Source organism: Mytilus edulis, chromosome 2, assembly GCF_963676685.1.
Source record: "Mytilus edulis chromosome 2, xbMytEdul2.2, whole genome shotgun sequence".
Lineage (NCBI taxonomy): Eukaryota > Metazoa > Mollusca > Bivalvia > Mytilida > Mytilidae > Mytilus > Mytilus edulis.
The window spans coordinates 59,149,102-59,277,292 of record NC_092345.1 but is presented as its reverse complement, the minus strand read 5'-3'; the positions used below and the strand labels follow the sequence as shown (position 1 = coordinate 59,277,292).

General features: G+C 32.1%; 4 protein-coding genes across 5 annotated transcripts; 1 reads left to right on the top strand and 3 right to left on the bottom strand.

The window, feature by feature from the left end:
• Nucleotides 1-19,660: 19,660 nt before the first annotated feature.
• Nucleotides 19,661-27,535, bottom strand: LOC139512541 (lectin BRA-3-like). Its single transcript, XM_071300225.1, has 5 exons — nt 27,433-27,535; nt 23,741-23,835; nt 22,944-23,037; nt 21,711-21,912; nt 19,661-19,727 (listed from the first exon to the last, which is right to left on the bottom strand). The coding sequence occupies exons 1-5, from the start codon at nt 27,467-27,469 to the stop codon at nt 19,697-19,699; spliced, it is 459 nt and encodes a 152-aa protein (XP_071156326.1). The 5' UTR covers nt 27,470-27,535; the 3' UTR covers nt 19,661-19,696.
• A 3,805-nt stretch (nt 27,536-31,340) lies between these two features.
• Nucleotides 31,341-45,701, bottom strand: LOC139512540 (vesicular glutamate transporter 2.1-like). Its single transcript, XM_071300224.1, has 11 exons — nt 45,495-45,701; nt 44,529-44,668; nt 42,794-42,911; nt 40,707-40,794; nt 39,783-39,869; nt 39,107-39,246; nt 38,170-38,319; nt 33,787-33,919; nt 33,398-33,508; nt 32,610-32,737; nt 31,341-31,753 (listed from the first exon to the last, which is right to left on the bottom strand). The coding sequence occupies exons 1-11, from the start codon at nt 45,648-45,650 to the stop codon at nt 31,514-31,516; spliced, it is 1,491 nt and encodes a 496-aa protein (XP_071156325.1). The 5' UTR covers nt 45,651-45,701; the 3' UTR covers nt 31,341-31,513.
• A 2,663-nt stretch (nt 45,702-48,364) lies between these two features.
• Nucleotides 48,365-79,320, bottom strand: LOC139512539 (perlucin-like protein). 2 transcript variants are annotated; one of them, XM_071300221.1, is made up of 5 exons: nt 79,215-79,320; nt 50,646-50,755; nt 50,235-50,328; nt 49,214-49,421; nt 48,365-48,446 (listed from the first exon to the last, which is right to left on the bottom strand). In XM_071300221.1, the coding sequence occupies exons 1-5, from the start codon at nt 79,258-79,260 to the stop codon at nt 48,419-48,421; spliced, it is 486 nt and encodes a 161-aa protein (XP_071156322.1). In that variant the 5' UTR covers nt 79,261-79,320; the 3' UTR covers nt 48,365-48,418. The 2 variants fall into 2 exon arrangements, with proteins under 2 accessions (XP_071156322.1, XP_071156323.1); XM_071300222.1 differs by lacking the exon at nt 79,215-79,320 and adding an exon at nt 52,506-52,550.
• Nucleotides 79,321-80,687: 1,367 nt separating this feature from the next.
• Nucleotides 80,688-124,709, top strand: LOC139512538 (uncharacterized). Its single transcript, XM_071300220.1, has 10 exons — nt 80,688-80,905; nt 83,050-83,262; nt 89,844-89,983; nt 92,864-92,999; nt 94,153-94,293; nt 94,989-95,201; nt 97,673-97,816; nt 98,482-98,550; nt 123,072-123,150; nt 124,233-124,709. Exons 1-10 carry the CDS (start codon nt 80,881-80,883, stop codon nt 124,606-124,608), a joined length of 1,536 nt encoding a protein of 511 aa, XP_071156321.1. The 5' UTR covers nt 80,688-80,880; the 3' UTR covers nt 124,609-124,709.
• The last annotated feature ends 3,482 nt before the right edge of the window (nt 124,710-128,191 follow it).

Sequence of the window (128,191 nt, the reverse complement as noted above, 5' to 3'; positions counted from 1 at the left end):
TGCAATACAGAAGTTCCAAGTAAAACAATCTTTGCATCCAAGCAGCCAAAAGAAAACAGGCTCAAGATTCTGGAAATAAACAATTTATTTACGTCAATGTTTTTTGCGTTTTATATGTTGATATGATGATTTAAACTATATTCAATTGATGTAAATATATTGTTTTGACTTGTCGCGGACAATTTACGAAGTACATGATGGCACACATTTGATTTTATAGCTAGCTTATCCTCCCACTTGTATGAAAATATTTCATAATTTTGTAAGAAGCAAATAAACTGTGTAAATATGCATTGAAGATATTTCAAAATTGCGACTACAAGTCATACATGCATAGATGTAAAAATTATACATGACAAGACATTTGTATGATCTAGTGGATTTTTCTAAACTCCTTTTGTAGCTACATGTTTTATTTGAACCCTTTTGCCATGGCATTGTCAGTGTGTTATCGACATGAGTTTTACTATCCCTTGTGGTATATTTCGCCTTTTAAATATTTCAATCGAGGAAAAAAAAATGTTGGTTATGTCTTCAGTATCATTTACGTTAATTGAATTTGATATTTGGTTTTGGATTCATTAAACTAGACCTTACCTTAAAGTTCACAACAAAAACCCGATCAATTAGTTATTGGAATTTTTCAAACGATACTGAGTTGTTGTAAAAAGGACAGTAGGACATTAACCTTTTCTTTGGTATCCAGCTGAACATTATCAAACGTATTAATTACTGAATTTGCAAAAGACATTCTTGACGTCTCAGAGGAAATATTAGTTCTAAATAATATGAAAAGTTATGACGTCTTTGAGTGTACAGGTTTTGGCAAATAACAATAGTCGTATACGTTTTGGGAAGGAAAACATCGGACGCGATTGAGCGAAGTAAATAATCTGACAGGTTTTGGAAAACATAAATTGGACAGATATGATTTGAAGGACACGTTCGTACGAAATAGTCAAGTTTTAAGAATTGGACATGTTAGGGGGATGAACGTGTTTGCTAGTGTTACATGTATGATCAAGAATAAATTATAATTCTTCACTATAAATATATGTAGTAATCTTGCTAATGAGACAACTGTCCACAAGAGACAAAGTGACAGGAAATTAACAACTATTGGTCACAGTACCGCCTTCAACAATATTTATAGTCCATACCATAAAGTCAGCTATCAAAGGCCCCGAAATTATAAAATGTAAACCAATTCAAACGAGAAAACTAATGGTATGATGCATGTATAAAATAATTAACGAAAAACAAATAAGTAACACAGAAACATACGACAACTATTAAAAACATGCTCCTGACTTGTGAAAGGAACATACAAAATGTGGCGTGGGTTGTTGATTATAAATGTTAGGTGGCTCGGAACCCACCCTCTAACCTTGGACAATGTAGTTATCTTGTCAGGCAAAACCGGCATGAAATTCTTTATGCAAACCAAAAGAATTAAATTAGCACAAATATTCCAATGTAAAATGAAGAATGCCTTTAAAAGGAAATCATGATTTTTTCAAAATTATAATTTACCATGAATTGAATACTATACACAATAAACTCGTCATAGATTTCAAGGTTTAGATATGTGAACGCTAACAACGCGTTGTATATTACTATTTATTATCACTATCGATATACATTAATAACCAACGCATCGAAGGTCACGCAGGCGTTATAGTTCAATTGTCTCTACGACATACTTTTTATAATACGACCATTTTAGGTAAATTTACTGTTAGAAATATAATAAGCATATCTATACCGAGCAAAAATGGTCTGGGACAGATATGGTTTTACTTTCTTTCTATGTTTTTAATGATTTTGACCTTAGGTCCTCCAACTATTTTGATTCGATCGCCACTGCCACGTGCGTTTCGTCACAAAAAACTCATCAGTGACGCTCGAATATTTTTTTCCAAATAAAGTACGAAGTTGAGGACCATAGGACCAAAAATTCCTAAAGTTTGCAAAACACCGCTAAGGGAATCTATTCCTGAGGTAGAAAAACCTTAGTTTTTCAAAACTTCAAAGTTTTGTAAACAGTATTTTATAAATATGATCAATGACAGTTTATGTCAACACAGAAATGCTGACTTCTGGGCTGGTGAAACCTCGGATAATAAAAACTCCACCAGCAGTGGCATCGACCCCGTGGTTGTAAATAAACTCATTATAGAAAAAAGTAAAATCACAAAATAAGTGAACTTCGAGGAAAATTCGAAACAAAAAAGTCCCTAATCAAATGGCAAATTAAAAAGCTTAAACACATCAAACGAATGGATAGCAGCTGTCATATTCCTGACTGGATACAGGCATGTTTTTGTGTAGAAAATGGGGAATTGATAGTTATCAAAGATACCAGGATTATAATTCAATACGCCAGATTATAATTTAATAAAATCATTGAACTCATATACATGATAGCTCGACACTAATGATTGTACAATGCTATGAAATTGATTTTTGGTTAAAACTAGCTGTTTACAGAAACGTGTTTATCTATTCCAAATACGTGAATTGTCTGTGTAACTTTCCGGGTTTCAGCTATTACTAGTAATGCATAGAAAAACTCAACTTACTCACGGTAGGTATTGTGTCCGGCTAGGATCGTGGTTTTTCGAATGATTCGGTCGTTTTGTTTTTCGAGTGTAGTTCGGGCTTTTCGAGTGAAAAAACATGCGATAAGTTCAGTTAACCGCTATTTTGTAATTATAATAGTTTTTTCATGACTACCCAACTTGTTTTGATTACTATACATGTTTTGATCAACAAGGAAGCACAATTTCCTTGTATGTACATGTAACAAAAAAAATAAGTGTCTGTTATTGTCCGGGTTTTGTCGAGAGGAACTGTGAAACCGTCCGTGTTATTAAGCAGATGGTCCGAGTTTTTTAACAAAATTTTTAATAAGAAAAAAGGTATTCTTGACTTTAAAAAAAGATTGTTTTATTAACTTAATTTACATTTTCTTTTCGGAAAACTTTCTACCACGACATTCCAGTATTAAATGTATTGAATTAGAAATTATTGGATCCTTTATAAAAAAAAAGGGTCTTTAGAGCATAGTGCAGGGGACGCATAATATTTTCAACTTCATTTAATGGTATACTTGTTGTCACAGTTAATAATATTTTTCGTGGTCAACCTCGCAGTTTGTATACAGTACGAATTATGGTATACGTTGTCCGTCTGTCGTCATTTTTTTCGTTTATTTTTTGTACATAAATCAGGCCGTTAGTTTCTCGTTTGATTTGTTTTACATTTTTCATTTCGCGGCCTTTTATAGCTGACTATGTGGTATGGACTTTGTTCATTGTTGAAGGCCGTACTGTGACCTAAAGTTGTTAATTTTTGTGTCATTTGGTCACTTGTGGAGAGTTGTCTAATTTACAATAATGCCAAATATTTTTTTTGTATTTGATAGAAAACATTCTACTACAAGAGGTCTGTTCCTTGTCCCATGAAATAAAAACTTTATTAACAACAAAAAAACATTCACATACTTAATCCGACCAGTTTATTTTATTCCCAATACAATCTGAATTAAATTTCATATATTGTTAACAATGAAATAAATAATTCATCAGCTTAATTCACTGTTTGTACGTACGTCTCAACCCAAGTTGTCTATGCCTTCATTAGATTGTTGACATCATGAATATATACTGTACATGTAATTTATAAGATGTGACAAACAACAATACATACAAATGACAGATACTTTTTTATAAAGTGTAAGTATTAAAACACATTTATCAAACTGATGAATGCATTGGTTTCGTGCATTAAAAAGTACATAATTTTAACCCTTTTTGTATTGATTTTAAACGTAAATACACTGACACATAACATTCTTAGCTATGGGAAATTTATATAATCACTCGATAAAACAAGGACGCACTCGAAAAAGCCCGGACTGCTCTCGAAAAAACCGAACACATAGAATTGAATTTAGTCTCAAAATGTCGTTTTCAATGCAACAACAAGAGTTTTTGTAAAGTGTATGTATATCTAAGGAAATATGAAATCCATGTATGCATTTGCGAAATTTGTATTGGTATGTGTATAAAAATGGCTTTAATCTGTTTTTGGATAAAAGCAGTGTAAGACTAAATTCAACTTTTTTAACGACAAATAATGTCGGACTGGTAATATCTTTTTATCTCTAATACTAACACACCTTGTATATCCTTGTATATGATACTCAAGCTTCTATGTCACGTCTTGTCAGAAATGAAGTCTGTTTGTTTACATTTTTGATCATGTTCACTCGAAAAAAGTAATCGCACTCGAAAACACTCGAAAAAACCCGATCAAATCACTCGCAAAACCACGATCCTAGCCGGACACTATACCTACCGTGCTACTGCTACAGTCGACTTATTCGTACAAAAGCAAAGACAAGTCTGTTAGAAAGATGTTTTAATCGTAAATGTCTATATAACACAGTATATTATTGTTAACAATGGGGTGTTGATAGTTATCAAAGGTACAAGGATTATTTTTTTAGTACGCCAGACGCGCGTTTCATCTTCATAAGACTCATCAGTGACGCTCATACCAAAATATTTATAAAGCCAAACAAGTACAAAGTTGAAGAGCATTGAGGATCCAATATTCCAAAAAGTTGTGCCAAATACGGCTTAGATTATGCCTGGGATAATAAAATCCTTAGGTTTTCGAAAAATTGATTTTTAAACTTGCTGAAGGCCTTATGATGACTAATTGTTGTTAATCTCTACGTACAACCTCGTTTTGTAGCTAGCTAAACTTCCCAATTATTTGTATGAAATTTGTTTATTGTTCCGTTCTATTGACATGATCATGTTAGCAAACCAAACAGCTATTATAGGTTAGGGTTGACAATATTGATGATCCAGAAGCCAACACTGTGTAAGGATGCAACAAAATTTAAACGAACATAAAAATTCATCTTTAATAATTATATAAGAGAAAACAAAAAATGTGTAGTAGATATTTAAAAACATATGTTGGTGCATATGTTTTACAAAACACTAACTAGTGACGTAAACTACACACACAAAATAAAAGTGCTCGTTGTTGGTAAAAAAGCATACCGTATATAGTCTACATTTTTTAAATAAAGAAAACATGAAATAGATAGACAAACAAGGGTAAACAAAACAAAAATAACACTGTTTCACCTTTGCGGCCGACTCGCTGTTCAGAACCCACTTACCCAAAATTAAAAAGTTAAAACCAAGTTGGAGGGTTACATCAAAATCTAAAGTAAAATAAGAAAAATACACTTTAGCACATAGAATCAATAACTCAAGACCATCTTGTATCATAAGTAAGGAAGACACTACAAATTTATCTATGAGGTCTCAGTATCTCCGTCTTTGAAGGACGTGAAGTTCTCTACAAACCCATTGTGTATTCATTTTCACTCAGACACCGATGACGTCTGAGTAGCAGCTGCAATTTTTTTGTATATCGTGTGAGTAGAGAACTGTATACTTTATACGCAAATGAATTAAAAATGTTACTGCTTAGGTGAGGGACATGTATAACGTCAAAATTGATATCGTCTCGTGTGTCATGAATTCTGGTACTGAGATGACAGCTGTTGTCAAATGTGATGGACATGTTTAGAAATGATGTGAAAGCAGACTTATTTGTAGTTCTTTAATCTCAAGTTCAGCAGGACAAATGAATGGGACCTAACCAGAAAAGTTCAAATTGTTATTCGAAATATCACCATCAATATACTTATATGTGAAATAATATAGTTTTGTTTCTTTTATCATCTCGTTTTTTAACAAGTGTCCAAAGGCTATAGACTCATATGAAAATAACAAAAGATCAGGAGAGGTAAACATTTGTACCAATGAGGACGTCGACAACCTCCTGGAAAATTCTACCTAAAATTAAAAAAGAACCAAACAAGTTATTAATGCCATGCCTCCGAAGTGCTTTTCTGTATTTTCCTTCATCAGAAACTCTCAAAGATGAACATTTGAATGCCAAAATGAGCAATAAAACTCCAGCATATTGATCACTTTTTTATCCGTGTAGCATGTTTTATTTTCAGGATTATATTTTAACAAAATATGTAGAATTCCATTCCAAAACAATACATTTGTTGTGTATTGTACCATTTTATGGAGGAATTATTTTTGAATAATTTCTGTAAAGGGAAATGGCTGTCAAATTTATGTGTACCGTATTGACTTTAAAGCTCATTAAAGTTTGATGAGTTGATATATGCAATGCATTAGCACTTAGACCAATCTATGTACGATTCAACGATTAGGTTTTACAAAAGAATTTAGTAATTCAAACCATTAATAGCAGCTTGTACTGTTGTGCATCACTGCTTATGGTCTAACTTAGTGAATATCCATTTTAAATTCAATTTAATTGACAAAATCAATTACTTTGATGATATTGTGCTATTTCCTTAATATACTGTCGATATTTACCAAGAGAATATAACTTTAAAAAAAACCTTAGCAAATGTTCTTTCCTAGATTGACATATATCAGTTTTGATTCCAGATGTTATCATCTTTTAGAAACTGTCAATATTAAAAGATAAGAACTTGTATCTTAAGTGCTTATGTTGGATGTTTTGTATAAATCTGATGAATCAAGCCCATTTCAACAGATTTTTATAGTTTGTGCTTATGTAATGATGTTACTGCACTGTTTAGGGTCAGTAAAAGACACCCCTTCCAAACGTTCTGCATGTGCTCGTCCCAAGTCAACAGCGTGTAATTCATTGGTTTTCGTTTGTTGCTGTTCATCATATTTACTTTTATTGTTTTGTATGTCAAGTCGTTAATTTTCTAGTTTGATTTTTTTTACAATTGTCATGTGGTTTCATTGCTTGCTTTTTTGTATTGGTTTTGTTCAATGTTGAAGGCCGAACAGTGACCAATAATTGCTTACTTCGTCATTTGGTTTCTGGTTATCATGTGTGTCATTAGCTAGCATACCACATCTTATTTTGATATGTTGAGTATCGCATCATCACTTTTCCAAATGGATTTTAATGTCAATTTAAAATGCATTTCTACCTTAAATGGTATGCGTAGACAAGTTTGAAATGAGACCTTGAAAGTTAGCCTGAAATACGATACGTATATAATCATATAAAACAATCAATTATCACTATTGGTGTTCATTCATCACCATCACCAACACAGGTGAATAATCTGTCAATTGTCCACACGACCAACAGACACATATTATATTTGACATTTTATGTATATTTAATGTTACGAAAATATTTGGCATTTGACTCGATCAGATGTGTATACAATAAAGGCAACAGTAGTATACCGCTGTTCAAAACTCATAAGTCCATGGACAAAAAACAAAATCGGGGTAACAAACTAAAACTGAGGGAAACTCATTAAAAATAAGAGGAGAACAACGACACAACATTAAAATGTAACACACACAGAAACCGACTAAGCATTAGACAAAATCCTTTGAGAATAACACATATAATATTAAAACCAAATACATGTTTTTGGGACAGATAAGTACCGTGACACGTCTTATAGTAATGTGAATTCACACTCAAAAATAAGAGAAAACAAGCGACACAACGGAAACACAACGTTAAAATGTAACACCCACAGACACGAACTATAATATAACAATGGCCTTATTCCTGACTTGGTACAGGACATTTTTAAAGGAAAAAATGTTGGGTTGAACCTGGTTTTGTGGCATGCCAAACCTCCCTCTTTTATGGCCATGTGAAATATAACATTGAAATGACAACACAACATTACAGGACTACAATATAAATAAAAAGGAGAACATAATTGACAAAGAAACACACGAATAATAGCTAACAAAAGGCACAAGTTTAAAATTCTAATACGCCAGAAGTGCATTTTGTCCACACAAGACTTACTAGTGCTACAGAGGATAAATTGCTCTAATCATATAAATGACACAACTGTTTGTATATTTGTTTTTTAAAGCTTTCCGCCTTCGTAATGGACTTTGACTCCAACTATTTTTAATCAAGTGTTACTTATATGTTAATGTAAAAGAAATACGTATCTGGTATAATATAATTAAAAGGCTGGTACGATGTACCTTTGATTGCGCTTTACGTGTATTGTTATAGTTTTCATAATACGGGTTTAACATTAAGGCGTTTTGTTATTCTATAACACCCATACTATTGGTATGGTCCATCCTTTTAAAGTATTTAAGCAAACGATGCAACAATTTCAAGTTAAGATAGTGATAATTTTACCTACAATGGTGAACATTAGCTTCAGATAGGACGAAATGACACCGTGTTACACCAATATTTTCATGGGCAATTAGAAAAACAAATATTTTTAACCTCTTTATTTAAACCTCTGTCTTGGTTTCGATTCATCGATAATGTTGACATGAATCTAGATGATTTTATCAAACATGCAAACAACGCCCGCCAGTAAATTAAATATACATATGAACATTTTTACTATATATATATTGTTCTCAGACACAACTACATCTATTATCGACGGCGTCATATAAACAGACATCTAATGTTAACCTACAGATAAACATCAGTACCTTTCTTACTAAAGTTATCACCCCAAAAATTGTACAGAAGGCAACCCATACAGTCAAGCTTACAGAATGAAGTAGATTTGCTCTTTCGAGAAGGTTGTCACTAAACGGTTACAGAAACCTCTCAGATGTTTGGCCAAACGAGGTTATAAGAAATGAGACATAAATGCGCGTGTTAACAATAACAGTCACAATGACATTTTACTGTACTAACAGATCTAGAAGAGACGAGGCGAAATAGTTCCATTTGTTTTAAATATTTTTAAAATGATAGCCAACGATATATCTTACGGTGGATGAATCATATAATTTTGATACAGTTCACTCTAAATTAATAATATATAACAATTATAAAAGGGTATAACATCACCAAAAAAAGTTAAATCAGGAAGAAATATTACGGATAACTGATATCATCCTTCATCAGAAAGAAATTATTAGTTACATAGTGTGCTAGTGACCTAATACGGTCTTCGCTCTCACCCCATATTACTGACCCCATATATACCGTATTACGTTACTAGCACGCTATGTAACGAATTCATCTTACCGACTTTCTTAACATGTGAAATTTAGACTAGTTTCCTATCAAAATGAGCAAGTCTTCGATACTTTTAGTATTAAGAAACTAGCTACTATCATTGATCCTACAAAACAGATGCCAACAATAACAACTTGTTAGGTTTAAATGCGTTTCATGGATTTATTTCCATCTTAATCATCAATTTCTTTGTCTGTTGAAACCTTTAAGATTTTACTCAGTACCGTTATATTTTTATAAAGGGAAGTAACACCACTACTAACCGTGTATGCAATAAGCCAAGCCTCCCTTTTACCTAATAAGAATATAAAGGGACGTAACAACAATACTAACCGTGTATGAAATAAGCCCCGCCTCCCTACTAATCTAATATCAAATATACACCGTCTCCACGAGGACGCTTTTAACCAATCATATTCTCAGAAATGTATAGGAGGTAAGATAAAAAACTGATACTTATCTTGACATGCGGTAGTCTTTATTGTTGTTATACAAATTATCACGAATCAATACGCTGGTAAATTTTCTTCGATATTGATGTTTGGGAGGATGAATTAATTTCTTAAAACTGTAAGCGTTCTGTACTAAAGTGATGGTTGGGACTCAGTCTATGTTTTTTTCATTAATGACCTCAGGGGAAACTGTCTTTATCTTTCTTATCCAAAAAATTTCCCGAGCAAAATTGTCTGCCCTTGATCAACCCTCGTTGTGTTCTTTGATAGTGACGGTTAGATGTCTGAGATAAGCTTTGGATTGTCCAGGTGATCTTAAATGACGATGTACGGGGATGATACTTCAAGTCAGAGGTTTAAAAAGTAAAACAACCAGGTTAAAAAAAACCAAGCTATATATGTAAGTATAAACAAAAACTATCGTCATCCAAGGAAAATTAAAAAAGAAGAAGTCGATAAAAAGTTACAAATTCAGAGGTTAGACTTACGGAACGAATGTTAAACAACCGTCATATTACTGCTTTATACAGCCATTTCATAAAGAGAATAATTGATGTGTTAAACCTAGTTGTATTGCTTTTTAAAGCTTATACTTGCATGAAAAAAAAATATAGTTCAGTTTTATTGACAAAATTGGCTGAACATCCAAATCCCACAAATAAGATAAATGCGACAATAATTAGGATCCAGCAATCAATGTATAACATAGGTCAATATAGGTGGGCTGGTCCCCGATTCTTCGTTTAAAACTAGGGACTCTTCTAAGTTTAAAACAATGAACGACTGCTACAGTTTGTCAGATTCATTCACTTCTATCTTATGGAGTTACGACTCAATCAATAACAGTAATCATAACCAACAACTCTTAATTGGATATAAGAAGATGTGGTATGAGTGCCAATGAGACACATCTCAATCCAAGTCACAATTGTAAAAAGTAAACCATTATAGGTAATAGAACAGCCTTCAACTCGGATTCTTAGCTCATACCGAACGGCAAGCTATATAGGGCCAATATGACTAATGTAAAATAATTCAAAGAGGAAAAACTAACGGTATAATCTTTAAAAAAAACACCCCACAAACCGCGAGAAACACATCAACAAACGGCAACCACTTAAAAACAGATTCCCGAAGAGTACAGATGCAAACAAAATCACTTAAGTATCTATTAAAGTAAATACATATTTATACGATGCACACATTCTGCCTTAATCTAGAAGTTCAATTCAAACACCAACTTGATGTGTTTTGCATGTTTACTTCAGCGCAAAAAGATTAAAATGCATATATTCCATATATAAGGATATATGCCCCCCTTTCAAACGACGGTTTAACTAACTTTTCGGGGCTTCTTTTTTCATCAAAATTGAAGTTAATCAAGAAAAAACGTAAACAGCAAAAGTGTTCAAAGCGAAATAAACAACAATAAGGTAATACTATTCTAGTTTACCTTATGGAGAAGGCACAAAGATTACGGTGAGTGACACAGGCTCTCCACAGCATCCAGTTTTGGTAGCCAATGTTGAAATAACCTTGTTATAAAATATATACATCTCTTTACCAAGTACAAATAAAAAGTAATAGATAACAGATTTTCAATGCATTATAAAGGATTTCTTTGATTTTGATTGAGATTTTATCGCATCTTCTATACACGTCTAGGAATATACTTGAATGAAGTAGAGCTCGTTGAAACCGTGTATATTTAATATAAGGTCAGAGGGTGTGTTATTTTTTCAATACACGGTCAGTCGTTACGTTTGTAATTCAAATTTTACAAGTAATTCTTTGATATTATATTATTTTTTTGAGTTTGTATTTATCTTGTGCAGCATGTAGGTTTATAATAATGAAGACTTGGACATTATATAGTAGTTCACCGGATAACAACTGTTGCTTTAAAGACTCATATTGATCACTATACTAAAAACCAAAAACACATCTATTATTTGTTAACAAATTCATCTGGATTCCCCATATTAAGATAGTCGTTAAGATAAATTCGCAACATATGGCATACATGTATACCTACCCTACGTATTTATATTGTATTAGGTCACGATAACACTATTTATATATCTTCATAACTTACCCACAAATGTTCTTTCATTCAAGCATACATAGCATACATCTTTTTCCTTATAAGGTTGTGTAAAAAAAGGTAGGTCCCGATGTGCTAATTACGATGTGTTATAAAAGGCTGTGAAAATACGAAAAAACTGCAAACCACAATTTGAAGATGAATCAGGTAAGACGTTTCTTCCTTAGAAAGTACATGTCTACAAACAAACTTGTAAAGACAAACATTGTTGAATTGAATTAAAATGATCCGATCGAATATATCTCTATCTACACAAATGTATACAAGTTCAAACATACTTAGACGACTTATCCCACTTTGCTATTTCAAGGATAGACAAGGCTAGTATAAGCGCTAATGAATATTAACAGAAGCGGTCAAGAGACTGTGCAGTTTATTTTTGCGTTTGAAAGTATGAAAATATAATACCTTTTAAAAAATGGAGGAGCTGATAAAGTAAAAAAAAATGAAGCCAATGCAGCGAAAGGAAAACGAGATTTGCATAAGGAAGATACATTCCTGAATTTGAAATAATTTATAAAATTGTGTACCGTAAATTGCAGTAACAAAATATTTGTATTTTCATGCCAGTTTCTAAGTAAACAAATGTTGTTAACCGATTTTTACATTTCATTAATCAATCATTAAGAAGGCAAACAATTTAACAAACACACTGAAGGAAAGGCATGACCTATATAAGAAGGGTGACCGTTGGCTATGACAGGGAATACGTCTCATGATATGCATGCATCACCCGAAATGCGAACCCACATTAAGTCAAAATGTCAAAATTGGGGATAGACCCTAGTCACGTGACGATCAGTAAAAAAACCTTAATCATTATATATAAAATTTGAGAGATGGTATGGTTGCTAATGAATCAACTCTCCACTCGAGACCAAATGACACAGAAATAAACAATTACAGGTAGAGTGTACGGCCGTCAACAATGAGAAATACCCGTACCACATAGTCAGCATACCCTGCCAATATTGTACGTCCTCAGTCAATGCTCTTCAACTTCGTTCTCTTCATGTATATGACTGTTTCAACTGTTTGACTCGATTATCTGATGTGTCTGGCATACAGCTTTAATCGTGGTAGCTATGATGAGTAATGTACACTATTATCCTTAATTTCTTGAAATTTTGTATGTCGACACAAAAATTCACTTTGCCAGTTACATCAAGGCACAACTAATTCAATAAAAGAATAACGAAGTATATATTATTATACTGCTGAACGCTTTCATCGTCGTCAGTTTTTGTGTTAAAGATTGTAGAATTTATATTCCAACATACAATTGCATTTAAATTTGTGTACTCGTGTACATACAACTAATTATATATAAAAGTGAAGATGGAGTCGGATGATGGGTAACGATCAATCGAAATACCTGTTCAAACTCTGTTTGAAATTGCTGTATCATGTTGTGGACACTTTTAAGTGATCCCTGTGAATTTGACATAAAAAAAAACTGAATAAAGTAGAAAGAATGTCAATCTGGATCTTTTTTCTTATTGACACGAATGGACGATTTCAAACTAGGGTCTTTAACAATTTCAGAGTTTCATTATCAATTTAACCATTTGCAAGTAAGGACATGCCATGTTGTATGACGTTCAATTCATAAGTTACAAATGCATGCGCGTAAATCACAGACTCTATTAACACAAAATCTCATTTAGCAAAGGTTTAGAAAAGAGTGACACAAAATGATCATTGTTTATCAGTCAAGCATGTAACGACACTGATGTGTTTTTCAGGAATGAAAAGTTTACGATTACATGTCATTTTCGTGTCGTTTCATTTCTACCAAGTTTAAATGAATAAACTATGAAATGCAAGTATAACAAAACCGAAGTACGATATCAATACACTCGATCCTTTTTAAACCCTCAAATTAAACTCGACGTACTGAGACCGTACCTTGACCTAAAATGGTTTACTTTTATACAATGTGACTTGGATGGAGAGTTGTCTCGTTGGCTCTCATACCACATCTTCCTATATCTAGATATATATTTCAGGTTATTGACACGAATATCCTTCTGACAGCTGTAGCTCAACAAAAGAAGAAATTAGTACGACTCCTCGTTGACGGTGGAACAGATGTAAACTATCAAGGATATGACGGCAAAACAGCATTGATGATTGCCTGTTCATTTATATCACAATCAGAGAAAGACAAGGTCATCTTCTTCGTCAAACTTCTTTTAGACCGTGGCGCTGATCCAAATCTTCGGGACATAAATGGAAGGACAGTTTTAATGCATGCATTTCGCTATCGTGCTTCAACTAGTGTTGTCAAAATGCTTCTAAATAAGGGAGCCGATCCCGCAATATATGACAAAAAAGGTTTCAATGCTTTCTGTTATATAAGAACCGAAAACTCACATGCATATGCTGAGTGTTTTGACAGATATTTCTCGCCAAAACAGATGTTGTATGGATCACCACAGGATGTATCTAGTTTTAACCTTCCAGTAGTGATGATTGATTTTACTAGCCCTAAGCATATAGCCTATGACCGAAAAGAAATTTACTTTCAATTTCCAAGTGATATCATACAAGAAAGAGAGCCAAATATTACAAGAGGAAAGGAAAGTACGAGACACTCAAAATTCGGGGATCTTAGACGAAATTCTGAAGGAAAATGTATCGCTTTGTCAGAACTCAGTATTCGAAATAACCATCATCTTGATATTGATATGGAAATGACAAGAATGACAATACATTCAAAAGAAGATCTTCAATTATCTGGACAATGCAAATCAAGTTCAACAGGTGATATAAATGACCATGAAAAAAGAAAATCATCAATTCCTGACCAGAGAAGTAAAAACAAACTAGTTTGCTTGGTTTCTGATGCAGATAAAATTGTATTTGAAAAAAAATTGATGAACCCTCCCAAAAAGCTCCCTCCAATAGCAAAAACAATACATTCCGTTAATTTGGTGCACCATTAATTTAAGTTCACCTTTTGCATGTATCGGGAATCTTCAAATGTTTGTGTTTTATTGCTCATATGTAAATCGACATGGTAAATAGCAACAGTCATTAAATCCTGCTTCAGCATCCTTGACCATCGTTTAACAGAACTAGTTAGTAGTAACCTTTGTATAATTTATTACGAACAAATGTTATTGAAATTCACACATTTTGTATGACAATAATGGGAAGGTGTTAAATTTCTTTTAAAAGTGGCGAAGAAATAGATAAGGTTAGAAAATCGTATTGACCGTCTTCAAGTCTATATTAGCTGTTTTATAATCGATATGAACTAAATGCACTTTGTAGTTATTTAATGTTAATTAACGTATGTGTTGCTACCTCTTAACTGTAAAAATATATATATGGATGTTTTAAATGCAAGATTCAACTATGCATTTACAAAATCAGCGAAACACGTATTGTCCTACTTTCACATACTTATCAAGACTTAGTGTAACAGATTTTTTTAATATTTACCTATCATCAATGCAAGGTTGTGGAAGACACAGTCAGGAGAAAACAATAAAAGAATTATATTGTAGCCTTTCATTTCGTTTCCAGTTTTGTTCATTTCAGCCTTTTGCAAAGATCTATTATGTTTTGCCAACAGCAAATTAGCTATTTTGTAATTTTTATATGTGGTTGTGTTCTTCTGGTCGTTATATCTTTAGTACCATAGGTTTTTGAAAAATGAATCTGATTTGTATGTTTGTATATTTAATATTGCACATGAAAAATTTCGTACGCCCGAACCTTCTTCTTGATTTACCTTTTGTAATGATAAATAGGCACGCTCAAAATCCAATATTTGAAAACCAGGGGTGTATAGATAGAGGAAACTTTAAGACCTTTATGACCACAATATTCTTAAAAGAATAGCCAAATTTATTTAAAATCAACTTTGTATTGGGAGAGTTGGTACATTAGTTTCTTAGTGATTTCTAAAGTCATCAACGTAATGTTTTAGAATATAAAATCTTTAATAGAGAGAACTTAGCTGATGATACCCTCGAAAAAAAACTATCCAACTGCATTGATATCGACCCAGTGCTACTAATATTTTGAATTCCGTGCGTCTAAAACGCTTGTCTGTTTTACCGTCATTAAAAACGTTCGAATGGAGACATTTGAAAGTTCAGGAATGTTAAAGTACGTTGAAACATCATAATACTATGTAGATAAACTCATCATAGTTACCAGCATTGAAATTTTGTACTGCGCAAAACGCACGTTTCGTCTACAACAGACTCATCAGTGACGCTCTTTTTAAACAAAAATAAAAATACACCAAATAAAGTACGAAGTTGAAGAGCATTGAGGACCTAAAATACAGCTAAGGCTATCTATTCTTAATGTAGAAAAGCCTTAGTATTTCACAAAGTTTTGAAAACGATTAATTCATAATTATGACCAATCGATAATTCATGTAGATTTCCGACTTTCCAAACTTTCCGATCTCAAGTGTACAGGAAGAAGGTTATTGATGAAACACTTGTTGGACAAACTGCGTAACACAAGTGTGAAAAAACAATGAATTGACTTGATAAAATATACCTACAATTAAAATTTACCAAAAACAACAATGAACTATTTGAACTGATGTATGTCGGTTGTACATGTAAATGTAAAAGATTCAAGCAAAACATTTGATTAATCTATCATATACATTTTTTTATTCTCCTTTACACACCTCTCACATGGAAAAAATACAAATTCACATTTGGTAAATTTTATATACTAATAATAAAATATTATGAATTGTTCGCAACCTTTTCAATAACATCAAAGTATTGTGACCGAGGAACTGACTTTGTCCTACAACTTTTACTTTGTCATTCGGGGTTGACATGATACATGCCAAGGGTGACAAGTAGGTTCAATGTCTTACTTTGATTTCTTGCCTTGCAATAAATTACATCTTTAGTTAAATTACAGAAAAAGAATCATCAGATCACTGCTCGAAAGTAATCATAACTATTATTGTACGCTGTTTCGACATAACTTAAGGAAAAGTAACGTAGTTTATGAGTTAGAAATTCTTTATTGTTAACTAACGAAAGTTATGATATGTGGCAGTTGATTGAAATTTGTGAATTACTCTTCAATTGTTCAACTGGTTACTTATTAAATGCAATGCAAGTATTATTTTATTGAATCTGAGAACAGGTAAGGTCATTTTCCAATCAGTGCATTTCACAGCAAGGCCATTCTCAAAACGTGTTTCAACTAAATACTATTTTATATTATAGAAATTTGGCTTCATAAGTTTTAGGTTTCAACAACATAATAGCATATTTGGAAGATCAAGTGGTCAAATTGTAAATCCACAATGTGTATCAAAACTGATTATTATACAAAAAAATAAACCAATTTAGATTTTGTATAGGACGTCATTTATGAACAAAGTACTGTACTGTTTAATTATGTTACAGGCACTGTTGACCACCATGCAGAATATAACGTCTGCAATTATTCAGTTAAGGATTGTTATACAATAGAATACTCCAACCCATTACTAAATTCAATCCTATAAACAAAGATTTGCTTTTAAAGTTTGAATGTACTTGTGGTAAACTTATTACAAACAGGATAGCACATCTTACTTTTTACGGTGAGGTTGTTTATCCAGCCCGTTAATTTAGATGCTACCTTGGTAAACGTATCGATTTATTAAATAGAGTTATTCTAAAAAGGTGCCAATTTAACACTGTTTTTTTTAATGAGATCTAAAAACAATGCTTTTCTCGGTAAAAATTTTAATTTTGTTATAAAAATTAAAACCTAAGTAAATAGTATTGTTAATACCTATGAAAGGTCACAGTCCTAAAATTCTGTCGATACTTTTTTGACTTTTGTAAAATAATGTTTTCTCTGTCAATGACGTATTTACATTCAATCGATTGGATACCTTATCTGGACTAAATGATATTCTAGTCTTAGATACACGATTGTTTATTACTTGCTATTAGCTTTGAACTAGTGTATAGTCAGGAAACAGTAATTTAATCGTTGTTGTTTTTTGCTGTCTGTTATATCAGGTTTTTCGTTATACGACACCAGATTTTTTCAATGTAATGGTTAAGAAGATTTTCAATTATCCTTTTTGCTATAAAATAATTTCGAAATCTAAGGTTTTCACGTTTATGTAAAATTGATAAAGGAAATAGGGAATGTGTCAAAGTGACAACAACCCGACCATAGAGCAGACAACAGCCGAAGGCCACCAAAGAGCCTTCAATGTAGCGAGAAACTCCCGCACCTGGAGGCGTCCTTCAGCTGGTCCTTTAAGAAATATGTATACTAGTTAAGTGATAATGGACGTCATACTAAACTCCGAATTATACACAAGAAACTAAAATTAAAAAAACACAAGACTAACAAAGGCCAGAGGCTCCTGTCTTGGGACAGGTGCAAAACTGCGGCGGGGTTAAACATGCTTATGAGATCTCAACCCTTCCCCTATACCTCTAGGCAATGTAGAAAAGTAAACGCATAACAATGCGCATGTACAATGTACATATATGAACATACTTGCAGAAACAGTCAAATAAAGAAAAAAGTTGATTTGATGTCAAGACTTTTTTTTATTATTTTTGCAGTTATAACGAAATATTTATCAAGAAGGTATTGGTTTCTTCCGGTGATTTAAAAAAAAAAGACGATACGTTCCATGTTCCATAAATCTGGTTCCTCAATTTTTTTCTGTTCAAACACTGGTGTCGTTTTACAAAGAATGAGTAGCAGCTGGAAGCTCTTGAATACCAAAAATAGTTGGGGTACGTATATCCCATATGCAGGTGAAATTGGTATATTGCTACCAAGGTGACAGTAATTTCTTAATACCTTTTCGAGTAAGTTACCAACCGATCAGATATGTTTCAAACATATTTTTTGTAAACTGTACTTGCTGTTTATGAAGATGCGGGTGTTCAAATATCACGTACAAACCATAGTAACACACGAAAAAGGGTCTAAATTCCAGTTGCAGATTAGATGTAGTAAGATTACTTTAGAATTACTCAGTTCAAGGTACTGGAAAACCGATGTTAATTTTCCCCATCACTAATGATTACGGATTATTTATATCTATCGTGTTCGACATTTGGTCAAAAAGAATTAGTAATAATTAAAAAAAAATATCTACCTCAAAGTTTAATTGGTAAAAACATAATTGGTTTGCGTGACAACAGTTGGGATCATGCAGCAGCCAAAACTATGAAAACATCAAAAGCATTCAATAGTGCGGACTTAATGCAAACATACAAATAAATCTGACAAAGACATTAACAAAAGTGTTATACACGACAGTACATACAGTATCCAATAGGAATTATACACTTTCTCGATAAAATAAAAATTAAGTATATGAATTGTAAATACAGGCGAAAAACGTTCTTTATTAGTATACAATCGATGTTAAATAAAGAAAATGGAAGCCGTATCCACGGAAAGATAAGAGTTTTTTTTATCTAAAGAATCAATTGACATCTCTGCCCTCTGCAACAGTTTTGTTAAGGGGGATCCTAAAAATGAGCAATACTCACGTCGAAAAGATAACATCAGATGCATTATTTTATGCTCTCTTTTTCTTGTCATAATTTACAATCTGAACTAAAAGTCAAAGTACTTGTATGTATGAAGATTTGCTTTGTGGGGTGTTGAAATTCCTGGTGGTAAATTGATTAACTTTATTCTAATATTAGTACCCAGCAGGTCTATCTACAATTTATCTTAGGCAATATAGAATAACAAATAAATAGAATGAGTGGATATTGAATATGATCAAAAATATATATAAAAAATATCCAAATCCATCTGATGTCAACTTTGCCTGAGGAAAATAAGTGGCCAGATATAGTCAGAATAGGGATGTTAAAACTGAAGCCTTGAGTCGAAAAATGTTCAGGTTTACTGCACGATTAAGAGCCCTTGAGTCCGTAGATGGGAATGGTCTGTAAACAATGGTTCTGTTGAAAAAGGCTACTAAAGCTGCATAAAAAAATCATAGGTACAATAAAGTGATGCGGAAAACAACAAAACTATGATGTTTATTTTAAAATAGGTCAACACATCATCCAATAACCGGTAACGTTGAATTGAAGCTGAAATAAAAATAAAATAAATTGTCACATAAGTATATAAAAAAAATAATATAACAACGCTAACAACAAACTAACTAACTTTACGCAACAGTAGTGTACAGTCATGAATTCATTAAGGCAAGATTAATAAAATTGGAAGATTCGTATTAAACCAACACAGTGCGAGATCGACCTTGTGACGTCAACAAGGTAATCTAATACTGCAATACAGTCATCACCAGTCATGTTATTCAAAATAAGTGAAATTATCGCGATAAATATCACACATTGGGGCGTTTACATGTCAGGTAACTTTCCTTGAATCTTAGAATATAAGACTTGAAAGCTAGTCTCTCGTGAGTGAAGAAACTGTAAGCAATGAGTATCGATCAACCATTTCGTGATGGTGACTGTAAAATTTGCGTAGTGTCGAATGCAGTCGTTTTTCCACGTTATCCAGCTAGTGAGTTTTTTTGCGTTGCGTAACGTATTTCAAAGATAAAAGGAAAAATAATGAGCTGTGGAAAAATAATGAGCTGTGGGAAAATAACCATGCAGTACAAACGCAAAGAAACCGATAATTATAACATGGTGTAGAGTAGAAGAAAATAACATGCATTGCTCAGAATCAACATTTTACTTTTAGTAGGGGAACATTTTTAAAGAGGAAGCAAGCTGATAAATAAGAAACACACATTCTTTAGTTCCTTTCAAGACAACTGAAAGTGCACTAAATGATATAGGAAACCGTGGTTCAAATGAAGATACAGATCAATCGTTTAGCAACTAGAAATTTATTCTTACATACTTTTGATTTTTTAACCCTGTATGCTAACATTGCCTATGTAAATTTTAAAATTGTTTGTATGCACATTGCACGACAAATCCATGTGAGGTATAAAAAAAATTGACGTCAGACACACAAATCAATGAATGTGTTTTGTAGATAGATATTTTTGTGTTTTGTTAAATTGTTCCTTTTAAAATTGTTTTACGATGATGACTGATGTACCCATATTTTGACTATTTTATTTATTGTGTTTAGTTAACGCATCAATGTAAATATAACGGAATTTGATGAGACTGTCATCAAAGTGAAAGTGTTAGCGCTTTAAAACCAGGTTTAATCCACCATTTTCTACATTTCAAAAGCCTGTACCAAGGCAGGAATATGATAGTTCTTGTCCATTCGTTTTTGATGCGTTTTGTTATTTGATTTTGCCATGTGATTATGGGCTTTCCGAATTGATTTTCCTCTAAGTTCAGTATTTTTGTGATTTTACTTTTTAGCAACTGGAAATGAGAAAATAAGAACATCACTAAATGTCTAATTTTGAAGTAAATGTTTTTTGGAATAATTCGTAATTTGTTTTGATGTTCTGTCACTCATAAGAATCAAAACAAAACATCAATTTAACAAGTTGAGAAGGACAAAGTACGATAACTGTAAAAGAAACCTTGACATCCACGAGGTGAAGTATGATATACAGACAGGTATTTCATAGCAGTCAATCAATTTGTTGAGAAAATAGTTATAATTACTCTTTTTAAATAATTTCAAACTATTACAATGATTAAATTAATTAACACTTTGAGTATTTTCACAAATAGCCATTTGCAATTGGTCATTTATGTAAATGATTCCAATACCCTGTGTATGTAAGAAAAACAAATACGTATCAGTTCTAATATCTAGTTTTGATATTTCGATTTGACAAGATATACAATATTAGGTCAATGCCAGGAAAATATAAACTTTTTCGCCGAGTAAAAAAATGTTTATATTTATATGACATTGACCTGATATTCTTTTTATACTGCAACTTAAATTAATAAGATGACAGCTTTTTTAATCGTAACAAAAATGTCAAACTTATTTTCATCCCTTAATGGACCTCTGATTGTGGAGAAAGTGTTCCATGAGGAAATTGACATTATAAAAATATAGCTATATTACTATAATTAGGAAATAAACACAACTAGTTGCAGTATAAAACTACTTACCCTTTCTCACAGATGAAATGTTTGGCTACATCACAGCGGTCGTCATCCCAGTGATACTGGTCTGTCTTAAACATCTGAAGACAATCCTGGTCATGATCATTGTTCGGTTCATTTGGAGCCCAGTCAGTGTAGTCGAACAGTTCGCCAGATGCCCAACGCCATTGGCCTTCTGTAACGTCATCTTTTGCTCCTATCCACCAATCTGAAATAAAAACATGAACCAGAATCCAAGAATGTAGACACGTAAAAATACCTATAAAACAATAAAGTTTTAATGTTATGAAAATGTTTTTCCAAATTCACTGCTGAATTTAAAGAAGGAGAACGTCAAATACAAAATATTGTATAATCATTTTTGCACCACGTTATCATTTTCTGATTAAAGGGGCATTAGTTGTCAAACTCATTTTCACCGATTTGAGTCAAATTTTTATATTCGACTTATAACATACTAAAACGTATATATCCAAAAAATAAAAAGTCTGAATAAAAAATTTACAATAATGCAAATACACAGCCAGAGAACAACACAATAACACAATAACAAGCACAAAACTACAACTGTTATGCAATAATATGTTTTAATCTTAACTTCCATGCCGTATCAATACATTTACACAATTTGTAAAGGAAATTATTTGATGTATAATTTACATTTAACAATGGGGGAGGGTTATTACAAAGTGATAATCATTGGTACAGGCGTTTCCTTTTGTAGAAAGTGGTGAATTGAACCTGTTTACATAATTAGTTAAATCTATCACATTTATGATAGTCGCATAGAATTCCATATATTATATTGACAACGTGTTTAGTGTGAATGTATCTATATTATTGTGGTACTCGTTACAATTTATTTTAACGGCATCAGTTATGTAATACATTTGTTGCACCTTAACATTTTCTATTCCACTGCAGTACTGAAACTATAGTTATCTGTTCTATGGTCGGGTTGTTGTCTCTTTGACACATTCCCCATTTCCATTCTCATTCTACAGTGTGCATGTAGATGTCGTCTTGTAAACTCTTTATATGTTTTTCTCTCGTTCTAGATTACAATATATTAATGAAAGGTATGGAAGATATACATGCATCTTTGTAGATATACTCCACCATTTTTGTGACATAGCTAACTTGAACAAGAAATGGACAAAATCAAGATAAAAATAAAATAGATATTGTCCGTTTCCCTATAGCCATATAACGATTATAAAATCAAAGCAATAACCTTACCTCCATCCTCTTTTGATAGCATGTTCCTTAAGAATTCAACCTTCGCGTGTGTCTGAACTTCAGCAAGTCTTGCATTGATTCCCTGACAGGCATGCTTCAATGCAATTAAATATTTCTCATTTCATTAGCGTTTCTTATTTGTATATGTCATAGTTATTGCAGTTCGACTAATAAACTTTATTTTCCATGGAAAAGACTTAAATCTAATGTATAACAATAATTTTCAAACGAAATATTACTATAAGAGGATCAGGTCATCTGTCATAACATTGGTCAAAGTAGAGTAAAATATTTTAAATTACTTTTGCCGTAGGGCTCAATTTATTTGTGTCCGAGTAAATGACCTTCTAAATCATTATATAAAGATATATGAATAAAATATATGAAAATTTGGTATATCAATGAGATAAATGTCAAATCACAAAAATACTGAACTCCGTAGAAAATCAAATGACAAAATCAAAAACTCAAACACATCAAACGAATGTATATCAACTGTCATATTCCTGACTTGGCACAGGCATTTTTATGTAGAAAATGGTGGCTTAAACCTGGTTTTATAGCTAGCTAAACATCTCACTTGTATAACAGTCCCTTTGAGTAATTATAGCTAAGAAAATCTGTCCTTACAAGAACTACATCAAATTTATAACATGCTTGTTATTGGTAAAAACATGTTCAATTGGTTCTTTATCAAGTATAATCATGTAGATTTGTTTTGTTCTATTACTTTTTTAAGACATTAATTTTATCAGTTAATATTCATAATATTTATTGTCAGTATATGTAATATCTACCTGGGCATCATTCCAGTTTAATGTTTTTTGTTTCGTCAGAAAACACGAGTCTTGAAAATGACGCCAACCATTTGGACACAGTGCGTGACTAAACGCTTAGAGAATAATAAAAATGTTATGCAGACTAATATTTGTGTATAATTTTTAAAGTTATATAGTTACATGTCATACAATGAATTTGAACTGACTCTCGAATTCTTGTTCGCCAGAAGTCTTTTCCTTTGGTTTATAATTCGTCAGTTGAATGAAATATTAACAAACGGAGAGATAGTATGGTTACTAAAAGGACGAACAAAATAACTACTTATCACTTATAAAGAATAGGCTTTACATGTAATGTAGCCAATATAATTATATGCACAAAGAAAAAAGTTGAGCACCCCCTGATATATTGCATTATAGTTTTTTTTACCAAAAATATTTATTTGAATATAAGTATTTATTTTAACAAAACCAATGTCCCTTTAAAAAGATGTGACCATACAGGTTTGACCGGTCACGAAGATATCAACGTTTCATGCACGTGAACCATGCCTCCCAGGCAAATTACAAAATGCAGTTTTCCGCGTTTCAAATTTGAGTATTTAAGTCAGGCGATTTGTAATTTTATTCACACTCTGTGAACATGGTACGAAGACGAATATCGGAGGCTCAAAGATGGCAGATTATCGGCATGCGTCATGAGGGTTTTCTTATTAAGCTATTGGACGTCAGATGGGCTACCATTATACTGTAGTAAGCCGGCTTGTGCGGACACACATCCAAAACCAATAACGTAAAAGACTTGCCAAGATCCGGTAGACCATTGGTGACATCGCAGCGTGAAGACAGGACACTGCAACGCCTGGTTAGACGAATGCCATTCGCAACAAGTCCTGTTATTTAATTAAAAAGAAAATGGTGACTCATATATATATAGACAGCTATCAACCATAACCTTGAGGAACCGGTTGAATTCAGCAGGACGGAAGTCAAAGAGGGTAATAAGACGTTCCATATTAACTGACCGACATCAACAAAAGCGTTTGGCACGGTGCCTAGCTCGTCGTGTTGGAACTTGAGGAACTGACGCAAACGAGAGCTGGTTTCTGCTGCATGTTTCAGATGGAAGATTGAAAGTTTGGAACATACAAATACAGCATATACCCCAAGGAAAATCAAGGCAACTGTCCCTTAAGATGGAGGCTCTTTGATGGTATGGGGATGCATCTCTCATGACTGCAAATTGGACTTGCATTGGTCACTATACAAGGAAATCTTATTGGTGATCAATACATCAGAGAAGTTCTTCAGCCAGTAGTTGTACCTCATTTTGATAACCACCCATTAGCTGCAAGACCTGTGTTTATGGATGACAATGGTAGACCGCTTCGTTCAAGGGCGGTTACCACAATTCTTCAATGCGAAGCAGTAACTGTTCTTCAATGGCCTGCCATGAGTCCAGATTTGAATTCGATAAAGCATACTTGGGACACGTAAGGATTTCGGGTACAGGTAGCTGGACCACCTGTATAAAATTTACGTCAGTTGAAAACAGCAATGAACCGGGAATGGCGGCAAATACCACAGAAGGAAATCCGACGACTAACTGGAGGGATGAGACACAGAGTTCACCCGATATTGAATACTGAACTATGAACGTTTTCTAAGTGAAATGACATTAGTATCATGCATAACGAACTCAGAAGGTGCATACTTAAAATGAACATGTTTTATTGTTTAAACTGGACTTGTGGTTTTTATGACAATCTATTAATTCATTAAATTTTCATTTTTGTTGAAATTTGTTGTGTTTTTCTTAAAGCTTCTGTTGTGTCTTTACAAGCTGCATTACTATTTTTGCAAACAATTGTTCTGGGATCAAATAACACTTAATGTAATATTTGTCAATTAGAAAAAAACGTGGGGGTGCTTAACTTTTTTCTTTGTGTATATCTGAAATACGAAATTGAAGAAACAAAATATCGATTAATTAAGGACTTGTTTGTTTTATAAAATTGTATGAAAATAAAGTATATAAGAGTCGATTTTTTTTTATCTGTCAACGTAATTCTAATGATCATTATAAAATTAAGAATTATTCGCCATCAGAAACAATTATTGCATTATTCTGTTTTACCCAATTAAATAATTATTTCTGTAATAGATTCCTGACTGAAATAGTACGTAAAAAGTACGATTAAAACTAATATGAAGTTTTATTTTACATCTTTTAAATGGACGTTGTATTACCAATTTGAGTATTTTCCAAGTTATTGTTCTTAAAATTAATTCTGTGATTAAAGACTCATAGACTGATTCATCAAGTAACTGAAGATAGAAATGTTTAAAGAAAACTGTTACCTCATTTAAACAAAAAAAAAACAAGTTGGGTTCATTTCACAGACAAACTTACATCTACATTAACAGAACTCTGGTGGATAGTTGTCTCGGTGGTAATCATACCACATGTCCTTATTTTTATATGTCAATTTTCTTTTTCATGGTATAGCATTTTTCATTTTTAGGTAATTTTCGCCTCTGGTTTTAAAGTCGACATTGGGGCTTAAGAGAATCAAATACTAAATTAGATTCCTCGTGTCAAGTGGTGGAAAGTAAGGAATAAATTTCTGAGAAAAACGACTGTTATGATCAAATTAAAAAAAAAATATAAGGGGAATAAGGTCGCAGGCACCACTTCAGTATGTGATTGCAAAAAACTGCGATATCAACCATCTAATTTACAGACGAAATTCTAGACAGTCTCATTTTTTACGTTTTTTGGACTTCGTTCTTTTCGACAACAAATCTCAAAATAGAATAAAAGAATACGATTTTGTGTACCTAGCAACAAAAATGGCCATTTAGAATGTGAAATGTATAAGTTAATTACCTTTATCTTATATATGTCTCATGGACAAGCAGTATGCTTAACGGCCTAACTTATTGGCAAAAATCTGATGAGACTGAACAATTTTGTAATCAGCATTTTGTTAAAGAGGGGCGAAAGATACCAGAGGGACAGTCAAACTCACAGATCAAAAATAAACTGACAACGCCATGGCTAAAAAGAAAGACAAACAGACAAATAACAGTACACAAGACACAAACAACATAGAAGAAAAGACTAAGCAACATGAACCCAACCAAAAACGGGGGTGAACTCAGGTGTTCTCGAAGGGTAAGCAGATCCTGCTCCACATGTGGCACCGTCGTCGTTTTGCTCATGTTATTACAAACCCGGTAAATAATCTAATTCGGTAGGGATTTGAAAAGGGAAGTGGAGTTACGACATGAGGAACATATCTGATATCATCTGTTAAACGGTTATTCCAACTCGTGATGGCGTCCGTAAAATTTACAAAGGGATGATAAAATAAGGTCTTCGTTTTAGTTAAGAAAGCATTGATATGTTTTTTTTAAACTAAATTCTAATTCTAAATCTACAATAACTATTCATCGTGTTATAAGTATTACATTGATGGTCTGCGATTGGTTTCTGTTACGATGACTTTGCAACTGTTAATTTATGTAAGTAAATGTAGGAAGCATATTATTAACTTACAACATAGTACGCTAGGATGAAACAATTAATTTATGGTAAAAACAATACAAAAAAGAAATTAAAGGTTACGGGACTTAAAGCTGCCTTCAGTATATAATTTATTTTATCTTTGTATAAATTAAGCAAAAATAATCATCATTAAGCATACCAATAATAACACTAAGCAAAATGAATCCTACCGTCATTTCTATATATTCAATATATGGATGAGAGAACGTGGTCGTGTCTTATCGTATTGACTTACATAATACAACGATCTTGACTTCTTACCTATTTGTCGTGTCCAGTGATAATAAAAATGTTCTCTGTGTTTCTTATTAATATCTCTGAATAAACTGTAGTGTTTAGTCACTCATATAGTATAACACGTGTCCACAATTCCATCATTCCGAAGTTCAAACAAGTTGCTGTCTTTAAAAAAAGAAAAGCAATACATGAACCTAAGACCGGTGAATGCCGGGTCACCGAAAGGTTGTTGCTGAATTTGTGTTTGCTTTTGAATTGAAATAATTGACTGTGAATATAAGAAGCCAGTTGTAAGTATATATTTACAGCTTCTATTTGAATAGTTATTTTAAAGCTCGACTATTTTATTTATTACTTGGACACTTGTACATAACTTTTCCGATTATAACCCTTTGGCAAATCCTAATTTCTACTAACCGGATGACTTATGCAAATTGCACAAACCTACTCAGTTTGCTTTATAATGTGGAATTCTGGATGCATTTATTTTATCTATCATATCTTTATATTTTGTTTCCTACATGAATGCCTTTATATTCTCAACTCGTATTTGAAGCTGTCTTTACTCATGGTAGATGTTGTATGCGGTGAAACCTGTGGCATACAATTGATTGGGACCTTTTATGAAGAGACTGATTTTGGTCTCATAAAACATCTCAAATTTTTTAAAAGGATTTCCAGATTTTACTTAAATCAATTCAAACATTCTACGGTGAAACTTAGTTTTGCCGAAGAATTTCTTAATTCAGAAGTTTATGAATACCTGTACACACTTTCAAAATAACCAATTTATATAAAAAGGTATGTAGATATAAAAAGATACCAGAAATAAAATGATGTACGCCAGACACGAGTTCAGTAGACTCAAAAAAAGCACCATGCCAGTGACGCTCGAATGAAACAAGTTAAAAGGCTAAATACCTTACAAAGTTAAGGAATCTATTCCTTGTGTAGACAATCCTTAGCTTTTCGAAAAGGTCAAAGTTTATAATAGGACAGTGACTCAAAAAAGAAACAAAAGAGAAACAACTCGATGTCAGAATACCGTTAGAAATGATGTCCGTGCTTGAAAGTCATATGTGAAGCTCTTTCTTCCGTGTCCTGAATTTAGATAACAAAAACGAAAATAAGCTTTCACGAGTGAATTTAATAGTATTGCATGCAAGTAGTATCTTAGCGCACGAAATAGTAAATAGAAAGCATCTCACTGATACTAAGGAAAAGAATACGCATTTGCATCATCACATATCTTAATCTAATAGTTGAATTCGAATGTCAAACGGCCTACATTTAATGTTTTGACTCCGGATTCATTGACATTTTATCCGGAATTTTTGAGAACGCAAACCGATAGTGTGCTTTTGAAATGTGATCTATAATGTGAATGCATCAAGAGGTGTAGGATAGTTGGTCAACACATTGAATAAAATTTTCAAAACCGTACCATATAGTACAAATATGTAGATGCTATACGGTTAAACTATTAAAACAAACAAACAAAAATTGAATTAAAATTTTATAAAAAACTAACGTTCCTGTTATTATTTTATTTTCAAATTCTTTTGAATATACATTGTATATAATATCAATAAACACGAACGTCAAGTATTTACGGATGGACAGTTTATTTATCGAATGAATCTACTTTTAAATTCTAACATTCCACTAGGTGAATATATTACTATACAAAATATAAGCAAAGACTTCTAAATCCATACTAAAACGGTATTAAATAATCAACATTATGGTTGTAATTAAATTTTTGTTGTGATTATTGTAAATTATTTTTACGGTTGTTGTGAGTTGCAAAAATTTAAAATCATGCTTCATGAATTGAAAACACACAAGTATTTTTATTCACGACCCTTTAAAATTTAAATATTTACTAAATTTATCGTACTTTCCGTTTTATGGATATATTACAGTACAAAAAATAAATAATAATTACTCATAAAACCTAAATACTAAAATGGTATGAAATAATTAACGTAGAAATGTAATGATTATTGTTTATAAACATTTTTTTTTTTTTTGTAGGATGCAAGAATTTATTTAGATTTAATTTTTATGTTTTCTTTACAAATGAATATTTAAAAATACCAAAGCAGAGTATCTTGTAATATAAAATACTTATTTCTTAATTGCAACTCTGAAAATATTCTGATTTCAATCATTGTTAGTTTCTTCAGAAACATAAATACAGTATATATTTTGTATATATTTCTTTGATTCCGATTGAATACTTTTGATAAGAATATTATCTTTCTTTTTTCCGATCTAATATTAATATGTTAACCAGAATCTTCTCTCCCATAAGTCTATGATGAAATACACTCAGTATCCCGTGGTTAAATCTTCAAACATAATTAGTTCACATGTTATCGAGACAACATACATTACCACGTTATAATTGACCCAGATACACACAGTGTACAGTGGTCGTTTTAAAACAAATGATAATTGCGTCGTCAAGGGCCATCAAGGGACCATATCAAAGACGTAGATAACAACCTGTTAAGACCTGTATAAATGACCAAAAACTTTCGAGACGTTCCGAGAATTTTATTCTGACTTCCGGCCGAGAGATATCGAGTGGCCCATAGACACATCCAAAACTCGCCAATATATAAGCATGAACCCCTCAGGGGTTTCATGCAAAATTATCAAAACTACAATTTCGTTGTGTCTGTAGCTATTGAGCAAATTGTATGTTTATACGATATAATGGTGAGGTAATGTTTGCATTTCATTACGTTTGAGTGACTCATTTATACGAAATTCGGATAGTAGGTGAAAATATGGACCAATCACATATCATATGTTTTTGCTTGCATTGATTTAAAGTTTGTTGTTTCAAAAAAATCTGTAAAAAGGTGCATTTTGTTCTATATAAATCTTATCTTCATCTATTGTCTTTTTGTTACTTCTTGCTTATTATCTTTTATTCTGGTTGAAGATGTATAATTTGTCTTCGTGTTTGGTGGTTGGTGACTTTTTCAAAAATACTCAGCATTGCCAATGGCAGTCAGCAGGGTTTCAGAACATCAGTTGTTCCACCTGTTAGTCAAATGCGTTTTGTAAAAATATACTTTTCAATTTTTGGATCTTTTGCAAAATGTTGTTTGTGCTGTATTTAGACCCCTTTACAACGAAATTTGTTTCACATGCACAAGTATAAAATTTGCGATTTTTATCCAACGCAACATATATATATATATAGGTTCGAACGTTGTTTTCAATTTAGACTTGTTTATATATTTGCAGTCGATTTGGTGTCACGATATCCCAGTAGCATGGGTTCGAATCCCGGCGAGGGAAGAACCAAAAATTTGCGAAAGCAAAGTTACAGATTTAACTTTGTTGGGTTGATGTTTAGACGAGTTGTATATATATATAAATATATATATTATTAATAATAAAAGGGAGGCGTAGGATAAGAAAGAAGAACATGACTCGCTGCTATCCCAAGTTATAGGGTCCCATTAACGTGTCCCAATTTAGAAGCCTGGAAATCAGTGGTTGTCGTTTGTTGCTGTGATTGTTTATCATTTTTTCTTTACAGGCCGTTAGTATTCTCATTTGTATTGTTTTACATTTATGACTTCGGGGCCTGTTATGGCTGACTCTGCGATATAGGTTTTGAATCTTATTATTTTAAGTATCCATATGCCGAAAAAGATATCAAAACAACGAAAACAATTAATAGGAAAAGTACAATATAACATGTATAACGTCACATCTCATTACACATTAAAGAAAAATACACGAATCTTCGGACAATTTGTCGTCAAAATACAACGCTAGATGGCGTCAAGACTATTTTATGTTTTATTGGTACTTTTGTGAAAACGTATCACATGAGTTGTTAACTGTAGATTTTGATTTTATGGACTATATCCATCATGGTTTGATCCTACTAATTTACTCGAAATACTCCTATTGTAACGTTTTATTTTCTAATTCACAACGACATAAAACCGTCTCTAAGTAGAATCATAACTTGCTAGTTTTTCAACAAAATTGTCATTCTCATTGTCGTTTTTGAACTTTTTATAGTCTGTGTCTGACGGTTGATTTATCACATCTAAAATATTACTTTCTTGAACACCGTCGGCCCACGGCTGTTTTTCACCTGATGCAAAAATACCGTAATAAATCACACCAGCAATATGTAGACAGCCAGCTACCATAAACACCTCTCTCCATGTAGTGATAAACGAAACCTGTAAAACAAATACAAAGAAGAGATTGATACTAACCAAGTAAAAGTGTAAGAGGTCGGCCGATGTTTAATAAATAAATTAAAATAAAAACGAAAACTGCAGAAATTGACTCCAAATACAGCAAGACCGTTTGCGTTTCCAGCTTTATATGCATCAACCTCCACTCAATCGAAATTTCATAATCATGAATAAAAAGCAATATAACAAAAATGACCAACTCTGAGGAAAATTCAATACGGAAAGTCACTTATAAAATGGCTAACTCGAAAGCGCGAACACACCAAACGAATGAATAACAACTGTCATATTCCTGACTTAGTACAATCATTTTCTTATGTAGAAAATGACGGATTAAACATGGTTGTATTAGACACAAACGGGAAACTGAGTTCAACCACAGAAACATGGTATCAGGCAACCAATTAATTTGTGATTGACTGTAATTCTAAAGTAGTCTGGATTTGCAAGAGCTGAAAAAAAACTAATTGATATATGTAACACTATATGATAGGAAGAAGATATGTTTTTGCTGATACATAGAACGTTGACAGTTGGAAAGTTTGAGCCATCGCCTTCGTCCAGGATTCGAGTTTGAACACATTCCAATGTGTCAATATCAAGGAAAAGATCAAGATATGAAGCAGACCTTCTAGACGCCGAAGTATATTGTATTTCAAATTCAATATATGCGACATATGCACAAATTCGAATATTAGTTATTGAGGTACAGGACATCATTTATATATCTGAAAGTAAATTAAAAAAAATGACATGATTTGTTTTCTGTTTATCTTTAAAAAGGTTCGTGGTTAATTCTGCTTCATATTAATACAGATTAAATAAAGTCAGAATATACCTCTAATCTACTACGTAGGAGGGATACTAGTAATGTACTTATTGTAGCTCCAGTTATGCCCATTCTGGTTATTCCAGTCACAATGCTGACGTAGGTAGATGATAGGTCTAGGGAATTTGATTTGAACCCTGCAAATAATAAGTTTTTATTAACAAACATGCACTTAAATTTATTTAGATATAAAATTCAGAATAAAAATGAAAATGCTAAAAACATTCTTGGAACTAGTACAAATCTATTTAATAAATTGGTAATACTGTTATGCGAATAGCGATAATTCTCGCATATATCATATAAAAAATACTTATATTCTCACACTGGATTTTTTTAACCAATTTCTACACGTTGCCAGAGCGTGTGGTCTTTATAATGGAATTTAAACCACTTTTACTAAAATATGAAATAGATGTAGAATACCATCTTTTGTAATGTATTATACATCTTACAATGTATTCAAAATAATTTTGTCAACAGAATTGTGTTAATCATACACTGCAATGTTTTAAGACATGTTGTGTTTCTAATTAATTAACTAAGAAAAGAAAATATCTTAAGAGATGTGTATCGCAAAAATCGAAATTGAGTATGTCGTAAAACCGCAAAAAATAGTGAGATTTTTTTTAAAGAAATCGCAATAATAAAATTTAAACATTGATCTCTTTATTAAATGTAAAATGAACGGATGGGATAACTAGTGGCATATAAAAAGTGTGCGGATTACATAAACGATAGCGACATAACGTGGTCATTGATATTTAGTAGATTTTTTTTTAGATATTATTATTTACCTGAAACTGCTAATCCACTTGCACCAACCCCAACACATAGCATAACCATGGCCGCATCAATATTCTGTATATAACCTAGGCAGAATATGCATACTCCCTCAATACCATAACCTACAAAATTATACATTTTTAAAAAGTCATACATTTTTTTTCAAATTAAAACCTGAAGAGGTGTAATGCCTAAAACAGGAAAATAAACAATAGGTTAGAGAGAGCATATAAATATAATAGTAAAAGATCAAGACTGGTGCTCAACAATGGCATCTAAGATGTGGTTCAGGGAAGATTTAGGGAGCAAAACTTGCAGATTTTAGGAAGTCTAGCATTTTGTTTTTTACTTAAAATAATTTGATCATAGTGTTTAAAGTCAAATTTTAACTGATACTTACCAGAACACTGCGCTATTTTGCGCCCTACAGTAGTACTAACAAAGCCAGATTTTATAAGTTTATCTATCAGAACTCCTCCAGTAACAGTAACTAATGCCATACATATAGCTGATAGCGATGACAGCAATCCTATCTAAATGAAAATAAGAAATGTATTTTAGTTATTTAGCATTCGATGGAAATGTACGTCCGTCATACGGTAAAACATACGTGGAATTCTTTCTCTTCATAAAATTTACCATTTACTTAAAGCTCTTGCCCTTTATGAATACGCGAATTTATATATATATTTACCGAGAAAATGTGGAAATTTGAGAGTTGGTTATATTATTTTCATTGGCAAAATATTTAGAAACACTCTATCGTTCACTGGGGTAAAGCTGATGACCGTAACTGCATTCACGGTCATCCCAAGATGTCGGATGAAAAATTAGGTCAGTTTCTGTATTGTCTGTTAAAGTGTTTCTATATCATTTTCTTTACAAATCATACATTGAAACGATGTAAATTTATAAAAGAATCACTCGGAAATCACTAATTACTTCTGAGAAATGTGCATGAAACGGGAATTTCGATTTGAAAAAATCGCCAAGATGACCGTAAATCACAATCGAGATGACCGTAACAGAATCAGCAATTCATAACAAGGCTGACCGTAACTGCTTTTAAGATGACCGTAATTTTTAAATGATGACCGTAACTTTTAAAGGATGACCCTCAATTCTAAGAAATATCCGTATTTATATAACTATCTTTTTGTATCAAATGATTAATCGTGTTGGTATACACATATTAATATGAAAGCTTTATCCTATAGGTAGAAGAAAATAAGACGTGCTTCAAATGCAAAGATTACCATATGTATCTTTTTTACAGTAGAGGGTTCAATTTTTAAAATGAATTTGCCAAAAGACATACGGTGCACAGCCTTCAACTGCTCGACAAAAGATTTTGTTTTTGTTTCTGGGATTCCTTTTAATGACATTTAATAAATACACATTTTTAAAAATGCCAAAAAATTGCATGTACACCCATTGATATTATATCGTCTTTCATTTTGTCGTGCAAATAAAATAACAGAAATATTTTGAAAATATCATTCGAATAAACTAGTGAAGTCAGGGGTTTCATTATCTTTCATGTTGACTGGTACTTTCCACGTTTCTAGGTGGTACTTTTCAATTTATTCCATGAATATCTTATATAAAAATTTCTACATTTAGGCAGTACTTGTCAATAGCATAGGAGGGTGAAAGTACCGGGTACCGCCTCTTAATGAATGGCCTGGTGAAGGTGAGCTCAAGCAAAGTAGATCCTTAAAATAGTATTGTACGAAAAGCGTATCACAAGGCGGAACGTTGTCAATTTGTATATATACAGAAATGTTATTCATACAGTCAGGATTCTACTTCTTCAAAATTATCTCCCCATTACGCCAGTTCATGCTCACAGTCGTAGAAATGGAAGCCATTGTAGGGATGACGCTCTGCCAATTATGCTCTTGAAAACTGATAAATTTATCAACATAGCACCATTACGATCAATCGTTATATGTCAGTTATATTTTAAAATACAAATGTATCTACTAGCTAATGAGCATTAGTTAATGATCTTGTCTGCATTGATTCAACTTAAAAATATTGTCTGTTTGGATGTCAGATGGAATTTTTGAAAATTCTTAAGCATTTAAAAAAATTTTAATTAAATATTTCGTGGAAGGGCAGACTAAACATTTTCAGTGGTTGAAGATTATAAACCCTAGTTATCACACACACATTTTTATCATCCAAATTAAAAGACTGTCGTCAAGTACTTTTAGAAAAAAAAGGTATTCGAACACACCTACTCTGTTTTTGTGATTCATTAGATAGGTATCTCAATTGACCCATATATTTCATCTTTTCGTACTGTCATTTTTTTACGTTATAAAGTCAACCTGTAGCTTTGATATATAATAATGATAGAATCTGAAGCGAGATGCTATATAAAATACTCTTGCTTTGTACGTTTTAAAAGACAAAATATACACCCCAAACATGCCCTAACATAAAAAGGTGCACTCGATTTTTCTCTTTTCGATACAATCGTTACCTGTTTTGGGGAATTTTTTCTTGATTCACATTGAACTAAAAGATTGATATGTTCTCCGTCCGTGATAAAAAAAAAATTCGGAGGTTATGCATTTTCTACATCCAACTTATAGATACTATATATAAAAAAGAAGATGTGGTATTATTGCCAATGAGACAGCTATCCAGAAAAGACCAAAATGACACAAACATTAACAACTATAGGTAACCGTAAGGCCTTCAACAATGAGCAAAGCCCATACCGCATAGTCAGCTATAAAAGGCCCCGATAAGAACCATGTCGTCGACTTGATATCTTATTGTTTTGCATTACTATGTAATAGATACATTGAAAACTTATGCAAATGGTGTTTTTAAAATAAGAAAATTGTCTTTTTATTTGTTTCTATTAACTTTTTAAAATTTTGTTACTATATCAAACATTACAGTTAACTTTTATCGCTTTCTCGATAAACACAGAGCTTCGATTCTTTTGTTCTATTTCAAAAGTGTTTCCGCCTGCATATATCAAGACAAATTAAGATTTTAATCTGCTTCCTCTGGACCCATACACATGGGCTCGATTACCAAATATTCGTATGTATTATTAATGTTTTTAATGCTCCATTTATTGACATTATGTTTTTCTGGTCTGTGCGTACGTTCGTCCTTTCGTCTGTTTGTTTGTCCGTTTGTCCAGCTTCAAGTTAAATAAAATTGAAACTTAGTACACATTTTCCCTATGGAATGATCTTTTTAATTCTAATGCCAAATTACAGTTTTATCCCATTTTCATAGTCCACTAAACATAGAAAATGATGGTGTAGATGAGGCATCCGTGTACTAGGGACACATTCATGTTTCTTCAAATTTTCGTCGTATCGCTGTAAATTTGTGTTAAAATTTTAACGTCGATATCAATAAATATTTCATTGTTTACGAGAAATATGCAATAAACTATCATTGTTATAAATCCTAAATATGGCCAATTATATTATAGTTTAAAAAAAGAAATTTATGAAACATATTTATATCCGCTAACCGAGTCCCTATTGAGATCGACAAACTCAACAAAAAAGCTTTGAATACAATACGGATTGGTCGTCCTATATAAATTACAGTCAGTCTTTACAAATTACGGTCATCCTTTACAAGTTACGGTCATCTTTTTACCAATCACGGTCATCCTTGTTTTATGTTACGGTCATCTTGAAAATATTTTGATTATGATTTACGGTCATCTTAACGATTTTTTCAAATCGAAATTCCCGTTTCATGCACATTTCTCAGAAGTAATTAGTGATTTCCGAGTGATTCTTTTATAAATTTACATCGTTTCAATGTATGATTTGTAAAGAAAATGATATAGAAACACTTTAACAGACAATACAGAAACTGACCTAATTTTTCATCCGACATCTTGGGATGACCGTGAATGCAGTTACGGTCATCAGCTTTACCCCAGTGATCGTTTGCCGATTGAAGAGAGATGGTTGCTGCTTAAATGTAAAGCTATTGAATCAATAATATATTATGGTAAAGTTTAAATCATCCTTTCGAAAGTTTAACTGATGCTATCGTGATTTGGCGAACTGTTATGTAAATCCATTGCCACAGATGACCATGACTATATTCCAATGTTCGTAACCACAGTCCTGTCTTTGTTTCCCTTCATTTTGACATTTTCGGAAAAGCAATCAACAAGTTTGCCCTCGTCATTAACATTCGTCGGGTGCCGCATGTATAGCAGGATATTTTTATTCTACCCGAACACCGCAGGTCGATTGTTAGTTTTATTTGTCGTTTATTGTGGACTGCTACTTATAATTCATTATTATTCATTGGATACCCAATACGTGGGTTTCGTGTGTACAATGTGAACCATGAATTCAAATCTTCAACGAATTACAAATTTTCTATAGGCTTTGTAATCGTCAAAACCACAAAAATCAAATATCAATGAAAATGCAAATTTTCCTCAATCCACGAATATAATGAATCCACATTTTTTATCTTCTCAACGTTCTTTGCTTTGTCCCTCAGGTGTTATTCTAATTTGTCCTTTTTTTATGTCGATGATAAACGTGACATAAAAATAGGCAGGCAACAAAAAATAGTTTTGAGCTGTAACGTGACTGAACAATAGCAATATGTGTTACATAATTGCCATTTATGATAACGAAAAAGAGCTATGGTATTTAGCTTCTTATTCTATTTGTCAACACTAAGCTGTTTATTTCTTTAGAGTTAGTCATTTTATTTAACACGTTTTTCCTGTGGTTATGTAGTCAAAGATAAAAGTATTAAATCTTACTTCAAAAATGCTGAGATCAAACAAATCTTCCATATATTGAGGAACAACAGTCCTGACAAGAGATATCATCCAATTTCTTGTAAAACAGGCAACAAATATGGCGGACACAGGAACCGAAGTTAAAATGTTTTTCCATGGAATACCTTTGACCTATAAAAATATAAAAAATAAGAAATAGGAAAACATTAGATAGACGTCTCTTATTGATATCCGTCCCTCTACTTACAGTCTGAATTCTGCTTCATTACTTGTAACGACCTGAATTCTATTTTCATACGTCTTTTTTGGATTTTTGTTTCGTTTTGTTGTCTCATTGAAAACGATTTGATAATGATATGATTTCTCATTCTAGTGTTTTCAATTGATTTACAATATCTCGGAGTTAAAATATGTCGGTATTTTAAACTTGTTTTCTCTGACTCTCATACAAACGAGAACAAAGGAAATAAAAAGTATATATTTAGAATTTGACAACCTTAGAATCATATTCAAAACAGTGCGGCTGTGGCCATTGATTGACGACCTTAATAATCCCATTGACTGGGACAGATTAGGTGAACGTGTGTCTGTAACGACCACTGCTCACTATTTACTTATTGTAGAATTTAAACTGTGGGGTAACCAAAGGTTCTTAACGCCTTCAATACTAAAATATTTCGAAAAATTAATCAGGAATAATCTTTATGTTTTGATTTATATTATTGATATAAATCATAACATCGTGTTATTCCTGATTAATTTTTCGAATAACTTCATTTAGGTGTTGAGAATCTTTGATGACCCCACAGTTTAAGTGTCTTTAACAAGTACATAGTGAGCAGTGGTCGTTACAGACAAACGTTCACATAATCTGTCCGAGTCAATGGGATAATTTAGGTCGTCAATCAATGGCCACAGCCACACTGTTTTGAATATGATTCTAATTATGTATACCAACCGTTTGAGACGAAGGTTTCTTTGTTTTAGCTCGTTCTGAATCAAACAGTAATCGTTCCGATGTTGACAAATGTGTATTGTTGGATGGAGAGTCTTTGACTGTGCACATAAGTAAAGTGGACCATATTATTCCTAAGCAGCCTGTAAGAATATGTTCGGATGTGATAATGTTGACTCGTACGTTTTTAAAAAAACAAATGACCATATTAACTTTAAAATAAGCGGACACAAAGTCGATAATCGAATTCATAAGTCGTTGAGAGATAAACAAATCCTGGCAAAACAAGTAAATCGACCAAAACAAAAAAATTCATTTATTGAGAATCAAAATATTGTAATAAATTCTTTAACCAGCCAATCCATTTAATAAGGTATCAATTAAATGCGAATTTGATGCGGAAAATTGCCAATCAGTGCGCTAGTTGCAATTATGTAACTATATAATGACTGGTACATAATTTTCCTTGTTTTATTGAATAAAAAACTTTGGTAAACCGGTTCAAGTTAGAGAAGGGTAAGATAAAGTCAGTAGTTGCTTCATTAAACTGTTGTGTCAGGAATTAAAACAGAAATAAAACGATAACTTCAGTTTTAAAAGGGAGTATTTTAATAACCGATACAAAGCACTTCTTGGTGGAAAAATCTAAACTATCAGATGGACGCTACGTAATTCTTACCATAAAAATAAAGTGGTGCGTTCCAACAAACACGACATGACAATGCACCAGATACAATAAAAGCTACTGCTGAACTTAATGATGACCCTGAAATAGATGAGAACTATAAATACCATGTCTCGTATTCCTATTCCTATGACGTCTTTCATTTAGAAATGCATTGAATAATATGGATGCCTTGCATGTCACATAGCACAATAGCAATGTTGTTTTTTTTTGTTTTTTTTTTTTGGCTCTTTTTTTTTCTTATAATGTGTTTGCCGTATATCCAACTGTTATTATCTCGTACACCTTAAATTATTGTGTTTTTTTTTATCAAGACCAAAACGACATTATACTCTGTCTGTTTTAAATGAAACGATATTAAAACAAACCCTTAGCAATGCGAAGATTTTTTAAATCATTCAAAACTAGTTCAATATCTGGTGGTCATGATACGAGTATAATTCAAAAGTCCTATTCGTGGTCAAAATGCTTAATAAAAATGACAATGTCTTTGTTTTTAGAAAAAGTATATTATACTGTGTGTAACATCTCAACGTCTTTTGGTGTTTTGTGTAATTTAGTTGCTGATATGTATAAGCTCTGCCTCATTTAAATTGTAAATTATAATATACAATAATATCTCGGCGTCACTGGTGAATCTCATGTAGACGACGAAACGCGCGTTTGATGTATTAAATTATAAGCCTGGTACCTTTGATAACTAATTATATAGGCCAGAAAGAGAGAATTTACAATATACTGGAAAATGACAAGGCTTTTTAAGAAAGCGCTTTATTAATAAAACTGGATACACTTTGGCGTTGATAAAGATTAAAAACGTTCATTGATTTTCTGTTCTCATGGTTTATACACATATTTCCATAAATAAACATGTTTGTGTACGTCAATCGGATTAAATACATTGGAATACACTCTTACCTGCATATGTAAGCGTTACCATTCTTGATTTTTCAGATTTCAGTGACCATGCAGAAATCACACCATTTATAGAAGAATAAGCTGGTCCCTGGATATTGAACAATAATGTTGTTATAAAGATGATAAATGCGCCATCATATTCTCTTGTTAAACAACAAATAACTAAACAGTCAATAAAAAAATATTATCTGTACATCGAAAGTGACATCCCTAAACTAGACTCATCACCTCATTTGTACTTACATATGCAATACGACGTATGCGTTGTGCGGAGCACTATATATCTGCTTATCTAAATAAACACATTTGATATTTCGCGTTTTTATTGGTGGGTTTCTAGTTGATCCGTTTTGAGTTTTCTATTTGTGGTTTGTATACTGGTGTTTGACAACCTTAGCTTCTTTTGGTCCTTTATGCGTTCACTCATAACATAAGGTATACAAATATTGGGACCATAACAACTATACACATGGAAAAAAGTATTGCAACACCAAATTGAAATTGAAATTAAAAAAACACTTTTTATTTTTTTGTGATATAATTTGGTAAAATAGAACTAATCAAACATTATTTAAGTATCACCTGAGTTTAATCAATAAATATCGACTCGATAAGTTTTTATCTGCCCATGCAGCTACTGTACCCGTAAACAATAAAACATGTTTTCATCCCTATTGTTTTCAACACTTTAAATAACCAAGTTTTTAAAGTTATGTGATTGACACCTTGTAATGGGTCCTCGACAACTCTAAACTGCAGCAAGATGGCAGATTATCAGCATGAGAGAAGCAGGGATGTCGCTGAAACAACTGCACGTATTTTTGGTCATCACCATTCCAAAGGATTCCAAAAATAAGGCACTAAACGATGTTAAAGACTTTCCGAGATAAAGAAGACCCCCTATACCATTTGCTATGGAAAATCAAGCATAATGAAAGTTGGTCAGAAGGAAACCCATTGCATACAATACAATCCTAAAAAGAGAGTGGTGGGCATACATGAGCCTTTTAACAAGAACTGTTCGAGATCGGCTCATCGCTACTGACTATCGTGCGATAAGACCATTTCGGAGACCTTTGCTTACGAACAGACACACAGTTTTCCGTATCCAATGTAGTGCAGAGCTCGCTAAAGTTGAAAATTAGCATCGTGGAGGAAGATTCATTGTTCCAATGGAATTCGGTTCATCTTCCTTGGACGGATCGTAGCCCGGATTTTAACCATATCGAGCATATATGGGACACTATTGGGCGTAACGTGCGCGAAAGGACACCCCAGTTCAAACACATCATGAAATAAACAATGCCCTTCATCAGAAATGGTTGCTGCTACCTTAGCAACAAATTAGTCGATTTTTGGCAGGAATCAGAAGACGTTTAGATGCGGTTATCCGTTTGAATGGAGGCTGCACACAAAGTACTAATTCTTTGGCGTATAACGATCAACCATGATGTGAACAGTCATCTGAAGATTAATTTTGAAATGTCTGACATTGTAAAGTTCGACTACAGTAAAAGTTGTAAAATGCATTTTTTTTTTGTACAAAAAACACTTCATTTTGTTATTAAAACTGTGGTTATATAAATCATTTTTTTTTTTCAAACATTTTTTGTTCGTTTCAATGCCAATGTTATCATAAACTATGTTTCAATTATATTATACAAATATTTTATTATATTTCATCCAAAAAAAGAGGCTGATTTTTCAAATTTTAAAAAATCAAGGTGTTGCAATACTTTTGTCCATGTGTATATAATGGTTTGAATAGACCTACCAATAGTACCTACGCCCAATTTGTTTAAATGCATTGCAATATCGACGTTATTAGAATAACATGATTTAGAAACAACAAAACGTGTTACCTTTTCTTCCTTTTTGAGTTTAAGCAAATAATTTCCAATTATAAATAAAGGCAGCAGTAGTATACCGCTGTTTAAAAGTCATTGAAATCGTTTGAACAAATGCTGATTAGGTGGAAATGGAATGTTCATTCAATCTAGAGTTACTGCCGGCGTATACAGTTTCCTCTACATACATGTACCTTAAAGACATTTAGTTATATGTAGATGCATTTTATCGATACATACCTCAACCAGTCCCTGTAAAAGTCTGATAACCATTACTAAGGCATACTGACTGTTCTGTATGCAAGTTGGAAGTATAATCAATAATATACTGGAGGAAAAAATTGATAAACCACAAACTCTGTAAATATAACAATGTTATAGAATACGTTTCCTTGTTTGGATATGTTCAGCGCTATCAATGTTGTACCTGCGATAGAGCTACTACGTTATTATTATTATTATACTTCATGTCAAAATAATATCAAATACTAGGGATGTCAAAACAAAGTTGAGAAATCGCCTCGTCCCCGAAAAAGTTGACAAGATAATATGTTTTAATAATAAGAACATATCCGTTGTAACTAGAATCAGTAATTTCTAATCATCACCCTTTGGTAGTCATTAACATTTTTCTACGGTTCCCAAATCCTGTTGTTTGAGTTATCATTTTTTATTGTAGATATTAATTAATTACTTAAAATTATTATTGTCCGTTTACATAATTAGCATCTTGAGCCATTAATTATGGTATAAATATCTATGGACGATTGTCTAGTGCACAATGTTGAGGATTTTACGTTCATAACACAACGACTCACAATACATAAAATGGGATTAATTTTGAGTTTCAATTTTGTAAATGTTTTACCGAGCCAGTACTCGAGTATGTATCGGTAAATCCAACAGGTTCTCACAGAGCTGACATTCCTAGTAAATACTCTTTTACCATTCACGAAGATGTTTGCTCAAGTGTGCGCTTTATAATATACGAATGGTTGTTATGTCGTGACGTCATAGTTTATTAATTTGAATTGGAAATTTAACATACAGATATTACAGAGTACTGAGTATAATAAATTGAATAATACATATCTTAGAGTATGCTGGAGCAGATTGTTGCCCCTCAAAAAGACACATTTTTAGCCTCAGTTAAAATGGTTTCTAAGGGTTAAAATTAGCTCTATCACACTCTCAGCAATGTGTTATTTATGTAATGTCGTCGGAGGATATAAATCATACTTTTATAAGTTCCAAGCTGCATCCTTACCATTAAGAGATACCTGTGTTGACTGTATTTGTAGCTTTGTGGACGTCCATCGGTAGTTTTACTGTTGCAAATTATGTTTTCCTATCGACGCGTAGCGGAGACAGGTAAGCGGCTATTGGCGACAGTAAAACGACCGATGTTTTACATTTGTCTTTTCGGGACCTTTTATAGCTAACTATGTGGTCTGGGCTTTGTTCATTGTTCAAGACCGTACTGTGACCTATAGGTGGTAATTTCTGTTTCATTTGATCTCTTGTGGAGAGTTGTCTCATTGCATGGCAATCATACTACATCTGCTTTTTTATATGATAATTTTGAATGCTAGACTACTTTTTTTTTGTAAAACAATCACTTATCTCAAGGCACTAGAATCAACCAAGTGAAACGAAAATTCTAATTATTATTTGCCAAATACGGCTTTGTATTTGTCTTGTTTATATGTCTTGTTTTCTCGAGGAGGATCAAATAACAGAATTAAGGATGTTTGTTATCTTTCAAAATAAATAAATTATATTACATTGTGAAATCGCTTGATATTATTCAACGATTATACTAATTTGATAAGTTAGTTTCGGTAAATTGTTTTCGGCAAGGATTTATGTCAACCGTGAGAAGATTAAACCCGAATAAATACGGGTACATGATACTTTATGATTTAGATTTTAAATTAAATATGTTCTCATGTCCAAGGTATTTTTCAGTACTTACTTCACAGGTGAAAACCTGGTAGCTAATAATCCCCCAGGAATCTGTGTAAACAATTCACCAAAAAAGAAAGCCGTATTGAAATATAATGTACTTTGTACTGTCCAGTTCAGTGATAATCCGCAAGTGGTTTCTGCAATACACTGAAACAAGAAAGAAACTAGGTACAAAGCTAACATAAAGAAAATTACGAAATGGTTAAATCAACAAAAATGTTAGAGCATGTAAAACAAGAAATTGTTATACGAAATATATAAATCTTTTTAAATCACAGGGATAAACGATGGATCTTGTATGACAAAGGACTTGAATATGAGGAATATCAAATAAAAACATTGCTGTATACGTGTTGTTATCTATAAAGCTAGACATATATTGCATTGACACCCGTCTATGGCCTATACCCAACTATCAACGTGTATTTTTTCCACTTTACAGAACAATGAAATAATGTGTTCGTGTTGGAACACATATTTTAGGTCCTTCATTCTGCCAAGAACAAATCTTATAATAATTCTTTCATTTGAAATTGTCATTCCAGAATATTTATTTCATTTGAAACTTCAATTCAATGACATATCATCTCTTTTCATTGAAATTAAGGGTAAAATTATCTGAATCTTTGCGAAGAATATTTAGATAAATTAATCTAATTAAGTTACAATAAATTACAATATTTGTTTTCAGTAATGCAAGAAATATGTGTAGTTATTCTGTTCTCTGTAAAGCTTTAAATATTTGCTTCAGTGATCAATAACAATGATCCAAGCGTTAGCATTGTAAAGACATGTAATTTACCAGTTGCATAAACTTTCATTTATCAAGTTTCAAATGGTTTTAGTTGTTTAAATCCCTGTTCTTTGACTTTTAGCTGGACAGTTGACAACATTTCACATATCATTGTCATTTTTAAATCTTGAGTGTTTCCATCATTTGTCTACTAACTATGAAGATAACTAGTATACATACATTTTTGACGATACTATCAGATGTGTTAAATGACCTGTTTTTCACGTTTACTACATTGACCATGACCATAGCAAAGACTGAACGGAATCCAACAACTAACAGGAGACCGAAGAACCCCATAAATGCAACAAGGAAACGTTTTGGACAACACATCATGCCTGTAATGAGAACTTTATGTAGTCAAATATATGGTAAATGTATTCATAAAAGATAAACTTAGATGACAACTAATGTCTGAGATAATTTTGGTTTTCCATTAATTTAGTGAAAATTCGAAAACCACAATAATGGCTAATAGTACATTGGACAAATTTGGACAACTTTTGATAAACTAAAATATATTAGAAGGACATCGTAAACGGGAATGGCTCTACATAATGTTTTCTGATTAGCATAAAACCTAAATATCAGTAAAAATAAAATTTAAGCTTTTGACAGCATGAATTATTCTGTTTAATAATAACAAAATACAGTTATATTTATTTCGAATACAATTATGAAAATTAAAGCTGCTTACCTTTGAAAAGTATATTAGCTAAATATTGAGCTGAATTACGCTAAAACAAAATGATCAAAATCTAATAGTGTCAGAACAGCCACCGATATTTGCTCTTGTATATTTTGATTAAAACGATGTGTTATTGTTGATGGTTACATTCGGATATGTCTTTAGAAATTAAAAGAATTATCGTGTAGTCTACATGTTTATCTATCATTATTTATCAGTTATTTTCACTGTTGCAAAGCAAGTTTTCCTTTTCGCCTAAGGAAACGATTTTATATTGTATATTGTTGAAAGCTTTTAAAGGAACTTCAGGTTGTCCATATGAATATAAAACTTTACAACGAAATATCAACGAATAAAATGATACAGATATCTGCTTATGCTTTAAATTCCGTAACGACAAATAATCCATGATGTTTATTTAGGTATAGATTTTGGGTACTGACTTCGTACATATCCTTAATTACGTAATAAAGTGTTCTTTTATTTGAATTTGTAAATTATTAACCTTTACTGTTTAGTCCATTTTTTTTTTAATATCCTTTTGATGTGACTGTGTACCTATGAATCCCACCAATGTCTTGTTGTGATGAGGTCATTGTATTCACGTCTTTTACTTTTGAGTGTGTGCTTTGTTTTTATGTCATTTTGTTTTTCTTTGTTGACATATTTATGGTTTTATAGTATTTATGGTCATATTAACACAATGCTGACTGCTTTATCCCTATTTTTGACATTTTTACCTATCATGACTTTGTTTGTTTTGTTCTCACATTATTGTCGTATAATGGGATTTTATGCGATTGTCACCCAAGAGAGAGGTTTACTTCATAAGGAAGTACCTTTAGCAAGTCAGGAATATGACAGTTGTTTTTCTTCGTTTGATGAGTTTTGACTTTTGACTTAGGCGAGTCTGTACGGGTTCAAAGGGATCATCTGTAAAGATGGTAGCAAAATGTTGCAAAAAAGATATACCGATAATTTTGTATGCATAGAAATGACACAAAAAATATCTAGGAAGTGTAGAAAATAATTGATTTATGCGTGAAAAAAACAAGCAAAAAGAGCTGTTGTAGAACTCACTTATCTAGTATATATCTGTACATAAAGTATTCGGAAAAAAGTAAAATAAGTATTACAAGTATACATTTGTAAGTCCTTATATGCGTGCGTTTGCTATTACCGTAAGATAGTCACTCAAAAAGGTTTCATTTGAATAATTCCTGTATAAGATATAAGGATGTGGAATGAGTGCCAATGAGACGATAGTATTTTGATTCTTTAATTTGTTTCTATTAAATAATTTTGAATTCGAACGTTACGATCTTTGCTCTTATCTCTACATGCCGTGCGTATTGCCGTGATACATGCCCATGCACATGTTATGACAAAATTTTGACCCAGCCGATGAATGAATATCCACCATCTTTCGTATTTTCAGGAAAACATGTTACCACAAAACAGTTAAATCACATAGAACAAGGCATAACCATTATTTGAAAATACTCTCCTGTTTCGTCGCGACCAAGTTATATGTGCCTTCAATGTACGGATATTGTCTGTATGGTGAAGATTCTTCATGACATCGTGCTTGTAAAGGATAGACATACTATACCAAAGAGACATATATGTCGAAAACAACCTGATGTTGGCATGGCAAACAAAAATAAAAGACAAACAATGTAAAAAAGAAGATGTGATATGATTGCCAATGAAAGAACTCTCCACAAGTCTGTAATTCTCAATAAATAAAAAAAAATGAGCAACACACAACCCGCCAAAAACCAGGAGTGATCTCTGATGCTGCAGATGGGTAAACAGATCATAGTTCACAAGTATAATTCGTTGTTCATGTACGTACACATCTTGTGATACTAATTAAGTCTAAGTCTATGATCTCACATTTGAGGATATGAAAACTAGATTTCGTCCGTTGAGCTGGAAGACCAATTGAATACTCATAACTGAAGTTCGAAAATTCGCTGACATACAATCGACTCATCTCCTAAGCGTATACATTTCTAACATCGTCTTTTGATAAATATTGGTTAGGATTCTAAATGCCGTCGTCAAAGTTGAACTCAGTTTATTTGGCTATTCTTTTACATCCCCTTTTTGTCTATTAACTTCTCACGAGTTAAAGAACCACCACATAGTTATGTCGTTGGCTTTCTAATTTTGGGTTTGAGTGTTTAAATAAATTCTAAATTAGAAATGCGCTTCGGACGCACGAAATTATACAGGATATTTTAATTCCATATACATGTAATAACACGAATGTGAATTATCACTCATGTGGCTGTGGTTTACTTAAGAAAGTATATCAAGATGTTTAAAAGCCGTGAACATTTTATCAATAAAAAGATTTTAAATTACATAAACATTTTATTTATATCGATGACAGATGTATCACAAATGTTCATCCAATCACTGCTTCTCCAGGGTATCTGAAAAATGATTGTTCAAATATTTTTAAATATTTTGAATTTGGTTTTGTTCTCATATAAATAATGAGATGAAAATGTATCATATAACGTAATGGACAGCCTCTTGTATTTGTGTATTTTATAGTTCCTAGTACCACTGGTTCACTGTTAGTCCAGATCAATAGCCAGTTCTACTGTACAGTCATTGAAAGACGTTAAACATCATTGATACCGCGTAATTTTCATAGTTTAATATTTATTATGATCTATTGAATGGTTCCAAATACTTAATATGTTCTACCCAAAAGAAACAATTACTATTGTCTAATTAGTTAAAATGTTTGGATTTTGCGGTTCTAAATGCCAGAGGCGGATTTAAGGGGCCCAGGGGGCCCGCACCGCCCCCCCCCCACCCCCCACCCCCTTTTTGAGAAAACAAATTGGTTGCTTATATAGGGAATCACTGAAGCGTGACGAAATCGGCCTTCTCTAAGACAGCCAGTGGGCCCCCACTTATGAAAATTATGGATCCGCCACTGAATGCTCTTAACTTATTACTTGAGTTAATTTGGCCATACTTTATTTTCATTCGAGCATCACTGGTGAGACCAATGTAGACGAATTGCATGTTTGACGTACCAAATTATTGGCCTCTTTGGTGAAGTTGTCAAAGCTACCAGACCCTTACATTTTCATATATGTTAGTGTTGGAAACTATCATATCCTCACAAACCCCATTAACAGAATATCTCTTGCTTTTTAATTGTTTAATGAAAAAATAAACATACTCCGATTCACAGATATAACGATAGTTAATGGTGCACTGTTGATCATCCCACTGATAATTAGCTGCTTTCCAGATAAGGAGACAATCTTGGCTGTTAGCTGCATCATCTGGCTCCCCTGGGGCCCAATCGGATACCGTGAAATTTTCTCCCGTACTTGACCATTGCCAGAAACCTTCAATCACATCATCGCGTCCTCCTAACCAATAATCTGAAAACATAAATTAGTTCAAAAACGAACTGTGTGTATTTTCCTGTAAACTAAATATTTGGCACTTATAATTTAATTAGTTTGCTATAATTAGTTCAGTAAGATAATAATAAGAATATGGGTTGTCCGGACTTAAAATCATAACTTTTCATATTGTACACGTTTTCCTCTTTCCATTGATCATATATAATTTAGGTGTGTGTTCTTCAGGTTCTATAATGAACTGCTCTCTTTATCGTGTGTAGACAAACGTTTAACATATCTAATGTCGATGTCCCCGTTCAATGAACCATGAAATTGTGGTCTAAACCGTAATTTTCCCGCTAGCATATCTTTTACAGTGCATTTCTTTAAATTAATAAATGCAAAGTAAAGCAAAATCCACACCTGCACTTTCTCAAAGAGGGACGAAAGATACCAGAGGGACAGTCAAACACATAAATCGAAAATAAACTGACAACGCCATGGCTTAAAATGAAAAAGACAGACAGACAAACAATAGTTCACATGATACAACATAGAAAACTAAAGAATAAGCATAACGAACCCCACCAAAAACCAGGGGTGATCTCAGGTGCTCCGAATGGGTAAGCAGATCCTGCTCCACATATGCATGTGGCATAGATTTTTAAAATGTGGTGAAGAACAAATACAATAAAATGCTTAGAAACTTTATCAGCTGTTACTCAAAATATGGACAACTAAATGTTCAGGGAATGTTGAATTCAGTTTGAATACTTAGCTGGAGACATAACTATTTATCTTTTTCAACTATCACTGTGTTGCATGTATAACTAAGTATAAATACTATACCATAGCCGTAAGATTTTGCCATCTGACGTAAGTATGCCATCACGTCAACTGAGTTCACTTCAGCAATTCTAGCATTGTGCGCTCTACACGACCCCTGCATATACATAAAATAAAATATATCATTTAATCCATTTTTCATATTTATATAAGATGTATTTTTGAAGAAAAAAAAAGTGATAACAAGATTAACGCTCAGGGTAAATTCGAATTTCACTACCTCGGCCATGTATAAATTTCCAACAAATCTATGGCGTCTATGACTTATTTCTGAAATAATTATTGTCAAAACCAGAGTAAAACAGGAAATTGATTTATCATTTTACTATACCATACTTGCCAGAAAACTCAAGCTCACGTTTTCTGTTTCAATTGTAAACGATATTTTATTTCGTATTTTGTCTGATGACTTACGTGTGCGTTGTACCAGTTCAAAGCATTTGTACTGAACAGGAAGCAGGAAATATCATAATGCACCCATCCTAGAGGACATTCGGCATTCACTTCGTTTTGTAAAAAAAATCCTGAAAATCAATTGTAAGATATTTATAAACCAAACAATAGTTTTGGAACAGGAATTTAGTTTAATAATTTTTATCATTTTATCATTTAGTAAGTCATAAAAAATATAAATACATTTTATCGGTACCTCTGTTAACTTTTCTAAGATGATCTTAAATAAACCATAAAGGTCGTACTTTGACCTATAATAGTTTACTTTTTACAAATTGTGACTTTCCTGAAGTTCTTATATCTATGTACCGATTTAAAATACTTTTATCAGCTTGTAACTCATATGTATTGCCTTGTTTTATCTTAAGAGAATATTCAATGACTAGTGTAATGTTTTTATCAAATAAAAAATATAAATATAAACTTGCATGCTGTCATGTATTTATCCGAGTTTTCAGACTTCCATGAAAAGAATCTATAATACTAAAATTACGAGGTCCAATTTGTTAGCCGTCATCGGGTAAAAACGACAAATCAAAGAATTCAACTCTATATATAACTAATATAGGACAATGGTGTAGATTAAAAATTACACCACTCCAGACCCTTTTGTTTTCCACATAATTAATATTGCCAATAATTAACAAGTTCCGGGTCTAATCCGATACCGATACCGATAGTATATTCACCTGTTAGTTATTACCTTATCTGTACGTTCCGCATTTGACAGGCGCACCACCAAACGGTGTATTTAGGATTTTGCTATATACACGGGTCATAATCAAAGGGCTGACACTACTAAATTCAATCATTGTCAAATTGTTCCCTATTGTAGCTTTATTCAGCAATCAGCAAGACTTTCTAATATAGGACAATGCTGTTGATTAAAAAATACCCCATTCCTGGATAGCCTGGACCTTTTGTTTTCCAAATAATTAATATTTCCAATAATTGATAAGTTCCAGGTCGATTGGTTCAAACAGAAAAATTTGAAAGCAGAGAAAACTGTGTATCTTATAATCGACATGACTTTATCAGATGGCAATACCAATTACTAAAATAAGGCTTAGGCATAGTTATATACTTTAATTCAGCCACGGACCCGCGATATCACGGGTGTGTACTTGTAGTTTTAAAGCATTCTCAAAGCATTTTTTTTATTATGTTAAATGTTTAAAATTGTGCCAAACATTTTGTAAGAGACTCAAAGTACACACATGAAGTTGTGAAATTCATTTAGGAATGAAAGACATTTCACAGAGGTCCTAGTGTAGGATATTTTGCTTCTGCCATAAAACCTTATGCATACTTGCTTAATCATGTTGCCCCTTGGTGGAGCATAGGCCACTAACGATATTTCTCCACCTTGTTCATAAAACCATATACTATAGTTACAATTGCTAGATAAAAGCATTTCAGATATTGTTTTAGATTAATTGGAGATGAACATCCTATAAATAATAAAAAGTGTTCCTCATACAATAAATAAAACTGGTGACATAGCAGTGTCTACTGTTCCTTAGATGAGGATTATTAAAACAAGTTTATAATAAGATAATCATACTAGTATTGTCTTCCCAAAATAATTACTAGTCTGTTCTCGAAATTAACCAAATTGAATGAAAGATAACATTATAATTATAAAAACTTCTATGTTAATTGAATGCATTGCTTTTCTAAGTTTTCCCTGGTATCTAGATTAAAATAAGCCACCGGATTAACAGTTTGTTTAAAGAAAAGGAATGTATTGAACCTATTACTCACTATTTATCCTCTTTCTCATAAATGTTTTCATTATTGTGCAGTAAATCTACAACTTACTCAACTGCATGGTGTCATATGTCCACAAAAATATGTCATGTTGTTACTACGAAAGATCTAATGATTTAATAAAATGTGCATGACATTATCAAAATAAAAAAAAAAATTTTGGTGACCAGGAAGTAGACCATTGAAGGAACAGATAGACAGATAAAGTGTGATGTCCTACATTGGTGTCATATATGTAGTCCGAGATTACTCTGACGTCCAACGGCTGTTTTCCCACGGCCCCAGCTTGTCTAGCGACAGCCGTTGGACGTCAGAGTAATCTCGGACTAGCACATTTTATGACATGCAGTTTCAGAGAAAAAGTGACAGAAATGTTTTACGAACCTTTGCAGCTATGTTCTTATAAACCCAATCATTCTCATTAACTCTTGAAATGTATAAATATTGTTACGGCCAGAAATCGCCTTTAAATTGTAGCCAACAAAAGACACAAATCAATAGTAAAATTTAACAATATTTAATATACAAAAGTTTACAAAAGGTATTACACAAATATTACTGTTAACTTAACTGTCAAAATATGAGTCCAATCTGTTATCTTTATCTGTATCCGGAAATCTTTCGGAATCCAATTTGAATATTACGTTCACTACTAATGTCACAATCCAGTATGATGTTGTTTGTAGAATAAAAGTGTCAATCCAAATGCCGTGAATACTAATGTCTATCAATGTCTAAGTCCAAGTTTAATTATGAGAGTTTAACTTTAGTGTCTGTATATATAGTGTTGTCAATGGAAAATTCTAGAACACTCTATAATGGAACATTGTGGAAAATCCTGGAAAGTTACAACGGAAGTTTCTGGAATAACGTAGAAGTTTAAATTACGCATCTTTTATAAGGATCATTCTAGAAAGTTCCAATCATTCTGTGATTGTTCCAGTGATTCCTAAACTGCACAGTTATAAGATTATTTGGTAAACAACTATCAGGCCATACAACACAAATTAGGCCAACATAAATAAACATAATAATTACAATATCATAACACCTCCCCCCTTAAAAGAAGTTTTTGTGTAACAAAAACTTATCATGAATAATATGAACAAAAATACATAATATATACAAAGTGATTTAATAAGCTCTAGATAAAGCATCAGCTATTACATTATCTTTACCCTTAATATGTTTTACAATTACATCATATTCCTGTAACAATAAACTCCACCTAGTCAACCTCTGATTCTTGTTTCTCATTTTATGCATGAAGGTGAGAGGATTATGATCAGTATAAACAAGAATAGGATAAACAGTGGGATTCAAATATACATCAAAATGTTGAAGTGCTGACAACATTGCAAAACACTCTTTTTCAATAGTTGAATAATTTTTCTGATGTTTATCTAATTTCTTAGAAAAATATGATATAGGTTTTTCAACATTATCATCTGTCTCTTGATATAAAACAGCTCCAATTCCTACATCGCTTGCATCAACGGCAAGTTTAAATTGGTTTTCAAAGTCTGGAGTAATCAGAACTGGACTATTAATTAAAAGGGATTTGCTATTTTCAAAAGCGTTTTGACAATTTTCACTCCAGATAAATTTAGAATCTTTTCGTAAAAGATGAGTCAATGGTTGAACCACAGTAGCAAAATTTGAACAAAATTTTCTGTAAAATCCAATCATGCCTAAATATCTCATAAGTTGTTTTCTATTTGTAGGAGGAGGAAATTTGGAAATAGCTTCCACTTTAGCCATAATAGGTTTTACTTGACCTTGGCCAACTGTATGCCCTAAATAATCAACAGTGGCCTGACAAAATTCACTTTTACCAAGATTAACAGTCAAATTTGAATATGACAATCTATCAAAAGTATCATACAAATGTGTTAAATGCTGTTCCCAGCTATCACTACATACAATAAGATCATCAATATAAGCATAACAACAGTCTAAATCTTTTATAACATTATTTATCATTCTTTGAAATGTAGCTGGAGCACTTTTCATGCCAAACGGCATTACAGTATATTGAAATAAGCCATCTGGTGTAACAAAAGCTGATATTTCACGAGCTCTCTGTGTCAATGGAACTTGCCAATAACCTTTCAACAAATCAAATTTGCTCACAAATTTTGCTTGACCAATGTTGTCAATACAATCGTCTATCCTTGGAATCGGATAGGAATCAGATTTTGAGACTGAATTTACTTTTCTGAAATCAGTCACGAAACGAAAAGTTTTATCTGGTTTTGGCACAAGGAGACAAGGAGAGCTCCATTCACTGTTACTCGGCTCAATAATATCATTGTCAAGCATATATTTAATTTCTTTTCTCATAGCTTCAAGTTTGAGTGGATTGAGCCGGTAAGGATGTTGCTTAATTGGAGAAGCATCTCCTACATCAACATCATGACAAACAGCAGTGGTTTTGTTTGGCACATCTGGAAAAAGATTTTTAAAAGAAAATACCAAAGTTTTTATTTCTTCTCTACGATCAAAAGACAGATGTGCAAGTTTTGAATCTAAATTTGACAAAATTTCTGAATTTTTCAATCTAACTGTCTCTTCCATAGTTTTACAACTAAAAGTTGGTTCAATTACATCTGGTTTGTCATGATTGTTCTCAAATTTAACCATGCCTAAAGTGGCAACTGGTTTACTATCACATAGTACATTAGTACGCTCAAAATATGGTTTTAACATATTAATATGACACACTCTATTTTGTTTGCGCCGACCTGGAGTTTTTACAATATAATTCAAATCATTAATTTTACTCTCTATTGTATAAGGACCACAATATTTAGCCTGTAAAGGATGTCCAGGGACTGGCAGAAATACAAGTACCTTATCACCAGGTTCAAAAATTCTGTCCCTGGCATCTTTATCATACCATATTTTCATTTTGTTCTGTACATTTTTTAAGTTTTTCTGAGCAATTTGACAAGCAGTAAACAATTTTTCTTTAAATCTAGATACATAGTCTAAAAGATTCAAGTCAGTATGTTCAGTAAGCCACTTTTCCTTAATCAATTTTAATGGTCCCCTTACAGTATGACCAAATACCAACTCAAAGGGACTAAATCCAAGGGATTCTTGAACAGCCTCTCGAACCGCAAAAAGTAGAAAGTGAACTCCATCATCCCAGTCTCTGTCAAATTGAAGACAAAAAGTTCTAATCATGTTCTTCAATGTTTGATGAAAACGTTCTAAGGCACCTTGAGATTCTGGATGATAAGCACTTGATCTGTACTGAGCAATCCCTAACTGGTATACGACTTGCTGAAATAAACCCGACATGAAATTTGATCCCTGGTCGGACTGTATAGACTTAGGAAGTCCTACTAATGTGAAAAATTTGATCAAAGCTTTGACGATAGTAGGTGTCTTGATATTTCTGAGCGGAATAGCTTCAGGAAAGCGGGTAGATGTACACATGATCGTCAATAAATACGCATTTCCAGTCTTGGTCTTTGGTAAAGGTCCAACGCAGTCAATTAGAACTCTGCTGAAAGGTTCGTCAAAGGCTGGAATAGGCAGAAGAGGTGCTGGTGGTATTTTCTGGTTAGGCTTACCAACAACCTGGCATATATGGCATGATTTGCAGTATTCTGCAACATCGTTTCTAAGTCTGGGCCAGTAGAAATGTTGCAATATTTTTAGGCAAGTCTTCCTTATACCTAAGTGTCCAGCCAAGGGGGTGTCATGGGCAAGACCAATAATTTCTTGCCTATAAACTTTAGGCACCACCACTTGGTACACCACTCTCCATTCCTCCTCTGGGGTAGCATCAGGAGGCCTCCACTTCCTCATTAAAATGCCGTCCTGATGGTAAAAGCATTCGGCCACTTTGTCTGCTTCCTCCTGTGGTTGAGCCCTCTGGCTGAGCTGAAGAACCTCAGGGTCTTTATGTTGTTCTTCGAGTAAATTATTTCGGTCTAATGAATGGCTGTTTACATCTGGCCATGGCATAATAACATTTTTGTTAACACTAGGTGGTTTTATAATAGCCTTTTCTGAGTTACCAGGATCTTCAATATCAGCTATAAAAGTGTCAGAAAGGTCCATGTAATCAAACTTGTCTTCTTGCAAATTCTCATTTTGTTGTTTTCTAGCCATCGCCCTAGTAACAACACAAGCTGGATACAATTCAGCATCATCTTCAGGTGATTTAACATCCACCACCGGTTCACTGGTAACAATTGGTTCAGCAACCACTTTGTTCCTAGCTAGATCATTTCCTAGCAATAAGGTAACACCCTCAACAGGGAGATTAGGACGAACACCTACAACAACTGGTCCAGTTATCAAATCTGACTTCAGATAAATACGATGGAGAGGAACATCTATACAACCTAACTCTACACCTTGTAACAAAACGGAGGCACCAACAGAAGTCTTCTCGGACAAAGGCAACACACCTTCTAACAATAAAGACTGAGAAGCTCCAGTGTCCCGTAAAATCTTAATAGGCTGAAGAGTGGTATCATCAACAAAAGAAACAAACCCATCAGACATAAAGGGTTTGTATTCCTCCATGTAATCACAAAAACTGGACTTAAAAGCCTGACTCGCAGGACATTCCAATGTACTGGTAATATAAGGTGTCGTACAAGCACTGGTCTTCGGCTTATTATCTCGTTCATTCTTCTTCTGGAGTCTAAAACAATCAGCCATCAGGTGACCAATCTTCTTACAATAAGCACAAGTCAGTGACTTCTTCTCAAAAGTATCAAATTTTGGACTAGACATATTATAACTGGACTGACTCTTATTCTGTGGAACAGGCTTACTATCAGTACGCTCAGTGCTTTGATTTTTGTAATTTCCACTGGAAGTATTAACATTTTGACTCTTGAAACTTCTTTTATGTGAAACAGTATAATTATCTGAAATTACAGCCGCATCATGTATTGACTCAACAGTTTTGTCGTCTAAATGTGTTTTTAATTCTGAATGAACACATTGTTTAAACTCTTCTAATAACATCAATTGTCTTAGTTGATCAAAATTGTTTTTTGTTTTCTTTGAAGTAAGCCATTTATCAAATAGATCTTCTTTTTCCCGAGCAAATTCCACATAGGTTTGCGAATCAAACTTTTTATAAGATCTAAATTTCTGTCTATATGCTTCTGGTACTAGCTCATAGGCTTTCAAAATTTCCTGTTTCACGGTGTCATAATCGGAACTTTTTTCTGATGGAAGTGCAGAGTATATTTCAGCGGCCTTTCCTTCAAAAACACTTTGTAGCATTGTAGTCCAATATGGCTTTGGCCATTTCAAATTATTAGCAATTTTCTCAAACTGTGGAAAATATTTATCGACTGTTTTTTCACAAAATTTTGGAACCAAACGTATATTTTTTGCTGCATCAAAATAATCTGATTTCGACTGGACTTTAGTGTTGCTTTCTTCTTTGACCATTTCAATTTTCAGTTTTTCCATCTCTAGCCTTTCTCTCATTTCAAGTTCTTTTAATTTTAATTCATCTTCTTTTATTTTCTCCCTCTCCTTCATTTCCAGTTCTTTTAATTTAAATTCATCTTCTTTTTCTTTTCTCTCTATTTCCAACCTTTCCTTCATTTCCAGTTCTGCTTGTTTTAATTTAAATTCATGTTCTAATTCAAGCTGTTTTAATTTAAAGGCATCTACATTTTCGACCTTAAGTTCAAGAGCCTCTTCACCTAAAATTTCTGCGTCAACTAATTTGTCTATAACCAAATTTTTTATAATTTGTTTTCTCATAGATACTTTAAAATTTAACTGCAGATGTTTAGCAAGCAACACTAATTCCTCTTTCTTTAAATTATCAAAACTCTCCAGGTCTGGCGTTTTCAAAAATTTACCGGCATCAAATGCCATTTTGTAGAATTTTGTTGGCTAGTTATAATAAAAATATTGAAAAAATTTTGAATAATATATTTTCAGTCTCCCGGACGAGCCCCCAATTTCTGTTACGGCCAGAAATCGCCTTTAAATTGTAGCCAACAAAAGACACAAATCAATAGTAAAATTTAACAATATTTAATATACAAAAGTTTACAAAAGGTATTACACAAATATTACTGTTAACTTAACTGTCAAAATATGAGTCCAATCTGTTATCTTTATCTGTATCCGGAAATCTTTCGGAATCCAATTTGAATATTACGTTCACTACTAATGTCACAATCCAGTATGATGTTGTTTGTAGAATAAAAGTGTCAATCCAAATGCCGTGAATACTAATGTCTATCAATGTCTAAGTCCAAGTTTAATTATGAGAGTTTAACTTTAGTGTCTGTATATATAGTGTTGTCAATGGAAAATTCTAGAACACTCTATAATGGAACATTGTGGAAAATCCTGGAAAGTTACAACGGAAGTTTCTGGAATAACGTAGAAGTTTAAATTACGCATCTTTTATAAGGATCATTCTAGAAAGTTCCAATCATTCTGTGATTGTTCCAGTGATTCCTAAACTGCACAGTTATAAGATTATTTGGTAAACAACTATCAGGCCATACAACACAAATTAGGCCAACATAAATAAACATAATAATTACAATATCATAACAATATTAAAACAGTGGAAGAATTACACTGTGTCTAAACCACACCGGCAAAAATTGTTCGAACTCGATGGTATCTAACATCCGGCACAATGACGGAACATCAACCGACAGAAGAAAGATAGGTTTCTCCTTATTTTCTTATTTTTTTATGATATCGAAGAATATTATAGGGTTATTGCATGAATATTGGGGAATATTGTCCCGAGTAGAATTTTATATTGCACGAGCTTGCGAGTGCAATATATGTTCTACGAGGGACAATATTCCCCAATATTCATGCAATAACCCTTTTATTGTATAGCAATATAATATTTGAAAGTAAAAAATTGGTTTAAACTAAGATTTAAACGTTGATGACGTCATGAATTTTGAATTGCACTAGTGCAATATTAGAATTTATTGCACGCTAACTTTTGGTTACGTTCTGTGGGAAATATTATATTGCTATACAATAAATATACATATACAACTATTTTCTATTGTGAGATGCAATATTTTCTACAACCGTTCTATTAACGGAGAAATAAGTAAAAATACACGTCAAAATGACGAATTGAGTGAACCTTGCCTCGAAATTGTTTAATTTCTCGTTAAATTGTTCACACTGTACGGACAGAAAGGTACGGGAAGTTAGATACTAACATAGAGATTGCAAAACTAGTCATTGAGAGCATCTCAATACTTGTATTGTAACGTTTTAGCGTTTGCGCTGTTCCCCCCTTTTCTTAACTCTACCGTTCTTTAACAGGTCATGTTCAGTTTTAGTCACCAAGTTTTCTTTTTAATAATATTCATATATATATATATATAACCATATGCATAAAAACTGTTTAAAAACAGATAACCTTCAAGTAATTCTGGACGTCAAATGCATCGTAAAAGTTAAAGCATGCACCTACCTGTTTTGTATCTTTCTGATTATTTCCGTGATTTGAAACTTCATTGTTAAGATGATTTTACATGTAACATTATTTCCATATCATGCACATTTATCATTGCTTCGTAGGGATACCTGGTCAATCAATTTTGTACGATTGTTAACATTGAAAGGTCAACTTTGTTATTCCAGTACAATTGCCGAAAAGCAAGTATCGATTGTCGTTAAGGGCATACGATACAGTTTTGAACCTGTATTTACAAGTTGATGAAAATTTGCATATAGGGTATTTTTTACCTCATTAAATCAAATATGTAATAAAAAATATACCTTCATGTGCTACTTTTTGAGTAAAATGAGTTCGAAATTTTGTATATTTGCTCAAAATTCGGATTTGTGTCCATATTTTCTTTTTCGAAAGAAAGACATAACTTTTTTGTTTTAAAAGATAAACACAAAACGGTTTTTGTTAAATAATCGGTAATTTCTGTATTTTAAGTATCATTAAAAATTATGCAATTTTTATTCCGAAATAACTCTATATTTATCAAATGTTCATGAATAGAGGAAAAAACGTCATTTTTTGCTGCATGTTTATAAAAATTAAAAAAATTGCACTATTTACAGTTTTATAAAATTTGGGTCACATAATCTCAATGCAAAATAAAACAAATTGCTGTTTTAAAAAATAGGGGTCAATGCACTCGTTTTTAAATTAAATCAGTTTGAATGATAAAAATCAGTCGAAAAATGCATCTTTTCCCGATATGTCACAGTTTGACGTCGCGAAAATAACATTTTACGTTAACAACGTCATTACCTTCCCTGTAACTGTATCGTATGTGAGTCGAAACGTCATTTTCTAGTCGAAATTTAGGTATAAAAGAGCGTGCGTATTGCATTGTTTCAGTTGTGGTTCAACTGGGCATAAGGCAACAGCTAGCCAAAAGCCAACTTCCAAACTCTATTACTCTCTCATAAGTGCAAATTGGAACCACACTTTTTTTTGTCGTAGAATCATCAAATTTGGCAATAATGTACCTCTGGGGATAAATAACACAATACAAAAATAAATTTGATATGGCTCGCCCGGTTCGGCAACTGGAGCGAAAACAGTGACAAAATCCTGTAGGATATTTTTTTCTCCCATAGGATTTTTAAAAATCCTACAGGATTTTGAGAAATCCTATAGGATAAAGTCATAATCCCGTAGGATATTTTAAATATCCTATGGGATATATAAATCCTATCGGATTTATTTATCCTATAGGAAAATTTATCTCCTATGGGATTAAATTAATATCCTAAGGGATTTAAAATCCTGTAGGATTTTCAAAAAAAGTGTTAAATCCGATAGGATTTTTTTTATCCTATAGGATTATCATGAAAGACTTTTTGACAGAAACTAATGTCCCTTAGGATATTTTTTTTCTCCTAAGGGATTTATTTTGTCCTGTGGGATGTTTTTTCTCCCATGGGATATTTTTTTCTCCTACCGGATTTTTTTCTCTCCCTTAGGATAAATTTTGTCCTGTAAGATATTTTGTTTTCCCTTAGGATTAACTTTGTCCTATAGGATTACTTTTTCTCCCATAGGATTAAATTTTGATACGTTTTGTCATCTAAGATGGATTCGTCAGTTTTGTTGGTATCTTACAAACGTTAACAATTGTTGCTACATAGATATTGATCACTACGTAGCTACTACGATATTGAACTCAACCTTTGTATTTAGCCTAGCTGCTACATAGATATTGATACCAGGGATCAGTTCAATATCGTAGCAGCTACGTAGCGACTATGTAGCTGCTATCAAAATCTAAGTAATAATTAGTCTATAGCTACACGTTAAATAGTCAATATCTACGTAGCACTACGTAGCTGCTACGATATTGAACGCGTCCCAGGGTTGGGTTCAATATCGTAGCAGCTACGTAGCGGCTACGTAGCTGCTATCAATATTTATGTAACAACTAGTCTATAGCTACACATTCAATAGTCAAAATCTACGTAGCACTTCGTAGCTGCTACGATATTGAACTCGACCCATCTACGTAACCGCTACGATATTGAACACGACCTTGGGTTGTGTTCAATATCTTATCGGCTATATAGGGCTATGTAGATTTATGACTTTTGAACGGGTGGCTAGCCTAGCTGCTACATAGATATTAATAGCAGCTAAGCTAGCTTCTCGTTCAATAGTCATAAACGTCGCACTACGTAGCTGCTACGATATTGAACGCAACCCTGAAAAGGGTCGTTATAGTTTCAATAATTATCGAAACGGATACATGGAAATATTACTTTATAGGATTGTGCAAATCTTGCCTTCGTATATGGTTTTCATGATATTAATTATTAATGAGTCTGTTTAATAAATGTTGTTTGTTTTACGTCCTGTGGCAAATATTACATGTATGTTCATAACGAGAACACAATAGGTAGGCTTTTCATAGCAAATATAAAAGGTCGACTGAGAGAATGGACATGGAACTTGGAATGGTAATGCAAAATGAGGATATATTGAATAAAAAACAGAGCTGCCTCAATTAATTGTGCAAGAGTACCAAATGTGCAGAAGTCTTCCGTGCATGAAATCTATGCTTAAATCGACCATCGTTTTTCAAGTACAGTTTTTAATAATATCAACTGGTTAAATGCATTTTGATGGCTTAAATAAAAGGGAGAGTTCTTTTAGATTGGATTATTTATAGCACTTTAGTTTTTTTGGTATGATACTATATTTCAGATTTCTCTTGGTTATGTTTTTGCACTTAGTGCGGGAAATCGTGGGTTCAAATCCCGGCCTGGTCAATCCAAATACGTCAACATTTAAAATTGCTGTTCCTCCGCTAAGCAAGTGGAATTAATAATTTAATTACACCTCTCCTCCATTACATGATATATCTGTAAAAAAAGACTGGTATGCTCGAGTGGCTAAATGATGTCCAAATGCGGAGTGTTACCTTGTGAACTAGCACGTTAAAAATCTTTCTCGACACTATCAGTCTAGAACAGGGTTCATATTCAGTATAACATTTGGAACTAGAATTTGTCTCTGGACAGGTCTTGATATAAGGCATATTCAACGTTCATTATATATCTACTAAATCGTTAATAAATAGAGAAGTATTTTCCTTGTACTGATTTTTATTTCATGTACTTGGTTTGATTTCCACGAATTGATATTATAAAAATGGTATGGTTAAACTTTTCACAAAATATGTATGTGCCTTTTGTGATATTTTTAATGGCAGGTAATATGAAATTAGCTCCTTACTTTATTTATACATGGAACGTTTTTGTTTGGCTTGATAAGGTGTATAGGGATCTCTCTATAATAAAAAAAAAAAACAAAAGACTGTAAAAAAAACTTTCAATATCTTGATTGTCTGTGTTGTTGGGTTGTTGTCTCATCAATATTTACTCTTAATCCCTTTTTTCGAACCCAAAGGGTAGACTTGAGCACAGAAATATTGTCCACTCTTGACTTCATCAGCTCGACTTTCGACTTAACCTTGCTGAAAAAGTAAACCCCCCCCCCCCCTATTCCTACCAACGTGAAAATTAGTTAACAGACTAAGATGGCCACTACGATGCTTTATGCTGTTGTTTTTTAATCGTTGCCTATTGCAGCTATCATTCCCGGTTTTGGACAGAATAAAAAGCAGATGTGGTTCTATTGTGAATGAGACAACTTCAAACTATTGCTTTCCACCAAGGTCCACATGAAGCTGATGAACGCAAATTTATATAAAAAAAGAAGATGTGGTATGATAGCCAAAGAGACGAATGACATACCCGAAATTAACAACTATACATGTAGTTCACCTTACGGCTTCCCACAATGAGCAAAGCTTTTGTATCTAATTTTATTTTATATGATTAATGTATTGCCTTGTGTCGTTTCTTTTGTTTACTTGTATATTGAATGTCTCTGGTGGTATGAATCTTACTTCATGAAATTTAAAATTATACCCTTTTTCAATAATAGGCTACCGCAATAAAGATATAAGCTTAATAAAATAATTATTTCAGATTTTCACTCGTTCAGGAAATGTCATACGGGACAAGAATGAGTTTTAATGGCGAAAAATATTTTTTTAAACAAATGTGCATGTGTAATCTGTTTTGTGATGTTCTATTCTATCAGGAGTTTCAGAAAAGGGGGAATAAAAACAATTATGCCAAAAAACAGTTTAACTTGCGAAGCTTTCTTTGGTATTCAATGTTACAAAAATAGTTATTCTTTTGTAGATTTAGAACTTTGAACACAATTAAAAAAATGTCTATTGAAATTGGTAGATGGCAAAATAGTTAAAGAGAACATTTTATTTATTATATATACTTTATGTAAAATTAGGTGAAATTGAGGACGAGTTTCATTATAAAGTTGAAACAAAACGAAAAGTGTATTTAACGTTTTTTGTAAATAGCTTCTCAAATATTGAATTGATTTTATCAAAACAAAAAGTATAAGATCAAAAATTAAATTTTCTATCAAGATTCTTTACTTTTTATAAAACCAAGTTTAATGGTACAAGGAACGATATTTTTACATTTAATAACATACAGATTTTGCGCATGACAAGTTTGCACAAAACGAGCAACAAGAATGAGAGATTGGGGATCAACCTGGAGAACATACGTCTATATTGATATTTCTAATTAATTTACACAAATTTTTCAATACACGAATATTTTTTGAAATAAATAAAGTGCCGAATGCATATCTATACCACATCTTCCTATATCTCACACTCACACCACATCTTCCTATATCTATAACTTGCCTTGGGTATACTTTTTATGTCCCTATTCGTACAGGAAATCCTGTGTTGTTATTTAGACGTACCGATTCACAATATCTGACACACATTTGCAAAACAGGTCATTTGTAATATAAGCTGGAAAAATTTCATAGTTTTAGAATAAAGCGGAGCATCGCAATTGCGTTAAAAATTAATATTTAATTTCCTACCAAAAGATATTGGTTTTTGTTTTCAATTCTTTCTCAAATTTAGATATAGAGTTGACACTGCAATGTTTTGTATCAGGTTTATTCCACTCAGGAACTATAGAAGGAATAAACGAATCAGGGAGAGCCTGCAAAATGGAACCACAATTCAAAATTTTTGTGTTTACTTTGCCTTTGTTTTATTTTGTTTCTAAGGAAATTGCTATGTAAGCTTCTTTGTTTATTTAAAGAAGCCAATTTTGAGATACAAAGTGAGAAACAAAGCTTTTGCGATTTCATTTCCTTATTTACAACACTAGAGTTTACAGACTATCATTATACCTTGAGAGACATATGAGAGTATGTGGCGTCCGTGGGGTTCTTCAAATTCGATTACAGAAGTAATATAGAAAAACTCCAAGGGGTAAATACTATATTACGTTTTTAAAAGAGAATATAAATCATAACTGTCTTCTATGAACGATAACTTTAAAACTGATGTCAATGCTTTTTTTTATAACAATTCATCTTTATTCAACAATTGAAGATGAATACCATTTTATTGTATAATGTAATAAGCAGTGATGTAAGAAATATAATTCACAATGTGCATGGGAGAACTAAATAATTTAGTTAACTTAATCATATGACTCTAAAGCCCGTTCTGTCATTATTAAGAGACGCTAAAGAACTGGACAACTGTGGAAATATAAGATTTTAAGATTTGGAAATAAATGAAATTGGTGTCACAAATGGTATGTCTGCTTGTATTTGATTTTTTTTTATAAATATATATGATGCTCTTATAAACAATTATTAATGGTTGTTTTACTTCGCTTAGTTATAGCATTTAACAAATAACTCTTCGTATTCTTATTTTCGGCATCAAATAAAATTTATAATGGAATATTTTTTAAAAGACAAGGAAAATGAAAATAAAATATATACAACAAAAATAAGCAAAAGGAGATGTGGTATGGCTGTCAATGAAACACCTATCCACAAACGTTGAAATTGAAGTAGCTGTAAGAAATAAATAAGTCATATTTACAGTCTAAAAATGTGTTTAGCCGGGGCCTGAACATCAAATTACACATATCTATACTCGTAATGCATTTGTAAACAAGTTTGTACCCTAAATATGTTCCTCTCCTAAACATGTCGAGGAAAGTGTTTAACCCTATATGTATTTAACCTGACCACATGTTAAAGATAAACATGTTTAGTACTGCCTCTTATAAATAAGTGAAACATTCTCAGTAAATCACATCAGAACTTAGATCAGACTAAAACCTCACTTAAACTGAATATATTTGTTTTTGTAGAACAGGAGTTTAGTATCCCATAAAACATAAATCATTATATAGAGACCTAGGCAGCAAAGATAGTCATTAGAATCTTTTTGCATTTACCTGTGTTCTATCCTTTTAAAAACCTTGCGGTGAGGCATGGTTTCTGACATCAGAAAAAAAAGTGAAGTATAGGCCACTGGACGTTAAGCAACCAAGTATTAAACCTCACCTTTCCGTGAAGTGTTTACAATTATTTGTATTTTTAAAATAAAAAAAAAAAGGATAAACATTTCCAAAAACTGAAAATATTTGAGAAGACGCTATTACCTTAGAAGTAAAAAATTTACCAGACAGAATAAACACGGCAGAAACAAACAAACGAAAAAAACCAAGAGAACAATTTGAAATACCATATACATGTTAAAATCGGTATATACAAGCGGATTATAAACGGGACAGGGTTGAGCGAACATGAATTTCTACTGATTACACTAAAGGTGGCAATCAACCGATTGAAGCACGTGTCGAGAAAAAATTAGATAACTTTCTAATTAAAAATGACATAATTATAAAATTTGATTTTATGATTTTTTACAAAGTCTTTTTCTAGATGCCATATCCGTTGTGATAGTATCTTTCCATCAGGTCATTAGTGTACAATTTTGTTCTTAGTGCACTAAGGAGGTCCTTTGTAGTATTTCTACGAATCCCATGATTTACATGTATGCTGAGGGACAAGTCGCACATGTTTTTATAAGTAGGACGAAAGTCACAAAAATGTAATCAAAGTGTACACGTTGGGAAAAAGTCTGTGAGAAAGGTTTAAATAATTTTATTTAATATCTTCATATTTTTTTCTGCGAAATCATAACTTTGCTAGCCGTTAAGACGGAACGATATTCCATACCGCAGATACCATTTAATGATAGACTTTGTAAATTTTGTAGTTCGAACTGTGTGGAAAACGAAATACATGTTTTAATGGTCTGTCTTTTATATACAGACTTCCGATATGAACTTTTTAAAACATCACGTGAACATATTAACTTTGACAGAATGAACACAGAGAAAAGATGTATTGCTCATATGAACTGTAAATACAAACAAAAGTTTTTAGCTCGTACAATAAATAGTTTTTTTATTAGAAGAAAAAAGTTTTTATGAAATTATGATTTACAAACAATATATCTTCAGTATTAATTTTGTCTTTCTTTGTGCATATTTGTTTCTTACATAAAGGTTACTGTGATGTGTTTCAAATAAAATCCCAAGTTTATATACCTTTATTTTCTTTTGCAAAGATAATTTCAATTGACAATTTTATTATAATATCCATCATCAGAATATTAGCATTTTAATAAAGATTTTATTCGTTTATTTTGTTACTTATATATGTCTCTGCTTATATCAATTGTGGATATTATTTTAATTTCATCAAAGATTTACTAAACAAATCCTGGATTTCATTGATAAAGATGTGTGTGTGTAACTATACAAATCCTTGTTGTAACTAATTCATAATTGTATATATTTTAATTAATTTTATTGTAAATTTAGTGTCTCGTAATTTTATGAAGGCTGGCTATCGATCTTTGTTTTAACTGTAAGACCAATGTGCGACACTATAATGAAATAATCATTATATTCATCATTTATATTTAATCTCAATTACCAGATTAAAATTTCACACATAATTGAACATTGCAGATGTACGCTGACCACTATGTGTATATACCAAGAAATGCTAGGTGTGAAAATAAGATGTGTCAATTGTATCAGGACCTGTACGGGGGTCCTTAATTCTATAATTGTCTTTTTCTGTGTTCTTTATATATGAGCCAGTCCATGCGAAAAGGTACAAAAAGTCCTTTTGGTAAACTTTACAGGACACCTTATCAAAGTTTGTTATAGTATTTTTGAAAAACGATTTTATCCGAAAAAAAAATACATTAATGTAAACATTCATAAGATTGTCAATTCTATCCCGAATTTGTCAACTAAAACCGAAAAAGACGTAGAAATATCTGAATTTTTGGTATTTGAGCAAGTGTAAAATCATTTGTTCCCCGGACTAATGCTATACCGACCAGAAACTATAAAAATTTATGATACTACAGAGACAAAAGTCAATAATTTCCGTCAGTTCTACAGGTTTAAAGAAAGAAAGACAACATTAAAACATGAGGGAAAATGCAAAAACTATGACCTCTTGTGTTTTAGAAATTGAAATTTAAGTTAAGTTAAGTTAAGTTATTTAATATTATATAAATCAACCTTAGTTGCGTTAAGTTAAGTTATTTAGTTAAGTTAAGTTATTTAATATTATATAAATCAACCTTAGTTGCGTTAAGTTAAGTTATTTAATATTATATAAATCAACCTTAGTTGCACGGGATTCGAACCGTTGTTGCACGGGATTCGAACCGTTGCCCGAAGTTAAGTTATTTAATATTATATAAATCAACCTTAGTTGCACGGGATTCGAACCGTTGCCCGGTTTGATTGCATTGATATCTGCATCGTAAGCGAGAGCCTTATCCCCACTGCTACCAGGTTTAACATTACCAATTGGCAAATCAAGCCATTTAAACTGTACTTTGAAAATGATTGAAATATATGAAATAATTCACTAAAAATCTTGATAAAACTAGGGGGGGTCTCAACACTCGCAGGTGCGTGTAGCTCACAGCTTGATGATATGAGGGAAAGTAAATGTGTTTTATAAATCACGAGTCTACTACCAATAATTATGCACACTTTTTAGAATTTCGTAAATTTTTCGTTTTTGTACCTTTTCGCATGGACTGGCTCATATATAAGCACTTCGTCATTCTCTATTCCTTATCTTTTTCTCTATGTTTCTGTAGTCATTATTTATTTTCCTCTATTCGGCACTTTTAACCCATTATTCACTATTCATCGACCCCATCCTGACCCTCTTTTTTACTGAACCGTTAGCAAATACGTCTCGAAGGTGGCAGCATACATCACAGTCCACGACATTATAAACTAGTAAGGCACACATACTGCTGGTGATCAACCTTTGATTTATAAACTAGAATAAATATACTAAAAAAATTTAAAGATAATATATATTTTTTACAATTTCGTTCGTCCGTTTTTTATCGACAAATGGTTCAGTTTTTTTTCGCAGTTTTAAGTAACGTTATAATATATATATTTTATAGAATAGCTTAAAAGCAGATACATATCTTTATTTCGTGTCAAACCATTTCTTGGAACTTGTGAAGCTTTTTATGATAAATGGAATATTTTTTTTCCCGATTGACCTATTGATATCCATAATTTGTTTTATAAACCAATTGAAATACCAAACACATGACGAAAAAACAGTCGCCGAAAAAAACATATTCATAGTCAAACTGTTTGTACACACGTGCGTGATTAGCGGTCCATGGTTGAATGATCATGAATTTCAATCGATTACACAGATTGCAATCAACATTGAACGTGGCATGTGTCGATAAAACATTAAATTTTGTAATTCTTAAAGATGTTATTAATATAAAATATTGAATTATTTATTTTGAAATAGTTTACTTCTATAATTCATTCCCTAGTGCCAATTATATCATATCGTCTGGTCCCTTGTACTTGCATCACTTTTTATTAAAATTGTCATAAGAATCTTTCGACAATTTCGATCACACAGATGAAGCTTTAAAAAGTTGAAAAATATTTTCACGAGTCCAACAGTTGACGTGCTTTCTTTATCATGTTTAAGCAGGCGAAAATGTATTCTTAAAAAATCTAAGAGACACAGAAAACGTAATACTGCTAGTATACGAAATCATTCAATTTTGCATAAAGATGATAACTCTAACTTTAAAAAAAAAACCGTTCAGAAATATGAAAAGGAAAAGATGGACTTCTTTCTTGACCAAAATACAAAACTAGTAAACGGTGAATGTATATGTACTACTGTAGACTTTGTTATGATGACCTTTAACTTAATAAATATTTATTTTTTATTATTCAATCAACAGGTATACCTTAATTAATTTTTTTCCGGAATAGTAATTTCTTTTTCTGGAAAAGTAATACCAATTTGCGGAAACGTAAAAACGCCGCTACTTATTTCGGAAAAGTAATGCACGAAAATGCGGAAACGTGAAATTAGACTTTTGGAAAAAAAAATAACTACTAAAGGACATGTTAGCGCCGACATGAATTGTAAGAAAAGATTTCCAAAACAACCATATCATTAAGAAGGAATGTTTACATGCTATACTCTCGTACTAGTATTACAGGGTTCTTGTGGCGTTCACCTTAGACACACATCTTTTTAACGATGTTTAACAAGAAAATACCTATTTAGCGGACAAGCAATTTTTTTTTTTTCTGTTATTGAATATCGAGAAAGAAAATAAATCCCGAAATTAATTTGGAACTTTGATACTCAATAGTTTCCCATCAAAATATTCACAATTAGTGTTCGTCCAGTGGCATACATAACAATCTTATTTCTATATGCAACCAACAATGAGCAAAACCCTAACCTTGTAGTCATTTATAAAAGACCCGAAATGATAAATGTAAAAACAATTCAAACGAGAAAACTAACGGCCTGATTTATGTACAAAATGTGAAAATTCCTTGATAACCTGAATTTTCTTAATTATTTGCCTACAATATATAAGTCACTGTTTAAGAAAAATAAAAAATAAAATTCTGGGACTATTATATTAACGTTAGTATAATAGTCCAAGAATTAAAGTGTTGATAAAATAAGAGCCTCACATTTGAAAGTTTTGAAACATTTCGAAGATAAAAAAAAAAAGTAAAAAAATATACAAAACAGACTTTTTCGTTCATTTTGTAACATGAATGAGGCAGTTAGTTTTCTCGACTGAATTGTTTTACATTGTCATTTCGGGGCCTTGTAAAACAGACTATGCGGTATGGACTTTGCTCATTGTTGAAGGCCGTACAGTGACCTATAGTTGTTTATTTTTGTGACAATTTGGTCTCTTGTGAAATGTGGTCTCATTGGCAATCATACCACATCTTTTTTATATATTTAAATCATTTTACAAGACATCAAATTGTTATTTTGTGTTACTGTTGCAGACAATTCTTTTCAAATATTAAAAATTATTTTAATTAAATGGAATTTTGCATTTGCACCCGCTTGAAAAAAATAAAAACATATAAAGAAGGAACATCGAAATTCTCTGTACTTTAAGCGGCATTTTCACATGAGTAAAATATATGGTCAACGTTTGAAACTATTTCAGTCTTGTTCCGTCTTGTTCCATAACTTTCAGTCTTGGTCCGTCTTGTTCCGTATTTTTCAGTCTTGTTCCGTAACTTTCTACCCAGTCGTATAAACGAATCGTCGACAAGTGCGTACATTTTTTGGAACAACGTCAAAATCGTTGTTTTATTAGGAACGTCGTGTAACGCTAAGTGGCACCAATACCGTGCGTAACGTCAATATAAATCTGTGATTTTACTATGTCCACAACTTCGATGAACCAAAGCAAGTTAAACATCGACCTGTATCTAAATCAAATTGGTTCTCTTCTTCTTCTTCGTCTCCTTCTTTTGGTATACAATAGTCTATCGACATTCGATGATTACATACTGTTGGCATACGTGGACTAGTCTATTTACAAAACTTTTACCCCAATTTATTCAAAATATATGTTTTTTTCTTATGTTTAATGTATACATGTATATATTTTAAATTGCGCTATAGTTCCGTAACTTTCTACCCAGTCGTATAGACGAATCATCGACAAGTGCGTACATTTTTTTAAATCAATATCTTTGGTATGTTCCAATCTGTCCTTCACTATTGACATCGAGTATATATTACATTTTCCCAAAGTCAACCTTGGAAAAAATATTTAAATAGATTGTAATTTCATCAAATCTTATTTTTTGGGTATTATTTATATTTTTATTTTACACCAGAAATGTTATTTATAAACAAGCGTATGAGTTTAGTTATGACAAGTAAGACAGAGTTGTATATTATACATCTGATAGTTCAAAATGGAAAGTTATAAGTTATCGGCCGTGTACACTGAATATTACCTGCAGAAGTGAAACGATGCATGAACTTGCAAGTCCGACAGGAAATCGCTTGAATACCTGGAAGTGTCACCTCACACCCCTTACAATACCTTTGGAAGTAATACCTTAAGCCATGCTGGTGATCAGATGAGGGAAGATCAGAATTTATTTGAAAAAAGTTTATTACTTTAAAGAATTATGAACAAATTATATTTTCGAAAACAATTTTCACGGAACACTTATTCATGATTTCAACTTTGACTCTTTACTTAATTCCAATATTAACAGTTTAAAAACAACAGACCATGGTAATTTAAAAAAAATGCAAACATTTTCCGTATAAAGTTAGTTAGTCGAATAAAACAACAGTACGATTGACAAGATATCGACACGCAATTACGACTACATCCTTATTCTTTCAAAAAGAGATTCCCAGGCAACCTCAGAATATAAAGTTTCAGGTTTTGTAAATATTAGTAGACCTGTTACTATTCTTGCGGCCTCTAATTGCAAATTTTCTAATTTCCAAGGATCCGTGTTGAAGGCTGTTCTTTGACCTATTCAATTTTTAAATAAAATATGTTTAAACTAAACGCAGCCTTGTCTATAAAAAGCCTCAAATGTTGAAGGCTATTCTTTGACCTATTAAATTTTTAATAGTCTTCAAATTTCAACAAAATTCCGCGTAAGGGACCACAACTTGGAAATGGAGATAGGTTTTTATAAAAAAAAAATCAAAGAGAACACAGAGTGTGTAAAGTTTTAAAATTTTTGATGGATACGAACATTTTTCTCCATTGCCAAATCAACTGTAATATTAGCACTCATACCACTTATTATATTTATATCTATTTTCAGCATAGAATATCTCAGTTTGTTATTGTCGACATTTCTATTACATTTTCTTGATAAAACTTTTTAATACATGAATAAACATTTTAACAAGCTCACCATATTCTAATTTAAGAGTTGGCGCCCATCAAAGCCATGCACACGAAAATATTTATAGGAAGAGAAATAAAACAAAAGGAAAATGATTTGTCCTTTTAATCTCTGAAATTATCAGCAATAATGATTTTTTTTTTTTAAGTTTTAGTTACGAATGATATTCTGGGTGTGTTTAAACACTGCTAAGGATTCCTTAGTGCACTAAGGACTGATAACATGCCACGAAGAACTAGATGGAGAGCTGTTACATGCAATTTCTTTTCATATTACGGTAGAAATTGATATTTAATGCATAAATTTCAAATTTTATAGAAAAATAATAATAAATTAAGGAGATATTCAACATTATTTAGACACGTGCCTGTTTTTCTTTGATATGCCGAAAATCCATGAACCGTTTGACACGTGTCAAATTACATATTAATTGATTACACGGGAATCCTTTTGGTAAAGTTGGATACTAATAAATGAATTGTTGTTGAAATTTTATTAACAAAAAAATCTGAATGAAGAAGTATTTTCTCAAGTGTATATTTCTTGTAAATAATAAATTTGTCACCAGAGAAATATATCTAATGTCGGATTTTTATTTGATGTTCATATTAATAAGTGACTGAAATACAAATTTTTATAGATATTTTATTCACATTTATATATATTTTTTTTAAAGTACGTGTTAAAGTTTGGATAACCGGCAGATGCTTGTTGCGTTTTCATTAAATTCATCTTGTTATTGGGCTGTGATAAGCCCGGTAGTACCGAAAAATTAATCTAATATTTCGTAGCGTTCTTTGTCTCTTGAACCAATTTTATTTTTCAGGTGGTCGGACACATTATCTATAATGTGTTTTGTACCCGTATCTCTATTCTGTTTATTTTTTCTTGCAAGCGTGCTTTAATGTGGTGACAGGCGACGACGTACATGCGTTTGAACAATCGACTGGTTTGGAGCTGGAACACTTTAGTTTGTTTCTTATGGTGCACTGTTCAAAATTTATTTTCATATATGAAGACATTTTAAGAAATGTATAACTGGACAAAACGAAACCAATAAGTTAATGCATTTTTACTACATGCAACACACTAAGTTCGTATATGACCCGTTTGAGTAATATATTTCGGGCCTTCAACAGTGAGTAAAGCGCATAGCACATAGTCATTATTTCATAAATTATTTCGTACGATATGTTAAGCAGAAAATTTGTTAAAAACAATACAAATCGGATTTCCTTCTGACATACTTGCCACAGGCATTTGTCTCAGAAAAAAAAATCCTATATACCTTTTCTGAGACAAGTGCCTGTGATACTTGTTCTTCTTTAAGAAAAGTAGATTTAAAGAAATTATAGTTGAAAATATTTCTGTCGGCTTTTTCTTTTTTTCGCGTGATATATTTAGGTTTAAATATTCTGATTATATTGCATTACAAAAAATAATTATTTACACATCATGTGGTAAAGGCATATTTTCAAGGCATTCATACGAAGCATTTTCTTTCTCTGTCAGAATTATATCTTTAGCTCTAAATTTACACATACTGAAAAAAAATTCGTGAATACTGTACTAAAAACTGTGGAACATTTTTAAAACATTTGTCTCTTTTATATATTTGAAAATGAAACTTAATCTGACTTAAAATCGGGAAATGATTTATTTAACTTCGTTTACTTTTAGAAGAATAATAAAATGTCGAAATAAACAAACAAATAAGTGCCGTATGGAGCCTTTGTAAACAAATATCAAGCTGGTTGAAAACTAGTGGTTTGGATAAACCCCAAGAACGACACATAATTTTCTCTCTCTCAATTCCATCGTATTGCTTTAGTGAAACCAGTTGTATATATACACGCATCTTTGTCGAAATTAAAATAAAAACAAAACACTTATCAATATATATATTTATTTTGTCTTCATATCTCTTACATAACAAGCTGACCACACTCTAACTTATTAGTCATTTAGTAGGCGCACATCAAAGTCGTGCACCTGTGGCAAATAACTTTGTCGGGAAAGAAGTAAAACAAAAACAAAATTATTTGTTCTGTAATCATTTTTCATAAGAACAACACATTTAATTATAAATATTAAGCATACATTTTTTTAGATACAATTGTTTATTACCTAAAATAAAAAGATTATGATTGTTTAATGAATTGTTTTGTCATTTGGCACGTGTCAAACGGTTCATTAATTTTCGGCATATCAAAGAAAAACGGGCACGTGCCTAAATAATGTTGAATATCTTGTTTATTTATGATTATTTTTCTATAAAATTTGAAATTTATGCATGAAATATCAATCTCTAACATAATATGTAAAAATAATACACACAACAGCACTCCTTCTAGTCCTTAGTGGCATTGTATAGTCCTTAGTGCACTATATATAAGGAGTCCTTAGCAGTGTTTAGACGTACCGTGATATTCTAGCCTAACGTGTTGATGTGTCAGTTGTCAGAGATGCACATAGACCTAGGTGAACAATACTGTCTTTAGTTACATCTAGTGTTTAGTTCCATAAAATTTCAGTTATTATCAAATTTTGTTGAAGAATTTATTGGTGAAAGTTAATGTAAATGTTCAGTTGCAAATACTACATGCATATTGAGGACACAATAGAAGAAGTATGGTTACTGGCAAATCTATCCAGGCATCTCCACAATAAAAATATCTTCACGGAAAGCAAGCTATACTAAATAAAAAAATAAAAAAACACTTATGTACGATTTTCAAAGTTGTTTTTAAAAGTAATTGTAGTGTATTGGATATACCCGTTGGACGCATGTTTCTGTCTTGTCATTACTTTCAATGAAAAGCTGGTGGTATTCTTAGCCCCAACACCATGTGTTGTTTTAAAATTGCTTCTGATTTTATTCACAGTTTTTGTTCAGATGGTGTCACAGTCATGTCTCAGTACCCAACAAGTCGGTTGAGTACAGGAACCCTGATGAGTTCAAAATGATGAGTCCTCTATGCAGAAAGAAAATTCCGCACATAGAGGCGGGCCTCTTTTGGTCACTAAACAATAATGAATAATAGTTCAGAGAAATGGTTGCTACACTAAACACTAAAATGCACTTTTGAACTTAAATTGAAAAAAAGCACATGAGATTACCAAAGGATAAAGGTTTCTGCTTTGAGACAGGCGATGGATGTATACTCATGACTTTTGATATCTCAACCGGCCCCTATTCCTTTAGCAAATGAGGAATAAACAACCACAATGCATTAAACAAGAGAAAACTCGATTTAAAAGAAGCCAGAGTCAAATGTAGAAATAGGTAACAGAAGAAACTACGCAAATGGCAATAATAAACATAAAATAACAAACGGACCAGTAGCAGTAACTCAATGCAAGCTCCATGTTTGAAGTACACTTATCGGTAATTTGTGTCATTGGTAGAAAAATTAACAATTCTTAAACAATAATAACTGGGAATATTTGGTCTGCTCCAATAAAATAATATCCTTACCTACTACAAAAACATATAAAACTATTCTCTGTTCTTTGGTTGAGTTCACAAATAGATTTTTCTCTAAGATATTTCATTCTCCCATAGGATATTTGTTTCTCCTATAGGATATTTATTTCTCCTATAGGATATTTCTTTCTCCCATAGGATTTTTTTCTCTCTTATGAGTTGCTTTGATCTCCCATAGGATTTTTAATCTCCCTTAGGATTTATTTATTACCCTTAGGATTCTTTTTTATCCCACAGGATATTTTTTCTGTTATGAAATCCCTTAGGATATTTTTTAATCCTATCGGATATTTTTAATCCCATGGGATTATTTTATTAGACTAATATCCTGTAGGATAAAAAATATCCTATAGGAAATGCTTTTATTTTTCCTAAGGGATTTTTTTAATCCTAAGGGCGAAACTATATCCTATAGGATATTTTTATTCTCCTAAGGGATTATAAATCCCTTAGGATTTAAATATCCTGTAGGATATAAAAAATATCCTATGGGATTATGACTTTATCCTATAGGATTTCTCAAAATCCTGTAGGATTTTTAAAAATCCTATGGGAGAAAAAAATATCCTACAGGATTTTGTCACTAATTTCACTCCAGTTGCCGAACCGGGCGAGCCACACCAATTTTTTTTTTGTATTGTGTTATTTATCCCCAGAGGTACATTATTGCCAAATTTGATGATTCTACGACAAAAAAAAGTGTGGTTCCAATTTGCACTTATGAGAAGTGCAAATTAATCCAAGAACATGTTTTATAATAAAGCAACTTTAGGAGTCTTTCTGACCTTTTCCATTATATAAACAACGTGACACATTTCAAGGTTAGCTTATTTAAAAAGCTTTTTCAAGTCATTAAAGTCATTATTCTGACTCAATTTCTGTTGACGTAATATACTTAACGACTCGTTACCAGAGTCTTTAATTTAATTATACAATAAAAGACACTATTAAGTTTTAAAGAACTATTAACGGTCTACGTGACCTTCCGGCATATTCACACAATAATTCCATACATATTTTAGGTATAAAAGTTTATACTTTCTAATCCGAATTCTATACGAAAAGGTATTCAGAGAAACGTGTAATTTAGGTATCCAATAGCAAATAGCTATACAGATCTATTGAAAAGGTCTCTATTGTTTCTCTATACGCGTTCGATTATTACATAGTTTAGGAACACATCATACGTTATTGTAATTCCGCCGATTTTCTAAGTTAGGATATAATAGCCCAAAGCTAGTCATTTTTATTATATTGCTAAGTATTGATTTTATTTGTATTGTTTGACCAGGAACATCCCTACGATTTGCTTGCTTAATCTTGGTGACTATTAAAATATTAAGTAATCAGTTACATGTGTTGAAGTTAATAACATTATATCTATTGACAGCGATCAAATTGCTACGCACAGCTGTATGTATACGGTATCACTGTTGCTGTATGGACATATGCCAGAGGCGGATTTAGGGGGGCCCAGGGAGCCCGCCCCCCCCTTTTTGGAAAAAAATTGGTTGCTTATATAGGGAATCTCTGAAGCGTGACTGGAGTGGGCCCCTCATAGGCAGTCAGTGGGCCCCCACTTATGAAAATTTCTGGATCCTCCGCTGTATGCATCGTTATTAAATAATCATTTTATGGTTTTATGGTTTGATATTGGAGAAAATTAACAAGCGCTTTTGCCTACATACCGCATGCAAGTGTTCAGATGGTATTGGATGCACAATCTAATGATTTTTAAAGGTGCATTTTTGTTTCAAAAGAAATTACTTACGGCTTGGTATACAATTCAAGTATAAAATAATTGAAAATTATAAATAAAAAGATGTGGTATGAGTGCCAATGAGACAATAGACTACTTTCGAGTTCATCCGTCACCGGAAAAAACTCGTCAATTATACGCGCCTTTGTGACGTCATTTACCAGATAGAGGGGCTCGCCTGTATCCCTGCACTATAAACGTTCATCAAGCGTCTTAGTGATCGTCCTTGTGCAGGATAAACTAGAAATAAATTTTAAGATGGTTCAGTAGGTACTTAATCACAATTCCCTAATGACAGCGGTGCAGATCGTCAATTATGAAAATTTTATTTTTCGAATTATTCGTGCAATATAGCTTTTATAGTTTTTCAACCACTCGCTCAACATGGAAACGGAAGTGACGACGCACCTAACGCACGAGTGACGTTCACTAAAACCAAAGTTTTTGACGGAAATGCATCGAACTCGAAAGTTGTCTTTTCTCCATCCAAGTCACAATTTGTAAAAAGTTAACAATTGCTATAGATCATAGTATGGCCTTCAACACGGACCGTTGGGTCGCACAGAACAGCAAGCTATAAAGGGCACCAAAATGACTAGTATATAATAACTCATACCGGAAAACGACCGGTCTTATCTCTATAAGAAACGGGGAAACATTTCTGTACAACACCAACAAACGACGACCACTGTACAGGAGACTCCTGGTATAGGACAGATGCGTACCAATGCAGCGAATTAAAATTTGAATATATGGAGAAAAAAACAAGGATCGACTTTTCTGACTTTTGTCATGGTTCCAAAAATGTAAAAAAAAAAAAAGGGCGATAAAAATCGCTTACCTGATAGAGTACACAGAATAAGTGCTTGTAAACACATACAATTCATATCAATTCGTCTAAAAGTTCTTTTTATATGCACACACTTTATTCATTCAGAATTTATTGTTTTATCTTGAAGTTACGTGTACAACTTATCATTATTATCTCCAGATTGCATACAAGAACATGTTGTCCGATCGATCAAACATTCGTTACTTTTAAAAAGTCTTTAAATAGACAGCGAACAGGAGCATTCTATATGAGCTACCATGAAATTAAAAAAAAAAACTTTTAAAAAATGTATCCCTATACTATTCCGTATTTATCAATACTTAGTAAATTAAAGCAAAGTATTTATTGAGTTTAAAAAAATCTGAGTTCAACTATAACTTTCTTGATATGCCAAATATTAATTAACCAGTTTGATGTTTATATGTTTTCCCTAAAGTTTGTTTTTAATTTTAAAATTAATTAGCTTTTAAATGTCTGACTCAAGAACTATGAATTAACTTGACGCTTTGTATAGAATCGAGGTATTTGAATTAACTTATTCATGACTTACTAATGCTTTCTATGAGTTAGCAACATCCAGCATTTACAGACATTTTTTTATTGTAAGTTTAAATTAAGATTGCTGACATTCCATTTGAAAACAATTTCTTATCATGTCGTGCTTGTGCTTATTTTCAACTATATATAAAATTACACTGGTTTCGAAAAGTCCGAAATAACAAACAAAAATGGAACCTGTGATATTATAACAAGTTTGAGCAATGGGATACTTTCAATATTCAAATTTTGCCTTGCTTTCCTATTTTCGCAAGCTTTAAATTTACTTTAAATATAAATAAACTATTATATGATTTGTTGTGATTGCTAATGAGACAACTAATCACAAGAGATGAAATGACAAACTAATAACCAAAGATTACTGTGCGGTTTTCAATAATGAGTTAACCCATGCAGCATTATCAGCAAAAAAAGGCCCCAAAATGACATATATAAAATAATTCAAACGAGAAATCTAATAGACTGATTTATGTAAAAACAAGTCAGCTTACTTGATTGATATTGTTGTACCAGGAACTTGCAATTAACTTTAATTCATTGAATGTAAGCTTCAGAGGGAATAAAATTGACAAAAAATAATATCTTCATTTTCAATTTAAAAATTTGAGAGTAAAAATTGGGAATCAATATAAAAAAGACAACAGCTCGACCAAAAAGCAGAAAACAACCCATGCCACCAATAGGTCTTCAACACGGCGAGAAAATATCCCACTCTGAGGCGAGCTCAGCTAGATTGTAAACAAGCATGTGTACCAGTCCTGTTTATTGAAAATGGACGTCACACTAAACTCTAAAAAAATTAAAAAAACTATAAAGAAAAAAAAATGTTTTTGGCATTAGAGTATTTGTGCACTAAAGGATATATTATAGACATAAGTGTTTATGTCTGATATCCGTTTGCAGGTTAATTGGTTAAAACCTATTGCATTTCATCTATATTGGTCATAAGACACGGTTTCCGTTAAAAATTGTAAGTACCGTGTATATTTAAGTAACACTCAAGATGTACAAGTCATACGTGTGCGGTCGAAAATAATAATACATTACTGACTAATAAACAAACAATGTATTGGTAGTCACTATTAATTTATGACAGAGTTAGAACTTTTATATAACAATGGAAAAAATTATTCTACTTTTAGGTAAGTTTTTAACATTTGCTATACCAATGGATGAAACATCAAAATTCGTGTGTTACAAAAGTGTATACATACGAACGAAAAAGGTATAAGACAAAAAAGCTACTGTCTGTTTGCGTAAAAGACAACAACAAATAAAGAGCTGTAATGCAAATGCATGTAGTACTCATTTTAAAAAAAAATTACACAAAATTATGGTTAAATTTGATATAATTAAAATTAATCAAAAAAGGATTTTTTCTATCCGAACTTGGTTATTCACACAATTAATCTGCTTATATGCTTCAGGAAATTCAGTATCCAAAATAGTTTTATCAACAATTATGAAGGCATAGAGAAAGGGTGAAGATTTGGTACCGTTAAACGTTTAAACCCACTGCAACTGTTTGCACAGGTCTGTCCTAAGTCAGGAATCTGATGTTCAGTAGTTGTCGTTTGTTGATGTGGTTCATAAGTGTTTCTCGTTTTTTATATAGATTAGACCGTTGGTTTTCCCGTTTGAATTGGTTTTACACTAGTAAGTTTTGGGGGCTTTTATAGCTTGCTGTTCGGTGTGAGCCACGGTTCCGTGTTGAAGACTATATTTTGACCTATAATTGTTTTCTTTTATAAACTGTGACTTGGATGAAGAGTTGGCACTCATACATATACCACATCTTTTTATAGCTTTTAAAAATGTATGGATATTTATGGACATTAAAATCATCAAAAGAGTAAATATTTCAAATTATTCGAATTTATTAATTTAATGACATAGACATGCTTCAGTAATACCATGATTTACACCATACTGATAATATATTATAATGGTCTACTTTTTATTAATTGTGAATTGGATGGAGAGTTGTCTCATTGGCATCATACCACATCTTCTCCTCTCTATATATTTCTTAAATTATTGGTTGATTGATTTATACATTATTAAGAGTCAATGGAATTAAACTTTCTCAAGCCACATTGACCTCAAGTGGAATTAATTTGGTTATAAAACTTTTCCTCACGAATGCAAGAAGTTCTACAACCTAAGCTTTCATAGTTTGTGGTAAAAACTTTGTCAGGAGCCTGTTATTCAGTGGATGTCGATTGTGGCTGTGTTATATATTTGTTTATCATATACTTAGACTAAATAACATATATATTTTACCGTATGATAATAGCATTAAATTGACGTAAATTCCATATTTTTTCGAATTGGTACTTAGCGGGCTGATATGAAAAGTTTATCACATGCTTCGATTGTTATCACATGCCTTTCCGTAACGTTATCACATGGCATTCCGGTAATACTCGGCCAATTCCGGAAAATACACCTCAATGCTACGTTTTCAGTGAAAAACATTACAAAGTAGTGTACAAAACAATTATTTGAATACTGGAAAGTATATTGTTTAAAATAATAATAAAAAAAAAAAAAAAAAAAAAAAAAACAAACAGATTATTTAATAAATGCATGTTTTAAGTTTTTCTGAAACATAATTTAGAAAGTTTCTTTAAAAAGTTGACTTTTCCAAACAATGATCATTAGGTATATTGTTGAATTATTTTTTTGCCGATTCGTCCATATTAAAATGGTTTTTTTTTTCTCTCTCTGAGGCATATATATGATAGAAAGGTTTCATATTTAATGTATCAAATTTTGGGCCCGATGGCCGTGAACTTTTTTACTCTTTAAACTTCGGGAACCACTTAAAAGGATCAATATATGAATCTGTTATTTTTCTCTACTGTTGAAGCATATGATAAAAAGATCATAACATGTCATTTTTCATATCGCATGTATTATCAGCCCTCGGTCAATATCAGCCCTCGAGCCATGCGGCTCTTGGGCTGATATTGAACCTAGGGCTGATAATACATGCGATATGAAAAATGCCATGTAATAATCTGATATTTTCATTCATTGTTTGAACATACATTATGCCGTTATTTTTCATATAGCTGGCTATGCGGTATGGGCTTTGTTTACTTTTAATGTCAGTACGGTGACCTTTTTTTGTAAATTTCTGTGTCTTTTGGTCTCTTTTTAAGAGTTATCTCATTAGTAATCACACCTAATCTTCTTTCATTTATGTTATCTGGTGAAGATTTATTCAGCAAAAGTACCATAAGACGAACCAAATTTATACAGTGTTGTGATTATTTTACAGTTTCCATAATGTCATCAAATTCAGTTTTGGTTAACTGGACACAGACTAGTTGGGACAGTGCCGACAAGTTTTGTTCCGATATCGGCAGGCATTTGTATACCATACAAAATCTGGATGAATTGAATAGTGTTACTTTGAAAATAAATATTTCTGGTGATGCAACCTTTTGGATTGGAGGAAAAGAAAGAAGAAAATTCTTCTTGTGGAATAATGGTATGCTTATAGCTTAAATAGTGTAAAATTAAGAATGGAAATGGGGAATGTGCCAAAGAGACAACAACCCGACCATAAAGCAGACAACAGCAGAAGGTCACCAACAGGTATTCAGTGCAACGAGAAATTCCCGCACCCGAAGGCGTCCTTCAGCTGGCCCCTAAACAAATATATACTAGTTCAGTGATAATGAACGCCATACTAAACTCCAAATTGTACACAAGAAACTAAAAGTTAAAATAATACAAGACTAACAAAGGCCAGAGGCTCCTGACTTGCAACAGGCGCAAAAATGCGGCGGGGTTAAACATGTTTGTGAGATCTCAACCCTCCCCCTATACCTCTAGCCAATGCAGAAAAGTAAACGCATAACAATACGCACATTAAAATTCAGTTTAAGAGAAGTCCGAGTCTGATGTCAGAAGATGTAACCAAAGAAAATAAACAAAATGACAAAAATACATAAATAACATCAGACTACTAGCAGATAACTGACATGCCAGCTCCAGACTCCAATTAAACTGATTGAAAAATTATGACTTCATCATATGAATATCAGGCACAATCCTCCCCGTGAGGGGTTAAGTATCATACAATCATAACATATATGAGAAGATCATAACCTGTGTCATGCCAACAACTGGTTTATTAATAATAAATGTGTTTAGTTCCGATGCAAAGACCATATAAGTGAATCAATAGACATGTTACGAAAAGGTATATTCACGACGCTGAGGTTGACAAATTACATTTTAAATGTGGGGACTGTATCAAAACACAAAATGTATTACCTGTATACATAGAATATAATTTAAAAACTGCATTAATCCTTTTGGAGGCAATTCGTATGGAATGAATATTCAATGACATTTGTACCATAAGAAATATAAGAAATTTATATTAATAAGTTCAATAATATTTTTTCAAGAAACTATAATAATGCAAAAAATGGTAGGGGAGGGGTACGGTCATGTAATTGCAGCAGTAGATGTGGGGGGGTGGGGGGGGGGGTGACGGAGTGTGCGAATTCTTTGGCTAGTCCTTAATAGACCTTACAAATAATCAAAGTATTATAATTTGTTTTATACCTACTTGTGAATATATATATGTAACGGTTATTTTTATATAGTTATGAAAAGCAAACAAAGGAGTATATGTAGTTTGATCCAGTTGTTTGCCACCTACATTTTTATCTAACGGGGTATGTTTTAAAACACCTAAAATACGATTATTTTGCAATCTCAACTTGAAACTTGTTGCATGATAGTTTAAGAAAATTTACTCCCGGTCATATATCGGCGAAGGCATGTATTTTCTTCCTTTATGTCCTTCCAACTTTGTCTTAATTTAAACAGTCTCAGCTCAATTATCATTTTCTTTTGGGTTTGTGATTGATTGATTGTTGGTTGCTTAACGTCCAGTGGCAAATAGTTCATGCATGTTCAGAACGATAAGAGGTTTGTGTAAAATATGACTCACTACTAACCGGTTGAACATCCCTGCAGAGTTTCAAAAGCATTGCATAATAACTTTGCATTTACACCTTAACTCCATCTTTTGCGGACATTGCATCCATACATAGGTGATTGTGGACAACAGAAATCATCTAAGATTCATTCGAAGTGGTTTCATATATAGGACACCAAAATGATGCCCAACAGTATAATCTATTGCCTTTAATTACACCAGGTTTGGAGTTCGATTCCCCCCCCCCCCCCCCCCCAGAATCTTGTCATCTTAGCGGGAAAAAAATTATCAATGTCGATCGCCCCTCTTTATCCGCTACAGGCGCCATCAACTTAGAGCTAAACCACGAGCAGAAAGAAAGAAAATATTAAAATATAAATAAATTTGCGTATATCAGAGTATCGGGTATATGTCGAACACGCTACAAGGCGCTTAAAAACTTTCAGTCATTGGAAGCTTATGGAGACACCAGACTGACTAATCAATCAGACTGAAGAGCTTTGTGTGGGATAAGTGGAGCAACAGATTGAACTTTGTCAGGAACTGTAATACAACAAATAAAACTGACTAATATCTAACCAGTTTAGTACTATGTTTATGTTATCAATCTGGAATCGAATGAACTTGTATAACTCTCAGCCCTCCCTTGTCTAGCCTTTCATGTCACGATAGGCTGGACAGTGGCGGATCAAAGGGGAGTTGGTCTGGGGGTTGGAACCCCCTTTTTTGAACGATCAATGCATTTGAATGGGGACATATGGTTTGAATCCCCCTTTTTTAATTGGCTAGATCCGCCCCTGCCAGCAATGATAACACAAAAGAAATTGTCATATAGGATGTTACATAATGAGACTCTAGATAGATGTGATTTGAAGTAACCAAAACGTGCAGAATTCAAATTTTACCTGTTTAAATCTATTATCAATGTTTTGACACCATCCCCAAATTTAAAGTCTAATTTGTCAACCTCAGCGTCGAAAATATACCTTTTCGTAACATGTCTATTATTAACGCCAAAATATGCAATCTTTAATGACCTGACAACAGTATCGTAACTATATCCCTTCTTAATAAGTCTATTTAAAGGTTTTGTTAGCTTCTGAGGTGAATACTGACATTTTTGTGCTTTATAAAGAATATTTCCACCGACATACAAGTGAATGGAATATTTACACTCGAACTATGATGTTTTCACAGTACTAGTATACGAATATTTCACACGTTTAATTGTGTACCTTTATTTCATAGTGAAATGGTTTTTATCTGCATAAAACTATAACTCTGAAATAAATCAGCTAGTTAAAATACCACCACTCTGACCAAAAATAGCTAGATAAAACCACAACTCTGAACTAAAGTACCTAAATAAAAGACCACAAGTTTGACTAATAATTATAGCTAGATAAAAACAACAACTCTGAACTAAAAAAACTAGATAAAAGACCACAACTCTGACTACAAATGGTTAAATAAAAGACCACAACTCTGACTACAAATGGTTAAAAAAAAGACCACAACTCTGACTACAAACAGTTAAAAAAAAAGACCACAACTCTGACTACAAACAGTTAAATAAAAGACCACAACTCTGACTACAAATGGTTAAATAAAAGACCACAACTCTGACTACAAATGGTTAAATAAAAGACCACAACTCTGACTACAAACAGTTAAAAAAAAGACCACAACTCTGACTACAAATGGTTAAAAAAAGACCACAACTCTGACTACAAATGGTTAAATAAAAGACCACAACTCGGACTACAAATGGTTAAAAAAAAGACCACAACTCTGACTACAAATGGTTAAAAAAAGACCACAACTCTGACTACAAATGGTTAAATAAAAGACCACAACTCTGACTACAAATGGTTAAAATAAAAGACCACAACTCTGACTACAAATGGTTAAAAAAAAGACCACAACTCTGACTACAAATGGTTAAATAAAAGACCACAACTCTGACTACAAATGGTTAAATAAAAGACCACAACTTTGACTACAAATGGTTAAAAAAAAAAGACCACAACTCTGACTACAAGCAGTTAAAAAAAAGGACCACAACTCTGACTACAAATGGTTAAATAAAAGACTACAACTCTGACTACAAATGGTTAAAAAAAGACCACAACTCTGACTACAAATGGTTAAATAAAAGACCACAACTCGGACTACAAATGGTTAAAAAAAAGACCACAACTCTGACTACAAATGGTTAAATAAAAGACCACAACTCGGACTACAAATGGTTAAAAAAAGACCACAACTCTGACTACAAATGGTTAAAAAAAGACCACAACTCTGACTACAAATGGTTAAATAAAAGACCACAACTCTGACTACAAATGGTTAAAAAAAGACCACAACTCTGACTACAAACAGTTAAAAAAAAAAAAAGACCACAACTCTGAATTACAAATGGTTAAATAAAAGACCACAACTCTGACTACAAATGGTTAAATAAAAGACCACAACTCTGACTACAAATGGTTAAAAAAAAGACCACAACTCTGACTACAAATGGTTAAATAAAAGACCACAACTCTGACTACAAATGGTTAAAAAAAAGACCACAACTCTGACTACAAACAGTTAAAAAAAAAAGACCACAATTCTGAATTACAAATGGTTAAAAAACGACTACAACTCTGACTACAAATGGTTAAATAAAAGACCACAACTCTGACTACAAATGGTTAAATAAAAGACCACAACTCTGACTACAAACAGTTAAAAAAAAAAGACCACAACTCTGAATTACAAATGGTTAAAAAAAGACCACAACTCTGACTACAAATGGTTAAATAAAAGACCACAACTCTGACTACAAATGGTTAAATAAAAGACCACAACTCTGACTACAAACAGTTAAAAAAAAAGACCACAACTCTGAATTACAAATGGTTAAAAAAAGACCACAACTCTGACTACAAATGGTTAAATAAAAGACCACAACTCTGACTACAAATGGTTAAATAAAAGACCACAACTCTGACTACAAATGGTTAAAAAAAGACCACAACTCTGACTACAAATGGTTAAATAAAAGACCACAACTCGGACTACAAATGGTTAAAAAAAGACCACAACTCTGACTACAAATGGTTAAATAAAAGACCACAACTCGGACTACAAATGGTTAAAAAAAGATCACAACTCTGACTACAAATGGTTAAAAAAAGACCACAACTCTGACTACAAATGGTTAAATAAAAGACCACAACTCTGACTACAAATGGTTAAAAAAAAAGACCACAACTCTGACTACAAACAGTTAAAAAAAAAAAGACCACAACTCTGACTACAAACAGTTAAAAAAAAAAAGACCACAACTCTGAATTACAAATGGTTAAATAAAAGACCACAACTCTGAATTACAAATTTAAAGTACATGACAAAAACAAAAAACAACCAAAGTCAAAAGAAGATTAGACATACTTAAAACAACTAACGAATATAAAGTATATAAAGAGCCTGTGTCGAGCACCTGAATATACATTGTATGTACATTTTCAACAATGGCCACTATCATATTTACCGGATTTGTTATCACATAAACAACACGACGGGTGCCGCATGTGGAGCAGGATCTGCTTACCTTTCCGGAGCACTTGAGATCACCTAGTTTTTTGGTGTGTTGTTTATTCTTTAGTTTTTTATGTTGTGTCGTGTGTGCTGTTGTTTGATTGTCTTTTTCATTTTACGCCATGGCGTTGTCAGTTTGTTTTAGATTTATGAGTTTGACTGTCCCTTTGGTATCTTTCGTCCCTCTTGTATTGATGACACTAGACTAGAATAAAGTTCATGTCTAAAATTATGTTTTGCTAATCATTTTTGCTGTGACATTCTTGTATGGTTTTAGCCCCAAAAAAATGGGTAAAAATCATCAGTATTTCATGACAAGAACTCCTGTTGGGACTAAACTGATATATTCAGCTATTTGACTTATTTATAGATCTTATCTTGCGGATATTTTTTGAAGGTTGAGGTTTCTTCTGCTTCTGTAGTGTTTGTCCAAAACGCAAAAACAAAAATCCTCGGTCATGACTAAAAAGTGCTATACGGATTTGACAAACGATTTCAACCATATTAACTTTAATATCAGATATAAGCATACTTTTATATATATATATATAATATAATAAAGCTAGTCTTCCAATATTTCAATTCAGGAGTCGCCAAACAATTTCGGCTATATTGATGTATTTGAAGGTCTTACTGATAATCTTTGTCCCACTTATTGTTGATTTTAAGATAATGACCAAAAATATGCAAAATCGTAAAAACTCGTTATTTAAGAACATTAATCTCAAGTAGCCCGCTGACAATTTCAACCATATTTTTTTTGTAGACCTTGTATAACTTATCATGTTGACCATTTAAAGTCTCTCTCTATTTCTTATATTTTTCAAGATAATAGCCAAAACACAAATATGGTCGTCATTTTAAAAAGCGTCCAAAATGAGGAGCCGCTTTTTTGTAGACCTTCCCTAGCTGATAACTTTTGAAACTAAAGTTTTCATGATAAAAGGCAAACATGAAAAGGAAATTGTAAGAAAATCTTCATTAAAGGACAAAATCTTCTATTAGAAGTCATCTGACAGTTTAGATATACATAGACGGTAGGATTTCCGCAGATCAAGTATCATTTTTGCCATGTCAGATTTTGTCTATCTTTATTAAACCTTGGTCTTCTGGATTATCGGATTGTTTTTAAAAAAATTAGATACCCCAAGATTACTTTTGGCCTAATTTGGCTTATTTGCCCAGTAGGTCTTCTTGAAATTTAACCATTCTGAGAAAAACTTACTGAAAAAATTTAGTTCGGAAATCTATTGTCATTGGTAAAACTTTTGGGGATTTTGGGTCTTTAGTTCTCCTATGTTTTGTATTTTAATTGGCATTTTTTTTTAATTCAAGTATTACTGGAAATCTTTTGCAGACAAACGCGTGTCTCGGCTGCAAAGTTTCAATTCTGTTATCTATGATAAGTTTATTTCAAGTCATATTATTATAAACAAGTGAACTATAATTGAAAACGTCAAAATCACTTTTCCCTTTCAACTTAAATATACCCTCGGAAAAACTTTTACTTTAATATCACTTTTTTACAGATAAGAAAAGACTGGTAGATGAACCGATAGGATGCTTCCAATCTGAGTTAAAGAATTCGCAAAGATTTCTAGAAAACCAACCAACACTCTGCATTAGTTTTTGTAAGCACCACTTGCAAAGTGCTTTCGCTGGATTATCAGTAAGCTAGTTTTAAAATTAGATACTAAATGATGAGAACCATTCCATCTTTATCGCCTTTAGACACCCAACTTGAAAACAACTTTTAAAAAGACTTTGATTTTTTTCTAAATTATGACACTCAGGTTACAAAATGAATGTTATATTTCTTGGTCCAAATAATATTGATTCGCTGCAATAACCAACATTGAGAAGTAAACCAAACTTTGGTTTTAATTATTTCAACTGAATATTCAAATACAACTTTACAGTTTGGTTTTGTCTGAAATACGTTGGAAATAATTTGACTTTATATGGAAAAAGCTATGTTAACTTTGCAATAGGTACAAAAAAAGAGTCATGTACACTCTGTACTACATAAAATACTACTTGGATGTTAAATACTCCTCTCTGGATTGGCCATAATTGTACTTTGATTTTCTAACTAGAATTAACAACTTAGCCATTTGAGTAGATGAAATCCTCTTTAAATTAAATCAAAACTAGTGTAAATTCCGAAACTACATGTATAGTTGGCATTACCGATGAATAATACAATGTAAGCATAGATGCAAGTAAACCGGTACTAAACATACTGTTACATGTAGTATTGAATTGTTTCCAGTAACTGAGAACCAGTTACACAGACACGTGTCTGTTTACCTGTGTGTGTTTTTTATTTAAGTGTGGTGAAATCTGATTTGCGTATACACAATAAGGCCAATTAAAATTAATTGATAGATTTTCATCCCCGCCCGCCCCTCTGAAATCTTCCCGCCCCGTTTTTTTTTATTTTTGAAAAAATTACGATTTCCGGATTTTGTTCATTTCCGTTACCGGTAATCGTCGATAATTTCGTTTCAATCAAACTTCCTGTTTCACAATTTCGGTTTTCGTATTTCTTAGAGAATTCTTACTAAATTATTAAGTCGATATATTTTGCTGATCTATGATGACAACATCATTTACCGAGAATAGAGATTGATTACGAGAAAGGCATGAAATATTCGGGTTACGAGTAATACGCTGTGTCCAAGAACGCAAATCGCCGTATGTCACAAATGTTTGTGATTTAATAGAACACCTTGGATTTTATTATATTTATACAATAACTTTGTGTCAAGAAATTTGGACTGTGAATGAAACCCAAAGGCGTAAGAATCGTGGAACACATTGGTACAAAAAATCATGACAGGAATAAAGGAATTACACAAACATGAACTTGTTAGATTGGTGACCGTATATTGAGTTCAGAAAGTCGACAAACATACCCATTTTTAATTTATCAATTTATTGCAAGCCCTTAGATTTAGATTTAGCCATGCCTTCCGATTTTTGTAGACAAACAGCAAACATCATCTGTCCCAATACCCACAATAGTCATTAAACAACTTTGTGTTCTACATTGTAATTATATTCGCATCTTGCATATTTAAAAGGACCAATCTTATTTTTCAACACTGTTTGAGTTTTCATTTTATTCTGTACTTATAATACTTTTGTTGCATACCAATGCATTTGCTTCATTTTATTAGGACAACAAATGATTGCTTAGAAAGCAAAATAAAGTTGGTGTAGGTAGTCCAACTGAAGAGAGCATTTCTCCGTGTTTCTGTTGTTTACTATAAAATAGGTTTCTAAAGCCGCAATTACATGTAGAACAGTGGTGGCCAATCAGAGATATGTATTTAAAGTATTTTGATGTTGGATGTGTACGGATTGATAGTTTAGTGTTAGATGCATGATTTTTTTTTATAAGTTGTTAGTGGCTTTGAACTAGCTGTCAGATAACTGCGAGTACTCTCAGATCTGTTCCTAGTGTCTTTTTGTTATCGGGATCATAAATGAGACCGTTAGTTTTCTCTTTTGAATTGTTTTACATTGTCATATCGGGGCCTTTTAAAGCTGACTATGCGGTATGGGCTTTGCTCATTGTTGAAGGACGTACAGTGACCTATAGTTGTTAATGTATGTGTCATTTTTTGGTTTCTTGTGGACAGTTGTCTCATTGGCAATCATACCACATCTTCTTTTTTATATTAAGCATTTGAAAAATCATACAAAATACCTTATGCATGTATTTACATGATATAAGCTTATTATTACACTTGCATATATGAATAACACGTGACAAAAAGGTTTCATATGAAATAAAATTTAAAAAATAAAATCCTCCCACCCGCCCCATTTTAAAAAAAAATTTGGATGAAAATCTACTAATTAATTTTAGTTGGCCTAATCTCGTTTCATCCATTTTTTTCTGATCAAATCACAAGAATGTGTACCATCGCTGTTAATCCCAATAGGGTACTGTCTGCAACAAAATAAAATAAAAAGAAACTAGAGAATAACATTTACTCCGGTTTATTCGCTTTTCTGATATTAAAAGGTGTATATGAAAAGTAAAATCACAAAAATACTGAACTACGAGGAAAATTCAAAACGGAAAGTCCTTAATCAATTAGCAAAATCAAAATCTCAAACACATCAAACAAATGAAGAATAACTGTCATATTCTTCGCTTGGTACAGGCATTTTCTTATACAGAAAATGGTGGATTGAACCTGGTTTTATAGCTAGCTTAACCTTTCATTTGTATGACAGTCGCATCAAATTCCATTATATTGACACCGATGCGTGAACAAAACAAACAGACATATTATAGGTAAATTATTTTGGATATGAGTTGACTTTTTGTGGAGAAGTAATTTTAGATTGACAACATGTACTAATAATGTGTTTTATAAAGTCATTTAAATCATGAAAACAACAATGTTAACATACATGTAAGAAAAATAATACTGTCAATATGAAAATGCGAAGAGAAACCGAAAACTAGTTAAAAGTACTCGGGACTTCTTTAACAACAGTGGAAATTATTTCGTGTGTTCTTTTTTCGTAGGGAAAGAAGTGCCTTTGTTATCATAATCTTCATTATGTTAAGCAAGATGTGGACATAAAATGCAACGTTTCATGTCCTGGAGACAAGAATTATCAATGCGGAGGACCAAACATGACAACAGTATACAGAACAGACGGTATATTAACCTCAATATAATAAGTCAGAGTCAGATCTTTAAGTTTGTTTAAGGGTGCCTCTAAGTGAAAAATATAATGAAATGACTTTTAAAAAGTATGACGAAACGCATTACATTTGTACATTGTATTGGGTTCAACCAATCATTAACCTAAACAAAATTACATCCTATAGATACGACCAAACAACGTAAATTAAAGCAATTGTATAGGTTGGCGCGCCCAGAAACCTGTTAAATCCAACAACATTCTGTATATGCCTATCCCAATTCAGGATAAATCAGTTATTGTAAGTTCTATTTTACAAGCCTTCAAATGGAGACAAAATAGAAAACAAAAAGAAAGATGACCACAAAACTGAATTCCAATCAATAAATAGCGTAAACCAATCAAATAACATGTTCATTATTATAATAAATATGAACCCGTTAAGAAAAGCATAACCCAAACAAGAATAAGGAAAATCATTAATGTGTAATATTATAGTGAAAATTAATTACAAACATTTGAAATCAACTAAAAAAACTATTGACTGGCAAGTTTCGGAATTGCGTATGGTGTTGCAACTTTGCCAGATAAAAATCAAACTAACTTCAAGTGTCACGTGGCCATAAATAATCACAACACTTACAATATGTTTATCATATGATTATGACAATTTCATCTTTTTAATTTTGATAAAGATATATATAAATCCTATAAAACATATCGAATCGCAATTGACTCAAGTTTCTGTATCAACTTTCACCAGGAACACTTAATATTAAAAGTTTAAAGAAAAACATGTACGTAGTTACATCTGATAGCTATAGACACTAACATTAAACTAGATTTCATATTGGCAGCATTTGAATATCAATGTCTGAAATTTAACGGAAAGAAAAAACTATAAGGAATCGGAGAAATATAACAAGATTACCAGAATAGCACTCATATAATGTAAAACATAAGTCCCCAGTTTCAAACAATAATTATTCATTGATATGAATCGAAAACCCATGTACAAATTTAAAAAACACATCATTAATGCTGATAGAATTGAAACTCCTCATCCAATGATGAAATGTATTTTCGGTACTGCTATTGTATTCGAACTTTTTAAAGCTACATTATTGTTGTATGGCTGACATGTCATTCCATCTAATTCCGCTTTAGATAGTATAAAATGGAAGATATATGAGCCACATACCGCCAGTGAAAGAGAAGACTGTGTTTGGGTAACTCAGGATAACGAAAAACAACTGATATGGCACCAAGATCGATGCAGATTTGAACACAAATACATATGCAGAATATGTAAGATTTTAATTTCTTTAATTGTCATTTCAAAACAATGGAAACTAATTGAAATATTCGGGGAACTGTGAGTGTTAGTCCCTGATAAGGTCATTTCTAAGAGTATCTTTGCATTGTTGTATGCTGTACTTAACGTCCTTCGAATACAAATACTCAAAAACGACAGTCATAAATCAGTTATCCGGATTTCCGACATTTATTATCAATAAAGAAATTATTCCTTACCGAATTAGACGTATCATTAGAGTTGTACTTACATGAGCAAACCACACAACTAGTGTCATATGTGGAGCAGGATTTACTTACCTCCCGTATCACCTTTGTGTAATGTAATGTTGTTCGTTTTTTTTTTTTTGGGGGGGGGGTCTTGTCTTTTTACCATGTTGTTGTCAGTTTATTTTCGACTATTAGTTTGAATGTCCCTTTTGGACCTTTCGCCTCTCCTTTAAGAAAACTATGGTTCCCAGACAAAGATTTATTTTGCTATTTGTTTTACAATTACCGCATTCCTGGCTTTCTAATTATTAGGTTTGTTGAATGTTAAATTAGTAAATGTTAAAATATTAAATTAGTAAATGTTAAATGTTACATCTTTAAAACAAACGCTTAATTCGTGTTAAAAGAAAGATAACTGAAATATGTAACTACTTTCCACAGGAGTCAATACTGACATTGCTTTTTATTATTTAATTTAGTTGATAAAACCATATGTAAATTCCGAGACAGCCTGACATTGCCATGCTACTACATGTCTCCAGAACAAACAACATGGTTTGAAGCAGTAAGGAGGTGTAGAGGTATGGGTGGTCATTTAGCTGGGAAAGATTTAATTCGTGAAGATAATGTGACCTTAAGTGGGTCTTCATTTTGGACTTCCTTGACCAGGATACGACAAAAATGGATTGATGGTATGTACAAATTGTCAAATATGGTTGTGTTACAGTTCTTTTGTATGTATATTTTCCCTTGAATGAATTATTGCTATTTCCCGAAAGTGGTCATTGCTTTAAAAATTGGGACGTGGGATAATTCTTATACATTGATACCTAATCATGAAGTTGATCATCTTTCTTAAAGAAAACTTACTTTTTTACTTTTGACTCATTTTATAAATATCTATAACGATTGTTATCTCCAAAGTTGCAAATTCTGAAAATCAGTGCAAATGGGTTTAATTTTCGACGACTGGATTACTGCTTATAAGAAAGACACGTTAGTGTTCGTGTATATAATAACATGATGCAAGTGTACTCAGTACATGTTTCTTGCATCTAGATAGATAAACATATATAATGTTTTGTGGTTTTTAGCACAAAATAAAACCCACAGCTGAAATTATATGGCAAGTAGATGTGTTAAAAGTAAATTGAAGGTATACGAATGAGACGAACAAGATTGTGTTATTAGATAAGGAAGGATTAAAACGAATACATTATACATGTATCTAAAAACTCAAGCTTCAGATAAAACACACTCATGTCACAAGTGGACATGGTATCATGTGTTGCAAAAGGATACAATAACCTGCTTGTAGACGACACTCATTTTTTTGCTCAATGGCCAAATTCGAAAGGGTCAATAAATTCGCAGATCGTAAAAGGACAGGAAACATGGGCAAAACATAACAAATTAAAAAAAAACCATTTTAATAAAACACTCCGTCGCAAACTAACCCCGAGTATACAGATACACGAACTATAAGACCATTAATTATGTGAGAAAAAAATTACAACAAATCAATGCTTGATTCCGACTGTTAACAGCTTTGACTATCCTTCTAACGTTTTATTATTTTGTCTTGCTCCCCATGTTAAGGTTGCATTTCTGTAAATATTGACAATGCAATTTCCTATAGGAACTCCTTTTACGGCTAAAACTGTACCAATTTTACTATGAAGTTTTGAATAAAATCTTATCCTAGAATTGAAAGTTCATATGCACTACAATTTTTTTCAAAGGTCAAATATAGGGCTGTGCGGCATATTTTCGACGTTTATATGCCCTGAACTTCTCACAGTTTAAACTAACACTAATTTTCTTAATTACCCCTACCTCAAATAAAAGGTTACCACAGATTTCAATATAAACAAATTGCACATGTATATTTACTGGTAACATTCCAAAGTTATGTCTCTATGAGATGGAACACAGAGATCATCAATGGGAACCAGTATGTAAATAAAATTAATTTTCTATGAATATTTTAAATCTCCCCAAAAGAGGCGTGGTTTGAGAAGCAGCTGTATTTACAAAGTGCAACCTTAAGATAGTTATGACTTTCCAAACGTTTACTTTGATATAGTAAAGAAAATTTGAAAAATAAATATATTCAATGTCTTTTACTAATACCCCAGTCCCACTAGGCCACGATCGCACTACGATCTGTGAAAAAAATGCAAATTTTGATGATCGCGGTACGATCGTGTAGGTCGCAGTAAGGTCGTACCACGGTCGTGGTGAGGTCTTCAAGATCGTGAAGAGCGTGGCCAACTTTGAACATGTTCAAAACAATCGTGGTGCGGTCGTGGCGAAATAAGGTCGTAGTAGAAGCGTAGTGAGAGCGCACTAAGATCGTAGTAAGATCGCAAAGGTCGCTGTACAATCGTAGCGAGAGCGTGATTCTATTCGGAGAGATTGCGCTACGATCTCACAGCGACGTTATCACGACCTTACTACGACCATTACGTTCTCACTGCGACCCAACTACGCTTCCACTACGACTTTACCACGCTGTTCACGACCATAGAACGATTCTAGCACGCCCTTGCCGTCCTCATCACGCTCTTCTCACGACCTTACTACGTTCACACTACGACCATCATTTTTATTGTCATTTTCACATAAAATATATAAAAAAAACTCCCTAGATTTTGTTTGTCTGAATGTATTTATCCATTTGCTCTAACGGCTCAACCATGCTTCTCGTTTTTATATAGATTAGACCGTTGGTTTTTCCTGTTTAAATAGTTTAACATTAGTATTTTTTGGGGCCCTTTATAACGTGCTGTTCGGTGTGAGCCAAGGCTCCGTATTGAAGGCCGTACCTTGGCCTATAATGGTTTACTTTTATAGATTTTTACGTTGATGGAGAGTTGTCTCATTGGCACTCATACCACATCTTCATATATATATTGACACATCTGTGTCATCTCTGCTATCTTTCACTAAAATATCGTCATTTGAGCTTTATGGACCAGCAATAGGTTGTAATTTAGGTTTGGTTGGTCGTTCCGACATCTCTCGATGACAAGTATTATACTACTTATGTGTATAGTATCAGTTTAATAGAAGTCTGGCGCTTATGCACATTACATTATATTCATATAAGAAATTGTATCTTTGATGTCAACATGAATACTATTATTTTTATAAACAAAAGGGAGGAGAGTAAATGATGTGTTACCAAGGTATGAAGAAAGTGACCCAAGAAGAACGGGATGTTTATCTCTTGAACAGAGAAATGATGAATGGTCCATTCGTGCCAAACCATGTGGGGAAGATCATCCGTTTCTATGTAGTTCAGGTTGGTTACCTTATTTATAGATCCGTATTGCGCATCAAGTAAAAACATGAATCTACAAATTTATAAAATACCATGTATGACATTACTTCCGCAATAACAAAGTATATATGCAAAGGTCATTAAATAACATTGAACAAGAAAACAAAACAAAAGAACACAACATACGACGGTTTATAAAAAGTTTAAGGGAAGATTTCCATTCAACCCTTGTTTGTAAAAAGTGTGAACATTTTATCTATTGTAAAGGATGTATGAATACAATAACTCTATAATATCCTGTCAGATCTTTGAAGAAAAGGCTGCAATCGGTGTTGATTTTTTTTTTTTTTTTTTTTTTTTTTGCTTCGTGTCATGACGTATTGTTGATGATTCCAAAACATGAATTGACATGTATTACCAATTTGTTACTCGATTTGAAATTTATTTAAATTCAATCTTTTCCCCCAGACGGTTAAAACGGTTGAATTCGGCTTTTCAATTTAAAAATTACTTAAAATAAAACTGTTCTGAAAAAAATGTGTACAGTGTTGCCTGTATCAATTTTCCAAACAAAACAGCTGCCTAAATCCGCTTATTAAACATCTTAGATCAAGAACACTAAAACATATAGCTTTCTTCGGTGAACTAGTATATTATTTTTCAAATGATTTTGTAATATTTTCTAGCTCTACATTCACCGCAGGATATTGTTTCCTTAACTAATGAAAAAGTAATGCAGCAAATATTTGATTTTGGTAAGTAGTTAAGGAGTACATTACTCGTCTAGAGCGTTGGTAAGTATTTGTTACAAAACACCAAAGCCATAGAATGAAATTTCTACTATGGCTATCTAATTGCTTAATAAATGAGTTAGGTATTGACAATTTACTTGGAAACTCAACATAAATACCCTCACGACACTTATCAAAGAGGAAATCAGGGATAATTATAGGTTTGTTCTATGTTCCTTTGGAATTTCAACCAAAGAGGAAGAACTGGATTTTCCATCACTGTATTGGATACCTAAACTACATACTAATAAGTATCCTTACACACAACAGTATACTGCTGGTCTTCCAAGTGCTCCAAGAAAGCTCTTTCTAAATTATAAACATATATTTTATCAGCAATTAAAGCGCGGGTTCAAGGTTATTGTGAAACTGCCTATTCTAGAGGTGGCGTGATCTTTTAGAGTACATACAATCTAAGACTCTTTCATCTTGCAATAGTATTAAAACATTTGACTTATTTATACTTTACACAAGAATTTTTAATTCCAAACTTAAAGACAAATTGGGAGAGTTGGTATTGGTTTGTTTCATAAAAGAGAATGGCCAACGTAGATACAAGTGCCTTGCATTAGGAAGGAATAAATCCTACTGTGTAAAGTATCACTCTGATTTGAACCAAAAAATTGTCTGAAACTGACTTTCTCTAATTCTATGGAAATTTATCCCTTTCCGAACCCATTTTATAAAAAAATAATCAACTTGTGGTTGCCGGTGATCTCAAAAGATCATTGGATGATTTTAAGGGTCATAACCTCTTCAGCTAACTGGATGAATCAAAATTTGCTAACAGTAGTTAATGAAATAGGAATGTGAAAGGCACTCGAGGGGGGTTTTCGTTTAACAAAAGAAGAAAATTTATTTTTTAATCATTAAAGAAACAGATTCTTACATAGTTACTCGTGGATGATCGGATTTATCTGATCTCGATATTTAAATTATAAATTTTAACTATCTCGATTAGATAAATCCGTTAATCCACTCGTATCAATGTAAGAATCTATATTTATAAAGGAATTTCTTATGTAGAAAGATAACACCTTAGCAATATCCCTTAACTTTACTTTCCGCTATATAGATGATGTTCTCTCACTAAATATAATTAAAAATTCGGTGACTACTAGTATGGTCCGAGAACACAATTAATTCGTAGTGCATTTCTTTTAGAACATAAATGAAAATTAAAAAAATCCCACCTGCGCTTTCTCAATGAAACTTTTACAGTGTGTTGTACTACTTTTGGGACAAATTATATCAAAATTATAGAAAACTTCATCGTCTCTAACTCAAAATATGGACAATTTTATCTTTAGGGCGTCTTGAAATCTTTTGACAGCGTCCGAAGTGCTATATTTCAACCTTTTTCACCTGGACCAAATCACTACTTTCCTTTAAAATTCTGGACCCAAATTTTTTTACAGTGTAATTTCACCCCCCTACTTACAATTTGAGGCATTAAACATGAAGAAAATAATTTGGAAGGGGTATTAAAATAAATGGCAAGTAACCCACTGTTAACACTAGGGACTATATTCGTGAACAACGGAAATCAAGGGACGACAATTGTGGTCTCGGACCTAATAGGATAGAAAGAGTTGACAAATCTTAATAAAACTTGGTATGACCAAAGCTTAATAAATTATAAGACTGCTTGCAAAGTTTCATAACAATAGGATATATAATATAGACAATATGTTAAATTCTATACTCATCTGTGCGTGTTAAATTTTGACGTTAAAATTGAAAAATTTAAACTATCAACATGTAGGGCTTTAAAAATTAAAATATTGCAAAAAAAAAATCCTTTTAAATGCCTTAATATATCATTTATTATGTACTAAAAGCAATAGAGTACTCATTTGATTTATCAGACTTAGCATAATTATTCAAAAGTCAAATTTATATCAGCCTGGGCCTAAAAATTGAGGTTTTTCAATGTAAGGGGGCCTTACATGAAGATATAATATTTTCCAACAATTTTAAATTTCTGAAGCTTTTTAGTTATAAATAATCCTTACATATGTAATGAATGTACTTTAAATGGAAAGAAAAGTTACAAATAACATATCATATTAGTTTAAAAGGGTCTTAAGCAAAGTAAGACTAGAACAAAATAAGGGTCAATTTGACTGTGCCACATATTTACATTAAAAAATGCATATTGAGGCTATAAGAAATAAAAAATTGTGTCTTTTTTATCATTTCTATACTTATGTGACATGATACAACAAATCTGAGCACAAAAAGGCTCTTGCAATTAACTTTTCTTGCAGAAAGTATGGTCTGATACAAAGATTTTTTGCTTTTTAGTGAAAAACTTGAATGCAATTTTAGTCTCAACAGGCTTATATTTAAACTACTTGCTATCCTACAGAAGAAAAGAAAGATATTATGTGAAATGGAACAGATACAATAGACATTGTAAAGTGCTTTTGGTACAAATTTAGTGAGGTCTTTATTGTGGACTTAAAATTTTATGTACCAAGAACCCCACTTTTGACTTCATCCAAACAGAGCATTAGACAAGGGTCATTTATACAACACATTTTGCATATATTGTCTGAGATAATCTTCTTTTCTGTAGATTCTGAGTTCATAAACAAGTAAAAGAACTAGATAAAGGCATAGAAATACAAGTATTGACACATGAAAACCTGTCAGATAGAAAGTCAGGATGCCATGTATGCATCAATATTGAAAAAGCCTTAAAATGCCCATTTTGACCATAAAATGCCAAAATTTGTCATTTTTGCCGTAATTCTACAGAATAAAAGTTTAAATCCTTTAGTTTCATGCTATTTGACAAATTGACACCACCAAATCATTTAGGGAAGTTGCCAAAGTACAGATTCTACATTTACAGACTTCACCTCTTAGGTCCGAGAACACAATTAATTCGTAGTGCATTTCTTTTAGAACATAAATGAAAATTAAAAAAATCCCACCTGCGCTTTCTCAATGAAACTTTTACAGTGTGTTGTACTACTTTTGGGACAAATTATATCAAAATTATAGAAAACTTCATCGTCTCTAACTCAAAATATGGACAATTTTATCTTTAGGGCGTCTTGAAATCTTTTGACAGCGTCCGAAGTGCTATATTTCAACCTTTTTCACCTGGACCAAATCACTACTTTCCTTTAAAATTCTGGACCCAAATTTTTTTACAGTGTAATTTCACCCCCCTACTTACAATTTGAGTCATTAAACATGAAGAAAATAATTTGGAAGGGGTATTAAAATAAATGGCAAGTAACCCACTGTTAACACTAGGGACTATATTCGTGAACAACGGAAATCAAGGGACGACAATTGTGGTCTCGGACCTAATAGGATAGAAAGAGTTGACAAATCTTAATAAAACTTGGTATGACCAAAGCTTAATAAATTATAAGACTGCTTGCAAAGTTTCATAACAATAGGATATATAATATAGACAATATGTTAAATTCTATACTCATCTGTGCGTGTTAAATTTTGACGTTAAAATTGAAAAATTTAAACTATCAACATGTAGGGCTTTAAAAATTAAAATATTGCAAAAAAAAATCCTTTTAAATGCCTTAATATATCATTTATTATGTACTAAAAGCAATAGAGTACTCATTTGATTTATCAGACTTAGCATAATTATTCAAAAGTCAAATTTATATCAGCCTGGGCCTAAAAATTGAGGTTTTTCAATGTAAGGGGGCCTTACATGAAGATATAATATTTTCCAACAATTTTAAATTTCTGAAGCTTTTTAGTTATAAATAATCCTTACATATGTAATGAATGTACTTTAAATGGAAAGAAAAGTTACAAATAACATATCATATTAGTTTAAAAGGGTCTTAAGCAAAGTAAGACTAGAACAAAATAAGGGTCAATTTGACTGTGCCACATATTTACATTAAAAAATGCATATTGAGGCTATAAGAAATAAAAAATTGTGTCTTTTTTATCATTTCTGTACTTATGTGACATGATACAACAAATCTGAGCACAAAAAGGCTCTTGCAATTAACTTTTCTTGCAGAAAGTATGGTCTGATACAAAGATTTTTTGCTTTTTAGTGAAAAACTTGAATGCAATTTTAGTCTCAACAGGCTTATATTTAAACTACTTGCTATCCTACAGAAGAAAAGAAAGATATTATGTGAAATGGAACAGATACAATAGACATTGTAAAGTGCTTTTGGTACAAATTTAGTGAGGTCTTTATTGTGGACTTAAAATTTTATGTACCAAGAACCCCACTTTTGACTTCATCCAAACAGAGCATTAGACAAGGGTCATTTATACAACACATTTTGCATATATTGTCTGAGATAATCTTCTTTTCTGTAGATTCTGAGTTCATAAACAAGTAAAAGAACTAGATAAAGGCATAGAAACACAAGTATTGACACATGAAAACCTGTCAGATAGAAAGTCAGGATGCCATGTATGCATCAATATTGAAAAAGCCTTAAAATGCCCATTTTGACCATAAAATGCCAAAATTTGTCATTTTTGCCGTAATTCTACAGAATAAAAGTTTAAATCCTTTAGTTTCATGCTATTTGACAAATTGACACCACCAAATCATTTAGGGAAGTTGCCAAAGTACAGATTCTACATTTACAGACTTCACCTCTTAGGTCCGAGAACACAATTAATTCGTAGTGCATTTCTTTTAGAACATAAATGAAAATTAAAAAAATCCCACCTGCGCTTTCTCAATGAAACTTTTACAGTGTGTTGTACTACTTTTGGGACAAATTATATCAAAATTATAGAAAACTTCATCGTCTCTAACTCAAAATATGGACAATTTTATCTTTAGGGCGTCTTGAAATCTTTTGACAGCGTCCGAAGTGCTATATTTCAACCTTTTTCACCTGGACCAAATCACTACTTTCCTTTAAAATTCTGGACCCAAATTTTTTTACAGTGTAATTTCACCCCCCTACTTACAATTTGAGGCATTAAACATGAAGAAAATAATTTGGAAGGGGTATTAAAATAAATGGCAAGTAACCCACTGTTAACACTAGGGACTATATTCGTGAACAACGGAAATCAAGGGACGACAATTGTGGTCTCGGACCTAATAGGATAGAAAGAGTTGACAAATCTTAATAAAACTTGGTATGACCAAAGCTTAATAAATTATAAGACTGCTTGCAAAGTTTCATAACAATAGGATATATAATATAGACAATATGTTAAATTCTATACTCATCTGTGCGTGTTAAATTTTGACGTTAAAATTGAAAAATTTAAACTATCAACATGTAGGGCTTTAAAAATTAAAATATTGCAAAAAAAAATCCTTTTAAATGCCTTAATATATCATTTATTATGTACTAAAAGCAATAGAGTACTCATTTGATTTATCAGACTTAGCATAATTATTCAAAAGTCAAATTTATATCAGCCTGGGCCTAAAAATTGAGGTTTTTCAATGTAAGGGGGCCTTACATGAAGATATAATATTTTCCAACAATTTTAAATTTCTGAAGCTTTTTAGTTATAAATAATCCTTACATATGTAATGAATGTACTTTAAATGGAAAGAAAAGTTACAAATAACATATCATATTAGTTTAAAAGGGTCTTAAGCAAAGTAAGACTAGAACAAAATAAGGGTCAATTTGACTGTGCCACATATTTACATTAAAAAATGCATATTGAGGCTATAAGAAATAAAAAATTGTGTCTTTTTTATCATTTCTGTACTTATGTGACATGATACAACAAATCTGAGCACAAAAAGGCTCTTGCAATTAACTTTTCTTGCAGAAAGTATGGTCTGATACAAAGATTTTTTGCTTTTTAGTGAAAAACTTGAATGCAATTTTAGTCTCAACAGGCTTATATTTAAACTACTCGCTATCCTACAGAAGAAAAGAAAGATATTATGTGAAATGGAACAGATACAATAGACATTGTAAAGTGCTTTTGGTACAAATTTAGTGAGGTCTTTATTGTGGACTTAAAATTTTATGTACCAAGAACCCCACTTTTGACTTCATCCAAACAGAGCATTAGACAAGGGTCATTTATACAACACATTTTGCATATATTGTCTGAGATAATCTTCTTTTCTGTAGATTCTGAGTTCATAAACAAGTAAAAGAACTAGATAAAGGCATAGAAACACAAGTATTGACACATGAAAACCTGTCAGATAGAAAGTCAGGATGCCATGTATGCATCAATATTGAAAAAGCCTTAAAATGCCCATTTTGACCATAAAATGCCAAAATTTGTCATTTTTGCCGTAATTCTACAGAATAAAAGTTTAAATCCTTTAGTTTCATGCTATTTGACAAATTGACACCACCAAATCATTTAGGGAAGTTGCCAAAGTACAGATTCTACATTTACAGACTTCACCTCTTAGGTCCGAGAACACAATTAATTCGTAGTGCATTTCTTTTAGAACATAAATGAAAATTAAAAAAATCCCACTTGCGCTTTCTCAATGAAACTTTTACAGTGTGTTGTACTACTTTTGGGACAAATTATATCAAAATTATAGAAAACTTCATCGTCTCTAACTCAAAATATGGACAATTTTATCTTTAGGGCGTCTTGAAATCTTTTGACAGCGTCCGAAGTGCTATATTTCAACCTTTTTCACCTGGACCAAATCACTACTTTCCTTTAAAATTCTGGACCCAAATTTTTTTACAGTGTAATTTCACCCCCCTACTTACAATTTGAGGCATTAAACATGAAGAAAATAATTTGGAAGGGGTATTAAAATAAATGGCAAGTAACCCACTGTTAACACTAGGGACTATATTCGTGAACAACGGAAATCAAGGGACGACAATTGTGGTCTCGGACCTAATAGGATAGAAAGAGTTGACAAATCTTAATAAAACTTGGTATGACCAAAGCTTAATAAATTATAAGACTGCTTGCAAAGTTTCATAACAATAGGATATATAATATAGACAATATGTTAAATTCTATACTCATCTGTGCGTGTTAAATTTTGACGTTAAAATTGAAAAATTTAAACTATCAACATGTAGGGCTTTAAAAATTAAAATATTGCAAAAAAAAATCCTTTTAAATGCCTTAATATATCATTTATTATGTACTAAAAGCAATAGAGTACTCATTTGATTTATCAGACTTAGCATAATTATTCAAAAGTCAAATTTATATCAGCCTGGGCCTAAAAATTGAGGTTTTTCAATGTAAGGGGGCCTTACATGAAGATATAATATTTTCCAACAATTTTAAATTTCTGAAGCTTTTTAGTTATAAATAATCCTTACATATGTAATGAATGTACTTTAAATGGAAAGAAAAGTTACAAATAACATATCATATTAGTTTAAAAGGGTCTTAAGCAAAGTAAGACTAGAACAAAATAAGGGTCAATTTGACTGTGCCACATATTTACATTAAAAAATGCATATTGAGGCTATAAGAAATAAAAAATTGTGTCTTTTTTATCATTTCTGTACTTATGTGACATGATACAACAAATCTGAGCACAAAAAGGCTCTTGCAATTAACTTTTCTTGCAGAAAGTATGGTCTGATACAAAGATTTTTTGCTTTTTAGTGAAAAACTTGAATGCAATTTTAGTCTCAACAGGCTTATATTTAAACTACTTGCTATCCTACAGAAGAAAAGAAAGATATTATGTGAAATGGAACAGATACAATAGACATTGTAAAGTGCTTTTGGTACAAATTTAGTGAGGTCTTTATTGTGGACTTAAAATTTTATGTACCAAGAACCCCACTTTTGACTTCATCCAAACAGAGCATTAGACAAGGGTCATTTATACAACACATTTTGCATATATTGTCTGAGATAATCTTCTTTTCTGTAGATTCTGAGTTCATAAACAAGTAAAAGAACTAGATAAAGGCATAGAAACACAAGTATTGACACATGAAAACCTGTCAGATAGAAAGTCAGGATGCCATGTATGCATCAATATTGAAAAAGCCTTAAAATGCCCATTTTGACCATAAAATGCCAAAATTTGTCATTTTTGCCGTAATTCTACAGAATAAAAGTTTAAATCCTTTAGTTTCATGCTATTTGACAAATTGACACCACCAAATCATTTAGGGAAGTTGCCAAAGTACAGATTCTACATTTACAGACTTCACCTCTTAGGTCCGAGAACACAATTAATTCGTAGTGCATTTCTTTTAGAACATAAATGAAAATTAAAAAAATCCCACCTGCGCTTTCTCAATGAAACTTTTACAGTGTGTTGTACTACTTTTGGGACAAATTATATCAAAATTATAGAAAACTTCATCGTCTCTAACTCAAAATATGGACAATTTTATCTTTAGGGCGTCTTGAAATCTTTTGACAGCGTCCGAAGTGCTATATTTCAACCTTTTTCACCTGGACCAAATCACTACTTTCCTTTAAAATTCTGGACCCAAATTTTTTTACAGTGTAATTTCACCCCCCTACTTACAATTTGAGGCATTAAACATGAAGAAAATAATTTGGAAGGGGTATTAAAATAAATGGCAAGTAACCCACTGTTAACACTAGGGACTATATTCGTGAACAACGGAAATCAAGGGACGACAATTGTGGTCTCGGACCTAATAGGATAGAAAGAGTTGACAAATCTTAATAAAACTTGGTATGACCAAAGCTTAATAAATTATAAGACTGCTTGCAAAGTTTCATAACAATAGGATATATAATATAGACAATATGTTAAATTCTATACTCATCTGTGCGTGTTAAATTTTGACGTTAAAATTGAAAAATTTAAACTATCAACATGTAGGGCTTTAAAAATTAAAATATTGCAAAAAAAAATCCTTTTAAATGCCTTAATATATCATTTATTATGTACTAAAAGCAATAGAGTACTCATTTGATTTATCAGACTTAGCATAATTATTCAAAAGTCAAATTTATATCAGCCTGGGCCTAAAAATTGAGGTTTTTCAATGTAAGGGGGCCTTACATGAAGATATAATATTTTCCAACAATTTTAAATTTCTGAAGCTTTTTAGTTATAAATAATCCTTACATATGTAATGAATGTACTTTAAATGGAAAGAAAAGTTACAAATAACATATCATATTAGTTTAAAAGGGTCTTAAGCAAAGTAAGACTAGAACAAAATAAGGGTCAATTTGACTGTGCCACATATTTACATTAAAAAATGCATATTGAGGCTATAAGAAATAAAAAATTGTGTCTTTTTTATCATTTCTATACTTATGTGACATGATACAACAAATCTGAGCACAAAAAGGCTCTTGCAATTAACTTTTCTTGCAGAAAGTATGGTCTGATACAAAGATTTTTTGCTTTTTAGTGAAAAACTTGAATGCAATTTTAGTCTCAACAGGCTTATATTTAAACTACTTGCTATCCTACAGAAGAAAAGAAAGATATTATGTGAAATGGAACAGATACAATAGACATTGTAAAGTGCTTTTGGTACAAATTTAGTGAGGTCTTTATTGTGGACTTAAAATTTTATGTACCAAGAACCCCACTTTTGACTTCATCCAAACAGAGCATTAGACAAGGGTCATTTATACAACACATTTTGCATATATTGTCTGAGATAATCTTCTTTTCTGTAGATTCTGAGTTCATAATCAAGTAAAAGAACTAGATAAAGGCATAGAAACACAAGTATTGACACATGAAAACCTGTCAGATAGAAAGTCAGGATGCCATGTATGCATCAATATTGAAAAAGCCTTAAAATGCCCATTTTGACCATAAAATGCCAAAATTTGTCATTTTTGCCGTAATTCTACAGAATAAAAGTTTAAATCCTTTAGTTTCATGCTATTTGACAAATTGACACCACCAAATCATTTAGGGAAGTTGCCAAAGTACAGATTCTACATTTACAGACTTCACCTCTTAGGTCCGAGAACACAATTAATTCGTAGTGCATTTCTTTTAGAACATAAATGAAAATTAAAAAAATCCCACCTGCGCTTTCTCAATGAAACTTTTACAGTGTGTTGTACTACTTTTGGGACAAATTATATCAAAATTATAGAAAACTTCATCGTCTCTAACTCAAAATATGGACAATTTTATCTTTAGGGCGTCTTGAAATCTTTTGACAGCGTCCGAAGTGCTATATTTCAACCTTTTTCACCTGGACCAAATCACTACTTTCCTTTAAAATTCTGGACCCAAATTTTTTTACAGTGTAATTTCACCCCCCTACTTACAATTTGAGTCATTAAACATGAAGAAAATAATTTGGAAGGGGTATTAAAATAAATGGCAAGTAACCCACTGTTAACACTAGGGACTATATTCGTGAACAACGGAAATCAAGGGACGACAATTGTGGTCTCGGACCTAATAGGATAGAAAGAGTTGACAAATCTTAATAAAACTTGGTATGACCAAAGCTTAATAAATTATAAGACTGCTTGCAAAGTTTCATAACAATAGGATATATAATATAGACAATATGTTAAATTCTATACTCATCTGTGCGTGTTAAATTTTGACGTTAAAATTGAAAAATTTAAACTATCAACATGTAGGGCTTTAAAAATTAAAATATTGCAAAAAAAAATCCTTTTAAATGCCTTAATATATCATTTATTATGTACTAAAAGCAATAGAGTACTCATTTGATTTATCAGACTTAGCATAATTATTCAAAAGTCAAATTTATATCAGCCTGGGCCTAAAAATTGAGGTTTTTCAATGTAAGGGGGCCTTACATGAAGATATAATATTTTCCAACAATTTTAAATTTCTGAAGCTTTTTAGTTATAAATAATCCTTACATATGTAATGAATGTACTTTAAATGGAAAGAAAAGTTACAAATAACATATCATATTAGTTTAAAAGGGTCTTAAGCAAAGTAAGACTAGAACAAAATAAGGGTCAATTTGACTGTGCCACATATTTACATTAAAAAATGCATATTGAGGCTATAAGAAATAAAAAATTGTGTCTTTTTTATCATTTCTATACTTATGTGACATGATACAACAAATCTGAGCACAAAAAGGCTCTTGCAATTAACTTTTCTTGCAGAAAGTATGGTCTGATACAAAGATTTTTTGCTTTTTAGTGAAAAACTTGAATGCAATTTTAGTCTCAACAGGCTTATATTTAAACTACTTGCTATCCTACAGAAGAAAAGAAAGATATTATGTGAAATGGAACAGATACAATAGACATTGTAAAGTGCTTTTGGTACAAATTTAGTGAGGTCTTTATTGTGGACTTAAAATTTTATGTACCAAGAACCCCACTTTTGACTTCATCCAAACAGAGCATTAGACAAGGGTCATTTATACAACACATTTTGCATATATTGTCTGAGATAATCTTCTTTTCTGTAGATTCTGAGTTCATAAACAAGTAAAAGAACTAGATAAAGGCATAGAAACACAAGTATTGACACATGAAAACCTGTCAGATAGAAAGTCAGGATGCCATGTATGCATCAATATTGAAAAAGCCTTAAAATGCCCATTTTGACCATAAAATGCCAAAATTTGTCATTTTTGCCGTAATTCTACAGAATAAAAGTTTAAATCCTTTAGTTTCATGCTATTTGACAAATTGACACCACCAAATCATTTAGGGAAGTTGCCAAAGTACAGATTCTACATTTACAGACTTCACCTAATAGGATAGAAAGAGTTGACAAATCTTAATAAAACTTGGTATGACCAAAGCTTAATAAATTATAAGACTGCTTGCAAAGTTTCATAACAATAGGATATATAATATAGACAATATGTTAAATTCTATACTCATCTGTGCGTGTTAAATTTTGACGTTAAAATTGAAAAATTTAAACTATCAACATGTAGGGCTTTAAAAATTAAAATATTGCAAAAAAAAATCCTTTTAAATGCCTTAATATATCATTTATTATGTACTAAAAGCAATAGAGTACTCATTTGATTTATCAGACTTAGCATAATTATTCAAAAGTCAAATTTATATCAGCCTGGGCCTAAAAATTGAGGTTTTTCAATGTAAGGGGGCCTTACATGAAGATATAATATTTTCCAACAATTTTAAATTTCTGAAGCTTTTTAGTTATAAATAATCCTTACATATGTAATGAATGTACTTTAAATGGAAAGAAAAGTTACAAATAACATATCATATTAGTTTAAAAGGGTCTTAAGCAAAGTAAGACTAGAACAAAATAAGGGTCAATTTGACTGTGCCACATTTTTACATTAAAAAATGCATATTGAGGCTATAAGAAATAAAAAATTGTGTCTTTTTTATCATTTCTGTACTTATGTGACATGATACAACAAATCTGAGCACAAAAAGGCTCTTGCAATTAACTTTTCTTGCAGAAAGTATGGTCTGATACAAAGATTTTTTGCTTTTTAGTGAAAAACTTGAATGCAATTTTAGTCTCAACAGGCTTATATTTAAACTACTTGCTATCCTACAGAAGAAAAGAAAGATATTATGTGAAATGGAACAGATACAATAGACATTGTAAAGTGCTTTTGGTACAAATTTAGTGAGGTCTTTATTGTGGACTTAAAATTTTATGTACCAAGAACCCCACTTTTGACTTCATCCAAACAGAGCATTAGACAAGGGTCATTTATACAACACATTTTGCATATATTGTCTGAGATAATCTTCTTTTCTGTAGATTCTGAGTTCATAAACAAGTAAAAGAACTAGATAAAGGCATAGAAACACAAGTATTGACACATGAAAACCTGTCAGATAGAAAGTCAGGATGCCATGTATGCATCAATATTGAAAAAGCCTTAAAATGCCCATTTTGACCATAAAATGCCAAAATTTGTCATTTTTGCCGTAATTCTACAGAATAAAAGTTTAAATCCTTTAGTTTCATGCTATTTGACAAATTGACACCACCAAATCATTTAGGGAAGTTGCCAAAGTACAGATTCTACATTTACAGACTTCACCTCTTAGGATAGAAAGAGTTGACAAATCTTAATAAAACTTGGTATGACCAAAGCTTAATAAATTATAAGACTGCTTGCAAAGTTTCATAACAATAGGATATATAATATAGACAATATGTTAAATTCTATACTCATCTGTGCGTGTTAAATTTTGACGTTAAAATTGAAAAATTTAAACTATCAACATGTAGGGCTTTAAAAATTAAAATATTGCAAAAAAAAATCCTTTTAAATGCCTTAATATATCATTAATTATGTACTAAAAGCAATAGAGTACTCATTTGATTTATCAGACTTAGCATAATTATTCAAAAGTCAAATTTATATCAGCCTGGGCCTAAAAATTGAGGTTTTTCAATGTAAGGGGGCCTTACATGAAGATATAATATTTTCCAACAATTTTAAATTTCTGAAGCTTTTTAGTTATAAATAATCCTTACATATGTAATGAATGTACTTTAAATGGAAAGAAAAGTTACAAATAACATATCATATTAGTTTAAAAGGGTCTTAAGCAAAGTAAGACTAGAACAAAATAAGGGTCAATTTGACTGTGCCACATATTTACATTAAAAAATGCATATTGAGGCTATAAGAAATAAAAAATTGTGTCTTTTTTATCATTTCTGTACTTATGTGACATGATACAACAAATCTGAGCACAAAAAGGCTCTTGCAATTAACTTTTCTTGCAGAAAGTATGGTCTGATACAAAGATTTTTTGCTTTTTAGTGAAAAACTTGAATGCAATTTTAGTCTCAACAGGCTTATATTTAAACTACTTGCTATCCTACAGAAGAAAAGAAAGATATTATGTGAAATGGAACAGATACAATAGACATTGTAAAGTGCTTTTGGTACAAATTTAGTGAGGTCTTTATTGTGGACTTAAAATTTTATGTACCAAGAACCCCACTTTTGACTTCATCCAAACAGAGCATTAGACAAGGGTCATTTATACAACACATTTTGCATATATTGTCTGAGATAATCTTCTTTTCTGTAGATTCTGAGTTCATAAACAAGTAAAAGAACTAGATAAAGGCATAGAAACACAAGTATTGACACATGAAAACCTGTCAGATAGAAAGTCAGGATGCCATGTATGCATCAATATTGAAAAAGCCTTAAAATGCCCATTTTGACCATAAAATGCCAAAATTTGTCATTTTTGCCGTAATTCTACAGAATAAAAGTTTAAATCCTTTAGTTTCATGCTATTTGACAAATTGACACCACCAAATCATTTAGGGAAGTTGCCAAAGTACAGATTCTACATTTACAGACTTCACCTCTTAGGATAGAAAGAGTTGACAAATCTTAATAAAACTTGGTATGACCAAAGCTTAATAAATTATAAGACTGCTTGCAAAGTTTCATAACAATAGGATATATAATATAGACAATATGTTAAATTCTATACTCATCTGTGCGTGTTAAATTTTGACGTTAAAATTGAAAAATTTAAACTATCAACATGTAGGGCTTTAAAAATTAAAATATTGCAAAAAAAAATCCTTTTAAATGCCTTAATATATCATTTATTATGTACTAAAAGCAATAGAGTACTCATTTGATTTATCAGACTTAGCATAATTATTCAAAAGTCAAATTTATATCAGCCTGGGCCTAAAAATTGAGGTTTTTCAATGTAAGGGGGCCTTACATGAAGATATAATATTTTCCAACAATTTTAAATTTCTGAAGCTTTTTAGTTATAAATAATCCTTACATATGTAATGAATGTACTTTAAATGGAAAGAAAAGTTACAAATAACATATCATATTAGTTTAAAAGGGTCTTAAGCAAAGTAAGACTAGAACAAAATAAGGGTCAATTTGACTGTGCCACATATTTACATTAAAAAATGCATATTGAGGCTATAAGAAATAAAAAATTGTGTCTTTTTTATCATTTCTGTACTTATGTGACATGATACAACAAATCTGAGCACAAAAAGGCTCTTGCAATTAACTTTTCTTGCAGAAAGTATGGTCTGATACAAAGATTTTTTGCTTTTTAGTGAAAAACTTGAATGCAATTTTAGTCTCAACAGGCTTATATTTAAACTACTTGCTATCCTACAGAAGAAAAGAAAGATATTATGTGAAATGGAACAGATACAATAGACATTGTAAAGTGCTTTTGGTACAAATTTAGTGAGGTCTTTATTGTGGACTTAAAATTTTATGTACCAAGAACCCCACTTTTGACTTCATCCAAACAGAGCATTAGACAAGGGTCATTTATACAACACATTTTGCATATATTGTCTGAGATAATCTTCTTTTCTGTAGATTCTGAGTTCATAAACAAGTAAAAGAACTAGATAAAGGCATAGAAACACAAGTATTGACACATGAAAACCTGTCAGATAGAAAGTCAGGATGCCATGTATGCATCAATATTGAAAAAGCCTTAAAATGCCCATTTTGACCATAAAATGCCAAAATTTGTCATTTTTGCCGTAATTCTACAGAATAAAAGTTTAAATCCTTTAGTTTCATGCTATTTGACAAATTGACACCACCAAATCATTTAGGGAAGTTGCCAAAGTACAGATTCTACATTTACAGACTTCACCTCTTAGGATAGAAAGAGTTGACAAATCTTAATAAAACTTGGTATGACCAAAGCTTAATAAATTATAAGACTGCTTGCAAAGTTTCATAACAATAGGATATATAATATAGACAATATGTTAAATTCTATACTCATCTGTGCGTGTTAAATTTTGACGTTAAAATTGAAAAATTTAAACTATCAACATGTAGGGCTTTAAAAATTAAAATATTGCAAAAAAAAATCCTTTTAAATGCCTTAATATATCATTTATTATGTACTAAAAGCAATAGAGTACTCATTTGATTTATCAGACTTAGCATAATTATTCAAAAGTCAAATTTATATCAGCCTGGGCCTAAAAATTGAGGTTTTTCAATGTAAGGGGGCCTTACATGAAGATATAATATTTTCCAACAATTTTAAATTTCTGAAGCTTTTTAGTTATAAATAATCCTTACATATGTAATGAATGTACTTTAAATGGAAAGAAAAGTTACAAATAACATATCATATTAGTTTAAAAGGGTCTTAAGCAAAGTAAGACTAGAACAAAATAAGGGTCAATTTGACTGTGCCACATATTTACATTAAAAAATGCATATTGAGGCTATAAGAAATAAAAAATTGTGTCTTTTTTATCATTTCTGTACTTATGTGACATGATACAACAAATCTGAGCACAAAAAGGCTCTTGCAATTAACTTTTCTTGCAGAAAGTATGGTCTGATACAAAGATTTTTTGCTTTTTAGTGAAAAACTTGAATGCAATTTTAGTCTCAACAGGCTTATATTTAAACTACTTGCTATCCTACAGAAGAAAAGAAAGATATTATGTGAAATGGAACAGATACAATAGACATTGTAAAGTGCTTTTGGTACAAATTTAGTGAGGTCTTTATTGTGGACTTAAAATTTTATGTACCAAGAACCCCACTTTTGACTTCATCCAAACAGAGCATTAGACAAGGGTCATTTATACAACACATTTTGCATATATTGTCTGAGATAATCTTCTTTTCTGTAGATTCTGAGTTCATAAACAAGTAAAAGAACTAGATAAAGGCATAGAAACACAAGTATTGACACATGAAAACCTGTCAGATAGAAAGTCAGGATGCCATGTATGCATCAATATTGAAAAAGCCTTAAAATGCCCATTTTGACCATAAAATGCCAAAATTTGTCATTTTTGCCGTAATTCTACAGAATAAAAGTTTAAATCCTTTAGTTTCATGCTATTTGACAAATTGACACCACCAAATCATTTAGGGAAGTTGCCAAAGTACAGATTCTACATTTACAGACTTCACCTCTTAGGATAGAAAGAGTTGACAAATCTTAATAAAACTTGGTATGACCAAAGCTTAATAAATTATAAGACTGCTTGCAAAGTTTCATAACAATAGGATATATAATATAGACAATATGTTAAATTCTATACTCATCTGTGCGTGTTAAATTTTGACGTTAAAATTGAAAAATTTAAACTATCAACATGTAGGGCTTTAAAAATTAAAATATTGCAAAAAAAAATCCTTTTAAATGCCTTAATATATCATTTATTATGTACTAAAAGCAATAGAGTACTCATTTGATTTATCAGACTTAGCATAATTATTCAAAAGTCAAATTTATATCAGCCTGGGCCTAAAAATTGAGGTTTTTCAATGTAAGGGGGCCTTACATGAAGATATAATATTTTCCAACAATTTTAAATTTCTGAAGCTTTTTAGTTATAAATAATCCTTACATATGTAATGAATGTACTTTAAATGGAAAGAAAAGTTACAAATAACATATCATATTAGTTTAAAAGGGTCTTAAGCAAAGTAAGACTAGAACAAAATAAGGGTCAATTTGACTGTGCCACATATTTACATTAAAAAATGCATATTGAGGCTATAAGAAATAAAAAATTGTGTCTTTTTTATCATTTCTGTACTTATGTGACATGATACAACAAATCTGAGCACAAAAAGGCTCTTGCAATTAACTTTTCTTGCAGAAAGTATGGTCTGATACAAAGATTTTTTGCTTTTTAGTGAAAAACTTGAATGCAATTTTAGTCTCAACAGGCTTATATTTAAACTACTTGCTATCCTACAGAAGAAAAGAAAGATATTATGTGAAATGGAACAGATACAATAGACATTGTAAAGTGCTTTTGGTACAAATTTAGTGAGGTCTTTATTGTGGACTTAAAATTTTATGTACCAAGAACCCCACTTTTGACTTCATCCAAACAGAGCATTAGACAAGGGTCATTTATACAACACATTTTGCATATATTGTCTGAGATAATCTTCTTTTCTGTAGATTCTGAGTTCATAAACAAGTAAAAGAACTAGATAAAGGCATAGAAACACAAGTATTGACACATGAAAACCTGTCAGATAGAAAGTCAGGATGCCATGTATGCATCAATATTGAAAAAGCCTTAAAATGCCCATTTTGACCATAAAATGCCAAAATTTGTCATTTTTGCCGTAATTCTACAGAATAAAAGTTTAAATCCTTTAGTTTCATGCTATTTGACAAATTGACACCACCAAATCATTTAGGGAAGTTGCCAAAGTACAGATTCTACATTTACAGACTTCACCTCTTAGGATAGAAAGAGTTGACAAATCTTAATAAAACTTGGTATGACCAAAGCTTAATAAATTATAAGACTGCTTGCAAAGTTTCATAACAATAGGATATATAATATAGACAATATGTTAAATTCTATACTCATCTGTGCGTGTTAAATTTTGACGTTAAAATTGAAAAATTTAAACTATCAACATGTAGGGCTTTAAAAATTAAAATATTGCAAAAAAAAATCCTTTTAAATGCCTTAATATATCATTTATTATGTACTAAAAGCAATAGAGTACTCATTTGATTTATCAGACTTAGCATAATTATTCAAAAGTCAAATTTATATCAGCCTGGGCCTAAAAATTGAGGTTTTTCAATGTAAGGGGGCCTTACATGAAGATATAATATTTTCCAACAATTTTAAATTTCTGAAGCTTTTTAGTTATAAATAATCCTTACATATGTAATGAATGTACTTTAAATGGAAAGAAAAGTTACAAATAACATATCATATTAGTTTAAAAGGGTCTTAAGCAAAGTAAGACTAGAACAAAATAAGGGTCAATTTGACTGTGCCACATATTTACATTAAAAAATGCATATTGAGGCTATAAGAAATAAAAAATTGTGTCTTTTTTATCATTTCTGTACTTATGTGACATGATACAACAAATCTGAGCACAAAAAGGCTCTTGCAATTAACTTTTCTTGCAGAAAGTATGGTCTGATACAAAGATTTTTTGCTTTTTAGTGAAAAACTTGAATGCAATTTTAGTCTCAACAGGCTTATATTTAAACTACTTGCTATCCTACAGAAGAAAAGAAAGATATTATGTGAAATGGAACAGATACAATAGACATTGTAAAGTGCTTTTGGTACAAATTTAGTGAGGTCTTTATTGTGGACTTAAAATTTTATGTACCAAGAACCCCACTTTTGACTTCATCCAAACAGAGCATTAGACAAGGGTCATTTATACAACACATTTTGCATATATTGTCTGAGATAATCTTCTTTTCTGTAGATTCTGAGTTCATAAACAAGTAAAAGAACTAGATAAAGGCATAGAAACACAAGTATTGACACATGAAAACCTGTCAGATAGAAAGTCAGGATGCCATGTATGCATCAATATTGAAAAAGCCTTAAAATGCCCATTTTGACCATAAAATGCCAAAATTTGTCATTTTTGCCGTAATTCTACAGAATAAAAGTTTAAATCCTTTAGTTTCATGCTATTTGACAAATTGACACCACCAAATCATTTAGGGAAGTTGCCAAAGTACAGATTCTACATTTACAGACTTCACCTCTTAGGTCCGAGAACACAATTAATTCGTAGTGCATTTCTTTTAGAACATAAATGAAAATTAAAAAAATCCCACCTGCGCTTTCTCAATGAAACTTTTACAGTGTGTTGTACTACTTTTGGGACAAATTATATCAAAATTATAGAAAACTTCATCGTCTCTAACTCAAAATATGGACAATTTTATCTTTAGGGCGTCTTGAAATCTTTTGACAGCGTCCGAAGTGCTATATTTCAACCTTTTTCACCTGGACCAAATCACTACTTTCCTTTAAAATTCTGGACCCAAATTTTTTTACAGTGTAATTTCACCCCCCTATTTACAATTTGAGGCATTAAACATGAAGAAAATAATTTGGAAGGGGTATTAAAATAAATGGCAAGTAACCCACTGTTAACACTAGGGACTATATTCGTGAACAACGGAAATCAAGGGACGACAATTATGGTCTCGGACCGTATGTTGAACGCATCTATCCCATCGAATTATAGATAAAGGATACAACAGATACAGTTTAGTCAGTCTCATATCACGACTTTCATCCAGAAATTGACAATGAGGATCTGTTGACAACAAAACTTTACGACAAAAGAGATTATTATAGCTTCCCAAGTGTGAACTTTCCATTTCTTTGTAACAATATACCAGCAGCACCTGCATACAGAATATGTATCTCCCCATTGATACGATATTCCAGGGTTTGTATTTCCTATCTTGACACAGGGTTGCTGCTCAGAGTGAAGCCATTAAACCAAGAGTTACAAATGATGAAGATGAAATCATACCTTTGTAAATTTTACGGACGCTATATAACAATTGGTTGATCGTAATGGAATAACCGTTTCGCATATGATATCGGATATGTTCCGTATGTCGTAACTATAATCCCCCTTCACTTTTTACTAATTTGACATACCGATTAAGACTGTTTACGGGGTTTTTAATAACATGTGTAAAACGACGGGTGTCACATTAGGAGTAGGATTTGCTTACTCTTCAGGATCACATGAGATCATCCCCAGTTTTGGTGGGGTTCGTGTTGCTAAGAGATTGGTTTTCTATGGTGCGTCTTGTGTACTATTTTTTGTCTGTTTGTCTTTCTCTTTTTTAGCCATGGTGTTGTCAGTTTATTTTCGATCTATGAGTTTGATTGTCCCTCTGCAGGTATCTTTCGCATCTGTTTTATATATTCAACAAATAGAACTGTTTTTCTTTTGGAATTAATTAATATATTTCATTTGTGGTAAAATATTTTAATTGGTTTGCGTGTAGGTTATATATGATGGTTATTGCCTGTCTCTTACAGTCTATAATAGCCCGATACACTACCTTTCCCCACATAAGCCTGTAATTGACAGATGTCGACATAATTATCCTTTGTTTATAAGAAACGATTTATTTTGCCATTTTGCATGTCTATTCTAGAAATAGAACCACATTTAGCAGTGAATGACTTAGATCTAAATTTGTCACGAATAAAGACATTTCGGTCAAAATTTATTATTAAATTGTGACCTACGAACGTTCAAGTTCAACATAGGTTTATTGGTTGCACTTATAAACAGCACAATTTAGTGCTTTTGTCACTATAGTATAATATATTATGTACGTTACTTGGAATTTTTCACTTTTTTTTGTTCTTGTTTCACTGATAAGTCTTTTGTAGATAAAACGCGCGTCTAGCGTACAAAATGTTAATGTTGGTATCTGTAATGATTATTTTTATAGTATAAGATAATGCATCAGAATTCGCAGTATATAATTAGAATTAAAATGTTTCTTCTTGTCATATTTTGTGTTTACCATTAAAAGAAATAAACATCAAAGAAGAAACTAGTTAACATTATAATTATATGAGGCAACAACTCATATACGATGTCTATTTGCGAATTCGTTCATACTGACTTTTTGTAAATATGTGTTGCTGATATTGTTTTTGTTCAAGTCTCAGTATATCTATTACAGCTTTCAAGATTTTAGTTAAACACACTAAAATTGGTCAAAATTCTTTATTTTGGGGCAATTATAATTATAATAAGAAGTGGAATGAGGATATTTGTTAGTTTTATTATTTGTTAGATCTTATTAGGTCTTTCCACTTTTCGTGGAAAGACCTTTTGTTTTTCTTCTGATTATTTTTTTTTTTTTTTTTTTTTTTTCTTCTACCGTCTGAGATGCTTTTTTGTCTAACAACATATCGAATGAATTGTTTTGCCAATGATGTTGTACAGTAACGGGAGTTTCAAAACTCACCCTGTGTGACCGAACACTTATTCTTATAGGAGTTATCTCCCCGTGTCCCTTTTTTCTTGTTATCGCTATATCTCTAAAACCGTAAAAGATTTTAGCAAACTGTTTTCACCAAATTGTTCGTCTACTCTTGAGAGTGATTTGGTTTATTTTAACTAGAGTGATTGGAAGACATCTTATGGGAGTTATTTCCCTTTGAAAATTTAAGATAGGTGATTTGTTGGATAAATTCATACGTTATAAGTCGTAGAGGCCTAAAGTCTTTTGATATGAAGTCCTTGGTCCATTTGAAGGAAATTGAGGTCAAGGTCAAAGGTCAAGGTCAATTTCTAAATTTTGAATTTTGCTTGTTATCGTTATTCCACAGAAACTGTGACAGTAAATGATATGATGTTTTTGCCAAATAACTGTTTACAATAAGGCGCAACTTCAACCTATTTCAGTCAAAGTGTTTTGGTTAACCTTTATAGGAGTTTTCTCCCCTTATGTATTTCAAATCAGTATTTCTCCACAACCATACAAGTGATTGACCTCTGGTCTTCTGTTTTGAGTTCACTGACCTAGGACCTTGAAATTGAAATCAAGGTCGAAGGTCAAGGTCATGTTATAAATTTTGAATTTTGCTTGTTATCGTTATTCAAAAGAAACTGTTACAGATAATGATATGATTTGTTTGCCAAATTACTGTTTACAAAAAGGCGCAACTTCAACCTATTTCAGTCGAAGTGTTTTGATTAACCCTTATAGGAGTTTTCTCCCCTTATGTATTTGAAATCAGTATTTCTCCCAACCATACAAATGATTGACCTGGGGTCTTTTGATTTGAAATCACTGACCTATAACCTTGAAATTGAGGTCAAGGTCAAAGGTCAATTTGACGTTCTAGATTTTGACCTTTGCTAAAAATTATTTTATGTTCTTGATAAAACAATTAAGTCTTCTGCATATACCTATTAATCTTATTTTTTTATATCAATTTGAAAAACCAAATTACATCAACAAGGAGTGACATTTTCTAACTTCCTTTTTTAAATTTCATTCTTATTATCGAGGTGGAAAGACCTTCAATTGTTCTCTGAAGAATTGGTTTTTAATTTTGATATTAATATACAAATGAACTGTTCCTCTGTATCTCCCACTAGCATATTTTAGCATTAACGTAAACAAAAGTTTTTTTTAACTTATATCAAAACGACAATACAATTAACTACATTAAGAAGTCGACTATCAATTTGGGTCATTTTGACCTATTTCTAGATCATATTTTCTGATCATATTTGCTACTTACAGTTTATCTCTGCCCATTATGATAATCAAGATGACCAGAAGTCAGCACTTCTGTTTTGACATGAATTATCATTGATATAGTCATAACTATAGATTAAATGTTTACAAAACTTTACATTTAAAATACTAAGGCTTTTTTTACCTTAGGAATAGATTACCTTAGCTGTATTTGGCAATTATTTTAGGTATGTTTGGTCCTCAATGCTCTTCCACTTCGCACTTTAGTTGGGTCTTTTTAACTATTTTTATTCCAGCGTCACTGATGAGTCTTTTATAGACGAAACGCGCGTCTGTCGCAAATACAAAATTTCAATCCTGGTATCTATGATAAGTTTATTTAGAAACACATCGTTATTTAAAACATTTACTTCTTTATAGAGTACTGTCACAATTTAGTCCGAGATTACTCTGACGTCCAACGGCTGTTGTTTTGCCAGACAAGCTGGGGCCGTGGGACGTCAGAGCTCGTCCCATATCAAAAAGTGGATATTTGCCTACCCAAAATAGATGCGCTGCTTCGTCGCTTCTGGTGCCGATTGACGGCCTTGGAATTATATAAATCGGGCATCAATCTGTTCATTTTTCATTTATCTCTTCATTTATGTAAGTTTCACCTACCTGCCAACCTTTATTTTCTCATAATTAGACAGTTTTCACAGTGACCCATCGATTTCGGCATTTTGACTTTCACTTTCAAATGGACGTCAAGTTACGACAGAGTTCGTGGTCTCGAGACTCAAAATATGCAAATATTTATATTTTTTCACCTCCTTTATAGGAGATCGATATGAAGCATTTAGTTCCGACCACGTTACAATCGGAAGCTCTCGGACATTTAGATAACTTGCATTGTAAATGAACGAGGTGTTACATAATGGTCATTTGCATAAATCATCACTGTTTTCTCGTGGTCACGTGATAATCTTTGAAAATGAAAGGCAAAATGCCGAAATCGATGGGTCACTGTGAAAACTGTCTAATTATGAGAAAGTAAAGGTTGGCAGGTAGGTGAAACTTACATAAATGAAGAGATAAATGAAAAATGAACAGATTGATGCCCGATTTATATAATTCCAAGGTCGTCGATCGGCACCAGAAGCGACGAAGCAGCGCATCTATTTTGGGTGGGCAAATATCCACTATGGGACGAGCTCTGACGTCCCACGGCCCCAGCTTGTCTTGCAAAACAGCCGTTGGACGTCAGAGTAATCTCGGACTAGTCACAATTGTGATTAAAAGAAGCATCATTTTGCAATGTCATATTTGAATATTCATGATAGTTTTCAAGATATTAACAAGTATTTGGATTTTACGCAAATGCAGCCTAATTTTGGTTGACAAGGGAATTATCGGATATATATTTTAAACTTGTCAAGATACTCCAGTGATGATGACTTTTGTGGCTAGGTTTGCCTCTTTTTGGTCCAGAATTTATAGAGGGGATTATTTTTTTACGTGTAAATAGACTACAGATTGCGTTCATATGCCAAGTGAAACAATTACAGCTCAAACTTGCTCTTTGGGACTGGTGAGCTAAAATGACAATCATTTGTTTTATTTCACACTATTCATGTTTATATTTTTTTTAGATTTATTCATCGGGGTTGTTGCATCGATTATTGGAGTCTGTGTTGTAGTCACTACTTTGTGTTGCTGTAAATACATACGGTAAGTAGGAAATCTAAATTGATGATTTACTAAAAATGTGAATATTTAATATATTGCTATTATTATAATAAAAAAAACTCGGTCGAAAAAGTGAGTAGCGTTTAAGCATATACATTTTATACTGTATACGCTTACCCTATCGATGCACCTGTAATCATTTATTTTCCTCATTTTTCTTACTTTACTTGATTTGTGTCTTTTATTATCCTCTCCATATGAAATGGGGAGGTTCATCGTGTTCCTTCGGTAATATATTCCACACTTTTCTAACGTTCACCTGTACAGAATGATTTCATGTGTGGTCAGCAGCTTGCAGTGATAAGTTCGCAGATCTATCAGATATCTACATGTGCTGTCTGGTTACCGATGACTTAGATTTTTCAATATTTGAAATGAACTTAAGATTTGTATCGTCTGAACACTTTTCAGATCTGTCAGGCACCTACCTCTTGTGTGTATGTACTTATTTGATACTAGTAATATACGATATTTGACATGAACTTAATGATTCTGATTTTGTTGCATATTTTCCAGTTTTTCAAAAACAGAATGACTTCACGACAAAGCCGTCACCTTCTAGTGTTAATGTCTCAAAAAGAATTTTCTGATTTGAAAAAATGCATCTTTATAATTTCTAAATGATATGATAATATTCATTTCCTCCTGATCAGTTTGATTGGCGTGATGTATAAATACGCATCCACGTCAAAAAGAAATATGAAAAAATATTTTTGTTTTTGTCTCAAGAGTTTCATTATCTCTTCCGTTTAAAACAATATTAATATTTAGCAACACCTCTATGGGGAATCCCTAGCCTTAGTTTGTCGGCTGTATTTCAAACATCTATTGCAAATATCTGTATCTTGTCTAGATATGCTCGGTTTTGTGTTTTATTTTTACTGAGGTTGGCTAAATCTCCAGTCCTTAGTCCCGGTTAAATTAAATTAATGAAATATGCACCTATTGGATTTATCAATAATTGAATTTAAATTCTGATCCTTGGTGTGCGTTTAGATATTTGCCACTGAACGTGATGCATGCAACGATCAAGCAATCAATATATCAATATTGTTGTATTTTAGGAGATCTAAAAGGCAAGTACAACCCGTGGAACCAGAGCATTTCTATTTTATACTAGAAAAGGAAAGTGTGTATAATACCATTAGCTTGAATACATGCGCACAGGGAAATTTGACAACAAACAAGAACGATAACTACTATGATTGTTTGGCTTTCAGTGGATCAGTACAGCATTCCGAACGTGAAAAGTATGTTTCATGCAGGTCCGACATTGACTACCAGGTATATAGTAGAACTTCTGACATCACCACCGATTATGATGTACTACAGTTTGGACCATTAACAAGGAACAGATGTCTGTCTAGTGAAAATTACTTTACACTACCTTTGAAGTGTGACATACAACAAAATTATCAAGAAACCAATAATGATAAGTAAAATATCGTTATTTAAAAACAAATGCATTATTAGAAGTAACGCCATTGGTTGAATCTCTTAATTAATAAATTATTCATTATTTATAATAAAGTCATCATTTAAATTCGTTGCTTTATTTTATATTGATGTATTTTAAGCCCCATTTATTGACATTATGTTTTCTGGTTTGTGCGTCCGTTTGTTCGTTTGTTCGTTCGTTTGTCCGTTCGTCTGTCCGTCTGTCCCGCTTCAGGTTAACGTTTTTGGTCGAGGTAGTTTTTGATGAAGTTGAAGTTCAATCAACTTGAAACTTAGTACACATGTTCCTTGTGATATGATCTTTCTAATTTTAATGCCAAATTAGAGATTTTACCCAATTTTCACGGTTCACTGAACATAGAAAATGATAGTACGGATGTGGCTTCCGTGTACTTAGAACACATTCTTGTTTTTTTCTTTTATCTCGTTGGTGATAAGCACAGTTGTTTTCCGCGTTTCTCTATAAAAGTTAAGTATAAATATCCATTTTTTTTATTTTTTATTGTTTACGTATTCACTATACGAAGTTGGACTTTCTGAAATTTAATTTCACAAAAAAAATAGCTAAGCTAGTGGAAAAAAAACATGCGACTGTCATACAAGTGTGAGGTTTAACTAGATATAAAACCAGGTTTTATTCGCCATTTTCTTCATATTAAGGAAATGCCAGTACAAAGTCGTTTTCCATTCGTTAGAAGTTTTTGAGATTTTGGTTTTGCCATTTTATAAATTAAGGACTTACCGTTTTGAATTTCCCTCGCAGATCAGCATTTTTGTTATTTTACTTTTTAGTGTAGAAGAACATTTATAGAATATTTATAATGGTTAATAATTATTGTTATTGGCTTTGAACTGCAAGTTCTCTTTAGTTAGACCGGTAATTTCATTCTACTGTTTTTATGCCAGTTTTTTTTTTTTTTTTTTCCTTGCATAGTTTCTATCTGATAAGTGCAGCCGTTTTCAACTGATGTTAACAGTGTATTTTTCAGTTGGACTCTTACGCCACTTTACCAGGTTAAGGGGCAGTTTGGTCGCTCAAAAACATTTTAAACCATGTCACATTCTATACACATGGAAAAAAGTATTGCAACACCTAATTGAAATTGAAATTAAAAAAACACTCTTTAGAATGAAATTCAAAACAGTGTGGATGTGGCCATTGATTGACACATTAAATTCATCCATTGACTGGGACAATTTACGTGAACGTTTGTCTGTAACGACCACTGTTCACGACGTACCTACGATAGGCATTTAAACTGTGGGGTCACCAAAGGTTTCTTAACGCCTTTAATTATAAAATAATTCGAAAAATTAATCAGGAATAACTTTATGTTTTGATTTATATAATTGTTATAAATTAAAACATCGTGTTATTTCTGATTAATTTTTCGAATTACTTTATTAAGGTGTTGAGAACCTTTGGTGACCCCATAGTTTAAGTGTCTTTAAAAAGTACATAGTGAGCAGTGATCGTTACATACAAACGTTCACCTAAATTGTCCCAGTCAATGGATGAATTTAATGTGTCAATCAATGGCCACAGCCACACTGTTTTGAATTTCATTCTATTTTTGTGTGATATAATCAGTGGCGTAGCTGGGTAATTTTTACGTGTACGCCCGAACCTTAGCGAGGGATATGAGGGGTGCCAACCGCTCAATGTAGTGGGTTCGAAAGGGACGAAGCCCCGAAAGCTATCGAAAATGAGATACAATAATGATTCCTGTCTGTAAAAAATCATTGATAACACCATACTTTTGAATCTAATTTTTTTTTAATTTTTTTTTTTTTAAATTTTGTAATATGTTAACTTATTCATCGCGTTAAACTGGAAGCTAGCCTAATGGTCATTGGTTTTAGAGAAAACGTCCAAACCAATATTACTTTTAAATAAATTTAAAGGGTGCCGTGAGTGAGCATACAATCGACAAAAGCACCTTTAATGAACACGAAAAAAAATATTTCTAAGAGGTGCAATATAAAAAAATTCTGGAACACCTAGGATTTCTTCCCACAAAAAGTGAAACAATTTATCATTCCTTAAAAGGGATTTAAAAAAAATCTAAAATTTTCTTTTGATATTTTTTTCTTGATCTGGAATATTTCATGACAATCTATGAAGGTTTATAAACTGAGCATGTTAAACAATTAATTGCGTAAAGAAGAGTCCGGCTATCTGTCTATCAGAAAAGAACAGAAAAATGAACGAAAACAAATGCTTTCAAAATTTTAGCATTAGACATTAGTCATAGAAAAAGCTTCTACATAATGTAAACCCAAACTGCGACCACTTATTAATTGCAGAAAGAAATACATTTTGTCCTTAAAATGCTGGAAAAATTAAAGATATAATTGCATTATTATATTGCTCTGAATACTCTTTTGATGATAAACAGTTTCTGTACAACTTTTGTAAAATTTCCCGGAGAGTCATTCAAAAGACTTTATCCACATTCGGAACCTAAATATTGACGCCGCTTTGTCTCGCTTTTGGGACATAAATCACAGGCTCGAAAAAAATACAAACAGCATATCGAGCAGATAGTGAATTGCTTTAAATATAAGAAAAGTACGTAGAATTCATAGTAGATTCAGACTTTTACAAAAGATTCGAACAAATATATAAAATGATCTATTTGAGTAAATTTACTCCCTTTTTATTCAAAATTACAATCCATTGAAAAAAGAAGCACAAGGCTGATGTGCTTTTAACCAGTTTTTCATTCTATGTCGATTATTTGTTTTATTTTCAAAATTCAAGTGTACGCCCGGGCGTTTTGACGTAAACGTAGCTACGCGCATGATAATTTGGTAAAATAGAAGTAATTAAACATTATTAAGTATCACCTGAGTTTAATCAATAAATATCGACTCGATAAGTTTTTATCTGCACATGCAGCTACTGTACTCGTAAACAGCAAAACAGCTGTTTTTATCCTCATTGTTTTCAACACTCTAAATAACCAAGTTTTTTAAGTTATGTGATTGACACCTTGTAATGGGTCCTTGACAACTTTTAACTGCAGCAAGATGGCATATTATCAGTATAACAGAAACAGGGATGTCGTTGTAACAACTGAATGTATTGTTGGTCATCACCATTCCACTATAAGTCGTTTTGAGAATAAAAATCAGGTAATAAACGCTGTTCAAGACCTTCCGAGATAATGAAGACCCCTATACCATTTGCTAGGGAAAATCAAGCATAATGAAGGTTGGTCAGAAGGAAACCCATTGCATACAAGACAATCCTAAAAAGAGAGTGGTGGCCATCCAGGAAGCTTTTAACGAGAACTGTTCGAGATCGACTCATCGCTACTGGTTATCGTGCGATAAGACCATTTCGGAGACCTTTGCTAACGAACAGACACACAGTTTTCCGTATCCAATGTAGTGCAGAGCTCGCCAAAGTTGGAAATTAGCATCGTGGAGGAAGATCCAATGTTCAAATGGAATTCGGTTCATCTTCCTTGGCCCGATCGTAGCCCGGATTTGAACCATATCGAGCATATTTGGGACACTATTTGGCGGAAAGTGCGCGAAAGGACACCCCAGTTCAAAC

Bases quoted from the DNA above. Each gene is read 5' to 3' on its own strand.
- LOC139512541 (XM_071300225.1), bottom strand. From the start codon at position 27,469: ATGACGGTAGGATTCATTTTGCTTAGTGTTATTATTG. The intron at 23,038-23,740 runs GTAGATATTACA...ATTGCATTGAAG, and splicing joins TAAACTGGAATGATGCCCAG to CATGCCTGTCAGGGAATCAA. The intron at 19,728-21,710 runs GTAAGTAGTTTT...TTTTTATTTCAG, and splicing joins CATTTCATCTGTGAGAAAGG to CTTCAATTCAACGTTACCGG.
- LOC139512540 (XM_071300224.1), bottom strand. From the start codon at position 45,650: ATGATGTGTTGTCCAAAACGTTTCCTTGTTGCATTTATGGGGTTCTTC. The intron at 40,795-42,793 runs GTATGTATCGAT...TTCAATATCCAG, and splicing joins TTTTACAGGGACTGGTTGAG to GGACCAGCTTATTCTTCTAT. The intron at 38,320-39,106 runs GTTGGTATACAT...ATATTTTTATAG, and splicing joins AGAAACCTTCGTCTCAAACG to GTCAAAGGTATTCCATGGAA.
- LOC139512538 (XM_071300220.1), top strand. From the start codon at position 80,881: ATGGAAAAAATTATTCTACTTTTAG. The intron at 83,263-89,843 runs GTATGCTTATAG...ACTTTTTTACAG, and splicing joins ATTCTTCTTGTGGAATAATG to ATAAGAAAAGACTGGTAGAT. The intron at 123,151-124,232 runs GTAAGTAGGAAA...GTTGTATTTTAG, and splicing joins TGTTGCTGTAAATACATACG to GAGATCTAAAAGGCAAGTAC.
- LOC139512539 (XM_071300221.1), bottom strand. From the start codon at position 79,260: ATGAATTGTATGTGTTTACAAGCACTTATTCTGTGTACTCTATCAG. The intron at 50,329-50,645 runs GTAAGTCATCAG...ATGTATATGCAG, and splicing joins TGAACTGGTACAACGCACAC to GGGTCGTGTAGAGCGCACAA. The intron at 49,422-50,234 runs GTATAGTATTTA...TTATGTTTTCAG, and splicing joins GGCAAAATCTTACGGCTATG to ATTATTGGTTAGGAGGACGC.